Here is a 121896-nt window from a genome sequence, read left to right on the forward strand (position 1 = left end):
TTCAGATTCTGTGTCCCACCCACCCCCTCTCTGCCCCTCCCCTGCTCTCCCTCTCTCCCTCAAAAACAGACCTTAAAAAAAATTTTTTTTAATGAACTGTAAATTGGTACAACCCAGCGTGCTGCCATTGAGAAGACAGAGCCATCCCCAACCCCGTCTCCCTGGTCCCCCGCCCACCTGGGGTCTGGTGCCTCGCTCAGCTAAGTGCCAGTCTTCTGGAGCCCAGCGGAAACATCGGGCTCTTGCACCTGACGCCCCTGCTGTACCTACTCCTGTAGCATCTTGTCCCTCCCAGTACAAGCTGTTTGCCTAAATGCAGGCCTCCCATCAATCTCCCACCACTTGGTCCCCACCGGCCCCCAGCTGCCTCAGGTGTGTGCAGCCTAGCACAGAGCCTTGGAGGCAGATGGCTGGCTTCTCTTTAAAGCCGACCCCCTATGACCTCTCCGTGTGGGTTTGGGACTTGGCCTGCCCCCTTGTGTCTTACAGTTGTGGGGATCCCGATCAGGAAAGGAGAAATCACTTGGCCAAGGTTATGCGGTCAGGGGAAGACAGCGGTGGTTTGCACTGTTCCTGAGGAAAGACCAGAATACTCTACGTGCGTGGGGATTCCCTGGCACCTGGACCTCTTAGTGACAGGGGCTGACCTGCTTTCCCCTCCACCTGCTCTCTGACCTGCAGTGTAGGCTTGACAGGCACACATCTGGCCACGTCTGCGATGCAAGTTAATGTCTTTACTTTAAATCATTTCATGACCTGGGTGGTTCAGTCAGTTAAGCGTCCGACTTTGGCTCAGGTCCTGATCTCCCAGTTTGTGAGTTCGAGCCCTATGTCAGGCTCTGTGCTGACAGCTCAGAGCCTGGAGCCTGCTTTGGATTCTGTGTCTCCCTCTGTCTCTGCCCCTCCCCTGCTCATGTTCTGTTTAAAAAATAAATTTAAAACATTTTAAAAAATTTTAAATCATTTCATGACCTTAGCTGTTGTTCTCAAGTTAGTAAAGGTGTGTTCTTCATAAAATTCCATGATAGTTTTGTCTCACAAAGCATTAAAAGAAATTCTTCCTCCAGGGCGCCTGGGTGGCTCAGTCAGTTAAGCATCTGACTTCAGCTCGGGTCCTGATCTCACAGTTCGTGGGTTGCAACCCCAAATCTGACAGTGTGGAGCCTGCCTGGGATTCTCTGTCTCCCTCTTTCTCTGCCCCTCCTTCACTTGCACTTTCTCTCAAAATAAATAAACTTAAAAAAAAACAAAAACAAAAACAAAATTCTTCCTAGAACAAATGTTTCTTATCTGCCTAGGCATTGATTTGTAAAGTTAGTCTTAACCAGTCCATCTGATTTCCTTAAAAGCCAGCGACATTTGGGTGAATTCACACAATTGTGCTATAGCCACAAAAGGTCTTAAGGTAGCTTCAGGTCTGGACTTTGGAAAACACTGGCTGCTGTTAGGGGCCAGGTTCATGACCATGGATCCTGCCTGGCTCCGCCTCTTACTGGCTGTAAGCCTGGGCAGCTTACTAAACTTCCCTGGGCCTGGGTGTCCTCGTCCGTCCGTAGATTGTGAGTGATGATAGCACTTCCCTGAGCAGGCTGTTGTGAAGATTACATAAGTCATGTGTCTGCGGCACCTAAAACAGCTCCTGGCACAGAATAGGAGAGAAATATTAGCTCTCGTTAGTAGTATTCCATTATGTCTCTTTATCTCTGTTATTTTACAGTCAAAAACCTGGAACTGAAAGTAAATCCTAAGACTCTGTAAACGGATAGCTGTGGTGTTTATAGAATATTTAAGGCCCAGTGTGTTTAGAAGGACACCTTTGCCTGTCCCCACTGTGTGACGCATTCCACGTACGAAGTCAGACCGGAGGCAGATGGCCAGTGCTGTTCCCGGACACCGCAGCCCAATCGGGTGTTAGGGCATCTTTTCAGCGTTGCACCGTTTGATATAATTGCCGGTGCTGAGCTAAGCTCACTCTCCCAGGCCAGAATTTGGAGATGACTGTGGCTACTTTCTCGTCCCACCTGATCACACGTGTTTGAGAAGTGCTTTGTTTCTGGGGATCTCACACGATTTCAGGGGCAGTAATTGCCCAAATGAATGTCACTTTGTTACGGCTCGTGAAACTGATCTTCGACCTTGGTGCTGCTCTGCCACCTGACCAAAGATTTAGAATTTCCCAACACATACATACGTTCAATAATTCCAGAAGAAAAGCAGCGTGCAAAGGCATGACTTGACCTTACTTTTAAACCTGCCCTCCCACCACCTCGCTCGTAAAAGGTTGTACTGAGTTGGAAAGGAAAATTGGAGGAGAGCAGACAGTGTCTTAGACCAAAGTTGAGTTCCCCTGCTTCCTGTTACCCAGCAGGATTTGCAGACAGTGCCTGCCCGTGAGGGGGGCGTCCGGCCTGGAGGGGCCGCTCCTGTTCCACCACAAAGACTAGGCGCTGGGCATCAGAGCCAGACACACAGCAGTAGAACATTCTCAGGCTCATCCGTCCGTCCGGTGACGGCACAGTGCGTGGCGGGAGGGGGCCCCGCGGTGGTGGTGGAGGAGGAAGACAAGGAGGGTGGAGAAATGGACTCTTAGACAGGGTCTCCTGATAATCATGGTGGGTTCTCTTTCAGCCTTTGAGGTAAAGCGCTTTCCAGATGGATATGCTGCTCTCAACTCTACGAAAAAGCATAAATTCAGTAGTCGAACTTGCCTTTAATCAGCGTCCCAGAGTGTGTCGATGCTGACGGGGACTTCTGCCCCAAAGGGTTCCAGATTCAAATGCATTTGGGAAACATGGGTTCAGTGAAGTTAATCTGGTTTCCTGAGTTGGCTCCGGGTCCTAGTGCCTGACCCACGAAGGGGATACAGGAGGAGCGGTGTTGCCAAAGACTCCGTTGACCAAGGTCACGCAAATCACATTGCAAGACTGGAGATGGGCTGAACAGATGTGGGGCCACAGTGCGTGTGGCGGGTGGCAGGAGAGCAGTTTGCCGGAGAATCTGAGGACCCGGGTTCTTGTCCCAGCCCCGCCTCCTCCCAGCCCCCAGGCCACAGGGGACGTAGCCACCTCTCCCAGTCAGCTGCTTCCTTGTGTACAAGGAGGCCAGGGCTACCCGTGTGCCACCCACCCTGCACACCTCGCAGTGGAGGGCCCTGGAGCCTGGGCAGACAGGCTCCGGAGATCAGCAAAAGGCCTGCAGAGGTAAGACGGGGTGTTCGTGTGCCGACCGTCGTCTCCGCCAGGAGCGGAGGTGGTGGAGCTGACCACTGGGAGAAATTCTGGCTGCATCGGTTTTCTTCTGCCCTGCCAAGGTTTTGCTTACACGCGTGAACCGCGCTGCCTGTGGACAGATACGTGCACAGACCCGACCACAGCCTCCCCGGGTAATCCCAGAGTGAGTGAAGCCGAGGCTGCTCTTTCCCCCTTGACGGCTGTGCCCTCCTGTGTCTTCCAAATCCACTTCTGTCTGTTGGTGCCGGAGGGAGTGGTAGCCGGAGCTGCTTAGGAAGGCGTAATCGGAAAGTGCCCACATGTCCCCAGGACAAGCAGAATGCTCAGTCCGGAGGCCTCGGGAAACTGCGAAGGTTTTACGTCTTCGTGCTGAAACTCACACGGTGGCAAAAACTGAACTGCTGTGAGGCTGCTTATGGTCCTTTCCCGGCCAATTTCCATACTTGGTGCAATATCCATACGTTTTGCTGTAGAAGATATTAATGAGTTTAAATATGGGGTGTTGCCCCAGGACCCCTGTGGGGGTGTTCATCATACATGATTGATGTAACATGTTGTCTTTAAACATTTTGAAAAAAAAAATCTGAAGTTTGAAACCTGTCTGGCCCCGCGGGTTCCAGGTAGGAGGTCAGGGGCTATAATGGAAACTGAGGCACCGGTGAAGCGAATGGCACCCACGCCGGCAGAGGGTTTGAGGAGCAGGCCACGCTGTTGTGGATCAAGGTAACGGGCTGCCGCCCCGTGAAGAACGCTCAGCACTGTCGTGGCACCTGGTGAGACGCCTCCCCGCCCCCTCCCGTTGCTTCCCTCTTGAAGCCACAGACAAGGCGGGGGTGCCAGGCTCTGGACCGGGTTGGGGGAGGTGAAGGCACAGTCCCAACACGGACCCGCTCTCTCCCTCCATCAGGGCCCTTTGGGAGGCCGCCAGGGAGAAGGCTCCCTGATACCCCCTCGCCCAGGCTGTTCAGTAAAGAAGCAGTTGGCTCACACCCCAGGAAGCCAGCTACCGCCAGAAGCCAGCAGTGTTTCGTGAGCCTTAGAAATCTTGTTGCACCGGTCTGCTGTAAATTACTGAATCAACACTGCACATTTATAGCCACTTCTTAATAGTTTAATAACTTACTCATCCCTTATGGATCCTTTCGTATGTTTCTTTTAATTGTTAGGGAAAAGAGGCCTTTTAGAGCTCACGTCATCGGGCTCCTCCCTCGGTGATGCTTCCAGAATGCTAAAACAGAATCCCACACAACTGCTCCTAAGCGTAGAGTACCTGACACAGCAAAGCGACCTGTCCACGTGGAGTCAGGCGTTTGCCCGCACCCGGGGGCTGCAGAAACCAGCCAGCCAGTCTCAGTCCCGAGACTCCCCTCACTGGCATTTTGTGTCCTGCCCTTGGGTTCCGTGGATCGTGAGACACTACGGGGACCTCGGCATCATTAATACTGTTTCTGAGGGGGGAAAAGCCTCTCTGTGTCCACATAAGTGACCGCTCTGGCTTGGCACTGGACCTCACTCATGGTCTTCAGTGCTTGGTGACAACAGGGAGTCGAGTCCACAGCAGCCGGCCGTGTGTCCTAACATGTACTTGAGATGAGCAACCATCGTTAGGAGACGGCCGTAGGTAAGGAAGAAGTTTCCAAATGAAGACCTGGGTCCTTCGGGCATTTGAGAATCCAGCTGAAGAGGCAAAGCCTGTAAGACTGTCCGCGTTGAGGGGACGGGTGGTGACGGAGGCTGCACATTTTGATCTTCTCCAGGCTCCTGAGAAGATGGTTTGGACGCTACAGTCCCTTTTGCATGGAACTGGACTTTTGTCATGGGTGAAGTCGCATTTCATAAAAAAAGACGCCGGTTTCTTTACAAGGTTGGCTGCCTTTGAGCCGGGACCTCAGTCTGGTTACCTGTACTTTTTGACCCATTCTAGATTTTTAGGGAAATACGGGAAGAGTCCTGCTAAGAAATCCAGCCCTTGTTGGCACCTGCCAGGAATTGCCATATAGAAAGACGATGGGGTTCTTCCTGTTAAATGTCTTAATTCAGACTCTTGAGAATGGTTTGAAGAAGGATGTACCCTTCCTTCTCCTTTTTGTGCCCCTAGCACCCATGTCCTTCAAGATCCGACTGAAGGAAGCTTGACGTGAGGTGATCTGAAGAAGGGCCTCTTAGCCTCAGCCCTTTCTCACTAATTCAAGCCGTTTACTAATTCAAGAACCCCAGGTTCCCTCCCCATCACCAGCTGGTCGGTAGGTAACAAAAAATAAATCCACCTGATCTCTGATGGCTCCCTTGCAAACCTCTGAGGCCCTCCATACACAAGGAGTCGCGTGCATTTCCAAGACGTGGGCAACAAACATCCCCAATTAATCCCCTGGGGTAATTCGATCCCGCCTCTGCTGCAGCCTGGGCCAGCCGTGCTCACATGGCATTGGCCGCATTTGTTGAAGCTCTGTCTACACCAGACGCTGCAGTGCTTCGGAACAACAGATTGTCACCACCGTCCTTGACCTTCAAGGGGAACTCGTTGTGCAAAAGTCTGTGCTGCACGGATAAGTGGGAAGTTTTTGCGGGAACACAGCTGGGAAAGAATCCACACAGGCCGGCAGATCGGGGAAGGCATTGGAAAGATAACATGTTAGCTGGCCTTCGAGCAGGTGTTTCCCAGCTGACTCAGTGTTAATAGACCAGAGGGGACATTAACATTTCTTCCATGCACAACGAAATTCCTAAAAGCCCCGGGAATGTTAAGGTTCATTCTAGAATTCTGCATCTCGGCTTGGAGTGACCCTGCAACATGTTTAGACCGGTATGGTTTGAGGGTGAAAGGTGGTGTGGCTAGTAATTATGCCAGGACCGAGGCCGGGCCAGCAGCCCCAGGAATCAGGGACGCATGACCACCCCAGGGACAGCTGAGGCTGATTCTGCGTCCCCTCCACTGGTCAAGGAGGACGCAGCAGGGCTTAGCTGCTTCTTTTTCCTAGAAAATATAGGAAGACAAACATGCCGTCTGCCTTTGTATCATTTTTGAAGACTGCATTGCAGAAAATGTTTGTACGGATGTCACCGAGAGTGGTTTAAGACTCTCTCCCAGCCGTGTTACTGCACCATAAAGATGCTGTCTTTTCCTTTCTAGTCAGATCAGCACTTTTTTGAGGCAAATGCCGAGGAAAAGCACAAATTGCATCTTGAGCTTAAGAAGAGCTCCCCTTTAGGGTCCTTTGTACCTGATAGAACTTAGTTCCTTAAGACAGTGCTCCAAGCAAATGCTCCCATTCCGGCTGCCTTTGTGAAACAGGCAGCATGGATGCAAATGACTTTGATCTGGGTGCTTTGTTTACATATCTCCTTTGTTTCCTTAGGAAAAGCCTCAAAGTGAGTGGATGCCCCAGTCCCTGCCTTGCCCCCACAGGTGCCCTGCCCCTCACCTTTCCCAGTTCCTCCCGGGCAGCACCTTTCCTTGTGGTCTGTCCCTCTGGTTTCCTAGGTGACAGCTTGATCATCAGATGCCTACCTGAGGCTATGGAACAGTGCAAACACAGGGGTTTACACCCCCTCCTCCAGGACCCACAGAGTTTCTAGAAGAGAATATTCTCTCCCACTGCCCACATGAGGACTCTCATTTGTCAGGCAGTGTATTCTGGTTTTGATTAACAAAATGCAAAGCAAAATTGGGTTATCTTATCTAGAGCATGTGACCTAGAGAAACAAGGGCCCTGGGTTCACTGGCAAGTAGGTTAGGTCTGTGTTGAGTTCCAGTCCACCCTGGGGAGCCCAGGGCCCTCATGCAGTTAGGCTCCAGGAGGGCAGGCCCCATTTGTGTCCTCAGTACCCAGCCCTGTGGCTGGCACCAGTGGTTTCCCAGAAAATGCTTATTCGATGCAGGGGCCCAGGCATGTTGGTGGCATGCAGAGATCCCCGTGTGCAGACCCCCCAATGCCACTGGCATCTGCACTGTCCTAGACCTCAGCTGTGTCGGGTCGAGCTCCACAGCCAGAACCAACTCTTCAACTGAAAGGTCCACCTCTCCCAACCCTAACAAATGCCTCTTCCTGCAGGCGCAGCAGGTGTCCCAACCTTGTTTGCATCACATTTTAGCTCATTTACATTTATTGTGATTCACTGCTGTGAAGTTCAGAGGAGTGAGTTCTTACACTCTGAACTATAACCTTGCTGTTCTTACACTTTCCCTCACTCCCTCAGCCTGAGCCTCACTTTGTATGGCCGTGGCCTCGGGACAGCCTCTCCTTGGCCTCCAGGTCATTGCTGGTTCAGTCTTCTCCCCACCTGGCAACATCCGCACCGTGGTCCCCAAGCATTGCCTAAGGGTGCCGGGAGCTGTCCTCCAGGCACAAGGATGTGCTTCTCTGCTCTGACTTCTCTGCGTATGATAGCCATCACCCTGTCCTCCCTCCCCTCTCTAATGTGGCCTCGATATATCTTCAGTTTACCTACGAATCTAATAATGGTTCTCTCCTTGAGTCACTGCTCTTATGTGCAGCCTGCCTTACCACATGGAGCTCACTTGATCTTCCCCAAATTCCCCTGAGCTCCACAGGAGTTGTTAGTTCCTTATTTCGGGTGAGGAAACTGAGTCTCAAGTGTGTGCTGCCACCTGGCTGTCACAATGCCCGTTTTCTGTCTGGCGGCCCTGGTCTCCTTTTCAGCGCCACGGAACTGCCTCACCATTCTGTTATCTGCTTCACTTTTTCACACAAAGCACGTCGAATGCTTCTTTGGTGGCAAAAGCAGGTTTCTGACTGTCCCCATGGAAAGAAAGGTAGCAGATGCCTAAAGGGAGCACTTGGAAGGAGGAAGTGGTAACGAGAGCCTCAGGCATGGGGTCCAGGGCGCCATGTGTCGGACGCTTGCTTTACCCCATGCTTCTGTTCTTTCCTCCTCCACCTGAGGTCCTTATTCACCAAGTGCAGGGAGATGCTCTGGTTCCCCAGGGTCCCCAGGAGCAGCCCTGGGGGACTTTGCATCCTTGACGGAGAATCAGCCCGTGGAAGTCCTTCCTGTGGGTGAAGACAAGGATATGCTCAGTTTTCTTATGGTTGCTACGGAGACCGGCCACACTGAAACAGGAATGACCTGTGTCTGGAAAATCATGATGACCTGTTTTCCACTTCTGGGAAACCTCACAGGAGTCCCCCCTTGATGACATTCGAGGGGCCCCTGGGTCCAGCTCTCTGATGGCTTCCACCTCCACCCAGCCCCCACTGCGGAGTCCCAGACCACGGATGATCACCGAACACTCGCTAGTGGAGGAGAAGAGACAGTGACGAGCAGTGGGGGCGAGCCCGGCGTCCCTCGAGCTGCTGAACAGCAGGAAGCAGGAAGTGCGTCAGATGAAACTCCAACGCTGCCCGATTTTGAGGCGTGCTTGGTACTTTTAGACGTGTGTCTGTTGAATGAATAAACAACTGATACCAACAGACAAACCACAAATAAACCTTAGGGTCCTGACTATATTAATTTACCCAGGGAGTGAGCTGGTCGCCGGGATCAGAGCAGCAGGACTGTTCAGTGTCAGGGAGTGAAGGAAGACGTTAGTCAGTGCCCGGAGTGCTTTTCTCACCAGCGTAAGTGACTTAGACGTTAGTCCACACCACGGCCTGTCCCTGTCATGCTCGCGCGCTATTTGGATATTCCGGAGCCTCTGTTCTAAACAGGTGCGGGAGGGCGGGGCTCTTGGATTGAATGCAAGTCCTCGTAACTCACTAACTGGTTTGTAAAAGTAAGCAGAGTTAGAGGTGGGTTTCGATTTCTGGGTGCTTGACTTTGCTCCTCTATTTCTGTTAATTGCTGAAAAAGCATGAGGGTGCGGCGTGACCCGAGGAGGGTCCAGGAGCTAGTGTTTTCAGTCAGGAAGCAGCTGAATTTGCAATCCGGGGACCTTCGAAGGCAGCAGCGTGTTGTGTCCTGCCCGGCTGGCTGGGCTCCTGCTGCTGCTGTCAGCTCACCAAATCCCTCCCTGCCAGGACTTTGGAGGGTGGATTAAGGATATAATTACAGGCGAATCCAGCAACAGAGAAATCTGAAAGCTCTTGTCCATCATCCCGTGTACTTGACTTTAACCTAAGCCATGTTCAGTCCTCCCAGGCCATGTTTTGACTTTTGCTTGATGCAAAGCTCCCGTGGCCGAAAGTCTCCTGAGAGCAAGTGAAATCTGGCATCTCTCCTTTTTTATTGTCGGGTTTTCCCGAAAAAACATCTTTACGCTGGCTGGTCCCATTTCAGGCCAGCCACCTGTTCTCCTGGAGCTGGAAGTGGACCGAGACCACGTGAGATTCTTGGTGTCTGTATTTGATACAGTGTCAGTTTGTACATCATCCTAATGGGAATTCTGTTAACACTTGTCAGATTTTTTTCCTACTTACACAATCACTTTCCTACTTAAAGCTGTAACAGCTAGAGAAAATACATACTTGGAACTACGGACACCCTCTTCCCCAAATCACATAATCGTAAACGTGACCTATGACTTTGAACAGCCGACTGGACCTGATTTCAGAACACAGACAGTAAATACTTTGATTTTAGCACCGACCCACTCAGCACGAACTATTTCACCGGCATTCCCTGCAATTGAACTTCAAGAGTCTGACCCCAAAACATGGATGTGCTCAGAACCAAAGACGGAATAGCTTTTAAGTGTCAATGCTACTTAACGGAAATGAAGTACCGTTTAAAAAATTTGACGCGTAAATATGACAGTTACACAGATTGTCTGATAATTATACAAACTAAGCCGGAGAAAAGAGCATTTCCCTGTTGTAAGGAGTGAGTGGGCTGCAGAACAAGAACTTATGAACAGCAACTTCCCGGGCGGCACCGAGGAGCCTTTGCAAGTATCACCAAAATATTCCTTGATTTAGCTTCTCAAGGGGCCACCCACCCACAGCAAACATCTTCCAACAGTGTGGCTTTGGAACTTCGACCAACAGGCAAGCTTTTTTCCCAGCGTCTCCTACATTGCCATGTGGTACAACACACAGATTGTTTTTTGGTTTTTTTCTTTTTTAAACTTAGCCCTTGTCTTTAATGATGATCTACATTCTTCCTAAAAAGGTATCTTCCCTGGAACGTTTAGCAACATAAAGGAGGCAGTCTTTTTTTCCCCCCCTATGCCTTTTGAATAATACAGGATTCTGGCAGTAAGGGACCTTTTCTCTCTGTAAAAACCCTCCCTTCCTACCCCAGTGTGACCGTATGAGCTCAGAACAAGGAGTGAGAAAACAAGATGGAAACCCTGGCATTCTTCAAAGAAGCTCTAAGAAACTCTGGAATTCTGTAGTCAAGAGAGAGGGAGGGAGGAGAGAGGAAGGAAGGGAGTGAGAGAGAAAGAAAGGAAAAGAATTTTTAAGTTACAATTTAGAAGACACAATAACACCTTGTGGGCTGTCTTTATTTTGGAAATTAATTCAGGATCTGTTACCACTTAATGTAACTCTGTTGGCGGAGACATAATTCTAAGCCCAGTGTATACATTATTCCATTTAAACTGTCAACTATTCTGGGAAAGAGGTGGTGTTCCCATTACACAAGTGGACCCTGAGGCCCAGAGAGGCTACTCATCTGGTCTGAGATTTGAAGCCAGAGCCGTTTGTCTCCAAAGCCAGGGTCCTCAAACGCTCCATTGCACACTTTCCTCTGTGCTTCTGCATCTTTCCTGAACTTTCTACAGAGGCAGTGGCCGAATGAGGTGGATTTTCTAAAGCATGCAGGTGCCCAGCACCCTGCAGCCCACCCACACCCCTCCCGGAAGCGTGGTTTCCCTCATCCAATGTGGTCAACCCATTCTTGTGATGCGCGCAGACACCCCCTCTGGCCGGGACGACCCTGTGCATTAAGTCCATGAGATGTGAGCTAACAATTAGAATGCTTGCTGCATGGACCTTCTCTGTGTCCAGTGAACAGGGACAGGAGGTAAGGACAAAGAGAAGAAGAGAATTCCATCAGTCACACGATGGGAGCACTAGGCTTAGAGTAGCTTCTGGAAATATGTGTCTAGAGGGAAAATGAAGATTCCCAGGTCCTGTTGAAACAATCAGTAGCTTTCCCAATGGATCCTGAGTGTCGGTAGAACGCATCGTTCACATCTACACCACACTCATCCTGCACACTCAGGACTTGGGCTGACAGCCTTCTCTAAATAGCAGGGGTTAAAGTGCTGGCATCTGGGCCAACAGTGAGCCATGTATCTGTGGGTGGAATGTCATCTGGATAGAAGTCGTTTGAGAAGCCCTCAGAGACCTGGACCCCCACGCATCTCTAGGACGGACTCAGGAGGATCAGGCCTGGCTAAGGATTTGCCCCAAAGTCAGATGCTCAGTAGGTGTGAGCAAGGGGGTGACATGGCACCACTCCTGACCCCGAGCCTCAGTCGTCTCCTTGAAAATAAGGTGTTAGGAGACCGGTTTGAACACAGGCTCAGACATTCTCTCCCAGAAACGTACCTTTGCTCCGGCCCTTTAAAAAAGATCTACAAACTCCACATACCAAATCCGGAAGGAACTGGGTTCCAGATTATTTCTCCTTGGATTTAGAATTTTATTTAAAGCCCTTGAGTCGTGTTTTATTTCCCTTTAGACAGACTCCCTGGACAATCATCTGTTCCTTAGACGGGGGACACGCCTGTCCTGAGGTGCCCCTGCCCACCGGGGACATCCAGCCTACAGCTGTCCTCTGTGTGGAGCGCGTCAGAGCTTTGCGGCCCTACAGCCAGCAAAAGGACCAGCAGCGCCATCTTGTGGGAGTGCTGTGGGCCGCCCAACAACCTTGACTGTCAGTCTTTGAAGAATGACATTACAAAGAAATGCAGTCAAGTAAGCTGTTTCCTTCTGGTCCCCAGCCATGCTAATTATTATTTTGGTGTCTAGAAAATTAATAACCCAAATAAATTAACGCCAAGCCAGAAAGATATGTCAAGAAAAAAAATGGCTAGGAAGGGTTTGTTTCCCATTTACTGGGAAATATATATATCACCCCAGGTGGGGATATACTTTTCCATAAACTCCATGAGAACACAGGTCGTGTCCTTCCCATGACTCAGCTCACACGTCACCTTGTCGGGGTCCGCGATGACCCCCCCTCCTCTAAGAAGAGCACCCTGTTCGTCACTGTCCTAGAGCTGGTCACCATGTCTGCTTCTGCGCCTGCACCCGGGCTCTGGAGCTGGGTCACCCCCTGAGGGGAAAGCCCTGCTTTGTGGCCCCAGGGGGCTCAGTCAGTGTGGCCGAGGCTGAGGCGTGTGAGAGAAATGGCAGCGCCTGGGGCCACAGAGGAGCCCTCACAGTCATCTGCGGTCAGGTGCACTGTGTTTCCATTTGCGGGGCTGCATTTGGGTGGGTCCTGCCTCTTCCTCCCCTTTTGACCGCACACAGCACCCCGGAAAGTCTCTGTGGTCTGGGAGCAGCACGGCGCCTCTTGTGAGCAGCCCGCAGATTAAATTGGGGGGGGGGTGGCTTCTGTCGTGTGTCCTCGGGGGAGGAGGCCTCTTCTCACAGAACTGTTAGCTGCTTATTGGAAAGTGAAATCAAAACTCTGACACAGCCCTTCTGGGCCTGAGTGTTCATGTAAGCACTGCTCCCTGACTCAACAGACAACTCTGACTATTCGGGAGATTTTTAGGGAAAATCCCCTTCTGGGCGCACACTTGTTTTCTTACCAGGAAGGAGTATCACGTGATGACTCGCTCCTGGGTCCTGATGTAGCCTTTTCTGGATGGTGCTGGGTTACCACTGACCACTGCCAGCGTCCCGGCCAGTCTTCCTTCCATCCTTGTCTCCTGTTCTGGGACCAGGAGCTGTGGGTGGAGGAGAGGCTGGTGGCCTCAGTACTGAGCATTTCAGATCACTTTCTACCAAGTCTTTTCTGTCACAAAACCCGTCACGTGTCATCACGGTCCTTGGCCATGCAGCCTTCAGACAAATTACTTAACCTCTCTAATTTATCATTCCTTCATCTGTAAAATGGACATGGTAGTTCCTGCCTCACAAGTTTGAGGGGGTTAGATACAGTAATTCTATGTAAAGCACTTAACTCAGTGCCTGGCCCATGGTAAGTGGTCAATAAATAGTAGCTATTATCATCTGAGATCATTCTCATCCCTTAGAAAAATTAAGAAACAACGCGCTACAGGCTTTTATGACCCCATCTGTATACAAACATCTCCCTCTGATATTTTCAGAGTGCATTTACGTGAAGAGGAGAAAATACTTGCAGAGGATAACATAGTGGCCTTCCTTGAACCCAGACCAAAAGCACCAACATGAAAATAATTCTGTTAAATAGAACTCTCCAGCAATGCCTTTGCCGCCATTTTGACTACTTGCAGTGGGATGGGTGACTTGACTGGATTCCCAGTCCTAGTGATCACTGTGTGTGTGTGTCCCCATCCCAAAATGCTCCTACACAGCAACCAAGCTACCCTAATCTCTGCCAGCACACTTGGGGAGGCATAGACCAAACGCTCATGTAGGCATAAAACATCACCAGCCGTTCACAGAAACCTAGAACAGATGCTCCCCGGAATTAAAGGGAGGAGGAGGAAGGACTCCATGTAAGCAGCTAGGAAAGCAGGGTTGCTGCAGAGCAGTGGATTCAAATCACGCCCACCATGTTGCCTACCGATAGCAGTCCTGGGAAGCTTAGCGTTTTGGTCCTTGCCAGGGAGCCCAGAATCATTTCCCCGGGCTGCGCTGCTCTCCGTAGCTTTGAGGAAGAGGAGCATCAACGTTCCTGGACCCAGTAGGCATCCCGCAGAGGCCTGGGCTGCTGGGGTGCATCTGGAGTGTTGGTGTGGTTCAGGGCAAAGGTCAAAAGACCACACTGGAATGGAAGTTGTGGGGGAGGGCCCCAGACAGTGAAGGAATTTACAGTCCTGTCCTTTAGCCTGGGAAGGGGGTGTCCCCGAGACTTGTGGAAGCCCTCCTCAAACATCGAAGGCCTGTCCCGCAGAAGAGGCCTTGGTCGTGGGATGGAGCCCCAGATGGTGCAGAGGCCTCCCCGAGGGCCCTCAGGCTCACGTGTGCAGAGACGCGAGGGCGCGGGCCAGGGCGGCCGTCCACGGGGAGGAAAGCTGGATCAGGTCGCATTAGCCTCCTTCCCGGCCCTAATGTCCAGGGCGGCTGAGTCTCTCCTGGCAGAGTGGACAGAAAACGTCACGTCTCCCGAGGCCTGTACTGACAGTCCAGGTCGTGAGGTCTTAAGACACACAAAAAGAATGTAAAGTAATCTTGACGCTTTTTCTGTGGATCCCATGTTGGACTGTCATTTGGATGTGTTGCGTTAAGTTAAATATGTGGCCATTTATTTCAATAATTGCTGTTTTAGATTTTTAGCAGAGTTTTGAAACCATGAATGGTTTTCACAACCCTGGGGATTTTTATTTAAAGACGAGACCAGAAAACCCAGTCCTGAGGGCCATCCGCCTTCCACGGGGACACTCGTCCACCACGCATTCCTGGCATCTCATCCCCTGTCTGGGATGCCAAGGAAGCATGGAGCTTGTTCATCAAGGAAACTTCGGAAATAAATAATGAGATCTGTAGTTCAGGACAGAGGACCCTGTCGAGACTGTGATGTGGTCCTGAACAGGTGAGCCTTGGAAAACTCTGTGCATATTTGGCAGCTGCTTAGGGCAGGTGTGAGGAAGTTTTGGAGTTGTCTGCCGATAACATAAGAAGCCGTTTCTGAGGCGCTAATCCCTGCTAATTCCGCCTCGGTTGCAATTCCTTTAAGTTTAGATAAGTGTGGTTTTTTAAAAACTGGAAAAGCCCGAGGATGTGGGGAGGGCAGGAACAATATTTTTCACCCTCTCTGTTTCCTGAGAGAAAGTAATGTTCATCTTCAAAACAACATCTGTCAGAATGATTCTCATCAGATTAAATAAATCCTCAAAGCCGCGATCACAGTTTATAGAATCTTGGAAACGTACGTTATGCTGTGCATGGAGCCCTAATGGAATTTAAAATATGTGTGTTTTTGCGAACACAGCTTTGTAAGCAGACTCTTACCGGGGTTTCTCGTTGGTGAATTTTCGTTTAAGCTACCACATCTCAAGGAGCTTAGAAAGCGTTTCTACTAGACAAATGTAACGAACAATCGTTTACCAGTTTTGAGACTCTATTAATAGTAGGTGGAAAAAGACAAAGAGCTAGGGGGCCCTTTGGCCAACCCTGATGAAAATCCACAACACAGTCTGTGCCAAAAGAGGAGCCACGTGGAACTAGATGTCACCGTTAGGTAGCATGGGAGAGGTCAGCCTTCGGTCATCTTGTCACAGGCAGCTGCCGTATGTCCTTACAGGTGATTATAGCCTTTTTAGTATCAGAGAAGGGAAGAAGATTTCCGGGGGGCGTTTTGTGTCATAAAGACCTTGGACGACTGATCAATACACATGGATATGTAGTATTCTGTGCTGCCAGAAACCATATTCTTATATTGGTTTGCTAAGTCTAAAATACAGATTTGAAGGGGCACGTGCACCCCAGTATTTATAGCAGCACTATCGACAATATCCAAACTCTGGAGAGAGCCCAGTGTCCATTGACTGATGGATGATAAAGGTGTGGTGCATATATGTATACGTGGGGGAACACTACTCAGCCGTCAAAAAGAATGAAATCTTGCCATTTGCAACCACATAGATGGAACTAGAGTGTATCATGCTAAGCGAAATACATCAGAGAAAGATAAATTACCTTATGATGTCATTCATAGGTGGAATTTAAGAAATAAAACAGACGAACATATGGGAGAGGGAAGAAAAAAGAGGGAAGCCACAAGAGATTCTTAAATGCAGAGAACAAACTGAGGGTTGCTGGCCGGGGAGAGGGGAGGTGGGGGGGCATGGCCTACATGGGTGATGGACATTAAGGAGGGCACTTTCGGGGATGAGCACTGGGTGTCGTATGTAAGTGATGAATCACTGGCTTCCACTCCTGAAACCAATATTGCACTGTATGTTAACCAACTAGAATTTAAATGAAAATTTGAAAAAAAAATTAGTTGCTAAGTCCAAACAATAAGACACCACTTTTCACACATTAGGATGGCTACTATCAAAAAACCCCAGAGTAGAACAAGTATTGGTGATGTGCAGAAACTGGAACCTTGTGCATTGCTGGGGAGAACCTCAGTGGTGGAACGTCTATGGAAAACAGCTTGGCTGTTCCTCAGAGCTGAACACGAATTACCGTATGACCCAGAAGTTCTGCTTCTGAGCGTGTACATGAAAGATTTGAAAGCGGGGACTCAAACAGATCCTATTAGACCAGTGTTCATAGCATCATTAATCACAAGAGCCAAAAAGGTGGAAACAAGTCAAATGTCCATCAGCAATGAATGGAAAAACAGAACATGACCTACCCATATAATGGCATATAATTCAGCCTCAAAATGAAAGCAGTTCTGGGGCACTTGGGTGGTTCAGTCGGTGGTGAAGCGTCTGACTCTTGGTTTCGGCTCAGGTCATGATCTCACTGTTAGTGAGTTCAAGCCCTGCATCAGGCTCTGAGCTGACAGTGTGGAGCCTGCTTGAGATTCTCCCTCCCTCTCTCTCTCAAAATAAATATAAACTTTTTTTTTTAAAAAGGAAACTCTGCTATGTGCTACAGCCTGGGTGACCTTATGCTAAGTGAAATAAGCCAGGCATAAAAGGACAAATATTGTGTGATTCCACTCATATGAGGTGCCCAGAGTAGTTTGATTTCTTAGGACAGAAAGTACAACAGCAGTTGCAGGGGATGAGGAAGGGGGCTGGGAGAGGAGGCTGGGGAGGGGGCTGGAAGAGGGGGTTGGGGGAAGAGGCTGGGGAGGGGACCAGAGGTGGGGGTTGGAGAGGAGACTGGGGAGGGGGGTGGGGGAGGAGGGTGGGCAGGGGGTGGGGAGCGGGTTGAGGGTTGCTGTTTACTAGTGTCTCCTAAGGATGCGAGAGCCCTGCAAACGGGCGGTGGCAGTGGAGGTGGCTGCGTGACATCGTGAACGTATTGCCACTCAGTTGTACAGCTGTACGATTTACAGCGGCGACAACGGTAAATAAATTAGTTGCTGAGCTAGATGGGATTTTAAAGCAGACCGGGTGGGGAGAGGAGAGTGCACACCGTCTTCGGGAGCATCGTGTACCTGCCGCTGACGAGAGCCAGCCCGGGCCCGGGCCTCCCCTGCAGGCTAGGTAAGAGTGTGCACGTACAGCACATTTCTTGAATGTGTTGTTAAAACTTAAAACAGTGGCGGAAGGAATGGGGCCTGCCGTGGCCAAGACGTGGGGGTGGTGTGGCCTCAGTGGCTCCCTGGGCCACACCCCTCACCCCTGCACAGCTCTTTGGGCAACCCTGTGGGCCCGTGCCGGCCGGTACGCCCAGCAAGAAGCCGGTGATACGCGTAGGCACGATCAGTGCCGTGTACTTCCTAAGACAACACCAAAAACCAAAGGCTGGAAAGGAGGATATTTGAGTTTTGAATTTTTTAGTATTTACTTATCTTGTGATATTTCTATTAATATGGAATGTTAATGTTTACTTCTGCAATTTGGGTTGCCCACCGTTTCCGGATTCCTTTCCAAAGGGGCCATGGGGTATATGCTCCCGTCACCTGTTCCCTCTTCTCACCCCTAACCAGAAAGTGGTTCCTGAATTTCAGCAGAATGTTTCAGAAACTCTCCTCCCTCCATTGCAACCCTAAAGAGCCATTTTGTACAGAATATACATGCCATAAGACATCTGGGTGGCTCAGGACGCCTGGGTGGCTCAGTCCGTTGGGTGTCCAGCTTTGGCTCCGGTCATGATCTCACGGTCTGTGGGCTCGAGCCCCGCATCGAGCTCTGTGCAGACAGCTCGGAGCCTGGAGCCTGCTTCGGATTCTGTGTCTCCCTCTCTGTCTGCCCCTCCCCCACTCCAATCTGTCTGTCTCTCAAAAGTAAATAAATATTAAAAATTTTTTTAAAAATCTGGTGTACAGAGCCACCAGCACCCGGCTGTCTTCCCACCCATCGCCCAGACTGTTCTCAGAGCGTATTTCTTTCCTCTGAGTCCAGCTTGCTTTTCACGGACACACTTTCCCTTTATGAGCCGAATCCAGCAAGCCATTAAAGCCCAACAGCTTAAGTAAGGACTCGTCAAGGCGCAGGTGCCTCCGGAAGACGGAGGTCGGCAAGGGGAGTGCCATTTTGCACACCATCCTCAGGTTCTGTGCCCACAGCCTCTGCACACCCCCTAGGGAGTGAGCCGGGCTGGGGGCGCTCTTATTTCGGGGTCTCTGTTAGTCCCCAGAGTCGCTCTGGACGCTCTACTGTCGTGAGGGGAGGTCTCTTTGAGAGACTCACCTGGAGGGGAGCCTGTGAGAGTCAAGATTCCAGGCACGGCCGCTCCCTCCCTCCACGTGCATTTTCTGATGCTGGGGCTGGACCAGGGCCATTAGTGACCTCTTAGGATCATTGACACACATGTCCCGAGATGTTCTCAAGGCAAGGACTGGAACCCACCCTCGTGTTTAACGTGGGAGACACACAGGGACCGACTTGCATGGAAATACCCAGACTTTGAAGGGCACTTCGGAGGAGGGTCAGGGGGCCATTGGGTGGAAGCGTGGGACCCCGTGATGGGGCTCCTAGGGTCTGGAGACCCTTCCTCCACGCACACAGGGGAGCAGGCGCCGATGATCAGATCCCAGGAGCCACGGGCAGGGACTGCCGTCCGGAGGGGGCCGGGCATTCCAGGGGTTCAGGACGTGGGACCCACTGCAGGCTGGCACTCTGCCTGCGACAGGCCACCTCCTTTCTCCAGAACCAGGTGCTACTCCCCCAGGAGCGTAACCTGCTGATGTGGCTGCAGTTTCCTTATAGTCTGGCTCTGGGCGTAAATGTGCATCTGTGTGTTTTATACACACAGGTAGAATTACACGTGATTTTAACTTTTTGTCTTGTCTGCTTTTGTCCGTTTTTCAATAACGAATGTATACATACACGTATAGAAAGAGACAGGGGGAGAGAGAGAGAGGGCATATGTGGGCTTTTTTTAATATTTATTTTTGAGAGAGAGAGAGAGAGCACGAGCAGGGGAGGGGCAGAGAGACAGGGGGACAGAGGATCTGAAGCAGGCTCTGTACTGCCAGCAGAGAGCCCGATGTGGGGCTCGAACGCAAAAACTGCAAGGTCATGACCTGAGCTGAAATTGGACACTTAAACAACGGAGCCACCCGGACGCCCAGGCATACGTGTTCTATATAGATAATGGCTCACGCTTCCTCGGCCACCTTTTGGGGCTCACTTTGGACCAGGGAAGCCACTCTACGGTGTATTTACTCTGACCAGATTCACTCTCTGTGGGTGACTTTCTCACCCAGTTCTTGCTGAGGGGAGGGAGCTGTCTCTACTGCCTTTAAGAGCCTTGACTGAGGTTACAAAACCAAGAAAAGTGGAGATGATTCAAGCAATCATACGCTCTTGGTACAAAACAATGGCGGTGCCTCCCTGGAAGGTGATGCCGTGTGATTAGTTGACGAAATGGAACCGTCCCTACTTTAGGCTCTTCCCAGATTTTTATTTTTTATCTATTTTTAATTTTTTTAAGGTTTATTTAATCTTATTTTCGAGAGAGAGACAGAGCACAAGCAGGGGAGGGGCACAGAGAGAGGGAGACACAGAACCCAAAGCAGGCTCCAGGCTCTGAGCTGTCAGCGCAGAGCCCGACGCGGGGCTCGAACTCACGAGATCATGACCTGAGCCGAAGACTGAGCCACCCAGGTGCCCCTCTTCCTAGATTTTTAAAGGAACATTCAAAATGTAAGAAAGTTTTATGGTGCCAGGACCATATTCCTTTCTAAAACATTTATGAAATGTTAGAATCCAAATACACTACGTGGGGGACTCACACTTGCGTTGAATTCATTCATCTCTGGTTGGCTATTGATCCTGTAGCCAAATCATATGTGTAATAAAAGAAAAAAAAAAATCAACCCATTTAAGCACACAGCAAAAGCGAAAGAAAACCAGCCACGTAGGGGACGTTTCTGTGCTGCTTAGTAAGACTTGAAATTTCTTAGTCTCCTGAAGTGACAGAAATCACTTGGGGGAATTTGGGGTATTTTAGCTCAACTGTTAGGGATATAAACAGTGAACTTACCGAATACTGGGACTTTTGCCTGCGGCAAAACAAAGCTAAGACAAGTGGTTTCCTTCCCAGGATGCCCGGCAGAGCAGGTGGGAGGCGAGCTGGGCAGCTCACGGGATGGACCCCCCTCTGTCTGCCCAGCAAGGCTGTCCACCCACCGGAGCCGCCCGCACCCCCCGTTACCCTCTCCCTGCCAGGCTGGCGTTGTATTCACCTCCTGCTCCCCGGTCCCCTCACCTCTGGTGGAGGCATTCAGGGGGTGCACACCTGTGTACTCCCTGGAACTGTGTTCTCATGTTTTTAAATGATGGCAGCCACTTTTAAATGACGTGCAGCCACTTTTGAAAATGCACAGGAGAGTGTATGCTAACGTGAAAGTATGCTCGGCGTATCCTAAATACAGAAAACAACGTGACTCTTTTGTAAGAAGTTTAATATGAAAACAAGTGTGTCTGTCCACAGAAAGAAACACAGGATGGATATCCAACTATTAACTGCGATCATTTCCACTTGGTAGAATGACAACTGACTTCAGCATGTTTGAACTTGTCTGCGTTTCAGCAATGCACAGTTACTGCTTTGGTCCTGTCCCCCACCTCCCCAGTCTTGCTGACAGGTGGGCGAGCTCAGTATGACTTGAGATGTTAAGAAATGACAATAGCTTCTCAAGGACCCTGCATTTTTAATACTTGGGTCTCCTAGGGGCCAGGAGCTTTTGCATCGGCCCTGGGATCTCACCCGTTAGAAGCTGCCAGAAAGAAGCCGCGGACCTTGTGAGGGCCCCGGAAGAATGCCTCCTTAGTGGGGGTCTCCAAGTTCAGCCCTGTTTCTTCCCTGCCTCAGGAAGCACCTGTGTCCATCGTCTCTTGAAACAAAAACACCTGGGCTTGCCCCTAGCCTCAATTTGGGGACAGCCCCCCGAACGACAACAAAAGAAAGCACAGGCCTCAACTGCTGCCTGCTGGTCTCCTGCTCCTGCCCGAACTCAGCCTCAGGAGAAGGACCCCAATGGCCAGCAGGGGGTGGGATGCGATACTAGAGGAGGTCGGCTGCCCCTTCCTCCCTCCTCCCGGGTTACCGTCTGTTACACTCCCCCAAACCCACCTCCTCCAGTTAGCGCTGCCTGCCTCCCTCCACTTCTGTGAGTTGTTCCCTGAAATTGCCTTTTCCCTTCTTGTCTTGCAGCCCACCCAAACCAACCGTGTTCATCTCCGGTGTGATCGCCCGGGTAAGAACCATTCTGCCAAACCCTCGGTGCGCTGTGGGACTCCTCCTGTCTTTGTTAGACCCCATTCGTTCATCCGTCGGGGCCCAGAGGCCCCTGGTCCAGAGGCTGTGTCGTGTCCGTGGAGCACTTCCACAGCAAGCACTGTGTGGCGAGCACTGCCAGCAGGGCTCACACAGAGGAGCCGGAGCTGCCTGCCCCCCGCCTTCCTCGTGCTCCCCCTTCTCTTTCAACTCAACTAGGGTCGGCTGCTCCCCAGCAAAACAAGACTTAATAAGAATCGAAATAAGAGTTAGCTGTTGTGACACATGAAAATGACATGAAATTCACATCCCGGTGTCCGTGGATGCCTTTTAGCTGTGGATGCGGTTTTAGCCGCACACGGCCACACCCATTCATGCGTGTCTACACTGCTTTCCTGCTACAGTGGCATCTGAGCCACGAAGCCCGAAATATTTACTGTCTGGCCCGTTACCACAAATGTCTGCCGCCCCCAGACTAAATTCACGGGGGTTTTGTCGCACCCTTTACTTTTCAAGAGCCCCACTTCTGGTGAAACCCAACTTTAAAAAAAAATTTTGTTTTAATGTTTATTTTTTGAGAGAGAGAGAGAGTGTGTGTGAGCAATGGAGGGGCAGAGAGAGACAGAGACAGAATCCGAAACAGGCTGGCAGGCTCTGGGCCGTCAGCACAGAGCCCAACGCGGGGCTCGAATCCATGAACCGCAAGATCAAGACCTGGGCCGAAGTCGGGTGCTTAACCGACTGAGCCACCCAGGTGTCCCCCAACATTTTCCTTTAATGACCCAGCAGCACACTCTCCTTTGAGGGAGGGCACAGCAGTGCCAACCATAGCCCTGTGGCTCATAGTACATCCGAGCCCTTAGCACGTGAGGACTTAAGAAAATGCTCTTGCTGGACACAGCTCACCACGGAGCCCCAGGACCCCGGGGAACACACAGGTGGCTCCTCAGATACACAAAAGAAAATTAAATGCTGACACAAGGCCAGAGTCACCCCATGGTGACAGCTCAGCCCTTGCACATCAGGGCTCCAGCCTGCTTGCCGTGGTCTGGGCCCCAGCCACCATCACACATGCACTGTTGTCTCAGGAAGGCATTTCCTCCCCGACAAACAGCTGGGTGCCTTCTGTGAGACTCAGCAGGTTGGATCTGGCTTCATCTCACGGCTTTCAGCCCTGCCCTGGCTGTGTCTCCTTCCCAACAAGTGCCCTGACTCGGTCATGGCAGCAGATCAGAATTAGGACACTGGATTTGGTTCTGTTTTGTCCCTGGATGTAGAGGTCACAGTTCTCGCAGAAGAAAGCCACCCAATACCGGCTTAGTCCTGAGCGAGTCGTATGGAGACCTGAGCTCACGGCAAGGGGGGCAGACAGCATTGTCATCCTCTGGGTGCCCCCCTCAGCACCCCAGACAGCTTCAGGACCCCCACGGTCCCAGGAGACAGCCTTCTACCTGCCAGCAGGTTCCCCAGCCCACTGCCCACCCTACGGGGAAGCCAGAGGACGTGGGGTCGGGGGCTTTGTTCTTGCGTTACCCCGCTGTTCAGTGTTGGTGAGCTGGTGCATTCTGTCTCCCGACAGGGCGACAAAGACTTCCCGCCGGCGGCCGCCCAGGTGGCTCACCAGAAGCCCCACGCCTCCATGGACAAGCACCCCTCCCCGAGAACCCAGCACATCCAGCAGCCTCGCAAGTGAACGGCGAGGCCCCAGCGCCCCCACCAGCAGTGCCTTGATATCCCGACCTTTGGTATCTCCCCGGCAGAGACAATTGGCGTTTTCTTCAACCCGCTGCTCCCCTGGGAAATCTAAGACAAAGTGAAGCGCCCCGTCCTTTGCCTTAAATTTCCGTGTCTGACACTAGAAAGGATCTGACCCCAAACCTCGTTTGCAGGGAGTCCTGGTTGATGTCGTTTGAGGGTCAGCGTGCCCCTGTACGTGCCTTTAGCAGAACTTGCCGAGACCTAAGTGAAGTGTTCAAAGCCCAGCTTTACTTGTACGTCAGCAGTCGTCGAGGGCGCAGGTTTGGGAGGACGAGATTAAGGCTGGAGGGAAAGTGGACCATTTCATGCTTTTTAGTAACAGGACAACGCGTCTTAACACCTAGGGGACGCGTTTCAGAAAGGCAGGGCAAGGCAGGCTTTTGAAAGTGGCACCAGCGTTACTGAATTCTCCTTCCCGTGTGACAGGGGGTCGCTGTAGGGGGACACCAGGTACTCCTGGGAAAAGCCAAAGAGAAGCTCCCGTCTTTGAAATGGCTTTTTAATCCCAGGAGCCACCTTCTGGAGAAGGAGATCGTAGACCGTCTGTGCAAAGGGAACAGCTCCAGAATGAGATCTCCGTGTGCGTCCCAAACCCGGCACGGCCCCGATCCAGACCGCCTCCAGCGGGGCAATCAGGCAAACCTGCGTTTCTCGTCATCCCCTCTAGAGCCGCTTTTGAGTTCTAGAAGTGACCACCGACCGGTGGAGGAGTAGACGTAAAGCTAGTTCTGGAACACCAAAGCAAGAGCGTTGTGGAAAGAGCAGATGAAACTCTGCCTAGAAGAACGTAGAAATACCGTGTTCCACGTGAGCTAGAAAACACCTGTCAGTCCCACTGCCCTGAGTTTCTTCTGCCCGCGTGCGGTTTGCCGGGCCCGTTCACCTGTGCGAGCTGGACGGTCCTACTCTTGCAGCCCGTCCTTCCTGCCCGGAGCGGCCCTGGATGGCTCTTGGTATCACGGCGGTCAAGTGCTTTATTGTTCCGAAAAGCCAAAGGGCCGGTCCACTCGGATGCTGTGCCGTCCGGGCCCTGACCGACCACCGCCGACGGCCGTGTTTGCTGGAGGCCACCGCCGCCGGCCGCCCGATGCCCTTACCAAAGCCGCACCTGCCAGCTGGGAACCGTGACCTCATCAGACCGGCCCCTCGCCCTTCCCCGAGCGGGGAGCCCAACGCTGCTTCACCTTCTAAAGGCAGGTTTGCTTTCTCTGCTCGCTGATTTGCTGAGGGCCAGCGAATAACCCTCAAGGTGCCCTGTCATCACATCTAGTATTTCTTAGCCGTGGAGATGTTGGTATCATCGGGCTTGCAGGGCTGCAGACTGGGGGGGGAGGGCGCTGGGGGGGGGGGGGGGCTGGCTGGTGGGGGGGCATATGTCGCAGAGCACAGTGAGTAAGCAGCCACCTCCCAGGGCTGGGTCCGGCCTGGGCGGACCATTGTACCGTCTGCTACAGAAATTAAGACGCATCCTTTTCCTTGATACTTTTTAGTTTTGCGGCCCCGGGTGCCAGGCTGTTTCCCAAGGTGCATTTTTTCTCGTGTACTTTTAGCTACTTCTGTCATGTAGCCCTGGGCTCTAAATCACTAAACGCAAAATATTTTCCTGAATGAGTTCAATTGTTAACCTCAAGATTATTAACGATTGCAATAAAAGTCCCGCATTTCTTCTCATGGTTTGTTTTTTCTTATATTTCAGAGATTTTTTTTTTCTTCTACATTTTACAGGGGCTCCCCGACACTTTCACTAGAATCAGGCACATGCCCACGTCATGGATACTTTCACAGATTGTTGCCCAGACACAAAGTCGACCCTCTGGACAGCTGACGCCTTGAGTCTCATCAGCTACTTTAAAATGTCTGAAAATGGGAAAGCTTAATGCAGCTGATTAAAACATATTACTTGAGCCCAGCAGCTGGCCCTATGCTAGGGAGGCCCTTCGGGACAGACTTAAGAAGGAATTAGTAGTAAGCCCAGGGGTGGCTGTGAGCAGCTTTTGGTGAAAAAGACATTCACCTTTCTCCAGAGGTCTCCAGGAACCCTGTGTGGAGGAGAAGAGCACAACTGTTAGACCCTGGGATTGAACTGGGAGGGTCCCCTGAAGTTTCCCCACCCGGGGCCTCCTCCTCCCTCAGGTGAGGACCTGAGTGTCAGGCATCGGACAGGCCAGAGTTGGCATCTCCCAACCAGCCTGGCCTTTCCTTAGCCCTCGTGTCCCCTCTGGAGCCGCTGTTTGCATTAGCACATTCGTCTTAAGAGACTGGGAACAAAATGAAGGTCTCACGTATTTAGCGTCACCGGGCAGGGAGTCGGGCTCTGTCAAACGCTGGCGGACAGAAATGCAAAACACACAACCAACATGGGACAGAATTGTCCCCAGGCCTTTATTATTAACATCATTGTGACCTACATTTTCCCCACATCATTGCCTAACAAAGTACCACAAACTGGCTGGCTTGAAGCAATGGAAATCTATTATTCCATGGTTCTGGAGTCTAGAAGCTTGAAATCGAGATGTCAGCCCAGCCCTGCTCCCTGGGAAGGCCCCGGGTGATGCTCTTTCCCTTTCTGATGGCTGCTGGCATTCCTTGGCGTGCGTTGCTGGTTCAGCATAAATCCAATCTCTGTCCCCGTCATCACGTGGACATCTTTTCTGTGCATCTGTGTCCACATTTCTTTCTTCTAAGGACACCACCATCGAACAATGTCCTTAGACACTTGAACCACTGAATGGTTCCCCCTAATCAGTATGACCTCATGGTAAGGAATTTGATCTGCAAAGACCCTATTTCCAAATAAGGCCGTGTTCACAGATGCTGGGGGGTAGGACTTGAACACAGCTTTTGGGGAATCACAGTTCAACCCGGAGCATCAACCATGTGCTGGAAAGCCAGAAACCTCCCTCCCGGCTCACACTGTTTGACTAGCTATTTTGTAAATCGCTTTTTTGAATAAACTTAGCCATAAGAACGTTTTACCTGCTGCAGATTACCGGCCAGGGAGCAAAGCCCGTCTGCAGGCAGCAGGGGAGAGGCGTGGGTGTGGTTGGTGCCTCCAGCCGCAGGAGGCTGTCTGTCCCCTGGTCCCCGTGGCTTGTGAGGCTGCAGCTGTCTCTGCCCATGTCCTCAGTCCAGAGCCACATGCTTCCAGATCCCACATCTTCTTCCCTATGAGAGTTTTCCATCGGTGTGGCTGTCCCATTTCACAGGAAGACTGAAGCCCAGTGCCCAGTGGCAAAAGCCACTGTCAGCAAACATTTGTCGAAGGGAAATCTACAAATGGCCACCAAGCACATGAAAAGATGCTGGGGATCATTGGTCACCAGGGAAACGCAAATCAAAATCACAGTGAGGGACCACCTCGCACCCACTAGGAAGGCTAAAATCAACAAAGTCAAAGGACAGCAGGTGTTGGCAAGGATGTGAAGAAATCAGAACCCTCGTGCAGCGCTATCGGGAATGTGAAATGGTTGCAGCCACGGCCCACAGGGGCCGATGGCACAGGTGCTGGAGTGTAGGCAAGGGCCGGAGCAGGAGGCTCAGGCTCGGGAAGGGGTGGGAGCAGGGAACAGAACCCACGCGGACTCAGCAGAATACGCAGAGTCGGGGGGACAGCTGAAGCTCACACTGCACACGCGGGCACTCGGCCTCCAGGAAAGCCTGAGAGGATGTCGTGTGCAGAATAGGGCAGTGAAGGGCAGGGTGGCTGATGCACAGGGTTAAAGGTGACGAAACCTGTTGCTGAGCCACAGAAAGAATGGTTCACACACACAGACACAGACACACGCACACACACGCCGGAGTCTGTAGTGGAATTATTCCATCCCAACTTAGGGCTTCCTCCAGCCCTGAAGGGGAGGAACTGGAGAAAGAAGAGGCTGCCTGCCCTCAAGATGGAGATGGGGGCCAAGGCCAAGGACGTGTTACAGGATGCAGGTGCTTTCCTACCCCATGAGCCAGCCAGCTAGACGAGCGTGGGCTCCGCCCAGGGAAGGTTGCCACTGACTCAAGCTGGGTGTTCGTTACTGTGCTAAGTAAGCACTTCCCACGCACTGTCCACCAGCGCCCTCTGGACCACCTCGGAGGCGGACCGCAGCATCGCACCGATCACCAGACAAGGCAAGACCCCAGGAACACTCGGACGTGGGCGCGGGAAGTTTTAGCACAGAGGGTAAGTTCAGTAACACACCCCACCGCCTGCTAGCCCCGAGGGGCGGACGCCATGGAGGGGCCTCCTCGGGGGTCTGAGGATGGCCGGAGGGACTGGCAGGCAGAGGAATTCGAGGGAGCCAGGCAGCGGGATGGCAAAGATCCAAGTGAGGAAAGTGGAGAGGATGAGATGGCCTAGAGGGGGCAGTTTGGATGCTGAGTCCCCGAGGATTGTGACTTGGGTGCTGAAATCCTCGGGGAGACGGGGAACCCCAGGGTTACTGGATGCCAGCAGTTGGGATAGGCACAGGGTGACTGTAAGCAGAAGATGCAAACCACAGAGAAAGAAAGGCTGTGAGGAGGGCAAATGCTGATCTAAAAACCCCACAGGGACAAGAAGCTTCGCTTAGCTGCTGCCCTTTTTAAAAGGGGAGGGCAGGGCGGCTGTCCTGTGCTGAGCTGAGCCTTAAAGGAGGCGGGTCTGGAGCAGACCCGCCCAGACATGCCCATGATGAGATGAAGAGATGGGGAGGGGCCCTTGAGGCAGGCTTGGGGTGCCAGGCCATGCACTGGGGGGGGGGGGGGGGGGGGGAGCTCACACTCAGTGGTTCCAGTGCTGCCCCTGCTGAATCCGGTTCTCCAATTAGCATCTCTGGTCCTCAGGTCTCCAGCTATCTAATTGGGCCGCTGTGTATGCAGAGAAAGGGGTTTTGCAATTTTGCAAGAATACGAAAAAAATCATTGATACTGGTACATCTATGGTCATATTAGATACCAGTTTCATTAGATAGCTGGTTAATACCAGTTTCAAAAGAACAGAGCCCCCAACATGGGCAGACGGTGCTGGCAGGGCGTGGAGGTTTTGGATAGCAGGGACAGAAGACTGCAGAAAAGGAGGGCCGGATCGGTGCCAATCCAGGCGGTGTCTGGGATTAGAGAGGAGGCCAGAGAGTCTCGGTTAATGATCAGCACAGCAGGGAGGGGTAGAGCCTTAGGACCCTGAGGACCCCCTAGGACAGACGTGACCCAGAGGTCAACGAGGCTTGCATTGGCCCCTAGCTCCTGCCTGCTGTGCACGGTGCTCTGTTTGGGCTCATGTCTCCCTAGTACAAAGCTCAGCCCCTTGACTCGTTTCAGCAAGAAATCCCCCTGTGACTTTCACAAGTGTTATTGGGTTGATTCAAGACACAAGAGGTTATGGGGGGGCACCCATGGAGCCAGAGTCCTGCGCTCTCTCCTGGTGTAGAGAAGCAGACGCCCGCCCGCCCCCCACCCCATCTCTGGGCCCTTCTGGATCACCTGCGAGGCCCTGGCCTGGTCTGGGGAGACCAGCTCCCCACTCTCAACACATCCCCTCCTGTGCCAGTCCCTCTCTGGGTCCAGGGAGGAAGACAGGGGCCATATTACACCCTGTCCCGTCCTCAGGTGCATGCCGGTGGCACCAATGCCCATCTACTCGGGGGCCCGCCTCGACTCCACTCTTCAAACCACAGTCCGCCCCTGATGGAGCTGTGCCGGCCGTCATTGGAGCCCAGAGCAAGCGTGGGCCCTCTGAGGTCATGTGCCACTCTCCACTCTGTACCTGAGCAGTTCACTTTTCTTCTCTGGGCCTCGGCTTTATCACTGCCAAAAGGAACCTTCCTGAACTTCCCAGATGAGGCTGTGTGCGTGTGACAGGGGTGAGCACTCAGTCGATCTTAACTTATCATTATCACGATGGCTGTTATTCAGGACGCAAGACTAGAGACACCATAAGACTCTGCCCGGTTAAAGCAAACACCACTAAGAGGCCGAAGAAACAGGGCGAAGGTGGTGGGGCCCTGCTGTGGGCCTCTCAAGAACCCCATGCTCTACGACCCCCAATGCCGACTCAGGGGTGCACGAGCACATGCCCAAACCCGAACAACACTCTCCCCATCCTTGATCCGGGTTCTTTCACAAGCCAGGCACGGGCGCAGGGAGCCAGCGCGCACTGGGAGCCAAGCTTCAGGGTGCGGCAGGCCCGTGGCGGGAACAAAAGCAGCCGGAAACAGTGGAAACCACTGGAGACAGTGGAACGACCACCGGCAAAGTGGAGGGCGCTGCCCGGCCCGGGCAGATACCGCCTTCGGGCACCCCAAGAAAGGGCAGGGCTGGAGGGAGGACCTGGAAGGAGACGAAAGAGATCGCCAGACCCAGCAGGTTTTTAATTAATGAATTAGTTCGAAAACATCTGCCTCCTGCCTCAGCGGCCGGTGGTGCCCTTCTGCTGTTCTCCAGCTTTGTCGAACGTCACAGCTGCCATGCTGGTTACGTGCTTCTTTCTACAAACCCCAAAGTAAACTTTTTTTCCCCCCAAGACTTTGTATCCTGCTGGCCTCTGCAGTATACAAAACAAAAGCAAAACCAAACCAAAAAATCCCAGGCATTTCGTAACCGTCCCAGGAGGCGTCTACGGCCATATGCTCCTGAAGTCGAGAGGGGGTGAGTGGGTGGTGGTGGTGAGCTGTGAAACTCCGAGGACTTGAAATTTCCTCAATAGTTGTATTAGCTAGAGTTCTCCAGAGAAACAGAACAGGAGACGATGGGAGATGACCATAGATATAGATGATAGATGGATATGATAGATGGATAGGTAGAAGATGATGATAGATAGATAGATAGATAGATAGAATAGCTAGCCAGAGAAATAGATAAAGAGATTTGTTTTAAGGAATTGGCTCACATGATTACGGAGGCCAGCAAGTCCAAACTCTGCGGGGTAGGCCAGCAGGTGCGAGACCCAGAGAAGAGCCAGTGCAGTTCAAGTTCAAAGGCCATCTGCTGGCAGAATTCCCTCTTGCTGAGGGACGCCAGGCTTTCGTTGTTCTCAGGCCTTCCCACGACTGGATGAGGCCCACCCACATGGTGGAGGACACTCTGCTTCCCTCAAAGTCCACCGATTTCAATGTGAATCTCAACCAAAACCTCACAGAAACATCCAAAATAACGTTCGACCAAATATCTAGGCCCCGTGGCCCAGCCAAGAGGACAGGCAAAAACGAACCATCCTGACTCTATGTAGTGAGAACACAGAATGTACTTGGATACTAACGAAGTCTTCATTATCTCTAGGGCTGTGGTCCTCACTCGGGGGGGCCATCTTACACCCAGAGAACCTTTGGCAATGTCCCAGCCGGGGACTGGGGAGGAAGAGAGGGGCACTAGGGGTGGCATCCAGCGAGTGGAGGCGGGGGGTGCAACCCAAACTCCTACAATGCACAGGGCAGCCCCAACCACAAAGAATCATCCAGACCAAAATGTCAACAATACCAAGGTTGAGAAACCTCATTGGTCCTGTTCTAGAAGCCCATGACTTCTCACAATGAAATTACGTAATTAAAGGCAAATTTCCCTCATCCTGGACTCTTGAAAAAGAAATACATGTGTTTCAGTGACAAGGGCCTGCTTGGTACAGGCACCTAATGTAGCTGGAACTTCTGTGTGCTTTTCCGTCCCTGGAGCAGAAAATAGCAAACCACCCTGATCCAGATCCGCTCCTGGATGCAATGGAAAATTTTAGATAAAGCAAGCCCTTTCCTTCAGGGAGCGCGCACAGCATAACGGCTGTTTTCTCAGTCACCGATACAAAGGACAGCAGAGATTAATGTCCCCCGTGGCTCCCTCAGCACACTCACCTAGAACAGGCAGGACGGACACACAGGCTTTTGGCTCAGCTACTTAAAGATTCTCATAAGAAGGTCTAGAAACCTCTTTCCAAATGACTGCAGCCTATTTTCCAAAATGGACCTCGTATGGCTCAAGCTGATGAGCCTCGGAGTCCGTACACACGGCAGAGGGGTGAAGGGTGAACTTGGAAGACGGCATCTGTCTATGCAGCCAGCCTCGGAGCATAATGTGGAGGGAAGAGAAAGCTATGTAGGTGAAGCTCTCCTTCAGCCGGGACTTCGGCCACACCTTATGTCCCTGTCTCCCGGCAGAGTCCCCACCCTCCACACCCACCAGCAACCCTCCACAAGCCCTTGTCTCTGTCACAGAAGGACTAAGACCAGCTGTGACCTCGTGGGGAGGCAGCCGCTTCTGACCCACAACTCCATGCGTGCGATGCTGACATCCTTTCTACCCCTCAGATGTGAGGATGTCCAGTGAGTTGGTTCTCCTCTTAAGCCGCAACATGCACAGCACAGCTGGATGACATCACAAGGCGGCTGGAAAACAGGTTTCAGGGCGCCAGACGGAACAGGCATTTGCAAAAGCCACGTGCTTGACCACAAAAGTCTCCACCTTCGGTGCCAGTGATGCCTCAGCCTCTGTACGTCAGTTGATTAGAGACTTTCAGGTTCAGTCACTTCTAGAAACCCTATCTGCCAGGGTGACATCACTAACCGGGGAAGCCCTGTGTGACTGCGGAAGTCACTCGGCACAAACGAGCAGCTTTTTCGGTTACGTTAAGACTCATCCTAGTTCCAGTCCCTAGAATTACCCAACATCAGAGTTCGTGTCAGGCCGGACCCAGAAAGGCAGCCCAAGGGTTTGTGGTCCCTGGATCTTCTGCACCTGCAACCTGGAAAGCAGAGCATGGTGGGTGAACACCCATCCTTGCCCGTAGGACCCATGTGAGAAACCCACATCCTGGCCAGCACCAGCTCTCAGACTCGTGTAGATTGGGCAGATTTTGGAGGAGAAAGGACCTGTGAACAAAAATCACAACCCAAACAAACCAACGGACCTAGGAAACCATGTCTGGAGTAATCCTAAGTCAGATTTCCTTAAAGCATAATCAGGAACCCCCCTCAGACGACATTAACGTCACATCATATACCTCTAACGGCCCCGGGAGGATGCTCAGTGAGTTAAGATAACTAATGAAGCCCTTCATGTACTTATTGCGTGGGTTTCACAGCTGAAGCTTTTTTCCTGCCTTAAAACAAATTTTTGTCAACTTAATAGGTTCTTGAACTATCCTCATAGAGCCCCTTAGCGTCTTAAAAGGATCCCCCCCAAAAGTCATCCTAGGAAACACCACCACAACCAGGAGATTATTACCTCGGAGGCAGAAACCATCACAATGTCTAAGAAAGAGAACCAGCATCAGTTTGATAAACAAGCGTTTTCCTCAAGGACAATTAGGTAGTCTGAACAGAATGAGAAAATGATAACAGAGCACTTATTACTTGCTTTGTCTCAACTCTAGAGACTTAACCAGAGTTACACTGTGTTTCAGGAATCACAAAGGCATCCAAGGAGACCTGTTTCCCACCACTACCTCCACCCCCATTATCTTCAGCATCACCGCCACCATCACCTTCCTCCTCGCATCTACTGAGCACTTACCATGTGCCAGGGACTCACGGCAACCTTACCTGGTAGACGCTGTCACTGTTGATATTCCATAAGCACAGGGCGGTAGATAACTTGCTTCACTCACACAGCTAGAAGGTGGCAAAGTGACATTGATCTGACCACCAGGCTCTAGGCTGTTCACCACCCGTCTTTAATTTTTTTTTAAGGTTTATTTATTCTTGAGAAAGAAAGAGACAGAGCGTCAGCGGGGGAGGGACAGAGAGGGGGGCGGGGACACAGAATCCGAAGCAGGCTCCAGGCTCCGAGCTGTCAGCACAGAGCCCGCAAGGGGGCTCGAACCCATAAACCATGAGATCGTGACCGGACCTGAAGTCGGACGCTTAACCGACCGAGCCACCTGGGCGCCCCTTCATCACCGATCTTTGAAGAGCAGAACGCTCCACTGCCGTTTCCACATTGCATCCATCCCCTACCCTCTGACAACCCGGACCGTCGCCAGGCTCCTCTGTCTCCCCACAGAAGACAGCAGACGTTGCTCTGCCAATGCACAGAAGCCATCCCAGGGGTGGTAGGCGTCAGTAGTGGGAGGAACAACAGTGAGGTCCTCTGGTTGCCAAACATCTGGATCGGAGCCCGACAGGCGCTGGGTCCTGCTCCCAGGGTGGGTAAACCTAGGAGAAATTTGGACCCCATTCCTCCCGAGACGGAGAACGAAAGGGAGGAAATCATGAGAGACTAGATTAAAGTCCAGCTTCCCACTCCAAATTCAAGACCCCGTCTCCTCCAGCGGTCAATGGGACCCCCCTATGGACATGCTGCGGGTCCTCATCTCCAGTGGGGCTGGGGCAGGGAGCTCGAAAGGAGAGCCGATGGGGAGAGCTGGTCTACACTGGTGAGCGTCCCCCAAAATCAGATGGACAAGAGGATGGGGCCACCCCCTGCTTGCCCCTTGGGAGTTGACCGAGAGTGGAAAATACAAAGAAAGGCACTGACCTTTCCGCTTTGCTGCAGGGATGCCATCTTCTCCCCAGGGCCCTTTCCCCCCTCTTCTTGGGAATGGAGCCCATTATAGATGTACAGGCAACGAGCCCACTTCTAACAGCTCCGTTTTGCAACCTGACAGTTACACGTGGCGCAGGACGGAGTTGTAGTGAATGTGATACAAGTGGGGGTGTCTTAAGGGAGTTGGGTCATCCAGAAGATTTCCCTGTTGTTGCCCCTCACCTCTTTCTCATATGTGGAAAACAGGTATGATGGCCTGTGCTCCAGCAGCCACTTTGGATTATGAGGCAACCAAGGGAACGGACGCTGTTGCCAAGGATGACGGAGCAGAAAGACAGAAAGAGCCTGGATCCCTATGACAATGGAACCACCATGCCAGCCCCAACCTGCCTCTAGACTTCGCTTAGAGAAAAACAAACACTCGAGTGTTTAAGCCACTATTTTTTTACCACAACAGCGAAGTTCAGAGCACACACTGAGTATATCTCAGCGCCTCCTCTCACTAGCCCTGAGACCTTGGATGGGTTTCTTGACCTCTCCTTATCTCAGTTTCCCCATATGTAAAATGAGGCTAATTAGACTTTCTATTCCAGGATTTTTGGGCGCCTGGCCCACAGTAGCATCGTAAGCTTTGACAGCGATATGAATCGTAATGACGATGATGGTCGTTGATACTAGTGACACCGACGATGATCATTCTTGAGTTTTCTCCCACGTGCAGCTGAACCTAATCCTGTTTGATACAAACGCTCACCGTGGCCGAGCGGGAGTGCGTTTTCCCTGGAACAAAGGAGGAGACATCACTCCTTAACCTCCATCAGCAGCTGCTCCAGGAAACCATGAGGTCAGAAAAGCAGAGGCCAGTTCCCGGGAAGGAGCACCCTGGGGCAGTCATGGCAAGCCTGGTAAATGACTCATCCAGCCCACTACCAGGCTCATATTTGCTGGGTCGGCATACAAGCAGGACGCAATAGACAGAATATCAAGGTTGCGTGAGGGAAGGAAGGGGGCGAGACCATCCAGAGACGACGGGGCAGGGATGAGGTTCCCGTGGGAGCACATCCGAACTGGGGAGAGTGGGTAAGGTTGTCCGGGATGACGCTCGATGAGGCCGGCCCCCCTTCCGCCCTCTCCGACACCTACAGTAAGACCACCAGCCAGGCTCCTCGTGTGCGCTCCTGTCCTGATTTCCTGAAGCATCCTGTGTCCATAAGTCCTTCAGGAAAGCAGCATAATTTCTACCTGCTTATAGCAGAGAGAAGAGAAGCTCACAGTAATTAAACACCTTGTTGGCTGTGTTCTCCGGTTCTCAGGGCAGGGCAGACTCCACCGTCCTGAACTCTAACGCTGCGGATGCCAGCACGGGCCAGAGCCAGGACCGCTGGGTGCTGACGTGCGGACCTGGGACTGAGAGCAGGGGCCCGCTTCTCTCTCTGCCTGCTTTTCTAATCCCAGGTGGCTGGATGGTCGGAGGGCAGGTTGGCAGCAACTGTCCACCTCGGGGGGCACCCCCTGCTCCCAGAAGGCCCGAGGATGGGCCTGTTAGCGGGGCTCCCCTGCAGGCTCTGGGGAGAAATGATACACTTTTCAGGGGGGGGGTACCCTCCTACCCCCTTCCTCCTTCCTTCTCACGGTGGTTGGAAAGATCTTGACCCAGATGGCCGGGGATGCTGCTCCTGGCCCTGAGGATACCGCAGCAGCTGAGCCGAGCACCGATCGGGGCCGACTACCCACAGTTGGCGGTGCGGCCCTGAGATCGAGGAGCTGGGGCCCCTCTCCAGCCGCTTGGAAACCATGCACGATCCAAGGCAGCTCACCATTGCAGGGACTCACACAGGGCCTGGGGCTGAAGAGCTGTGGCCGGATTCTCTCTCTCCTAATGGAGCTTGTTAGGACGCAGAAGGCCTTTCAAACGTGCCTGACCGCGTCCCCGCCGCAGGCCATGATTGCACTGGCCTACCTTCCGCTGGGATTCGCAAGGGTTCTCCAGAGGCATTCCCGGTCACCTGGGGGCCGTGGAGGCAGAGAAGTGAGGGCCAACCCCTGAGGACAGTCTGTCAAGGCAACTGGTGCACAGCCTGTGCTCAGAGTGGCCCCCAGACTCTGTCCAGGCAACAGGCCGGGTGTGCAGACTTCCTTCAGAGATTCGCTCTCCTTTACGGAAATGACTAGCGCTGCCGGGCTCACAACGAGAACGTGTAGTGAAGCCGGGACTGGACCCGTCTGTCCGTCTCCAAAGACCTTGCCCCGCACCGCCTAGAAGCTGCATGTCGTCACTCCGTTTCATTAAGCAAGCCAAGCATCTTCTTCCCCGTCTGCTCCTCTGGGAGAAAAGCCAGGCGGGATCCAGGAAAGCTAGGCATTTTCCGCAGCGCGGTTACCACTGAGCCGATCTCACTGGTTTCCACTTTCGCTGAACACGGTCCTTGTCGGAGGCCGGTACCCTCATCAACGCGGCCTCTTCAGCCGGATCCCCAGAGGCGATACCACGCCCCCCTCCGCCGGCAGGAAGCGGCTGCTGGCAGGTCAGATTTTTGACCGTTGGGCAGACGAGATGAGGAGGCTGGTGGCTCCCCGAGGTGTGCGTGGGACCGCCCCCAGCTTCTGCTCACCCCCACCCCCTCCAGGAACACAGCCCCGGCCCTGTGAATGACCTCTGGAGAGGCACACGGAGAGCAGCTCAGAGGACAGCAGAGCCCGGACGGGGAAGAGCCCGGAATGACTCCAGGATGGGGGCCCCAGCTCAGCCCTCAAGGCTGCCCCAGGGCCAGGCACAGAGAGGGAAGCGAGGCCTTCTTCTCTTTCCTCCTGCCTCTGTGGGATGCAGGGGTTCTGTCTGGGGGACCCCAAGTGCCTTTGGTGCAGGTGCCGGCTGCGGCCGGCCATCCTTCCAGCGTCAGGATGGAAAGGTCCAGTAGGTCACGGATGTGGCCTCCGTGAAGTCAAGGACCTTTCAGAGCCGGGGGAAGTGAGCAGACGTATGTGGGAGACGGTGGGGGGAGGGCAGGGTGGAGAGCTCCACTCACCCGCCTGGGAGTCTGGTCTCAAGTTAGAAAGCAGATGTCGCTGGGACTGTCCCCGGGCTTGAGTCTGGAGGACGGCAGAGAAAGGAAGGAGACAACTTTTTACTGGCTGCCAGTTCTGTGTCCACCCTGATAAAGAGCTCGGTACAATTTGTGTCGTTTAATTAAATCTTCCTGAAAACCCTACAAACCAGGAAGATTCCCACTTCAAAAACGAGGACGCGGAAGCACGAGGCAGGCTCCTTGCCCGGAGCCCTGCAGCCAGAAGGGCGTAGGGTGGACCCAGGGTCCACGCGCTCCTGGGTCCACTGTGCCGCCGCCCAAGGGACAGAGCGGAACTCTGCTCGTGGCCTCGGTCCCGAGTCAGAAGGCCAGAGTCCAGCTCGCCAGTCCACAGGTACTCCTGGGGCAGCTGCCATGGGCCAAGTCCTGTTCCAGATGCTGTGAGATGGCACTCAGCCTCAAAGACGTGGCCTCTACGCTCATGGCTTCTCGCCTTCAGGGGTCGAGCGAGGAGAAGGGGCTGGTGACACCAGTGGCCAGCAAGATGGGAGACAGCTGGACAGCGAGTGTCGGGAAGGGGTCCCTCAGTGTGCAGAGTTTAGGGGGACGGGATTCCCAGGCTCCTTTGCCCAGGGAGGGAAGACACTTTGCAACCTTTCCCGCTACAAGCTAACTTCCCCCCCCCCCGACAATCTGGAACCCCCCTGTCTCTCTGGTGGCCCAGAGAGAGCCCCCCGGCTCCCGGGGTCCAGCTTCTTCTCACCTAGGCTCTCGACGCTGACAAATTTCCCTTTGTTTTCTTTTTTTCAGTAAGAGCTAGAGAAAAGTTGAAATCATATCCCTGCGATTGAATTTCTTGGTGTTGTTTTGTAAATACCGCTCTTAAAATATCAAGGCAGGTTAGAGTCTGATTTACACATTTTATTTATTTATTTATTTGCCAGGAAAATGTATTAACATTTTGTAGGTTTTTGTTTGTTTGTTTGCTTGGTTTTTTTTAGTGAGACGGAGAATGAGCTCGGGCAGGATAACAGGTCTTGAGGTGGGCAGTGCTGGGTGGCGGCTGCCCACGGCTGTGACCTTGCCAAACCTGATGTGGCTCGGGGGGGGGGGGGGGGGGGAGGTGGTGACCCCTGGGATCGGGAGCTGCTGGCCAGCTCACCAAGGACCTGAGCTGTCTGCACATCGAACTTTGTTTTGTCGGCAGACCGGGGGCTTTCAGGCCACCGAGGCCACCTGTCCCGCCCCCCCCCCCCCCCACCCCGGCTGCAAACCAGCTAACACATCACCAAGGGAGAGGGCAGGAGTGACCCTGGGAAGCCAGCGACCCCTCCTGGTGAAGGGGAACCCGGGCTACAGGCAGGTGGCTGTCCTGAGATCCTCGGGGGATGACATACTTGACCACACGACTGCCCCGTGTGGAGACGCTGCTCCGGAAGCCAGTGGACGGGGGAGGGCACCCCGGGGTGCACCCTCCCGAGGCCTGTCCCACTGCACCCTTAGCCTCAGTGGACGGGGACCTGGGGCTTCACCATCTCCCAGCAGATTCAGTCAGGAAAACAGCGGGGGCAAGACCACCCCCCTCACTTTTCACGCCCTGGTTTTCACTGTGTGAAAGGACTATCCCTCGTACATATTCCTATTTACTAATATTTCTACCCAACACATGCACACCTCATTTGTGTTTCCACAAACAACAAATACAAATAGTCTCCAATCACCGTCGTGGCCTGGACAATTTTATTTAAAATGTGACTTCCCAGTTAGGTCCCTCCCTAATAATTATGATTTTCAGGGAGTAGAATTATGATCTTTTAATGTGTCAGACTTCAGACTTCCGAAAGACAGGGCTGAATTTCCCAAATAAATAGGAGTTGTTTTCGGTCTCATCGAAAATAACCCAGGGGCACCTGGCTGGCTCAGTCAGTGGAGTGTGAGAGTCTTGATCTTGGAGTCAGGAGTTTGAGCCCCATGTTGGGGGTAGAGATTACTTTAAAAAAAAATAAAATTTGAGGCACCTGGGTGACTCACTCGGTTAAGCGTCGGACTTTGCCTCGGGTTGTGATCTTGTGGTTTGTGGGTTTGAACCCCACATCAGGCTCCGTGCGGACAGCTCAGAGCCTGGAACCTGCTTCCGTTCTGTCTCCTTCTCCATCTGCCCCTCCCCTCCTCGTACTCTGTCTCTGTCTCTCTCTCTCAAAAAGAAACATTAAAAAAACTTTGGGGGGGTGGTGGCATGTGAGTGGCTCAGTCGGTTAAACGGCCAACTTCGGCTCAGGTCATGATCTCACGGTTCATAGGTTCGAGCTCGCATCAGGCTCTGTGCTGACAGCTCAGAGCCTGGAACCTGCTTCGGATTCTGTCTCCCTCTCTCTGCCCCTCCCCTGCACGTGCTCTGTCTCTCAAATATAAAAATAAAAAAAAAAAAATGAGAAAAAAAATTTTTTAAAGAAAATGGTCAAAAGACACATCAAAAGAGGCTCTTATTCGCCCATAATTGGGGAAACGAAAATTAAAATGAGATACAACTTTGTAACCATCAGACTGCAAACATCGGAAAGTCTGATGAGCAGCCGGTGTTGCTGCGGGAGGGGCACAGCCTCTCTGGTCCCCTGCGGGTGGGCCAATCCCCTCAGTCGCTCTCTCGGGCATCTTTGGAAAGGACAACACAGCCGTGCCTACTGAAATTTACATCGGCCTTCCCTTCGATCTGGCAACTCCCGTCTACGCGCCTGTTCTGGAGAAACATTCACTTGTGCACGCAGGTCAGGTCAAGGCTCCTCACGACTTGCGTATGGTAGGAGCCGAAACCACCGCAATGAGGCGGGACCGGGAAATGGTTAAGTGAGCCACGGCACACCTGTGTCCAACAATTCTGGGTGCCACCGACACGAGCGAAGGGGCCAAGCGCGCTCTCCCCAAAACACGAGAAAGAAGCTGTACGTACTACAGGAACTCCTCTAGATGACACAGGAAGGGGAGAAAACATTTAAAATATACTTCTCGGGGGTGCCCAGCCGGCTCAGTCAGAAGACCATGCGACTCTTGATCTCAGGCTTGCGAGTTCAAGCCCCATGTGGGGTGTAGAGATTACTTACATAAAACCTACAATTTTTTCATTTTTTAAAAAAAAATTTTTTTTTCAACGTTTATTTATTTTGGGGACAGAGAGAGAGCATGAACGGGGGAGGGGCAGAGAGAGAGGGAGACACAGAATCGGAAACAGGCTCCAGGCTCTGAGCCATCAGCCCAGAGCCTGACGCGGGGCTCGAACTCACGCACCGCGAGATCGTGACCTGGCTGAAGTCGGACGCTTAACCGACTGCGCCACCGAGGCGCCCCAACAATTTTTTCATTTTTTAAAAAAATTTTTTAATGTTTATTTATTTTTGAAGGAGAGAGAGACAGAGTGTGAGTGGGAGAGGGGCAGAGAGAGGGAGAGAGACACAGAATCCGAAGGAGGCTCCAGGCTCTGAGCTGTCAGCACAGAGCCCAACGTGGGGCTTGAACCCACAAACTGCGAGATCATGACCTGAGCTGAAGTCAGACGCTTAACCGACTGAGCCACCCAGGTGCCCTTATCCTAAAATTTTTTTAAATATATATATATAATATATATATATATATACATATATATACTATATATATACATATATTTCTAGAAGGATGCCTAAGTAATTCATCTGAGGGACTGCCCCGAGGGAAGGTCAGGGACTTTTCATCTGAGACCCTTTCATGGCATTTGGTTCATTTTTTCTGTGTTTCTACATTCCTTTTTTAGCCATTAAAAGAAAATCAAATTAGTTTTAGAGTTTTTAAAAAGCTTTTCAAGGACATGCTTTAAATAAAGAAACCAAAGAACAACATTTACATTGTATCAGCTAGGTAAAAGAATACACAGAAAAACAAAACCTGGGGCGCCAGGGGGACTCAGTCAATTAAGCCTCGGACTCCTGATTTCAGCTCAGGTCATGACCTTGGAGTTCCAGGGATCAAGACCCTTGAGATTCTCTCTCTCCCCCTCTCTCTCTGCCCCTCCCCCGCTCGTGCTCCCTCCCTCTCTCAAAATAAATAAGCCTAAAATAAAAACCGTATTTTTGTTTTGACACATGTGTGCAGATACATGGACACACGACTGAGGGTGCCCACCTCCTAGTGGGTGGGCTGCAGCGATGTTATTTTAACGTAAGTGAAAATATTCTGGGATAAACCATTAATTTAAAAATCTTACCATCGAAAGTAAAAGTAAAGCGTGTTCAGGTAACAGTATGTCAGAAAAAGAAAGCGCACATCTATCCTGATCAAAAGAATTAACATTAAAAATACGTGGCATATTTAATTGTCTCATTTCCTACACACGTCAAATATCACACCCCTGTACAGTTTATTTCACAAGCGCTTTTTAATCCCGTAGCCACAATCCCCCCATATTTTTACATTACTTTTGTCTAGCGTTTTTAAATATTAGATACAGAATTTGTTAGAAGGTGACAGGGAACAGACACATTCTTTATGCTGAATAATGTATCATATTTAACGTAAAGATTATTAACGTTTTCGGTATCAAGAATTGGACGCTGCTGGGAGTCACATTTATTTGTAGGTCCCAAAATAGCCCTGAGGTCTAAATAGGAAAATATCTTTTATAAACCGTAACAAAACTCACCTTCAAAATAAAAAGCTATGAAATGCACCCAATGCGATCCCCGGTCAACATTTTCAAAACAGCCGTTTTCAGAAATGACAATGGAAATAACTTTACATTCAGAAAACAGAGCTTATCCCAAGACGACAGAATTTGAAATCTGGTACCCCGTGCAGAAGCCTGTTTGATTCTCAGACTGCCATGAAGTTGCCATTATTAAACACACATCCTCAGACACCCAAAACATGACAAGGCAGGACAATGATTTCAATGAAGAGAATTCCAAAGAAACCTTTTTCTGTTCAACTGACCAGGGGTGTATCATTCAAATTCCTGAGGACGCCCCCACAGGCTCGGTGAGCTGCTGGTAACATTTCCAGGTTTACAGCTTTTTTTTTTTTTTTTTTTTTTGGTTTTCATCCAGTCGTCCATAATTGTGCAGTTCCAAACCAGCTTCGAGAACTTCTGCTCAAGAGCTGGTGTTAATAAAGTGCTTCAACGCAAGCTCCCAAAACATTATACGGTGTCAGGTCAACACAGGTCACTGCCCTACGAGCTTCATTTTTGTTTCTCACCTACATCTCCTCTAAAAACAATATAAAGCTGTAATACTATGAAGACTCGACACCTCTCAAAACCCAAGTTGTGTTAGCTTTGATTAGAGTACTTCATACTTGGGATTTGGGAAAATCCTAGTGCTTCCTTGGGGTACGATGCTGATTCTATGGGCTAACCTGGCACCAAATTCGAAGTTCAGTCCCCACCCTGTGGCCACAGCTGAAAGTCTGCTGGAGCTCCCCAAGCAGAGTCCTCTCTGGCTTTTGCTTCTCAAGGCAGAGGACGCGCGTCAAAGGCAGAGAGATGTCCCCGATTCGGCGACTGGACCTTGTCCTACATGAGGCGCCTGGCCCAACACTCCACTTCGAGAAGATCCGGGTTACGACATGCTAGCTTGTTCCACGCCCCACTGGATGAAGTGTTTCCAGCAGGTCTTGGACCGTCCAACCCTCCTGAACACACACATCGATGAAGGTCACGCCTGACGCTCCCCGGGAGCCACCGCAGCAGTCACATTTGCGAACACAGGACTTGCTCTTCCTTTAGTTGTTCATTTGCGCGTGCACGTGCGTGTGGGCACACTCACACCTTATCACACACCGCGCACTCCGGCTCGGCCTGCAGTCGAGGGCCATCAGAGCGCTGCAGGGACCGTGCCTCTCTCAGAAGTCTTGTTTCAGGCTGGGACACAATGCAGAAATTGTGCGCACGGCACGGGCATTCAACCGAGTCGCTCGAAAACCAGTTAAATCAGTTCGGGTAGTGGTTAAGTTTTGTGTTTCGTGTTTTTCTGTTTGTCTCGGGTTTTTTTCCCCCCCAAAACCAGCCTCCAGAGGAATTTTTTTAGCCGCTTGTTTTCAACGTTAATGAAGAAACAGGTGAATTCGAGGCCACAGAAATGGGCAGCTGACTCAAGAGTTACACAGACGAAAGAAACAAGTTCTAGATGCATCGAGGTGTCAAGCTGAGAAAATGACAATCAGCACTTCAGGGAGACCGGTTTTGTCCTAAGTTCTCTGTGGGTAACAGCACCCCCACGGTGAGGATTATCTGCCGAATTCCAGTTGCCATCATGAACGCGACCTCATCGTTCTGCGTGGGCCGGTTGTGACGGCCCTCCTGCCTTCCCTTCCCTGAAGGATAGTGGTCCTCTAGGCCGTTGGCCTGGCTCAAGGGGGCTGGTGCGAGGCTGCCGTGGCGGGAAACGAGGACCCGGCACGCGGAGTACCCACAGACAGTGCAGAGCCCAGTCACCCACGTGGGCCGGAAAGGGCGCTGAGCAAATACCCGGGCAGCGTGTCAGAACTTCCCCAAATACTGTAAAGAACAAATGCTTGCACTTGATCGCATGAAAGACGGCGACTTGGAGCTCACAGTAGGTCATGATGAGCCTCCACGCTGCGGGGCGGACAGGTGTTGTAGGAGACAGGAAAGGAGCAAGCAGGAACGTCCAGGGGAGCCTGGGGGAGGAGGAACCCCTGACTTCCATCAGAGCGCCTTCCCTAGAGCAAACTTAGGTAAATTAGGGAGAGTCAGGCTCCTCTCTGACTGTAGTGTGGACGAGGGGGGAAAGGCAGTGCTCTTGCCAGAGGCTACCAGGGACGAATCGTGCCCCCTTCTGAGTCTTGGCTCATTAAGTTAACTCTCAGGGAGGCCTTTCTTCCTAACGTGGTACCCTGATTCTTCCCTGTGGAACACGGGCTTGGCATCCCCCCGTCAGGACGGGGTCCGGCCTCGCCTCGTGGGATTCTATCTCTCACACCAACTCCTGGTCTCCACGCAGACGCCGGGCCCCCGGAGACCCGCTTACCACTGACAGCGTGGAAGGAAGTGGGCAGAGGCGTCTGGAACCGCCTCTCCATGCATGCAGGCCCCACGTCCCAGCGGACATCATGAATCTCTGTCCCCTGCAGAATGAGCCTGGTGTCTCGGGAGGAACCGACGCTGAGACAAGGAACCATCTGTGATTTCCCACCTCCGTGTTCCTGACGTGCTGCCGGGAGCCTGTTGGGAGATGCTTCAGAGACAGTGACGAAAGTCCGTGATGCTATGGGCCATGTGTCCCTAGTGTGGCCAAAGACGCGACAGCTTATGCCTCTTAACACTGAGGCCATTCCAGACGGACTTCCCTCGGCTTTCCAGATTTTCCCTCTGCTTCCCCAGTGGTGAGCGGCACACCGGGATGACCGTGGAACATGGGTCCACATGAGCCAGGACAAGAAACTGTCATTCCCACGGCATGCACCCCGACAGCAGACACGGAGGAACCAGTTCTAGAGGTAAAAGTGACGAATGGCCCGTCTCTGTTATCCCAGCCACGCTGCTTACATACAGGCTGAATCTGTTTTAAATACAAGGGTTCACATCCACAAGAGGTAACTGAGAGGTGCCGAGGTGACCTCACATCTACCCCCAAAGCCGTTTCAGCTGCCAAAGTCCCGGGTCTCCAATAACCAGAAAATCTCAACAGAGGGAGCCTCTGGACAGCTCCCTGGAAAACAGCAGCACTGATATCGTCTTAGAAATATTTCTTCTGTCTAGTGTGATCATAATTCACTCAAACGCTAAAAAGTATTAAAATATACTTCATCTTTTCCTCTAACTATATTTATATATAAATCCCTGAGAAGGTACCTGTCAACTTGAAATTCACTATTTACAGTTAATAAGCATCAGGGGTGCAAGCAGACACGGGGTCCTCCCTGCTCCGCACAGCAGGGTGGTGCTGTTATCATCTGTCAGGAGAGCACACGAGGTCTCTTGCCCTTAAAAGGGCATAGCGGACCGTGCCAAAATCCTAAACCAACTGCAAAGAAGCTGGGGAAATCTGTAGTTCATTCACTGGGCAGGTGGAGGTCACTACATGATAATTCAAGAGGGACACCGCACTGCCTCTCACGATCGCCTTGCTTTTCTGCCCTTTTAGACCTCAGAGTGGTGGTGCCACGGAGGATCAGGGCATTTAGCCAAAAGTGGAGAAGAAAACAGGCAAAGGAGATGGCAGGGAACAAATGTGGGGACATGTGGAGAGCAGGAGGAGGTCACTGCCCATCAGTGCCCCTGCCCCCGACCTACAGCAGAAGCCAGGTGACAAAGAGTGACCCTCAGCTACAAAATGCAGCCAGCCATTCAAAGCAATGAATACATGGACGTGAAAATTATCTCAAAGAATGCCGGACTGGACTGCCAGGGAGCTCAGGTGTGTTTCTCTTCACCTTGGGGACCAGTCCCCATCTCATCCGAGGGCACTTGGCCAATCCCGACTCACACACGAGGGTGGCCTGCAGCCCCCTAATATCAGTGATGCTGAAAGAAAGCATTAGCATCGCACCTTCTCCCATCAGTCTGGTGCTGCCCAACAGACTGTTGGTTGAGGTTTTTGGTGAGGTGAGTCTGAGACCCCAGATTCCTCAATGCCCGATGGTGCCGAGCATCACAGGAAGATAGGCAGAGGCCGGCGCCATCCCAGCCCACATCATGAGACAGGTGCACATCACGACACAGCCAGGGAGCAGCACGATCTGACATGTGAATCCAGGGTCGGTCTCTACTATTTTAAATCTATGGCTTCCAAGTAGGGTAATTTTTAAATAAAGTGCCGTCGTTAGTGCATATATATGACAGATACTCTGCAACCCAGATGGCCAGAGAGTCATTAGAATTTCTCAGTGCTTCAGAGATAAACAGTATGGACGGAAACTCCCAGTGAGAGCTCAGAGCCCAGGGCAAATCGCATACATGCTCTGCCGAAGTCCCCATATCTTGGAAATTCTACAAAGTCAGCATGAGAATGAACTGAACATCACAGGGAGTCATCAAAGGAAAAATAAAAGTAATTCCACACCAGGGAGTCTTTGGAACGGAGTCTGGAGGAGGGAGCGGCCCAGCCCACGCCAGGACAATTTGCCTAAGATGAGTTTGTTTAATGTTTAGTCCTGATCCCTGTTCCGCTAGCCCCTCTCCCCCTTTTCAGTGGTTTGTATGACTCTGGCGCCTTACTCTTTTGCATCTTTTTTACGTTTTAAGGATATCTGAATTCAATTTCTGTAAGAGTACATAGAACTTAACTTTGTATTTCTACTAAAAATTTATTACATTCGCCCCCATTTTATTAAGCAATAGGTTTTTCTCCTATTTTTGAGTATGTTAAAGGCTTTGCATCCAGTTTATCTGAAGTCCCTTGCTTAAAATGTTTAGTTCTAGCAATAAATACATGCTTCTCTATGCACGGTTTCGTACTTCGACAACAGGTTTTTCTTCATTATTACTGTATAAATAAGAGCTTTAAAAATAAGATACAAGGAACTCTGATCCCCGTCTCACTTCATCATTTTGCTGTAAAAGTAAATGCCTCCATCAAATAGAAACAAATATTCAGCATTGCTTAATCAAATCAATAAGAACGTACGAAGCTCATGCACACCTACGATGAGAAGGAAAGGCAAAGACCAGAGCAAACATCAAGGAAAGGGGAGGCTTCTGCAAATTCTGTATGATATCATAGAGATATCACAAATAATTATTGCTAGAAACAGTATTTTAAACAAAAGGTCTTCGGGCAAATGTATTCATGACGTCTTAAATACAAAGACCAGTAAAAGACAAATTTGATCATGATTAAAATACAAAATTATTCCGAAAAGGCCCTTTGATACATTGGTCTTAAAATTTCTCAAGTGAGGTTCTAAAGGTAGGCTTTTTGGCAAATTGCCCGCTAGGTGTACTGACTGCTAAGGGAACTGGTTTTAGGCTAATCTTCTTGTGCCCTGCCCAACTCACTCTAGGGTGCTGCCTGAATAAATATGGAGCGCGTTCTGGGTCCCCCCGGGAGAGCCTGTCTGTAGGGGATGTGCGGTGGCGACGTGCGGGGCTGTGCAGCGCGGCGGAAGGGGCGAGGGCGGGGGGGGGGGTGCGGGGGGGGGTGCATCCTTCCCGGCGCCGAGCCCCGGCGCCTCCTCCCCCGCCGCACACGCTTCCAGGCAGCCGACCCCTCACGTCCTTTTCCTCCAGGACGGCGCCCGCCTTTCCTTCTGCGCGGCCGCCGCCCGCTGCTTCTCCGCCTCTTCCGCCTTCCTCTTTTCCTCCTTGGCCTCCTTGTACCTCCACTTGGGGAGCTGCAGGTGGGCGCTGTCCTTGGTGCTGCCCTTGGCGGCCGCCCGCTCCGGGTGGAAGGTGGGCGCGGGCGCCTTGCTGATGCGCACCCTAGGGATGACCACGCCGGGCCGCACGCTGGTCCTCCTCAGCAGCTGCAGGGGCAGGAGGCTGGCCCTCCGCGGGGCGCCTGGCAGCTGCGGAGACGGGAGGCTGGCTCTCGGGGCCCCCGCTCTGGAGGCCCCCGCGGCCTGGAGGGTCCGGGATTGCCGCTCGGCGCCCTCTACCTGATCGCTCTCCGGGGCGTGCGTGTCCGGGTTCCCCCGGGCCTCCAGGATTTCCTGCACCGCCAGCCGCCTCTTCCCCACACAGGGCGGGTTCTCGGGGCACACAGTCTGGCAGACGATGGCCACGGCGGGGCTGTAGAGGCTCGTGGTCATCCTGACCATATGGTCCAGGACGCCCCCATCCTCCAGGCCCTGGCGTGAGCGGGGCGTCAGCGCGGACCGCACAAACTCGGCGAGCCTCTGCAAACAGTTTTTGGAGCCCGTGGGCTTCAGAACGGCCTCCGGGGGGAGCGGCAGCTCTGGCTTGTACTTTTCCCCAAACTGCTCGGGGCTGGGTCGCTCCAGCAGCCTCTGGATGAGGCGGACGGCCTCCAACCGTCCCGTGTAAGCAGCCCACTCCTGGGAGGACATCCCACGGCGGGGGTCCCGGGCATGGACATCCGCCCCTGAAAAAAACCACAAACGCAAACAGTAATGGGAGAATGCCTCCAGAACTTTTCCCGTCCAGTGGCAGAAAATGAAAGACAGTGAAATGGATCAAAGGCAAAATTTCCACAACCTACTAACAGACTCCCTGGAACTGTGCCACCTGGATGAGCCTGCATCTGACCATGAACTCCTTACTGTGTGTACGACTGTAACACAACCCAGCTTTAAGTGCTCCTAATTTAATCGCTTGCCTTTCCTAAATAAAACCACCTGAACTCAGCACCTAAGTCATGGATTTTTTTAATTTTTTAAAAATGTTTATTTATTTTTGAGAGAGAAGGACAAAGTGCAAGTGGGGGAGGGGCAAAGAGAGAGGGAAACACAGAATCGGAAGCAGGCTCCAGGCTCTGAGCTGTCAGCACAGAGCCCAACGTGCGGCTTGAACCCGTGAACCACGAGATCATGACCTGAGCCGAAGTCGGACGCTTAACCGACAGGTGCCTCTAAATCATGGGATTTTTAAAGAAATAAGATTTCATGGCTTTCCAGCAACGAAGAGATGACTAGACAGACGTGTGAACACTTCAATGATGTCACCAGAATATTCTAGAACGCTAAAAGGAATAATCACTTGTGAGGGTCCCATTGTGCAGGAAACGTGTGGCCCTTTACTTCTTGTACTGAGTTGGTCGGTCCTGGGTCTATCATCTTTACCAGACCGTGGGCTTCTCCAGGACAGAGCCCCCATCTTACTCATTTTGGTTTCCTCGACACATATCATCTTGGCTGGTGGGAGGCATGCATTTCATAAGGGTTTGCTACAAAATGGATGGAGGTCACAGCGGCCAAGGGACCTACCTGAGGCATCGAAGTTGCCAACAGAAGGTCTCATCTGTGTGTATTTCCTGCCCACCCGTCAGGGAGGGTCACTTCCTCTATGACACTTAGTGCTCTGTGTCAACGTGGCCAGACTACGGCACCCCAGGGATTTAAACAAACACTAATCTAGGTGCCCTGTGAAACTGTTTTGTGGATGCCATTAGCATCCACAATCAGTTGTCTGAGTGAAGGAGATTACCCTCAATAATGTGGGTGGGCATCATCCAATCGGTTGAAGGCCTCAAGAACAGAAGCTAAAGACTTCTGGGGGAAAAGGAATTCAGCCTCAAGACTGCAGCATTAACATCTGCCCAAGTTTCCAGCCTGATGACCTGGCAGATCTGGGGCTTGCTAACCCCCAAGGTCATGAGCTAATTCTTTAAAATAAATCTCTTAACATGTATCTCCCAGTGGTTCTGCGTTTCTGGAGAACCCTGACTCCTATATCCTCAGTCTCCCTTAGACTAGTCACTTCCTTAATACATCTCCCCCGTCCCACCCACCGCCCCCTCCTAATATTGCAAATTTAAACTTCAGCTCAACTTGATGAGATGTTCATAAATTTCAGCACAGTCGTATAAGAGAAATTAAGAAGGAATTGCTGTTCAATTAATCTTGGTCCAATCTCAGCCCCACACACAGTTAAAAATCATTCAGGATTTCAGGTCCCATTAGTCATACTTTGACTGGCAAAGCAGTGTGGAGGACTAGGGCAATTATCTAGTCTGTGAGCTCTCCAGGGACCGGGGCCGGCAGAGGCTTCTGCATTTATGTCTCACGCGGACCCAGGTGTTTGACATGTGGTGGCGGCTCAGTACGTGCTGAACGGAGGCGAGGAGGGGCTCAGCAGCCTCCCCAGCCTGGCGCCCCTCCAGCGGCCCCCTGGCACAGGCAGGCCCGCTCACCTGGGCTTGCCTCATAATGTGCTTAATGCTGTGGCACGTTAAAGAATAGACGTACTCGGAGAGTGATAATTATTTGGAACTGGAAATCGGGATGGAACTCATTAGCCAGAGTACAATTTATAAACTGACAAAAATGAAAAGGGGGCAGTAAAAATGTCATCGCAAAAAATAGATGACACACTAAGCCTTAATTAATTGCACGTCACTTAAAAAGGAACAAACTGCAAAATTAAAATCTTAATGAACGTGGCCTGAGAGAGACATTTTTCAAAAGCTAATAGAAAACTAAAGGAGCAGCTGTCCAAAGGGTAGTTCAGTGCTTCCTGCTGTTTTCGTGCCTTTCCCAAATGATCTTGGAAGGGGCGCCTGGGTGGCTCAGTCACTTCAGTGTCTGACTCTTGATTTTGGCTCAGGTGGTGATCTCACGGTTCCTGGGTTCGAGCCCTGCACTGGGTTCTGGCGCTGACGTCACAGAGCCTATTTGGGATTCTCTCTTTCCCTCCCTCTCTGACCCCCTCCTATCTCTCTCTGAATAAATAAACAGAAAAAAAAACCAACAACAACCCTTCAAAATGATCTTGGAAACCACACACTTTTACAGAACAAAGGCCACTCTGATGGTAATGTAGCCTGAGGACTTGAGCCATGCTACACGTCTGGGATTCATGTCGTGAAGAAGGGCAACATGAATGGCCTAGACAGAGCGATGAAACCGTGGGAGGCCAGCACCGATGGTCACCACTCTCGAAGTGAACGTTTCAGAGAACAGAGGATTCTGAAAGGCCGGTGTGTGCATCTTCTCCCCGGGTCCTACTGGCACCCTCACTCCCCACCCCTGCTGTCTCACCCGGTGCTCCAGCCACGCAGCCAGAAGTTGGGCTCCTACCCACGTGTCCGTTTGCTGCCATGTTGAGTGCTGTCAGTTGTCTGCACAAAGTCCTCGATTTCACTCAAGGCAGCAACATACTCAGTTCTGGGCAATGCATCATGACTGGCGTAGACCAGGGTTTTGCCATGTCAGTACTACTGACATTTTGGGCCAGATCATTTTGTTGTGGGGGCCGTCCTGTGCATCGTTAAGACTTTTAACAGCAACCCCGGTCTCCACCCAGTGGGGGTGAGTAGCATTCCACAGTTGTGACAACCAAAAATTTCCCCAGATATTAGCACGTGTTCCCTGGGGGGGCAACACCCACCCCCAGTTGAGGATACTGGTCTAACCCAGTAACTTCAATCCTGTTCCCCTTTTCCTTAGCCTCTCTTACAAGGGTCAGTGAGCCCCAAAGAGAAGGCTCTTGCACCCTGATAAAAGTGATGACTGTGGGTAGTGCTGCTTTCTGTCTAAAACACAGATCTGAAGCCTAGAGTTCTGGTGCAATGTGAAGTAACCAGCCAACACGTGGGGGGAGGGGGTCGCTGAATGGGGGAAGGAGGGTGCTGGGGGGAGAAAGAGGTGCTGTGGGGGGGAGGGGGTACTGGGTGGGGAGGGTGGGAGGTGCCGGGAGAATGGGGGTGCTGGGTGAGTCAGGGGTGCTGGGTGAACAGAAAAGGGAACCCAGTTCTGGGATGTCCTCATGGAGCCCAGGGCCAGCTCTGCACAGCTGCTGCCTGCCTTGAGACTTCTGGTGAGGGGGGGGAACAGAGGCATGTTTGCTTTCAGCCCCCATCAAGTCAGGATGTCTGTTCCTGGAAGCAGAAAGCATCCCAAACAGGTGCCAAAGGAAAAGAAGCTACCTTCCATCATTCATTCTCAGATACCGTCCCCCCAGCAGTCATGGCCCGACTAGAAGGCAGACAGAGCCTGGGCACGTCACTCCCTTTCCAAATTCTCTGCCAGCCCCCCAACATTACCTACCCTTCTAAGCCCGTCTCTGGTCCCCTCCCAGCAAGAGGCCTTTCTCCTGACACAGGAGCCTGTGGACCAGCTCCTGCACTTTCCTCCCATGTGCCATCCCGGCTTGTATCTTGGGGATCAATCAATACGATCAGTCAGGACACAGGGTCTCAGGAAAGAGCCCTGATCTGGTGGGTGGGGGATGGGGCACCTCCTTCTAGCCTGCCCCACCCCCAAAGGCATTTCTGAGATACCTTGTACTTGGTCCTTCAGGGAGTCTCAGCAGGGCTGAGTCCCAGTTGCCCACAGGGTCTCCCCTTTCTATCCTTCACCCGGCTCCCTCACCTTCCAGAGAAACTAGTTGTCCCCACGTCCTGTCTCAAGGTTTCCTTTTGCGTCAAGCTAAGCGCCCAAGCTAAGACACTGTCTGTGGTGACATGGAATGCCTGATTTTTAGCCCTTTCTCTACAAATTAATCTGAAATCATTCCAACTTGGCAAATTCTCAGCTCACAAGAGATTCCTGTTATCCTTATAAACAATAAAGAAACCTCTGCTGTGATGTTGTATCACTTGGCTTTGCAGAAGCACACACAGTCGGGGCTCGCCTAGGACACGAATGACCACAGGACCAACGAGGAGAGTGGCCCTCGTTAAGCAAGCCTCCTACACCTTCCCGGATGTCTGCGTCGTTGCTGGGGATCACAGACGCGCGAAGGGGTTTGCCTGTTTCCGCTTCCCGAAGGCCGAATGCCACAGAAATCACACCACGCTTCAGGTACAAAAGCCTAAGCACGTCTAGAGTTTGCCAACCTCCACTGAGTTCTGCTTCTCTTCAGAGAAAGTCGCATCCTCATTATGGCTTCTCAGGGCCACTTATTTAAAGAGACCTGTCACTTCGGGGCATTAATATTCCACTGAATTAACGAGAATCCACAGCCCCACTTGGGATTCTTATCAGCAGAGCTGACGCTAGTCCTGGGGAAGCCGAAAACCAAAGAGCCAATAAATCAGCTTCCCAGACCCCGGTTACATCTTTTATAAAATCCAAAGTTTTGATAATTCCCACGTTATTTCGTTCTGCCTGACGAGGTAAGATAAGAGCTGACGTGTGTCTGTATGTTATGAACTACTGGGAAATCTAAACAGTGCTGGCAGGGCATCCCATTCGATGATCCATCATTTCTCAAAGGAGACACTTCCTACTGAATATAATGAAATTGCAACTGGGAAATTCAACTCAGGTGCAGGAGAAAGCCTGCACTTGGAACAAGAGGGATGATATATGCATTTCTACCCATTACCGCATAACAGTGCGCGTGCCTTTTGCTTTTGAAATGATCACATGATGACCACTGATTATCTCTCAAGGGACTTTCCACAGCTACACTAAACACGCTCTGTGTTCAAGTGTCAATCCCAAGAAACACTCATGCGTTAGTATCTTTAAAGGCTCTCTTAATATTGACATATTAAACGGAAAGAAGACTTAAAACTACCTGTGCAAATTTTTAGGCATCCCAACAAGTATCCTCATTGCTCTCCATCCAACCCAGGAAAGACATTCGATCACACATTTTTTTTCTTTCTTTAAAAAAATCTTTTTTGGCGTTTATTTATTTTTGAGGGAGACAGAGACAGAATGCGAGTGGGTTGGGGCAGAGAGACAGGGAAGCACAGAATCAGAAGCAGGCTCCAGGCTCTGAGCCGTCAGCACAGAGCCCGACGCGGGGCTCGAACTCACGAGCCGTGAGATCGTGACCTGAGCCGAAGTTGGACACTCAACCGACTGAGCCACCCAGGCGCCCCTTTTTCTCTTTTTTTTTTTTAAAGTTTATTTATTTTGAGAGAGAGGTGCAGAAAGAGAGGGAGAGAGAGACAGAATCCCAAGCAGGCTCCTCACTGTCAGTGCAGAGCCCAATGCGGGGCTGAAACCCACAAAGAGTGAGATCGGGACCTGAGCTGAAACCAAGAGTCAAACGCTCAACTGACTGAGCCACCCAGGTGCTCCTCACTTTTTCTTCTTTTAAAACACACGCGTACATCTACTGTAAAAGGAAAGTGTAACACATTTTCCTGGGGAAAAGAAGTGTGAGCCACCTCAGAGGTAATAGTAGAAAATTAAGATCTTCGAGAAGTGAAACACCAAAACCTTAGAGGGCAGTTCAGAAACCCCTCCGAAGAGCTGTCAGATTTTTATTTTAAGAAGGACTATAGAACAAGCTGGAAGGAGGAATGCATATAAGAAGGAAAAGATTCTCTTCTTTTTTTCTGTCCTTTCCCATTTAAATTACTGACATCACTGTTTCTCAACAAGAGGCCGTTTTACACGCCAAGGGGACTTTTAGCAATGTCTGGAGACATTTTTGGTTGCCTGGGAGGGTGCTAGCATCACCTGGTGGGGAGAGGCCAGGGCAAGTGCTGAATATCCTACAGTTCCGGGGATGCCCCCCACCCCCCACCACCACAAAGAATTATCCAGCACCAAATGACAGCAGTAAAAAGATTCAGAAGCTGTGAGCTATGTGCCCACGACCCTCGGCAGGAATGTTTAAGTATTTCACCACAGGGATATTTTTCAAGGGGGAAAAATATACCACTGCTTGTCTGTCATTCATGGGACAAACAATTACTGAGCACATGAATTCACAAGTAACAATAATAATAACAACCGCCATTGACCAGAGGCTTCCTCCACGCTGGACATACACCCAAGGGCTTTCCACACGGGAGTTCATTCAGTCCCCATTACGACTTCCTACAGTCGTTCACCTCCCGTCCCAGCAGAGGCCCAGGGCGTTAGGTGACTGGCCCAGGTGTAGAGACGATAAACGAAGGGACTGGAATCAAGAACCAGGGGTCCTGGCTTCCAAGTCAGTTCTGCTGACCATTCTGCTCGGACAAGGAACAGTTCAGGGTGGGTGGACCACAGGTCTGCACCCGTGAGAACCGTGCTGGAGTCCGATGCGCAGGCCCAGGAGGAGGGCACGGGCAAGGGGGAGGAACCCTAACGCCATGAAACCTAATGCCAAATTCATTATCCATAACCGAGGCCCTGGACGCGCTGCCCTGAAGCAGGCCCGTCCCTCAAGAGGCCCCAGAGGCATTTCTGCAATCCTGTAAATGCTTAGCGAACGCCTGAAACTTCCATCAGACCCAGAAAAAAAGCCGAATGACAGCCAACACCTGGGCATTTTCCGGAGTGATGGCAAGGCAATTGACCTAAGAACAAAAGGGCCTGTAATTCAAATTAATTCATCAGGAAAAATGAAGTGATGTGATTAACACCATAAATGCTTGGGTAGGAAAGGAAATTACTAAAAACCTACACTCAATTATAACTAAGCTCCAGAAGCAGTAAAAGCAGACGAAGCCTCCCCCAAATACAAGAGCATCACAAACACCGGTTAATTAGGAGGAAGCGTCTCTTTGCTGCTATAGGACAGGCAAGGCCTAAACTCGTCTGAAACTGCTATATCTCGCCTTTCAAAAACGAAACTGTCAGAGTCAAAAGCACAATCAATGGGACTAATTCTAATTATGATCTTTTTTATTTCCATGAAAGTTTTCCTCTTCGAAGCCTGCCATCACTTACAGGATTTATTTTTCCTCCAGTTTCTCCTAAACCCTCAGGGTAAAGCAGGAGGAAAAAAAAAAAAAAAATCCAAAGAAGCTGTGACTTGTATAACCCCAATCCAATCACAAGGAAAATGACAGGCCGAGGACACCATACGGGCCCGTTTGGAGCCAGGCAGGTCATGAGCAGGGAGATAAGACTGAGAAACTGTCACCAACCACAGGACACTGGGGACACGTGGCAGTTACATGTGGGAGCCTGGATGGGATCCTGGAACAGAAGGGGGACAGCAATGGGAGAACGGGTGGAATCTGAATAAAGTCTGGGGTTTAGCTAAAAGTCATGAACCAGTGTTGGCCCCCCAGTAAGACGTTAATGTGCAGGAAACAAGTGAGGACCAGGTGGGACTCTGTACTATCTTTGTCACTCTCCATTCATCTAAATTATTCCAATAAAAAACTTAACTTGAAAAAAAAAAAGTCAGTCCATTAAGCGTCTGACTCTTGATTTCAGCTCAGGTCATGATCTCATGGTTCGGCAGTTCGAGCCCCGCATCGGGCTCTGCGCTGACCATACAGAGCCTGCTGGGGATTCTCTTTCCTTCTGGCTCTGCCCCTCCCCACCCTCTCTCAAAATAAGTAAAATACACAAAGACGAACAAATATGGGCAGGAAGGAGCTAAGGGTGAAGGACAGCTCATCAGGGAGCAGGGAGGGGTTTGCTATGGGGTGACAAGTGCTGTGACCTCCCGCCCCACCCTGAGGGCTTTGCTTTCCTTTTTGTTTGTTTCAACTCAGAGGATAAAGGCTGCACACCTCAAAGAAACCATTCTTCGCTACATCTGCTAGGCTTAGTCTCTATGGAACTGATTCCTCTCGATACATATTCTTTTTTTATATAAGCTTATTTATTTTGAGAGAGAGAGAGAGAGAGAGAGAAACACAAGCAGGGGAGGGCCAGAGAAAGAGGGAGAGACAGTGAATCTGTCAGCACAGAGCCTGACGTGGGGCTTAAACTCACGAACCCATGAGATCATTACCTGAGCGGAAAGGAAGAGTCGGACACTTAACCGACTGAGCCACCCAGGTGCCCCGTCAATACACATTCTTTCAAGGGCCAAAATCAGCACTTCCTGAGACCCCTGGGACCACACAGGGCAGGTAGAGACATACCTGCCAACATCAGGGCTCGGATGCATTCCGTCCGGCCCTGCATGGCGGCTTTCATCAGGGCCGTGAACCCAAACACGTTCCTCCTTTCAAGGTCAAGGCCGGGAAAATAGTTCAACAAGTAGTTGGTGATGGTGGCATGTCCTGCAAAGAGAATTACACACGTTTACTGACCACCTTCCACAAGGAGTGTGCACCCCAGTGAAGCATTCTTCCTAGAGAGAGAACGTCCCATGGTCAACCTCCCGGGCCAGCCCGCTTGCGGGGGCTGGGGGTGGGGGTTGCCTCTTAGACACAAGAAATAATTCTCATGAAGTCCGGTAAACAGGAAGACACAGGGAGCCACCCTGGTTCACTCTGGTTCTCTTTGGCCCGCCCCCTTGAGGGCTTAGCTGTCCGTCAAACTGGTAAGGAGGTAGCATGGGGAGCCAGTGAGCTGTGGGGGTGGGGGTGGAAACTGAGCTGAACTAGCCTCCAGTGACACTGGCTGGTGGGGGAAGGTTCCGGATGCTGTCAGCTCCCAGCAGGAGATGCCAAGGCAAACAGATGCAGAACGAAAAAGGAACCTCAGAGCCATTTCTCAGCGCTCCCAAAGAGAAGGTCACCATCACACCAATAGGATACGCCCGTTCATGCTGTCACTGTCCATTACCACGCAGCCGTGTCTGTCTATCTGTCCGTCTGCCTGTCTCTCACACACACACACGAACAGGCAGACAGGGAACTGGGAAAGATTGCTACCCAGACCCAACCATAACCTAAGCTGGTAAGAACATTCATTTCAGAATACAGATTTTCCACTCCCACCCCAAAAAAAGAATATAGATTCTCCCCTTTATCACCTTGCACCTCCAAAAAGGATCCGATTTTCTGCTCATTCCCAAAGGGGCTCATCAAAAGCCCACAAGTTCTTGGATCTGGGTGAATAAGGAGAATGCCAGGTAAAAAGCATTATTCCCAGGATTCTCCTGGCTCAACCCCAGAAAGCCAAAATGGAGGGGGGAGCTCCTCAAATACAGCTACCAGGGCCACATTAAGAGATTCTCGGGTCAAATAAACATGCTGCCCGATGCCCACCGCTATACTGAAGTCCTAGTGTGAAATGACACCCTGCGTCCCTCCACTTCAGTCACCTAGGGCAGGGTCCCAAGCTTGGGGCTAGCGACATTTGGGGCCAGATTATTCTTGTTGTAGGACTGCCCTGGGCATTGTAGGATGGTTAGCAGCATCCCTGGTCTCCACCCTTAGATGCCGGGGGCATCCACATCTCTCCTCCTGCCCAGGTATGACAACCAAGACTGGAAGAGTCTGCACCCGAATTTTTGTTGACAGCGGGCAGCCATGAGGCCTCACCTCCTCTGCCACATCCCAGATCTCATGCAGCGACTGTCCTAGAGTCAGCCAGGGTTGGAGGGCGGCGGGGGGGTTGTGGCCAAATATTGCCAAATATCCCCGGCGTTGGACAAATCCCCCCTGTTCAGAGCTCTTGCCCTAGGGGCTCAGATTTCACAGTTTGAGGACCAAACGCATGGAGGTGGGAGATGGCTTTCTCTCCACCTCCCCTTCACCTGGGCCCCTGCACCCGCAGACCCTCCCCATAGCTGCCATCTGCACCCCGGCCCCTGCTGACTCAGCTAACCTACGCTGGAGACAGCAAGAGCCTGCGCGACACCATCTCCTGGGCCTCCGGCTCTCCGAACCCCCCTATTCTTTCCAGCGCACACATGCTCCTGGGGAACCCCCACTGTCAGTCAGGCTGCAGCCATGGGGCCTTGTGGACACTCCAGTGCTCTCTGAGGTTACGTAGGTATCACCTCCTCCCCGAAGGGAGGCCTCTGCACCATGGAGATGCCAGACCCATGAGGCCACTTCCTCCCCACCCTGGCTGACTCTAGAACAGTCCCTGCATGAGATCTGGGATGTGGCAGAGGAGGTGAGGCCTCACGGCTGCCCACTCTCGACAAAAATTGGGGTGCGGACTCTTCTAGAAGCATTACTGTCCGCTTACCACGGACCTCAGCCCATCTCCTGAACTCATGGCAAAAACTGAAAGGTGAACCGTGACGCTTTCTGAGAGAGAAACACTGACTAACAGCACGACCTTGCCGGGAACAAGCCAGAAACACACGGGTGCCACACACCAGCCGTGACTCATGGTTTCCGACCAGCTCGTGCTTCGACTCACTGTGCCCTCCGTTGTCATCAAAGGTGCCGGGGAGGGTAGGATGCCAGCCGCCAGGTGCCCAGAGCAGCTTAATTGCTCTAAACTGTCAGGGACGGGAGGGTCCTTTGATCTCAGTCAGGTTTGTCACCCAGCTGAACGCTCTGCGGCACCTGTCACTTAGATTTAGCCAGGGTCGAAGTGCAACGAACTGCAATTCGTTCCGAGCCATTTCTTCTAAAATGCGTGTCTGTCGTGATTTGCACCAGGATGTCCTTTGCACCAATATATCCTAAACGCTTTGAACAGGCGGAGAGAGGAAAATTTGAAAATCCACACTACAAACAGCCCATTATACGGAACTGTTCTGCTTGTTATGTTGAGCTCAGGAAAATCAACGTGTGGCTGACGCCGTCTGACATCCGGGCCTGAGCTTCCAATGACCCAGGAAATCCATCCTGCCTCCCTACTGGCTTTCTCAGGATATCAGAATAATCCCTCTTTAACACAGATGGCCTTGTTCAATGAAATCAACAGTGGACAAGATGCTTCTAAGGACATAGAGATATTAACCTGTCTTCTGTAAATAACAAGACAATAGGTCCAAAATGGAATCACTATGCTAAGTCCTCATCACCAAACAGTTTTTAATTACAGTTTGGCTCTCCCAGAAATGGAATCTTAGAGCAAACAGGAGAGGGGCAGAGAGAGAGAGAGAGAGAGAGGGAGAGAGAGAGAGAGAGAGAGAGAGAATTCCAAGCAGGCTGTATGCTGTCAGGGCAGAGTCCAAGGCAGGACGCAATCCCACAAAGCGTGAGATCATGACCTGAGCTGGAATCAAGAGTTGGAGTAATAGATATAGATAGACACAGAGGACAAACACACACAGCCTTGCTTCCATAACCAGAACATGCACCATACTGAAATCTAGTTTGAGCCCCATCCAACCTTCTGGGATTACATTTAGTTCCTGAAGTCCTTGGATGAAACCCTTTCAAAAGATGGGCTCTCCATTGAGACCCCCAAAGCAACCCCCATGAGATTTACCCTGCCTAAGAGAAGGGCACAAGTGACCCAGGGGCTAAGTGAATTCTGGATGAATTAACTTCAGTGGTATGATTAAGCAACAGCGTAGACAGAGGACTTAGTGCTTAGAAGAGCTGACTGCGAGAACACCCAAGTTCAAGTCCCAGGCTGCCACTGAAAAGGTGGGTGACGTTGGGAAGGTGAGCCAACTTCACTGAGTCTCTGTTTCCACTTCTAGAAAATGGGAGATAATATCGACCTCACCTTTTTTTGAAAATTACAGACAGTGTGTGTAAAAAAAAGTGCCTTGCAGAAAAATTCCAGATAATTCATGCAGGTCTACACTCTGAAGGCGGTGGAACGTAACAACCCGCTCCTTACGCGCAGCTCTGCAGAGCGACTTCCTTTCAAGGAGACTACGGTGAGCAGGGAGGGGACAGCGGAGACACTTGTCAAACACAACAACCTCAGCCAGGTGACCAAGGTGAACATCCATGGTGGTAAGTCATGTTGACGGCCGTACTGACAAAGATTCTGTGCTTGACCAAACTTCGGTTGGGCTCCTGAACCCTCTCCCTGGCCCCTCTGTGCATTTCCTTAGAAAATCTAGTTTTAGCAAGAACTCCATTCAGTTTGACCAGCACCACCCTCCATATCTGATCACGGTCCTCACCCTCCATACCGCCCCCCTGCCCCGGGAATGACAGATCACCTTGTCCTGTCTTCAGCAAGAATCCTGTTATCTCAGTTTAGCCAGAACTCCCTTTACCCCGGATATTCTTCTGAGTGATTTTCCACCTGCTGTCCCCCACCCTGTTCCTTGGCTATAAATTCCCACTTGCCCATGCTGTACTGGGAGCGGAGCCAAACCCCCTCCACCATCTGCAAAGTCCCATGGCAGCAGTCCCTGTACCTATCTCAATGGAGACCGTCTTCACCTGAATGAAGTCTTTCGCCATCTTTAACAACTGTCACTGCATTTTTTTTTTTTAAACAGGACCTTTGGTAAGATGTGACGAGAACAGTACTTTCCTCCGTGGTCCTCCCCGTCAAAAGTTACAACCCTAGTCTACCCACGAGGAGACATAAGGCACGCCCAAACTGAGGGATACTCTACAAACTACCTGACCCGTACTCCCCACACCGTCAAGGTCACAAAAACAAGGAAAGTATGAGAAACCATCACAGACAAGAGAAGCCTCACATGACAACTAAATGCAACGTGGAACCCCACACGGGACCTGGAACAGAAGAAGGGCATCGGAGAAAAGCTGATGAAGTCCGAGTAAAGAATGGACGTGAGTGAATGCTAATAAAGCATCGATACCGTTCATTCACTGTGTCAAACGTGTATCACTAATGTAAGATCTAACCACAGGGAAACCGGGTGTGGGTATAAGAGACTCTCTCTACCGCCTCTGGAGCTCTCCCGTGAGTCCAACTGTTGTAAAATCAAAAGTGTGTTGTCAAAAAGGGGGATCTAGCATGGGGCCACTCGACAAGAATACAGGGTCAGGACAATGATTCTGGGTGGGCAGCTGGGTGTGGATCCTCTCCCCGCTGCGCCCAAGCCTTCCTGGGCAGTGGGTGGGCAATGAGTCCTGGGAGGGGAGGCGGGTGGAGAGGCGTGGCTGACTTTGAGGGCCCCTGAAGGCCTGACCGGACAGGCCTTGATGACTGGCTGAGCCAGGAGCAGAGACTAAAAAGCTGAAGCTGAGCTCTGGTATCGCCCTGCTGCCAGGTTTCTGGCTCCAATATGGATGGCCAAGAGCATCATCGCTGAGTGAGTGTATGAGGGTGGAAATCCGTGACAGCCGTGGTGCCCATGGATGGAAAAGGTCGCCTGGATCCCCCACCCAGCCCACCTATGCTGTTTCCCAGCTGACTATCCCCCAAGTCCCATGTGGAAAATTTTTAACTCTCCCACTGCTTTTTTTCTTTCTTTTTTTTTTTAACGTGGAACTTCATGAATTCGCATGCCATCTTGCACAGAGGCAAGGCGATCTCTGTATCGCTCCGCTTTGAGCACGTGGCTGCTGAAGCGAGCACAAACTTTCCCACTCTTAAATCACCTACCTCCCAGCCAACCCCACTCTCAGGAGATGACACACCCTCTACCTCACAAAGGGAACAGAAACCACAAGAAGAGAACCCCCCGACTTTCCCTCACCACCCCCACAAGCTTCCCTACATCCACAAGCAGTCTCTCGTCCTTCCCTCCTTAAGAAAAAAGAAGGGTGACTCTTCTATTTAAAGATGCCAATCTCTCCTCCCCTTCCAGTGCTTTAAAAACACTCTCTGCCCACTTCTGTGGAATATCTGTGCTACTGATGACCTCCTCTCTCTTCAACCTCTCCCTCCTAGCAAATCCACTCTGATCAGATTGCACTGATGGCTCAAATTTTTCACTTTGTCCTTTGTCACATGACTTCACAGTTCTTCTGTTAAGAAAAACATTGGCTGGGGCGCCTGGGTGGCTCAGTCGGTTGAGTGACTGACTTCGGCTCAGGTCATGATCTCACAGCTCGTGAGTTCAAGCCCCACGTCAGGCTCTGTGCTGACAGTGCGGAGCCTGAAGCCTGCTTCAGAGTCTGTGTCTCCCTCTCTCTCTACCCATTCCCCACTCATGGTCTCTCTCTCTCTCTCTCTCTCTCTCTCTCTCTCTCTCTCTCTGTCTCCCAAAAATGAATAAAACATTTTTTAAAAATCCAAGTATGTTAAAATAAATAAATAATAAAATAAAATAAAATAAAATAAAAGGCATAATGCAAGCAGAAGCTTGAAACGCACTTACTTGGCTAAACTCCTTCTCGCACTTGTGCCTTAGCTATCTTCATAAGAAAAACATGCCCAAGCCAGCCTGATGGTCCCAGGAAGAGGACAGGAAGTCCATGGAGCAGACCTGCCATAGCTGGAGTACACAAGCACACTCTACAACAGGGTCCAGCTCACTCACATACATGTGAGCAAAAGTAATCTAGATTATCTGATCCCCAGTCCATTCAATGATGCATGAACAACAAATATATTTTAAACTAGAGTTTGGGGTTGCTTGTTACGCAGCAATAGCTAACTGGATGTTCATGTGAACGGGTCTCCCATCTTAAAAAAATTTCATACATACATATGACTGTCTTAGTCCATTCAGGCTGCTGTAACAAACTGCCACAGAATGGGTGGCTCAAACAACAAGTATTTATAGTTCACAGTTCTATTGTCTAGGAGTCCAAGATCAAGATACCAGCAGATTCTGTCTCTGGTAAGAACTGATTCTTGTTTCATAGACAGCTGTCTTCTTGTTGTGCCCCCACATGGCAGAATGGGGGAGGGAACTTTCTGGAGTCTCTTTTCTAAAAGCACTAATGCTATTCATGAGGGCTCCACCATCATGACCTCATCATCTCCCAAAAGCCCACCTCATAATACCATCATCTTGGGGGTCAGGATTTAACACAAGTTTGGAAGGAACACAAACATCCAGTCCATTGCAATGACCAGTAATGATCCTGTGAACCTGTCTGCCCATTCCAGCCCCGACCCTCAGTCATCTGACTTCTAAGCTCAACTTCCTGAGTCATCCACTCTCACTCTTGCTACTTACACTCCCCAAATCCTCCTGAAAGTACTTTCCATCAGTCCCCAATGACCATGTTGTAGGGGAACCCAATGGCTATCAGTCAGTTTTCCTCTTCCTTGACGTCTTCATAGTTTACCCCTTGTCTTGTTCCACTCTTTCAAAACACTCTTTTTCCATGGATATCCTGATAGTTCACCCTTCTGATTTTCCTCCTATCTCTCCAGCAACTCCTCAATTTCCTTTATGAGAGTCTCTGTTCTCTTCTTCCTGAAATGCTATTGTGCCTCAGATGCAAAACTAAGCCCTCCTCTTATCCATACACTCTTCCTCGGTGACCTATCCATTCTCCTGGATCCAGATATCACTCTAGAACTCCCAGACTGCTTATCTCTAGCTCTGTCCCTCTTCGTGACTTTCTTAGCTAAATATCTGTCTAATGGATATTTCATCTTGAGTGTCCCACAAACAAATCAAACCCAAAACAGGTTTCTTCGAAACCTGTTCCTCTCTCTCACATTCCTTATTCAGTGATGAACATCACCAATCACCTAGGTGTCCAAGCCAGAAATCTGGGCTTCGTCTTCAGCCCTCCCTCACTTTTTCCCCCATCCAAAGTATCATGCAATTCTGCCAACCCCATCTCTTAAATATCTTGCAAGTCTATTCTTGTCTTCCCATCCCCATAACTACTCCCTGATCTGGACCATCACATCCCCAAGGGCTACAGCCCATCTCCTAACTGTCCTCCTTAGTTCCATTCCTGCCTTCTCATCAATTCTCCACATTACCAATATGATAACTCCAAGAAGAAATTCTTCTGATCAAGAAAACTACTACTTAAAACCCTTAATGGTCTCTACTACTTCACAACTCTTTAGAAAGCTAGCTCCTTTTGGGGCACCTGGGTGGCTCAGCTGGTTAAGCATTGGACTCTTGAGTTCAGCTCAGGTCATGATCTCAGGGTTCTGTGAGTTCACCTGCACCAGGCTCTGTGCTGACAGTGCGGAGACTGCTTGGGATTCTCTCTCTCTCTCCCTCTCTCTCTGCCCCTCCCCTGCTCGCCCTTTCTCTCTCAAAATAAATAAACAAAAACTTTAAAAACAAATAAAATAAACACCTAGCTCCTTTTAATCTGGCCCTGCTCCTTGAAAGGTAGCAGAAGATGCCACCCCAAATTATGCTACTTTGATATATATTATTTTAAACTGAAGGCAGACACAAGGAAAGCTCCCTGTCCTCTCCCATTTGCTTAAAAGCAGGACACAAATTTCCAAAAGAGTCCCTCCTTCTCTTTGTACCAGGAAGAGAAAAGTTAATTGTTGAGGCAGCTGTAGATCCTATCAGCTTGGAGAGGCCCCAGAGAAATCTACATGACAAACTTTCTAGACTTTAGCTACCATTAGTTTACCTTCCCACAGAGTACCATCCCTGGAAGCCTAAAACTACTTTGTTTTGTCCTGTCATTTTTCCGCATATTTGTTCTTTGCTCAAGATCCCAGAGAAGCTGGAGTTCTAAGTCACCTCTTTGAGTTACTCATTTTTCCCTGGTTATCTCCTGTATGTACATGAAATATACATGTTTATAAACTTGTTTTTCTTCTGTTACCCAGCTCCTTGATAAGCCATCTCTTCCAATGGAAGCTCTTTGCTGGTCCTCCAAGCCTGAATTAGGCACATGAACCATCCTTGTATCCCAGACCCACATTTCCATGTGGCTGTGGATTCCCACCACCACTACAACCCTCATGACCGTGCTCATACATCCAAAACTTCCAACTGACAGCAAAATAAATATATATCTGGAAAGTGATATGGCTCAAGGATTACTATCTCTCTCTTGGCAAACATTCACTTATCAAAAAGGTTAATCACCAAGCTATAACCCACATAAGAATTATAAGGACATGGAATTACATTGTGTAAGAATTACATGGACATCACAAGTATTAATTGCTGATTAACTCAACATTTTATTGAATACCAGTTTTGGGCTAAGAGTCTTGTTTACTCCTTTATTCGAGGGAAGGAAACAGACAATAAACCCGTGCTCCTCTAAAAATGGGAAAATGTTACAGGGTTTGAGTTGTCCAAAGATTTGACTAGTTTGACTCCAGGTACTTGAAATGTACTTTTCCAAATTTCCAAATCAGGCCAGTAGAGGGAACCGTTGACTTTGGAAATGTCACATCCAACCACAGCTACAAGTGCAAATAGATGCTCCCCAAGTGGGGTGGGGGGGTGGGGAGATACCGAGAAGGGAGTATGAGAAAGTCATTGATGGGCTTCCTCTCAGTCTGCAGGGCAGGCAGTGTCTGAATGAACAGCAGGGTGAGCTGTTGCCTGGAGAGGCATTGCAGTGGCCAGAGAGAAGGGCTCAGGAAACAGGAGTTTTACAGGAAAAGGCAGGGCAATGCTAGGAAAACCCAGAAACCTGCCAACCTCTACTTTCTTAATCAAAACACACAGAAACCAAGAAAAAGGAAAACAAAACACTTCAAAAAACTAAAAAGAAAAATCAGAATGAAGTCAGACTAAAATCATGACTGTGGGAGGTGATAACAGAATAAATAAACCGAAGAGGCATTTATTCCCTGTTTCGAGCCGAGTCATGCATTCTCCTCTGAAAGGGGCCCTCCCCAAATCCGGTTCATGAGCCAGGCCTTGCACGGGCAGCCTGAGCATCCCCTCCACACACCCCCAGCCCCAGTCCTCACTGCCACCCTGCCCTCTGCAGTAAGAGGCATACAGAATGTCAGGCCAGCTCTCAGTGCATTTCCTTCAGAACTGTAAAAATAAGTTCAAAGAATAACAAGTTTCAAGGACGCCAGAGGTTACTTAGACCCAACCAACTCTATAGTGTCACCAGCTCAAAAAGACACCTGCTACTTCCTCACGTTGTCACACTCCTGTCAAAGAGGAACGAGAAACGGAGAAAGGAAATGCCTAACTCCATTCCTGAGACTAACTCATTTCTTTGGTTACCTCACTTTATATTTTTTTGTTGTTGTTGGGGCGGGATAGAGGTTGAAATTGCTGGCTAAATGAGATTTAGGGATTATTTGAGGATTTATTTTCATACATTCTCTCCATTGTAAAGGCCTAACACAGATTCAGTGGGATTTTTATTACGCATTAAGTATCTGAAGAGGTTAGACTTCTTAGAGAATCTTTTGACAGGCAGATCAAAGGTATTTGCGTCTTAATTTATACTCATGAATGCTGAGTGAGTGCGGTAGAAAGCCAAGACCCCCGACATTCAGTTCAGTTGTGATATCAAATAATATAAGCATGTGGTTGCTTTAAAGTTTTCCTTAACCACACGGATCCTGTTGGGGCCAACGTTGACCAGACCAAGTCATCTGGGGTCATTCTGTCACCCTTGCCAGTGACTTGCTTTGGCACGGGGCATGTAACACAACCCTGGCAGTGAGATATAAACAAAACTCTGTTGGAGGCATCTGGAAATGTTTTCCTGCCCTAGAGAATAGGACACAGACAGGGATTTGCTCCCCCCTCCCAAAGTCTCCCTGTGTTAGTCTTGGCAGCATGAGGGAAAGGTCAACAGCACTTCTGAGAAGCTGGCTCCCCCATCCTGGCCTCTCGGAGCCGCTCAATGAAGCAACTGCATCACGGTGGCCTTCAGAAACATCGTGTTGCAAGAGAAGGCAGCTTCTTCGTCATCGAAGCCCTGTTTCACTGGGTGCTCCGTCAACTGTGCCCAGAAACATCATAGCAGATCCTGGGCTGCCGTGAGAATCAGGCAAACACAAGTGCAAACCATAATTCAGGGACTGGCAAACACTAAAGATTGATCTTTCCCAGGGTTGGCAAGAATGCCCTTGGGAACTTGGTGGAAAGTATAAATTGTTGCGGTTTTTTTCTAAAGGCTCCTCGGCAGCAGCTATGGAAATGTGCGTGTCTTTGACTGAGCAATTGAGTTCTAAGAATCTACCCGTGCATTTCTTCCCCTTCCTTCTCTGCCCCTGCTTTTGGGTGCAGAGGCTGGCCTCCAGAAAGGGCACCTGCCCATTCTCAGCCCTGAGGTCTCTGGTGTGGCTCAGCAGGGGCTGCGGCAGAAGGAGAGACGGGGGTCCTCACCCCTGCCTCCCACCCCCCCCCCCCCACCCCACAGACTGCCAGCTTCCCCTTCGCAGTGTCAGGTGAATGAACTGAGGGGCAGGCCTCTGCCTGGGTCAGTCTCCCGGGGTCCCGCCTCTGCAGACAGTCCCCTTACAATTCCTCACTCCAGCCATCTGACAACACCTGTTGCTCAATACACCCTCTTCAGAAACGCACCCCCAGGGCCGCCTGGGTGGCTTCACCAGTTTAGCATCTGACTTCAGCTCAGGTCGTGATCTCACCGGTCCAGAGTTCAAGCCCCGCATCGGGCTTGCGGCCGTCAGCACAGAGCCTGCTTCAGATCCTCTGTCCCCCTCCCTCTCCCTGCCCCTCCCTGCTCATGCTCTCTCTCTCTCAAAAATAAACATTAAAATATATATATATATATATATTTTTTAATGCGCCCCCAGACACAAATGACTTCACTACAGCACTGTCTGTAACAGGCTAGTTTAGACCCCACGTGCACTACACTCAAAGTTTGGGAGGCTGGATTCTGTGTGCTTTGGCTCACTATGGGTAGCCCTTGGATGTCAAGTAATTGCTAAATAAATATTTGTTTTAAGAGCGGATCTGCTAGAGAATGGGTGAGTTACAGTTTCCTGAACTGCCTCACAGTTACTGGACACGGGGGACACGGCCGTGGACGCACAATCGTACTCAGGAGTGTGCTGCAATGAGAGCAAGGTAAGTCTTGGGTCCATGGGTCGATGTGAAGAGATCTCCTGGATCTACAAAGTGGAAAAAATTAAAGCCAACGTCTCTATGGAATTATCCTACGCACGTAAATAAAACGCACACGCACACACGTGAGGGTCTGAAAGGGAGACGCTGAGGTCTGGAAGTGTAGGCGGCTGGTCGATTTGTGAGATAGAGAATGTGAGAGAGGGGAACACGACCTTTTTAAGAAAAAAAAAAAAAGAATACTTCCGTGGTGATTTTCTACTGTAAGCACGTATCACTAGGCATCTTTTGGAATTAAGAACTCACCAAATAAATAAAACTGGTTATGCAATTGGGGTAAAATGGGACACGACCATGTCTCAGCTGAAACCTCAAATAGCCGCTTTCCTAAAACAGCGGGGAAAGGCACGAACAGATTCTCCGCTGCTTTCCTTTATTCTCGCTTTAATGACGCCTCTGCGTCCCTCTGACATCTCACCGGGCCGCGTGGCTTCCCCAGCCTTGAATGCCCACCGAGAGACGTCCCCAGTCACTGCAAGCTATGACAGCCTCCACGACCTCAATTCCCTGGGGCGCCTGGGTGGCTCAGTCAGTTAAGCATCTGGGTCATGATCTCGCGGTTTGGGGGTTCGAGCCTCGCATCGGGCTCTGTGCTGATAGCTCAGAGGCCGGAGCCTGCTTCAGATTCTGTGTCTCCCTCTCTCTGCCCTTCTCCCCGTGGGATCCCCAGACCAGCAGCAGCAGCAGCAGCAGCAGCAGCATGGGCTGGGAACTTAGTGAGATGCACATTCTCAGGCCCCTCCCCAGACTTTTTCAATCTGAAACTCTGGGGGCAGAGCTAGGCAATCCTTGTTTTAACCAAACCTGCATCAAAACACAGATTACCCACCCCGGGCTGGTGATGAGAACCAGGCTGTGTTGTAAGGTCCCAATGTTCACAGGGAGAGGGGCAACCCCTGGAGGTCCCGTCACCACCTTCAGACACAAATTAGGGAAAAATCACTTTCCTCCTTTGAGGCAATTAAGACAAACAAGGAAATGCTTTTCAGTCAGATTTTTTAAGGTGGCAAAAAAGCCCCTCCCTCCCAGCACCCCCCAAACTAGTCAGTTCTAAAGCAGGCTTGGGGCGGATGTCCCAGGCGTCAGAGCCCAGGAACAGGGAGGGGGAGCCAGGTGGAGAAGAGGGTGGGGCCGGAGAAGTGGCCTCATTCCCAGCTTGAGCAACTCAGTAAGCAAGTTAAGGATCACGGACACCAGCAGAAAGAGAAAACTTAAAAACAAGGAAAGCGGGGCCCCTGGGTGGCTCAGTTGAGCGTCCAACTCTTGATTTTGGCTCAGGTCATGATTTCATGGACCAGGAGATCAAGCCCCCGTGTCGGGCTCTGTGCCAACAGCTCCGAGACTGCTTGAGATCCTCTCTCTCCCTCTCTGCCCCTCCCCTGCTCATTTTCTCTCTCTCCCTCACTCTCTCTGTCCAACCAAATAAATAAACATTAAAAAAAAAAAAACAAGAAAAGAAAATAGATTATAATGATATACCTATTGTTTAAGAAGATAGAAGAAAAGCCACGTACACATCAAATTAACCACGGCTACCTCCAGACAACAGAGCTGGAGCCCTGGGAGTGAGGAAGGAGCTAGGAGATTTTCACCCTGAACTCTACTGGCTTTCTGTGTTGACCTTTAGCTGCTTATGTGGTTTTCCTCCGAACACTGTGTGTTCTATTTTATACTCAACTGAGTGGCACACCCCCAGTGCCAGGCGGAGAAAGCGCCCAGGACAGCCATCCTGCTGGACCACCCAGTCTGGGCCACGGCCCGGGCACCTGCCCACTACTCATCTACCCGTGGTGCCCATGTAACTAAATACACCCCGGCCATGCTTGGATCATCCCTAGTGATGTAACCACGCTGCAACCTGACCCAAGCCGAGGAGAGGCTCCAGCAGGGACCCCCAGCTCTCTTGAGGTCAGAGTGGGGGGCCATGAACACACGAGTCTTGTCCCCTTCCCTGCCTCCCACGGGTGACCAAAGGAGTAGAGAGAAGGCAGCAGAGCTGTGGGGAACCACAAAGGGACCGCTGGAGGTGGAAACGGATGTGGGACGCAGGGGAGGCCCCAAGCAGCCCATCAAGACCTTGGGAAAGTCAGCAGCGGCCCAAACGAGAAGGGCGGGGCCAGAAAGAAAGGTGGGCTGGGGGGGAGGGGGGCACCTAGACCCACCCAGCACACGAGGCCGGACAGGAAGTCCCTGGTGGTCCCAGCACAGAGCGAGCACACGACAGTGGGGGCTCGTCCTCATAACACAGGCTGCTGCCCCACCACGCGCAGCCTGGAAATGAAACCACAGGGACGAACCAGGGCTGCGTGTAGCCCCCGATTCCTCCGCCTGTACTGCAGGGCCATGGGCCCTGAGCCTAGGCTCAGCAGTCCCCCCTTTGCTGGGCCTCTCTCTAACCCTGCGAGGGCCTACGTCATCTTCGACTTAAAATACATCAATTCAGGAAAAGCACGGTCCCTGCATAAGGATGGGTGTTACAGAATGAATGTTCATGTCCCCCCCCCCCACAATTCATATGTTGAAACCCCAAGACCCAGTGTGACTACATTTGGAGATAGGGCCATTGTGGAAATAATTAAAGTTCCATGTGGTCACAGGGGAGCCCTGATCCAATTGGACAGGTGTCCTTGTAAAAGGAGACGCCACGGGGCGGCTGGCTGGCTCAGTCAGTTGAGCGTCCGACTCTTGATTTGGGCTCAGGTCATGATCTCAGGGTCATGGGATCAAGCCCCGAGTCGAGCTCTGTGCTGAGCACGAAGCCTTCATAGGATTCTCTCTCTCCCTCTGCCTCTCTCCCCTGCTCGCTCGCTCTCTCTCTCTCAAAATGAGTAAACAAACAAGTAAATAAATAGGAGGAGACACCAGAGACCTCACGCTCTCTCTCCACGGAGTGAGGACACAGCAGGGAGGCACCATGTACAAGAAGCCAGGAAGAGAGTCCTTACCAGGAACCAAATCCCCTGACATCTTGATCCTGGATTCCCAGCCTCCAGAACTCGGAGAAACAAATTTCTGTTGTTTAATCTCCAACTCCAGTTTCTGGGACTTTTGTTACAGACGGCTGAACAGACTGACCCTACACATGTTCAAGACGAATAAAGTAAATGTAACCCAGTGAATGGCAGAAAATAAACTACTGAAGTAATATGCAGAATTTACCCAGTGCTTAAAAGGGTAGGGAAAAGAAAAAAAAGGGAGAGAAAGCGGTGACGCAGGACCAGGTGACTTATTCTCCCCTTAAGAGGGAATCTCAGGAAGAAAGAACAAAACAAGGCAGGTAGTGTTTCAAAGAGATTAACAGAAAAGTGTTTCCTGCAGTAAAAATATACCTAATACAAGTCAAAACGAGCACAGAGAGGAGCTGAGAGGTAGGATAGTTGGGGAGGGGGTGTTCTCAATGTCAAGGATGAGGTGGGAGGTATTTCCAAGTCTCAGCAATACCCAGGTATCAACAAAGACACAAACACAGGCTGGACTCCCACTGATTCCCCTGCAACACTCAATGAGGGAAAAAAAGGGCAAAGGGCAGATTGTTGCTCTTATGTGAACACAAAATTTATTTTCTTTTTTCAATTAAAAAATTTTTTTGGATGTTTATTTTTGAGAGAGAGAGAGTGCACACACAAGTGTGAGCGGGGGAGGAGCAGAGAGGGAGACACAGAATCCGAAGCAGGCTCCAGGCTCTGAGCTGTCAGCACAGAGCCCCACGTGGGGCTCAAACCCACAGACCACGAGATCATGACCCGAGCCGAAGTCGGACGCCTATCTGACTGAGCCACCCAGACGTCCCAATGCGACATTTTGAAAAGGCAAGAATTCAGAAGGTGTCTCACGGGTATTAAACCACAACCAAAATCCTTAACACACACAGAGTTCTTGCCAATCAGCAAGAAAGGAAATCTCTTCCTACTGCACGTTCTCCTAGTGTTCACTCCTGGTCTGTGCCGTGGGCCCCACTCTCCACCCACCCCTGACGCCCCGATCTGTCCCCCATGGGAGCACTGGAGTTTGGAGCTCCAGACCGTCCACCTGCCGTGGGGACCTCTTACACGTGTCACGTCTCAAAGGCCTGCGCGCCAGATGGGGCCGGTGCTTCCCCACCTGCTGCTCTCCGTGTACCCCTTTGCATCAGTCATCCCCTGTCCCGAGGCTAGAGGCCATCCCAGCTGCCACCTCCCCTCCACCATCCACATCACACGTCACTTTCCGCCAGGCAGCTTTTTTGCTCCTTCTCTGCCTCTGAAACCGCTTCTGGACTCCCAGGATTGGTCAGCCCCTGGCGTCACACACCCGGCCTCATGGCACCCAAACGGATTTGGTACCTAGACCCTTAATGATCTGGTCCCCATCTCCTCACCGGGCCACCCCTCACCTCTCCTAGTCACACTCAATCCTACTGCCACATACAGTGCCTGAGTAGGGCTCCCTCTCAGTTCCTTGGCACTCAGTTCAAGCCCCCCTCTTGCACGACCCCTATCCTGAACCCCCAGGCCCATTCCGCCCACACCACCCAGTGCACCTGCCGTCAGGGCTCCATCGGATGCCTACCGAGCTGGAGAATTACTTGAGGGCAGAACTGCCCTTGACTTTGGCATCCCTGGTTCCCGGCCAGGGGGAGGGGTTGAATAAGGAGCCTCGATCACTGAGTGCCTCACGAGAGCCTCTTACACCTTTGCCGTTCAGGACACTGTGGACCTGGGCTTTACAAAGCGTGGGGTGCCTCTACGAGGGCAAAGCTTCATACCCTGAAACCTGCTGAGGCGAACGGGTGTTCGCACAGCCTGGCCCCTACGTTTGGGGAATTCTCTGCTCACCCACCTCGACCGAAAAGCAGCGTGTACAGACTACTTCCTGCTACATTACGGGGTATGGAACTGCCAGATGCTGGCTTTGCGGGCTCCCTGGGCCCCCTGGGTCCGAGTCACCCACGCTGGCTCTGACCCAGGCGCTCGTGATGCAAAATATGGGACTGAGCGGTCTCGCTACGGTGGTAGCAGCAGACGCTGTGTTTCCAGAATCAATGTGCGGCATGGCTTGGGGCATCTCTGCCAGCCTCCCAGCCCCGAGCCCGACACTCGGCAGCTCCCAGCGACACGGTGAGGGGCCCTACATTCCTGTAATAAGCGAACGCCTTTTCTTCCTGACTCAGCGGGAAGCGGCTTCTTTGCGACTGACAGCCCGACTGATGAAACAGATTACTCTCGGAAGCCAAGAGTTTGGCTCTTGGCCACAAAGTGGCCACAAAGTGGTCAAGTGACAAACCCACTCAAGGCCACAGTTACAAATGACGCGTGGTTCTGAAGGGATGAGCACAGCTTTGCGTCTGTCTCCCACAAATGATGCTAGAAGAGGACAGCCACAAGGCACTTGGCGGTGTGGGCAGAAGTGCCACTCCTGGCAATGACCGTCTTGGGCCGGAGGACACTCAGTGGGACGCACACCGGCCAAGCTGTCTCCCCAACAGTCCTGCCTCGTTGCCCTGACACACCCTCAGCAGGCGTCTTCACGCTGCAGGCAAGTGTCAGGTGACCTTGTAAATACGCCGATTTGATACAGTAACTCTCACTTGTGTCTCTTTCAGCTAGGAGTCCACCAGCCTCTCCCGGCCCCCAGCTCCAAGCACCGGGTGGGGCGCGAGGCTCTAGGTGAAGGATGACAAGGCCGGGTGGCCGAAGCAGCGTCACGTTCGGGCGTCAGGGTGAGGTCCGCCCAGCGCTGAGCTCTGCACAAGTAAACTCTGCATCATCCCGAATGCACTACGATGATGTGTTTGCATTCTGAGCAGCAGTTTCTCGCACCTCTTACTCGGAGAACGGATTTCTGATCAATTCCCGTCTTTACAATAATCTCGCCAGCTGAGTGCATGTGCGGGGGGGGGGGGGGGGGGGGGGCCTCAACCCCACCACCGGGTAGCTGCTCCCCAGCCTCGGCTCTGGGAGGGAAGAGCTGGGTCTTACCTGCCTGCGCAGCCGTGATTAGGGCCGTGTTCCCCTCGCTGTCCTGCCAGTTGACGTCAACGTGGGGGCACTCTGCTAAGACCACAACAGTATCCACAAAGCCGTGGTAGCAGGCGACAATGAGGCCGGTCTAGAAGTGAAGAGGGAAGCGGGTCAGAGGGGCAGAGCCCAAGCATCACCCCTGCAGGCCCCGTGTGTGTGTGTGTGTGTGTGTGTGTGTGTGTGTGTGTGTGTGTACCGTCCCCTGGGGGCAGGGAGGGGGGTGCTGGGCGAGCAGTGGTGGGAACAGAGAACCCTGAGTCCAGGTTCTGGGCGGCAGCTTAGAACAAGCCAGCCATGTTCTCGTCCTCCAGCGTTAATATCGAGCGCTGACCGCGAGGGAGGCACAGTGCCTGGAAAACACCAGGGACCCAAGACTCCGGCCCTACGTGGTTCGCCTTCTAGCGGGAGGAAAAACAGCAAACCCTACACCTAACATACGGGTAATGACGGTTAGAAGGTAGATTAGGGTAAGAGAGGCTGTGAGCGCAGGGGGGACGTGGCTCAGTCTCAGGTAGGATGCTCAGAGGTCGGGGGCGGGGGCCTCCCTGGGAAGACGTCATTGGACACAGACGGGAAGGAGGTGAGGGAAGGGGGCCGTGGAGGGGGAACATCCAGCTGGGAGGCCCGCAGGCTGGAGCAGTGAGAACCAGAAGGAGGAAGTCAAGGACGCATCAGGACCACAGAGGCCACCGCACAAGTGCTCAGACCGAGTACCAGCATCCCGGCCGGCCGCTGGATGGAGATACACTAGGAGACCAGAGTGGAAGTGGGGAGACCAGTTGGGAGGGGGTGTGTAATAAAAATTAAATGATTTGGCTTTTGTCCCCAGTTCCTGGTGCACAGCTCTTAAAACCCTCAGAAACGACTGTTTCCTACACGCAGAAGAGATGACGCACATCAGGGACAGGGTGCTGGTAGCTTCCAAATGGGGGCCAGTCTCTAGAAAGACCACCCACCATGTACGTTGGAGGTCGGATCTCGCCGCTGCTCTGTATCACCCAATCCTACCTCTGTGGGGGGAGCAGGGCTGCAGACCAAGTGTCATCACCCGGTAGCCAATGACTGGACGGCTAGAGCAAACCATGTCTGCTTAACGTAAGTTTCATAAAAACTCCTGAACGACAGGGTTTGGGGAGCTTCCGGGTGGGTGGACACATCGAGGGGCTGGGGTGCTGGGTGGGTGGCACACCAGGAAGGGCATGCGATCTCTACACCCTTTCCCACACCCTGCCCCGAGCACCTCTTCCATTCGGCTGTTTCCGACTTTCACCCTTTATGATAAGCCAGGGATAGTCAGTCAAGGGCCTTCCTGAGTTCTGGGAGTTATTCCAGCAAATTATCGAACATGAAGGTGGAGGGCGGGGGAATCCCCAAATTTTATGGCCCGTGGGTGGACACCGGAGTCTGAAAGTGGGGGCAGTCTTGTGGGCCTGCGCCCAAAACCTGTGGGGTCTGTGCTAACTCTATGTCAGAATTAATTGTTGGAGACCCTGTTGGGGTCAGAGAGCTGGAGAACTGGGATGGAGAAACGACACGGATCCGGTGTCAGAAAAAAGACGTCCCAGGGGATTCCCGCGCATGCTGGGCAAGCGGTGACGGCGGTCATCCGTGAGCCAGGAAGCATGCCCCCACCAGAACCCGGCCGTGCCGGCACCCTGGTCTCAGATGGCCAAGGCTCCGGAACCGTGACAAACAAATTCCCGCTGTTGACAAGCCATCCACTTTACAGGGCTTTGCTATGGCAGCGGCTGGGCTGAGCTGACCCAACGCTGCGTAACAAAGGAAAACGATCGAAGGCTCCTCACACACGTGGATTCAGCGGCATGTGCAAAAACTCAGCCCAGGGAAAGACGTGTCAATCCGGAGTTAATGATCGCATGATCTGAGCCCCGCCAGCCACACACAACCACCCCACGGGGGATGCAGAGCTTGAGTCTGGAGCCACCCCGCGGTGACCCAGCTCTACTGTTGCCAGACTTTTAACAAGAATGCACTTCTTCATGGAACAAGGAGAAGGCACGGGCGCTCCCACCGGCTGGCCTCGATAAGGTCCTGGTTGCTGCTGTCCCAAAAGAGAAGAGCAAATCACAAATGTCAGAATCTTTCGTCTTAGGGACTACCACAGCTTTTTTAAGCACTGACACCCGTTCTGCAATGCCAGGATCTCTATAATGCTGGGACTATAAGAAAGGCTATTTAATATGCCCCGGCTTATTACATTCTTTGCACTAAGTCATTCTGTCTACAGAGTGAAACGTTTCACAATAATTTTAAAGAGAAGAGAGAGCCTGGGTGGCTCAGTCGGTGAAGCATCTGACTTCGGCTCAGGTCATGATCTCACGGTTCGTGAGTTCAAGCCCCGCATCAGGCTCTACAGCTCAGAGCCTGGAGCCTGCTTCGGATTCCGTGTCTCCCTCTCTCTCTGCCCCTCCGCAGCTCTCTCTCTCTCTCTCTCTCTCTCTCAAAAATAAATAAACATTTTTTTTTAAAAAGCCAGATAAATATTAACCACTTGCTCTAATGACAGAAGCCCATTTGTGGATGGTTCCTAAAGCCACATATAGGATTTTTTTTTAATTATAAGCAAACTGTCCATGAGAATAAAATAATATTATTAAGAAAAAAAATAAGTAAACTACCTACAAGTGGAAGTTCCCATTTGGACATCAGCAGGAAATTCTAGTCCCTCCAAATAGAACCTTAATTTTGAAGCCAACACACCACAGAAAAGCTGGAAGGACAACAACAAAATGGGTTGAGATGCATCTGCTTGAAAATTGTAAGGGTTGGTACATGGAAAAAAACCAAATAAACAAATGCAGACCCCATTCCTTGCAGGAAGAAATGAGGATCTAACACCAGGATATTAGCAGCATCATTTATCATGTTGACAAATAAAGAGGGGGAGGCAGGAAGAAGAAAGGTGATCAACACACACACACAAACATCCAGAAAATGCGCAGGAAACATCTAGATGAATTACACCAATGTATTAATGCCCTCTGTAGAAGGAATGGGAATAGAGTGCATGTGATGGTTAAGTTGATGTGTCATAAATTTACATTGTACCCAGGGATCTGGTCAAACATTATTCTAGGTATTTCTGTGAAGGAGGTTTTTTGTTTTTTGGGGTTTTTCGTTTGTTTGTTTCTTTGTTTTTAATGAGACTAACATTTAAACACACAAATATACACACATCTACATAGTTATATGTAATTGTTATATAATTATATATAGCTAAATAGATATACATCTGTGTATGTGTGTATCTAGCTATAAATACATATAGAGAGACATGCATAGATATATAGAGATCTCCAGGTACACACAGAGATTCTGTTGGTCTATTTCTCTGGAGACTCCAGAATAATTCAAGGTAGGTGTGGGAAAGGAACACTTTGAAAGAACTGCTCTTTATTCTTTACTTTTCTGCACAGTTCACATTCTTTATTTTATTTTGTTTACATTTATTCTTTATTTACTTTTAAGAGAGAAAGAGAGCACGAGCAGGGGAGGGACAGAGAGAGAAGGAGACAGAGAATCCCAAGCAGGCTCTGTGCTGTCAGCATAGAGCCCGATGCTGGGCTCAAACCCACAAACCATGAGGTCATGACCTGAGCCAAAATCAAGAGTTGAACATTTAACATTTAACCAACTGAGCCACCCAGGCACCCCCCCTCCCTTTTTTTGTTATGTTTGTACAGCTCACATTCTTTAAAACAAAGTTGTATTTGTGAGGAACTTACACGATTTTAATTCACAATGAAAAACAAGTACAAGTAATGATGTTTACATTCATAACATTCTCATTAGGAAATACAGTTTTATAACCACCACTGTAAACAGTCAAGGAAAGAACCATCTGTGAGGAGGGGAGGAGGGGCAGCGGGCAGACGAAGCAGGAGATGACAAACAGCCAAGTGAAGAGACCGGGACACCAAGAAGCCCATAGAAATCCCACAGCCATATAGTACAAAAGTAGGTACAGTAATTATCCTGATCATCCAGAAAGAAAAGGGTATTGCCCACGTTCTGATGAGAGAACAAAATTCCATCATTCATAGTACAACCGTTTGAAGTTTGGTACCAAGAGAATTAGCTAGAGTTACTCGAAAACCCATGTCTATAAAACACCTCTCTCCGTTCTCTATCACGATACCACCGGCAGGAAGCAGGAAATGTTTATGCAGCTTTAGGAAAAAACTTAAGAAACTCAGTCCTCTAAAGATATGCTGTTATTTCTAGAAGATGCCATGAGTTACGGCTAGCATGGGTGTGATTTGTTGGCCATACTGTGTTTGGCACAGTTTCAACAATCTTATTTATGATTAATGGGCGCCATGATGAAAAAGTAAATCCCAGGATGGGAATTTGATCTATGTCGGTCACTGCCGCGTCCTCAGCTCCAAGAACGATGCCGAGCTGTTACGTACTTGTTGAACAAATAAATGAATACTAGGAATTTTAGTAAACAGCTTCTTCCCAGAGAGTAAATGGATGTGGCCTTTGTGCTACCACATTTTGATGGCAAGGACATGGCCAGGACCCTCTGGACAGCGGGCAGTGTCTACCGTCAGCCTTCTGCTGCTCCCACCTTGGCCCATGCCCTTACACACACACTTGGAAGGCAAAAAAATCCAGCAACTACAATCACCCTCACATTGCCTGAGCTTGCAGGCTTTAAATATTTCTCACCAAACTATCACTTTGTAAAATGTTGCTTTTGTGTTTCGCACCTCGTAAAACATTTGCAGCTTCGGTGAGGAGATGTTTTACTCTAAGAAGCGGTTCCTGCTCCCTTGAGACATGCTCACAATTGGGATGGCTGATTAGGTCAAGGGAGCGGTTGGGGATGGTCAGGAAAATCCATACTCTCGGGGGAAGCGCTGTTTGCACGCCTGGAAGTCTGTCAGACAGACGTTAATAAAACAGATGCTAGGCTGGCCGTCTAGAACTAAAATCACAGCAAAGTGTCCCTTTGTTAACGTCCAAGATGATGTGAATTAAAATCAAGGGCCTAAGAATAGTCCACTGCAGGGTGGAGGTGGGAATCCAGGATAAAAATAAGTCAGACCACTGGTTGCAGCAAAGACAATGGCCCGAGAAAAGAGAGGTCCCTGCAAGGGACGGGTTCCTGGTTCAGCCCCACACAGTAGAGCAGGCACACTCGGACCTGTGCAAGCAGAAGACTGACACAGACGATCTACTCTGAGAGTCTTGTCAAAACACCTCCTTCCCATCTAATCAACCTATTCTCTCAACGAGGTTCCCCAAGGAAGGGGCTGGGTATTCTATAAAAGTCTTCCCCTGACACCAGTCCATTATTTCCATATATTATGGAGAGAAGGTGAGTGATGAAGCGACAAGCCCAGCCCCACAGGCAGGAATGCTTCCCATGCCCGGAACACGGGAGGGGCTTGGGAGAGGTCTGTGCACCTGCACGGCAGGGAATCCTTGACCTGAGCCGTCTTATAGAAACGCCCGATGACGCATGTCAAATGGCACCGCTCCTCTTAAATTCTTCATTAAACTAAGAAACGGTTGTGGCTCGAGGCAAACCCTGCCTGCCTGTGTTAGGGGAGTTGCATGAACTCAACCGCCCAGGCAGCAAACTTCCTCTCTGAAGTGTCTCCCCAAGAAGGCACGTTAGCGTGCAATTTCTAAGATACAACACCTATTTTCCTTTAAAGACACACACTTGTAAGACTTCCTAGGTGTGATTTTTTAGTACCTGGAGCCGGATTACTTCCTCCGATGTGTTGTCAGAAGTTTGGAGGGTAAAGAGATGTCCAGGTCTGGTGGAAAGGGGTTGGGGGTGACCACCTGGCCAGCAGGCAGGTCCCAAGGGCACCTCCCACTGCAGTATGTAACCCCAGCACCTCTCAGAAGGCAGTTCACAGGAACGAGCACCATGGAACATTCCGGGTACAGCGCGTGCAAACACACGCTTCCTGAGGGCCTACTTGTGTCAGGCACAGTTCAACGCTGGGGGATGCAAGGGAACCAGGCAGAAATCAGCATAGCCCCTGACAATCCACTTGTGCACAGACAGCCCCTACACCCAGCAGCAATCTCCGGGATGTATGCAATAGTGTTCCTTGTAGACTAATTCCAAATGCTGAGAAAAGTAAAGTAGAAAGTCAGTAATGTAACAAACACCCTCGTCACTCAGCTACATGAACAAAGGCTAATATTCTGTCATAATGGCTTCACATTCCTGTGAGAAGTCAACATTCCAGAAGGAGCTGGCATTCCTTTTGTATCCTTCCTCCCCAGAGGCAACCAGTTTCTGCGCTCATATGTATCCTGACTTGCCTTTTGAATTTTCATTACCAATGCATGTGTCCATAAGCAATAGGTTAAATATAGAGTTGTTAGTTTGTATTTTAAATATTTACAGAAAAGTTGTATTTCCATGGATATACGAGCACGCACCCTGATTTCCTCGGCGCTAGATGTGAGATGTATCATCTTCAAACATGGGTCTCTCGCTGGTCATTTATACCCCCAAAATGGCAGACACTTAAAGTGGTTCCAAAGCTCCTCAACTGTAAATATGGAGCACTGAGTGAAAACCTTGGTCTGTATCTCCTCACGCACACCAGCTAGAGCTCTACCTTGGAATCGGCATCTAGAAGTCAGGGTTTCTCGACTACAGCACCACTTATATTCAGGCCCTGTAGCCATTTATTGTGAGAGGTGAGCCATGTACTGAAGGATGTTTAACTGCATCCCTGGCCACTACTCACTAAATGCCAATAGCATCCTTCACCCCCAATTAATGACAACCCAAAATGTCTCCAGACATTGCCAAGTACCCCCCAGCCCGGGGAGGGGAGGGCAAAATCATCCCCAGGCAAGAAATACCTATATACATAGGCAGAATCTGCCAAAATTCTCCCCAAAGTGGTTGTAATTACTTAAATGCTGCCACTGGTATATCCAAGTTACAATCTTCATTCTCACCAATATCCAATACTGTAAGCGATACCAACTTTTCTTTTTTTCTTTTTCTTTTTTTTTTAAGTTTACTTATTTATGTTGAAAGGGGGGAGTGGAAGGGGCAGAGAGAGAGAGACAGAAAAATACCAAGCAGGCTCCATGATGCCAGCGTACAGCCCGATATGGGGCTCGAACTCACGAACCATGAGATCAAGACCTGAGCTAAAACCAAGAGTCGGGTGGTCAACTGAATGAGTCACCCAGGTTCCCCCCAACTTTTCTTCTTCACCAATTTTAGCTTGGGTTCCCAACTGCCAGACTGAAGGTCTTCCACACGTTTATTGGTCATCTGCTTTTCCTCTCCAGTGAAGGACTGATTTACACTCTTGGCCATTTCCTACTGGCTTCTCTTCCTTATTGATCAGTCTGAGTTCTTTATAGATGCAGAGTCAGCACTGTCCAAGAGAAATATAACAGGAGCCACAAATATAAGCCACATATTAATTGTAAATGTCCTGGTGGCCGCATTCAGAAAGGCAAAAAGAGACAGGGGATATTCATCTTAAATATGCATTTTACTTAACCGAACATATCCCAAATACGTTACGAGTTTAACACATTATCAACGTTAAAAATTTTGATGAGATATTAATGAGACCTAAGTCTTGACGAGAAGCCCTGAGTCACACTGAAATTGCCAGAAATGAGCTTTTTGCTGCATCTCCTAGAAAGGGGCAAAGGGAATTGTCGTTAACAGTTGTTGACTCAATATTGTCAGCGCTGTCAATAATAAGGTGAACGCACTGAGAGTCTAGCAGAAAAACAAGTGGTTGGAAGCTTGCCACCTAGGGTGTTTTGCTATCCCAAGTAACCCTCAGCATTCCTCAAAATGTCCTGATGGGGGCACCTGGGTGGCTCAGTCAGTTGAGCGTCCGACTTCAGCTCGGGTCATGATCTCGCGGTCCGTGAGTTCGAGCCCCGCGTCAGGCTCTGTGTGGACAGCTCGGAGCCTGGAGCCTGCTTGGGATTCTGTGTCTCCCTTCCACCCTGCTCCTCCCCTGTTTGCACTCTGTCTCTCTCTCCCCCAAAATAAACAAACATTTAAAAAATAAAATAAAAACACAAAACGTCCTGATGGGCATCTTTCATCCTCTTTTCCTGTCATCTACATGCGGAGGGCCCACACTCACTCACGTGTGGGTGACAGTCCATGAGGGAATTGGTAAGGTACACAATAAAACCTTGAAAAACAAAACAAAACACAAAACAAGGGCAATCCAGTTGTGGGAGTCCCTGGAGCTGTCCCCACACTGTCTCCTCGTCTTGCCAGAACCATTTTGGTAGAACTGCATGCACCCATGGTTCTAGAAGTCCGACTCAACCGATCTTGCTTTAGGTAACAAGGCGTAAGTGAAATGCATTTGTTACTTCCAGACAGAAGTTTCAGGACACAGGGCATCAGGGGCCACATCCCCTTCTTTCTGTGTTGACGCTCCCTGAAATTCAGAGATGGGACGTCTCTCAGCCTGGGCCCAGGCGAGGGCTTGGAGAGCTGAGTCCCACCGCCACCTCCAGCCAACCCACAAGAGCACGAATGAGCGAATGAGAACCGAATCTTTGTTATTTTAATTTTTTTAACGTTATTTTTTTGAGAGAGAGACAGAGAGCCCGTGCCTGCGAGTGGGGAGGGGGGGGGGGGAGGGCAGAGAGAGAGGGAGACACAGAACTCGAAGCAGGCTGAGAGCACAGAGCCCGACACAGGGCTCGAACTCATGAACCATGAGATCATGACCTGAGCTGAAGTCAGACACTTAACCAACTGAGCCACCCGGGTGCCCCGAACCTTTGTTATTTTAAATCCCAGAGACTTGGGGTTGTTCTTTACCACAGCAAACACACCATATCCAAACATGACCTATAAACCCATGCACAGTGAACATGTCCATATGTACACTTATACACGTGTCAGTAGTTTTGCTATTTATTTTTTCCTTGGGAAAAACCATCCTTTCTTTTCAGATTATGTCTTTGCTACTTGACTGGGTATAAGACGTACTTTCACTTACAATATGATGGAGATAGAGTTTATATGTTTAATTTCTTTCTTAGCTTGCAGAATAAAAGCCGGGTAACTACGTTGTGCCACATGATCCAAAACCACTTACACAAGGCCCGTCCTCCCGCCTTTAACCACTGGTCCACGCGGTGCCATAAATGGTACCTGAGCGCCTGCGTGTGCCGCTACCGGGGCTTCTGACCTCTCACGCGGCCACACAGAGTCCCCAGGGCCGACCTTCGCCACTACCTTGACTCAGTTCGCTATGCCTCCAAGCCTTTGCACCTGCGGTGGCCTCCACCTGGGACACCTTCCTCCCGCTCACAGCCACCGTCGCCTGGTCTCCCAGGCACACGTCCGATCCTCCGCCCGTCTTGGGCCAGCCCCCCCCACACCCATCTGCTCGTGCTCTCACTGGGCTGCCTGGCACACAGCACTGCCCACCGGAAGCGAGCTCCAAGCCGAGAAGCACCGCATCCTTCTGACTCTGTTCCCCCAGTGCCCGACGTCCGCAAGACACTCAGAAAGCATGCGTTGAATGAATGAAACGCCCCTGGACTGTTTCAGTACCTCCCAGCTCACATATGCTCAGCTGACTCTCAACTGAGGCACTCACACGTGGTGACAAGCTCCTGAGCTTTTTAACTTACTAACGCATCCAAGCAAGGAAATTACCTGAGGTCCCAGGGAACCTCAAAGAACCCAGTTCCCTTTAGAGTGGTAAATAGGACTCTAGGCCGATGCCGCCAGATCCGGAGCTGAGTAACCCAGCCGTGAAAGCAACAGCCGAATGCAAAGAAGTCGAAAGCAGGTTCAAGAATTGCACCGTGAGGAACTCACTTCAAGGGGAACAACGGTATATCAGGAGCTCTGCATAAAGATCTGTAACTACAAAAGCCTGAAAACGACCCAAATCCACATCAAGGGATGAGGGGCTAATTTGACACCGGCTGTGGGACGCTCTGTCGCCCCCAACAGGATGAGGTTGGAATGCAGGAGCCTCAAGGGAAGGCACTGGTGAAAAGTAACAGTAAGCACAGGTCAGGACAGGGCATGTGATACAACCTCTTCCGGGGGCACCTGCTAAAACGTGGATGTGACTCCTGGAATGTCTACGTTCATTAAAGATCTTTTATTCTGGGGGCGCCTGGGTGGCTCCGTCAGTTGAGCGTCCGACTTTGGCTCAGGTCATGATCTAAAGGCTCGTGAGTTCGAGCCCCGCCTCAGGCTCTTGTGCTGACAGCTCGGCGCCTAGGGCCTGCTTCGGATTCTGTGTCTCCCTCTCTCTCTGCCCCTCGCCCACTCCCATGCTCTCTCTGTCTCTCAAAAATGAATAAACTTTAAAAAACAAAAAGAGATCTTTTACTTTTCTGAGCGGAGATAAAAGAAATTTAACTGGCCTCCTTGAAGGCACATATTGTAAGAAGGAGGCTTAGACGTTTTATGACATATTTTGGATTTGGTTCAAAGTCCTCTCAAGGCACACACGTATTTTTTAAGTACACAAATAAAGTTATTCTGGCAATGGGGTTCCAGGTTATGTTTATATTTTTACATGCTTTCTTGCATCAACTAAAGAGATGCCTAATAAATTGTTTTAAATCAGGAAACCAAAACGAACATTACTGTGGCTCAAATGGATAAAATATAACCGGAAAACTCTTTCAGAGTCAGGGCTCATGCCTTGGGATGAGGAATAGACAAATCCAAAGTTGTCATAGTTCAAAACAATTTCCCTTTAGACTAAATTTTGCGAACCATGTGAATTATCACCACTCCAAACCTCTAGTTTGGACTTACAATTTTAGTACGGTAGTCATTTTAGGAAATGACTTTGTGCAACTCAAGCCTTTCTTTAAATCCACTATGCACATAACATGCCCAGTATATGTATTATATATTATATGTGTATCAGGCTTGTCTAATTTCCCCAACAATGGCAATGGTTTTCACACAGTCATCTTACATTCCGTGAGAGAAAACCAGGCCCGGTTCCCTAGAGATGCCCTGCCGGCAGCGACCTCCCATCATAATGACGTGTTCCTCTCGCCACTTATCCCCAAGTTCTTATGACAGATCCACAAAGCTCCAGAGAAAACTTTACGGAGGGAGAAGAACTAGAAGGGCAGCATACACAAAACAGAATGGCACAGAGACCACCCTGCCAGCGGGGGAGGGTTCTGTGCGCCACAACCCCACAGAAGCGGGCCCCCCAAGCCCCCGTCGGGCCGTCAGACCACGGCCCAGGCCCAGCTGCAGCCTCATGCGCGATCCTGAGTCAGAACCGCTCAATACCTGAGCCACAGACACTGGCAGCGGATGCGAATGCCGACTGTTCTTCCGGCCCCTGTATTTTGAGATGATGTTACATGGCATTAGATGAACACTGGTGAGTCACAGGGGGAGGCTCTACACACACACACACGTATAACCTTCTGCGGCCCGCACACACGAACAACTTATGTTTCCCCACCGTAAGACCTGGATTCTTGAACTAAGGTTGAATATACATTTATACAAAGAAGTATATAATTATACTAGGACTTCCTTAATAACCAACTATTAAAGTCTACTTGATATTATGCTAGGTACGGGGAGATATAATTAATGCCACAAATCAGCTAAGTAAATCTGGGCGTACATCAGAACTCACTATCTTCTCAGAAGACATGAACACAATGCTATTTCTTCCTTTTCTCAAAAATGTTCTCCTTTTGGGGCTGGGTGGCTCAGTCAGTTGAGCACCCGACTTCGGCTCAGGGCTCAGGTCATGATCTCATGGCTCGTGAGTTTGAGCCCCACGTCGGGCTCTGTGTTGACAGCTCAGAGCCTGGAGCCTGCTTCGGATTCTGTGTCTCCCTCTCTCTCTGCCCCTAACCCACTCTCATTCTGTCTCTGTCTCTCTCAAAAATAAATAAACATTAAAAAAAATTTTTTAATGTTCTCCTTTTGAAACTAGGGGGGAGAAAAGAGTTAAAGAAAATTTTTCTATTATATAATCTTACACGTTATCAAATCAATAAAAATGGGGTTTATGAAGGATTTTTGCCATGAGGAAAGTCTTAAATCGTAACGTAAAAATGAAAAAAATACATACTTTAATAAGGTATATGTTTTATCATATACTTTTAATAAGATTAATACATCGGCCTATAAAATGATCAACAATGCATTAAAAGAAAATTAAAAGCAAATGCGCTAAAATTTCCATCGTGATTGATTCTAGATTGTTCTAGATCTAGACGTTATAGGTGATTTCTTTTTCCTTAGACTCTTCTGAGGTAAAAAAGCCCATTTTTACTACAGTGAACACTTACTGCTATTTACTAATCAGAAAATGAAAAATGTTTAATGAAGAAAAAATTCTGATATATCTTCCCAGTCTCCTGCTTATTCGATTTCATAAGCAAACCTGTGGACTGGGAGAAACCGGTATGAAAGAGACCTGGTGCTTATCCCTTTCTGGGAAGAGGTGAAAAAGGGTAGAAATACATTTGCAATCAAGCAAGCAATCCATAAATGAAAAACGAATCGACGCTTTCGGGACCTATGGGTTACCGTCAGCTTAATTTCTCGCAAAAACACTCCATTAAGTTTCAAGAAAGGAATCCAAGTTGCCCATTCCATCCTCAGCTGAAACGCTTGCTGGGTGTTCAGCCTAGTCTGCCAAGCATTCCTCCCTCCAAAGCTCTACCCAGCTGGCCTGCGGTGGGCGCCCGGACAGCACTGCATTCTCCTCGTGATAAATAAAACTCTATGCTTTTTGGGGGGCAAGTCTGTTCACAAATACTGAGTCTGTAATGTACAAATACTGGCTTGGGTCACACAGAGTGTGGCATAACACAGTACAGTGCCAACCAACCAATGGAGAATAAACACCTTGGCTAATTATTCCCCCAGACAACCTATTTACTGTGTTCTGATTGGTTTAGGTTCAACCCTGGCCACTCAGAAGGGGGTTCCGGGACCAGCAGCAGCATCCGGATGGCCGGTCACGATCGCAGAACCTTAGGCACCAGTCCAGACCTGGTGAAGCAGAGCGCGCATTTCACAAGCCCCCAGCTGGGCCATAGGACAAAAAGTGTGAGGCGTCCTAAAAGCAGCACGTGGCTCTCACATGGACATGATGATGGCCGTCACTGCATCCTCTCACACGCCACCTAATTGGTCCTGCCTGCCCCCCCCCCCGCCCCCCCGCCCCGGTCCTTGATCCTTCACTCTGAGCCATCCCTGGTCACAGGCTGAGATGGAGGGGTCACAGACAGAAGCTGAGATTGCAAGATTTTATGGTTTCTGTTTGCCTTATAGATCTAGGGGCACGAGACCTACGATGGTGTAAAGAAACAAATCCAGTAGGTCACCCTGCTTTCAGAACACTCTTTCGTCGACCCGTGAGTACTTGGTCACCATCCGACAAGCTGATACTAATGATCGCATATGCCTGGCTGGGTGTTGAGAAGGCAAAGGTGAACTCTGAAATCAGACAGTCCTTCCCCAAGGGGACAGCCAGTCTAGGAACGCATACAGGGAAGTAAACAACCGCTCTGGGGCCTGCCCAGGCTGCAAGAGGACAAGGGACCAGAACCAGTTGGGGGAAGGACGTTAGCATCCCCCCTGCTGAGCCAAACAAAGGCAGGGGGCCCAGTGGTGCCAGGGAGGGTGGGGAAGATGTCCCAAGTGCTGGACAAGCGTGTACAAAAGGCTGGGGGGTTGACAGCGCTTGGGGAATTTGGGAAATCATGAAGGGCTGGCGTAGAGGGCCAAAGAGCCAGAGTCATGTCCGAAGCTAGGGAGAACCAAGCAAGGTCTGAGGCAGGGTGCCTCAGGAACAGATGTGCCTCCCGAAAACCTACCTCTCAGGTGAGAGGTCGGGTGGAAGAGGAGAGCTTTGCCATCTTCTTCTATTTTCAAAATATTCGTTAAATATGTGCACCCCCCACCCCGACTTTTCAAGCTGATTTGGCAACTCCTTCATGATTTAAGGTGTAACTGAAACTGACATCTGTCTGTCTGACTCATATCTGTCAGGGCTGCTGGCTTCAACAGAACATTCCGGGCTCTGGGATGCCTCTTCTCCAGGTGTTCATTAATGTCTTCTAACCTGACTTTTTTTTTTTAATGTAAAAATTTAAATTATAACCTTTTCCAAATGGGAAGGTTCTTGATATCATTAGTCATCCGGGAAATGCAAATCAAACCCACACTGAAACACCACCATACACCCACCAGAACGGCTAAAATTAAAAAGACAATACCCAATGCTGGTGAGGGTGCGGAACTCTCGTGTTCCCAGCAGGTGGGCGTGTAAAATGGAAAAACCGTATTTGAAAACTGGCAGTTTCTAACAAAACTCACCACACGCCTACCTTATGACCTAGCAACCCCACTCACAGGTTTATTCCCGGGAGAAAGAAAGTCTATATCCACACAAAGACGTGCATGAGAATGTTTGGAGCAGTTTTATTCATAACAGCCAAAAATTGCAAACAACCCAAATATTCATCCTCAAAAGACTGGATAAGGAAACTGCTATACTCAAGTTTAGGAATGCCACTCAGCAAAAAAGAACAAAATTCTGACACGTCCAACACCAGCAATAGGTCTCAAACACACTGCGTCCAATGAAATAACGTCAGACGTAACAAAATACATGCTGTTTGATTCCATTTCATGAAACCCAAGGACAGGCAAAATTAATCGATGGTGATGAAAAAAACAGTAAAGGGGATTATTGGAAGGAGTAGGAGAGAACTTTTCAGGGTAATGGAAACATCCTACATCTCAATTGGGGTAATATTTATATGCATATATTTGTCAGAATTCACTCACTGTACCTTTAAGAGTTATGCATTTCTCTGTGTGTAAATTATATCTCATGAAGGACTGATGGCACACAAAAAAAAAAACTGAGCCAAAGATATACAAACGGCCAAAACCACAGTGAGATATCCCACATCTGCTAGGATGCCTATAATCAAGAAAAACAGAAAACATCAAGTGTTGGCGAGGATGTGGGGAAACTGGACCCCGTGGGCACCACTGGTCGGAAGGTAAAATAGTGCCACACTGTGGAACAGTTTGGTGGCTCCTCGGAAAGCTAAACATGGGGTGACCACGTGACCCAACAATTCTCCTCCTAGGGATGTACCCGAAGGAATTTAACGTAGGGACTCAACAGATCTTTGTACAGCCCTGTTCCTGGCGCCATGATTCACGAGAGCGACAAGAGGCGTCAACAGATGTGTCCGTCAACAGATGAGTGGATGAGAGAAATGCAGCCACGTACAATGGGGTACGATCTCTTTAAGTTAAGGAATGAAACTCTAGCACGTGCTGCAACACAGATGAACCGTGGAGGCATTATGCTGTGTGCAAGGAGCCAGGCGCAAAAAGACACTCTATGATTCCATCTATGTGCCATCTAGAAGAGGCAAACTCAGAAACAGAAAGTAGGTTACAGGTTCCCAGAACCAAGGCGGGTGGGGGGGGGGGCGGGGGGGAGGAGGGGAAGGAATGGGGAGTTATTGCTTCGTGGCTACAGGGTACCTGTTCGGGGTGATAAAAATAGATGGCAGTGACACTTGCACAACAGTGTGAGAGTAAGTCATGCTACTGAACTGTGTGTTCGTTACAATGGCTAAAAGGGGAAATTTTATGTTATATATATATGTATATATATACCACACTATAAACATATATATATATATATATACACCACACTACATATGTGTGTATATATATATATATATATACACCACACTATAAATATAAACATATATATATATATACGCCACACTATAAATAAGTAAATATATATAGAGATATATATGTATATATACGACTAAATAAAGTCATAACTGGGTGCACCCAAAACCATTTACATCTATACTTTAAATGGACAAAGAATATGGGGTGTGTGTGTGTGTGTGTGTGTGTGTATACATGCATATATTGAATTATACCTCCATAAAGCTGTTAAAAATGAAAAACAGAAATAAAAGCAACTTTGAGACACATACATAGCACGGACAGATCTCAAAACCATGATGTCGCAGGAAAGAAGCCAGGCACCAGGGCACGCACTGTGTGATTCCACCCAAGTCCCGGTGCTGGCTGAACTAACCCATGCGGACAGAAATCGGAGCAGTGGTGGCCTCTGATGGGCGGGGGTTGAGTAGAAAATAGAGGAAATTCTATTTCAAGCTGGGGGACGAAGCACAGGTGCATGAGTTTGTCAAAAATCACGCAGCTGTTCATTCCGAACTTGTGCACTTTACTGTATGTAAATTACACCTCACTGAACCACGGTTACTATAAAATACGGTATTGACAGTGCTATGGAGGGCACGGGGAAAAGCAGGGTCAGAGGCGGAAATGCAATTAGAAGCCTCCTGTCAGAAGGAGGCAGTGTCACCGAATAAGGGGGCAGCTTGGCGGAGGGTAAAGGAAGCAAAGCCAGAAGCTGTGGGGCAGGAAAACAAACATGTGGACGTGAGGCGAGAGGTAAGAGGTGATTGGCTTCTGACCTGGGCCCCTAAGAGAATATCAAAGTCCTCTCTCTGCCCAGGAAAGAAAGACAGCAAGAAAACTCCAGTGCTCTTGGGAAACAAACGAAGGCCCAGAAACCTAACACCAGCGAAAAGAAGAATCTCACAAACTTAAAAGATACATTCAATTTGAATCAAAAAGTTCACAGTGGAAAGTACAGTCAATTTTAAAGGGTATGTAAGTCATTTGTTGTTTTGTTTTGCTTTGTTTTGTTTCTGGCTGGAGAGAGTCTGCCTGGCTTATGCGGAAAACAGTATGTCCCCAAAGCACGTGCAAGACAGCATGTCCTCAAACCTTCCCCTGAGCCGGTGAATGGCGGTATCTTTTGTCCAAATAACAGCATTAGCAGAAGTGCCTCCCTCTTCGTTCATATCGTCACATCTGCCTGTTCACTAAGAAAGAAGAAAAAAAAAAAAAAAAGGACAGAGATTTCCAGAGTCAAAATCATCCAGATGGCGGTGACTAAAAAAGATGGGACAAAAATGTCCAGTTGGGGTGCAGGGATGAGCCCAGAAAGACGCATCGCAGGCGATGAATCTCTGAGGATCCGTTTCCTCTCTGGAGGGGCGCTCAGGGCCTCCCCCTACCACACCCTGCCTCCCCAGAGCCCACTTCTGAGAAGGCTCCCTTCACTCAGGCCTCTGAGCCGTGACCCTCTCTCCCTCACCTGCCCGCCAACCACCTGTCCTGGGTTGAACTGTGCTCCCCCCAACCCCCAACCCCTGGTACCTGTGAATGTGACCTTATTTGGAAAGAGTCTTTGCAGACATACTCAAGTTAAGGATCTTGACATGAGGTCGTCCTGGGGATGAGACACAGACACACAGAGAGGCCATGTGAAAATGGAGGCAGAGGGTAGAGTGGTACAGACACAAGCCAACAATGTCTGGGGCCACCAGACGCTGGAAGAGACAGGAAGGACCCCTCCTAGGGTCTTCAAGGGGAGTACAAACCTGATGTCACCCTGATTTGGGATTTCTAGCCTTTGGAACCGTGAGAGGAAAAATTTCTGTTGTTTAAGCCACCAATTTTGTGTTAATTTGTTACAACAGCCCGAGAAAGCTAGTACGTCAACACTCTAGCACCCATCGGGCCTGTGTCCTCCAAGCGTCTCCCCCACCTGACCTTCCCCCTCCTTTCCTGCTCGGATACCACTCTTGGATAAGGCCCTCGCTCGTCCACGAAGGCAGCGAGAGCCCCCCTCCGGTCACCTGCCTCCTGGCTTGGCTCCCGTCCATCCTTCCCACTCATGTGTTCTGTTCTCCCTGCTTAGAAGGGTCCATTCCCGCAATTCCCAGTTGTCCTCAGGAGGAAAAGCCCGGGGCTGGCCCCCGCCCCCATCCCTGGCCTGAGTGGGCATCGCGTCTGTCACACCTACTGCCAAAGTTACAGGAATTGTTTGGTGCATTTGCAAACAGAAGATCCCACCGTGCCACGCACCAAAATACTCGCAATGCAGGGCGACCTGCTTAGCTTTCATTCCTCCAGCCACCAGCAACCTCAGCTTTTACCGAATGCCAAAATATGGCTGATTAGGCAAATGAACAGGACAAGGACTGTGCCAACAGAGCCTTGTGACATAAATGCCGTTCCTCCAAAAGAGACAATCTGGGCAACTGACGCCATCAGAGACCATCCCACACCAGTAACAGGGGACGCTAGGCTTCCCATTCGTTCCCGAAAACATCCAATCATCTAATTCCCTACAGGAATATCAGGAATGCAGGGTATTCCTAAGCCCGCGGGGAGATGGGGCCGTGGCTCAGGCCACTGCTTGTACCACAGCCACCACAAGTCCCTTCGATTGTCAGGTCTGTTATGTAGAGTTACGGGTGCCTCTCGGTCTTTCCCAAATCAGCAGCTTGTAGGCTGACCGAATGCTCCAAACATCCAACTGCAGAATGTTATTGTCGTTGTTTTAGCAGGCCTTATTTCCTAAAGTGGTTTCAGGTTCACAGCAAAACTGAATGGAAGACTAGGGGCTTCTTCACCTGCGAAGTTTTAATGCCTCAAATCATGTCCAGCACAATTTGTTACACTCACATTTCAACAGTGGAGCCATTTGAGCTAAGATCCGTTATTGTATTTTAAGAACTTACTTACTGGGTTAATAGCTAAAGCTTTACAAAAAGAAAAGGGGGCATCTGGGTCACTCAGTCGGTTGAGCACCGACTTCTTGATTTCAGCTCTGGTCATGATCTCACAGTTCATGGGATCGAGCCCCGTGTCGGGCTCTGCACAGAGAGCATGGAGCCTGCTTAAGATTCTCTCTCCCTCTCCCCCACTTGTGCACAATGCTTAAAAATGTGTCACTGCGTAGAAAAGGAAGGGTGGACCAGCACACTGGCTGATTCTTCAACTGATGGCAGCCATCTGGTTAGAGTGATATGAAAGTTATTGTTTTCAAGCGCTGGAATCAAAGAACGGACAAAGTCGAGATAGACACAGGCATAATTACAGAGCAGACAAAATGATGTTCATCTTGTCCGTGAAAACATAATGAGAACAAAAATGAGAGGAGGGTGTGGGGAGAGGAAGGAGGGAAAGGTGGGGAATGCTCTTCTCTAACACAGAAGCCCAAAAATATTGACCGCAACTATGGAAAAGAAATCAAGGTTGAAATACAATATATAGTGTAGTGTAGGCACCCATTGATTGGCTTATACAATTGTAAGTGCCTGACATTAAGTCTTGATTCTTGAGGCCTCCATTTCAGAGACCTCCATCTTGAATGAAGAGACACGGGGCCAGTTATTCAACTAGATAAGGGACTAGGCAGCCCCACCCCTGACGCTCCCCTTTCTAGAAAGCCCTGGGTGACCTACATACCTCACGGTGGACTGATGGACTGCTTGCTTTCCTCTTCCCACACATTAATTCCCACTTTAGGTTTTGAATTCACCAGTTCACCCTAGGCTCCACCCTCAACCCCAATAAAGGCAGAACCCCAGGCTCCTGAGTGTTCTCCCTCCCCGCCTCTCTCTCTCCTTCTCTCTCCCTTCCTTCCGTCCCTCCCTCCCCCCACCCAGTCCCATGACCTCAGACAGGCTGTGTATCCTCCAGATGTGTCAGTAATAAACCTTGTTTTTTGAGTTTCCTGATGATTATTGCTGAGGGCATCTTGCAATCCTAAAGAGAACCACAAGGGCCGATCCAACCACAACATGGGCTCTGGTTGGGGAAATGCCCAGGTGAGTGCCCCAAGCTGTTCTAGCTGGTAGAGTCACCTCTGATAGGCTGAGAACACAAAACCACTAGGGACTAGAATAAACATGAAATACTAATTGGAGAGGGCAGGGAAGTAGTCTTGTCAGCATCCATCCGTCATTGCAGGAGTCATTAGTATTGTCCCAAATGGATAAATCAAGACACCCATTATGAGCAAGCTGTCCATCAGCCAGCAGGTGACCACCAGAAGAAAGTGGGAATGATTCAAAGTGACCCCTTCTGGAAAGCAGACAGAGAAGAAAAGGTCTGGGGTGCATTCAGTACAAGCTCACCAGCAAGAATCTATCTTCTAGCATATAAGTAGGTGCACTACTTTAAAAAAAAATGGGTGAAGGGGGTTAAAAGGTACAAACTTCCAGTTATAAAATGAGCCAGGGGGATGTCACGTCCAGCACGGTGACTATAGTCAATGATATCCCGTTGCATTATTCGAAAGTTGTCAGTTGTTAAGAGTAGATTTCAAAAGTTCTCATCACAAGAGAAAAAGCTGTTAACTCTTGTGATGGATGATGGTGATGACGGATGTTGACTGCAGTTATTACAGTGATCACTTTGTAATACACGTAAATATCAAATCATTACACTGCACACCTAAAACTAACATAATATGACATGTCAGTTATATCTCCATTTAAGAAAAAAACAGGAGGAAGAGAATAGAATACTAACAAGAATTAAAAAGTACATTAATAGGGGCACCTGGGTGGCTCAGTCAGTTGAGCGTCCGACTTTGGCTCAGGTCATGAACTCGTGTCAGTGGGTTCGAGCCCTGTGTCGGGCTCTGTGCTGACAGCTCGGAGCCCGGAGCCTGCTTCTGATTCTGTGTCTCCCTCTCTCTTTGCCCCTCTCAGCTCACCCTCTGTCTCTCTCTGTCTCTCAAAAATAAATAAACATTTAAAAAAAAAAAAGGTACATTAATGGGAACAAATAGAACAGACGGCACAGAATAAGAATCTTGTCTTTAAAGGCTGAGGCATGTTAAAGGAATAATATGGAAAGTGGACGGATTATTTAACCAACCTTGCTGGGAAAGTTGATTATTAAGCAGAAAAAGTTTATACACATGCACCATATATCAAAATACAGATCAAAAGGATTAAAAAGTTAAGAGCAAAAAATATATATACATACACTTATGTCCTAAAACAGCTAACTGATCATAAGACAAGGAAGGGCTTCAAAAGCATAATAATAATGAATAAAATAACAAATAAAAATATAAATTTACTTTGCACAAAAACATAATATTGATTTACATTTCAAAAAGCACAAGCAAATTTAATAGAAGTTTAAAAACAACAACCAAAATTAATGGCAGGATTACTTAAATATCAACAGAAATATATTAAATATCAGCATTAAACACACCAATAGTACAATTTTTTAAATGGATAAAGAACAGAAAAATCAGAAGAAAAACAAGGAATCAACAAATAAATGTGAAATACATATAACCTCACCAATAAGAAAGAAGTGAAAATTAAAATATTAATGAGACACCATGTACTTAACAAAAAAGATTAGATTTCAGTTATTCACAGAAGATGGATTACTCAGTTAATGGTGTTGGACAAATGCCTTAGCCATATGGGAAAAATAAGACTGGATCTTTACCTCATGGCTTATGCCAGAATGAATCATTAAATATACAACCAAAAAAACACTGGAAGGAAATTGAGATGACGATTTCTATAAACTTGGCTTTAAAAACGCATTTTGAAGCATAACAGCAGAGCCAGAAACCATAAAGAAACAGACAGATACATCTGACTATTCAAAAATCTACACCTCTTCAGCAAAACAACAGAATAAACAAAGTAAAAAGACAAACGATGAGAACGTCCCCCTTCAGCGACAAAAAGCTAGATTCAATCACATCTACTCTGCCGCTGAGAACGCGAGTGAAATTGAATTAAAAAAAAAAAATCTATTTGGAAGCATCGGACTTCCGAAACAACCAGGACCTGCAGGCTCAGTATCCCAGAAAGAATGTAGAAGCCCTGAGACAAGCTTCCATTCCCCACTCCCAGCGCTCTGCTCGTGGTACCTGCAGATTCGTAAGGCTGAGAGACTGAGAAACCAAGGAGGGAACAGGAACTAAAGGTCAGGGGCATGAGGCAAAGTCTATCAGTCTCGGGCTTTAAGGACACAAAGCTGGAGTTCATGGGCTGCCAAGGAAGACAGGCCTGTTACACAGGCCACATTTCCTGTAGCAAGCGCCAAGTCTGGCCCCTGGGAGTAAGGCAAGCCAGACCTCACAGAGACCACAACCTAGCCTCTGTGATCATCTCTGCCCCACTGTGCCGGAAGTAAATTAAATCTATTCTGGAGGAAGATACTACTTCAGTTTTTCACGTACCACGTCTACCATTTAAAAAGAAAATTACTGGGGCTCCTGGGTGGTTCTGTTCAACTTTTGGTTTCCACTCAGGTCATGATCTCACGGTTGTGGGATGGAGCTCCGCGTCTGGCTCCCCACCGAGCATGAAGCCTGCTTGGGATTCTCTCCTCTCTCCCCCTCTGCCCCTCTCTACCGTTCTCTCTCTAAAGTAAAAAAAAATAAATAAAAATAAAAAAAATTAAATAAAATAAATAAAAAGCAAATAAAAACTTACCAAAGATATCAGGAGACAGGACCAAAAGAAAAAGAGACCAAAAAAACCCATCTCCAGGTAGATACAGATATTGGAGTTACGAGACTTTACAGTAACTGTGTGATTAATACGTAACAGAAAATAATGACAAATGGAGAGTTTCAGCAGAGAACTAGAATATGTAAGGAAAGAGTCAGATTAAAACTTTGGCAATAAAATATAAAGTAACTGAGACTAAGAATTTAAAAAGGAGTAAAGAAGCAGATTAGGCCACATAGAGAATTAGTGAACTGAAAGATGGGTGAACTGAAAATGCCCGGACAGGAAAACAAAGGATGGAGAAGATAAGAAAAAAACACACACAAGTCACATGGAGGATGGTGGAAAAGGTCTAATATGTGTGAATCTGGTGTCACACGATGGGAAGAAAAAGAGAATGGGACAAAACAATATGTGGCAAAATAGTGGCTGAAGATTTTCCAGAACTGACCAAAGATATCAAGCCATAAATTCAAGCAATTCTATAAACTCCAAGAAGATTTACAGAATCAATACAGGGAGGGCACCTGGGTGGCTCAGTTGGTTAAACATCCAACTTCAGCTCAGCTCATGATCTCACAGTTCATGAGTTCAAGTCCTGCATCGGATTCTGTGCTGACAGTTCAGAGCCTGGAGCCTGCTTTGGATTCTGGATCTTCTTCTCTCCCTGCTCCTACCCTGTGTGCTCACTCTCTCCTCTCTCACTCTCTCTCTCTCAAAAATAAATAAATATTTTTAAAATAAATAAACACAAGGGCACCTGGGTGGCTCGGTCGGTTAAGCATCTGGCTCTTGGTCTCGGCTCAGGTCATGATCCCATCGTTCGTGGGATCAAGCCCCACATCAGGCTTTGCACTGACAGCACAGAGCCTGTTTGGGATTCTCTCTTTCCCTCTCTCTATCAAAATAAATAAATTTTAAAAAATAGTTAAAAAATAAATACAAACTGGAAGAAGAATGTGGAACATATGCTAGACAACATCTTTAGCATATTTTCAGAATTCTTAGAACTCAAGAAGAAAACACAGACTCATAAAAAAATGGGCAAAGGATAGATATGAAGAAGCTGATGTTATATGAAACATGCTTTGACCCCACTAATCATCAGACACACTCATGTTAAAGTGAGGTGTCGTTTTCTTACCATGAGTTAGAAAAGATTTAGAAGGGTGAGTGAAAGGAAAGGTACTTTTCTATCTTGCTAAAACCATGAGCCGATTCTAGTGGGCAATTTGTTAGTATCAGTCAGGTTAAGCTACGTTGTGCAGCAGTAACAAGCAATCCCAAAATTTCAGTGGCTTATGACAAATGTCTACTTGCTCACATGACACATCCACTGAAGGTGGGCCGTGGCTCTTTGATGCTGTCTTCCCTCCAGGACTCGGGTTCGTGGAGGAGGCTCTACCTAGAATATTTCGAGTCTCACCGCAGAGGGACAAGTGGGTATGGCAAACCATATGCCATGGGTCTTAAACTGATGGCCAAAAATGACACTGATTTTGCCAGAGTAAGTGGGATGGCCAAGCGTAATGCTATGGAGAGAGAAGCCTACTTGTGCTCCAGGGAGAGGCGGAATTTGGGGGGGAAATAACAGGACCCAGCATATGCATCCAAACTCAAGACCTAACGATTTCCTTAAAAAAAAAAAAAAAAAACTGGATCAAAATGCAAACGTATATGTAAACCGCCATATCACTCATAAAGGACAAACTAGAAATAATCTCAGTGTCCACCAGGACGTCATAAGCTAAATCACTGAAAACATACAGAAAATAGATTATATTGCTGTAGTTAAAAATAATGATGTGTGGGGTGCCCGGGTGGCTCAGTTGGTTGGTTAAGCACCTGACTCTTGATCTCAGCTCAGGTTTTGATCTCAGGGTCATGAGTTCAGGCCCCGAGTTGGGCCCTGCGCTGGATGGGAAGCCTACTTATAAAAAAATAATAATAATAAAATAACGGTGTGTACTTGATGAATGAAAAGATGTCCTCAATAAGTTACTCAGGAAAGCAGATCATATGTCCCATATTATATTAAATGACTGAAGTTAAACCTAAAACGTGTAATTATCTCTAGATCAGAGATTTTCGGATTTGGCATTTTGCCTTTCTATTTATCTGAACATTTCACAATAAGACTGCATGACTTCAATCCTTCAGAAACCAACAAACCCCTTTCAATATTTTTAACAACAAATGTTCAGTGTCATGGGGATCCAGCAAAACAGGCAATTTCATAAACATGCAGGTGGAAGGAGAAATCAGTAGTCTTCCTAGAAAGCAAAATAGCCTTTAAAAGGCTCATACTCTTCTTTTTTTTCCTTTCTTAAGTTTATTTATTTATTTTGAGAGATACGGAGACAGCACGACCAGGGGAGGGGCAGAGAGAGAGGGAGAGAGAGAGAGAGAGAGAGAGAGAGAGGGAGAGAAAGAGAGAGAGAAAATCCCCAAGCAGGCTCCACCCTGCCAGCCGTGGGACTCGAACTCACGAAACTGCAAGATCATGACGGGAGCCGAAACCCAGAGCTGGACACTTAACTGACTGAGTCACCCAGGTGTCCCGGAAAAGGCTCAAAGCCTTAAACCCTATAATATGCCTCCTAAAACTTGACATAAAAAGCAACGTTCCAAGTGCCAATAAAAGATATACTAAGACATCCATTCATCAGAGCATTATTTAAATACAAAAATTTCAGAAACAAGGAAAATGTCCAACAGATGATTAAATAAACAATGATAAATGCAGTAACAGGTTTTTAAAAATCAAGATTCTTAAGTACTTTTAACATAGAAATGGGGGTGCCTGGCTGGCGCAGTTGGTAGAGTGCGTGACTCTTGATCTCGGGGTTGAGCTTGAGCCTGACATTGGGTGTTCAGATTGCTTAAAAATAAAATCTTTAAAAATAATAATAATAGAGAAATGAGCTCAGACTATGCTTATAAGTGAAAAAAGAAGGATATCCTGTATTTACAGGATAAACTTTAGAGACAGATAAACAGATGGACAGATCACGTTGACTTCGTTATCTCCGGGTACCGATGAGACGTGTTTATATTTTTTTCTTTGTACGTGGCTCTATTTTTTTTTTTTTTTGAATGTTTATTTATTTTTGAGAGAGAAAGAGACAGACAGAGCCTGAGTTGGGGAGGAGCAGAGAGAGAGGGAGACACAGAATCCGAAGCAGGCTCCGTGCTCTGAGTTGTCAGCACAGAGCCGGATCCGGGGCTCGAACCCACGAATCGCAAGATCATGACCTGAGCCGAATTGAACACTTAACCGACCGAGCCACCCAGGCGCCCCTGTACGTGGCTCTTTCTTGCCTTGCTTTTGTTTTGTTTTCATTTTCCGCACCTGAATACTTACATTGGAAGCAGAAGGAATATCTAATAAATATTACTGCTACATGTCAGAGTATCGGAATGAGGATCGGAGGGTGCTATGATCGTTGACAGGGGAAGTCAGACTCCACCCAGAAGGATCTTCATGAGTCACTAAAATCAGAAACGTTCTGCCGCAATGAAAATTCATGTGCTCCAACTCCACCGCACCTGGAACGTCAGCAAGCAGAAGATTCCCCCAACTCCAAGCATATACTGCTGCTGAGACCCAGGAAACACAAGAATAAAGCCTTGGTAACTGTAAATGTATTGCAAAAGGCCCACATTTGCACTAGAAAGATCTCTCCTCATCTGAATCCACTGTGACACTGGGAGGCCAACAGCAACTTCCTCAATTACACATGAAGATAACGTCCAGGGGCACCTGGGTGGCTCAGTCAGTTAAGCACCCAACTCTTGATTTCGGCTCAGGCCAGGATCTCAAGGTTCCTATGATAGAGCTCTGCATTGGGCCCTGTGCTGGGCGTGGCAGTGAGGCTCAGTCCTCTATCTTTCACCCCAGAACCCTGGCTCTGCTTCATGCATGTCCCGCTCGATGCCCTCAACCTCGCATGGAAACCCATCAAACACCACAGCACAGCTACCTCTCCGTGGGAGGGAGCCCCGCACACCTGCCTGCAGCAGGTGCCTGGGCAGCCAGGCCACGGGGGCTGACAGAGGAAGCCACAAGCACCCCAAAAGTGCTTTCCAGTTCTAGGATTTCTTTCAGGGTCTCCTTTCCCAAGAGTGAAGCCTCAGAGCTCCTACAGACTCACACAAGCACATTCTCAAACAACCTGCATCAAAGGGAAATGGCCACACGGACTTGAAGTCAGTCCTAAAAAAGCTGAAGTTCAAGGACGCTACATGAGCAGCCCAAATACAGCTTTGTGAACCAAGGGCAACGTCTGGGGACCTCGGCTGCCAACCCAGCGTGCATCCATGAAACACCTGATTCAGTTACATGACTGCTGAAAAGACATTAATCCAGTTAAGTGTGATGTAACAGACCAGCTCACCACCACCAGTCCTTACAGACCTGTGGCCCCAAATACCTGTTCTGTCCACTGGAAACAGCACCGTGTTTCAATGGGACATTACTGAAACTTTCCCTACAGAGTGGAACCGGGTATTTTTCCTTCCCCTCTAACTCTCATTGCCCAAGACTGGTCTTCGCTCATTAAGTGATCTCATCAGTCCCTTCTGACCTTTCCTGCCAGCTCCCCCTCTCCATTCAGCTCTTGCCTCTCCAGGCTTCCGGCTGTTTCAGAACATTCCTTGTGTTCCCACCACACAGCCCTTTGCCCTTGCTGCTGCATCTGGACTGCCCTTCCTCTAGACAACAGTACAGCCAAGACTTTGACTTCTCTTCCTGCCTTTGCTCCAAGGTTCAGATCTGCCCCGAACCGTCTGCTCACACCCCGCCCGCTTTACCGTTTCTCCTCGGCACCCCGTGCTCCAACCCATGCTAGCGGTCTCATGCCTTTTACTGAAATGCCTAGGTTATTGCTTCTCTCCCCCAAGAACCCACGAGCCCCATCCGAGTGGGGATTTCAGACTTTGTTCAGCACTCCGGTCCCGAGAACAGCGCCTGCGACAGGTGCACCTGCTCAATAAACATGTGGTAACTCAACACATCCCTCGAACTGAGGAGAAAGTCACTTCAAAGCTCAGGAGCCAAAACCAAGAAGCATATTTAATGCAAACGGCGTTTGTGGTGTTTCTTTTTAAAGGAAGCACTGCAGCCCGGGGTTTGCTTGGAGTGCGACTGGTTAATAAAAATCCCCTTGAAATCAAAACCAAATGTGGGCTTTACGTGCTAGAAGGCACATCACAGTCTTGCCAGGTGTGATGTGGGTCGTCTCTGGCTACTCATTAGCTTCATGATCAATTAAATATCCACGAGCATGTGGTGGCCGCCTCCACACGTCACACGTTCTCCGAGCACCGGATGAAGCCGGAATGATCATCACTGAAGACAAACTCTGGGAAATCTGAGTGGATGCGTCATGCCTCTTGAGGCTCATCTCCTCGTATTACATTTTCAAAAGCACAACTTGTCCTATTATGAGTATTTTCTAAGAGGAAAATGAAGTATAACATTCAGATTCTAACAACAACAAACAGTCCGCCTGAGGCGCGTCTACTGCACTGAGGACACCAGCTCATTTTGTGGACCAGGAGCCTTGCACAGGAGCTGGTAAACACAACTTTCCAAAGAAGCCGTGGATGTTTTAAAAGCGCCTCATGAAACGTTTGGTCAGTAAGAGGCAGGAGGGAGCGGCCAGATGTGCCAAATGCTATAGACTTTTCTGGATCAGACCTCAGGAATTTCTCCATGTAAATAGGTACCAGCATTCACAACTCAAAACAATTTCGCTTCCTTTTGTCCTCTATTTCAGTGATCGTCCCCTGGGGAGTGATTTTGTTCCGAGGGGGCATTAGTCAATGTCTGGAGACATTTTTCGTTGTCACAACTGTGGGGGGTGGAGAGATGCTACTGGGCTGAGGCCAGGGATGCTGTTCAACCCCAGAGTGCACAGGACGATCCCACAACAAAGAATTACCTGGTCCCAACCGCCATTAATGCCAAGGTAGAGAAGCCTGAATATAATAAAGGCCATTTATGAAAAGCCCACAGGTAACACCCTCATCAATGAGGAAAAAACTGAAGGTTTTCCTTTAAAATCAGGAATAAGACAAGAATGCCCACTGTCACCATTTCTACGCAACACAGTACTAGAAGAACTAGAAAGAGCAATCAGACAAGAAAAAGAAATGAAATGCATCCAAATCAGAAAGAAAGAAAGAAAGATTATCGCTGCAGATGATGTAACCCTATATATAGAAAGCCCTAAAAATGGCACAAAAAACTATTAGAAATAATATAACGAGTTTCAGTGAGGTTGTCGGATACACAATCAACATGCAAAAATCAGTCACATTTCTTTACACCAATCAAGATCTATCTGAAAAGGAAATCGAGAAAACAATTCCATTGATGATACCATCAAAAAAGAATAAAATACTTAGGAATAAATTTAACCAAGGAAGTGAAAGATCTGTACACTGAAAACTGTAAAATATTAATGGAAGAAACTGAAGAAAGTACAAAAAAAAAAGATGGAAATATATCTTGTGTTCACGGGTTGGAAGAATTAATATTGTTAAAATAGTCACACTACCCAAAGCAACACACAGACTGAGTGCAATCCCCATCACAATTCCAACGGCATTTTTAACAGAAATAGGGAAATAAGAGTCGAAAATTTGTATGGAACCACAAAAGAGCTGAAGCAACCTTGAGAAAGAACAATGCTGAAGACATCACCCTCCCTGATTTCAAATGATGTCACAAACCTGTAGTCATGAAAACAGTATAGTACCAGCACGAAAGCAGACACCCAGGTCAACGGACTAGAATAGAGCCCAGAAAAGGTTTCAAGCATGTAAAGTCAACTGATTTTCGACAAGGGCTCCGAGAACACGCGGCGGGGAAAGAACGGTCTCCTCAATGAGTGGTACCAGGAAAAGTGCATATACACCTGCAAAAGAATGACATTAGATCCTTATCTCACACCGGCCACGAAAATCAACTCGAAGTGGATTAAAAAACTGAAATATATGACCCCGAAACCTTAGTTTTAAGTATTTCAAAACCAAGGTATATAACTGACAGCCAGACACGGCACCCAATTTTATTCAACAAGCAGATACAAACCGCCTACTATGTGCGGCCAACTCTGCCTGACTGAAGGGGACATAAACTGAATGGTGCTGACGCCCTCCCTCATGGAGCTGACCAAGCCTAGACAGAAAATATTGACCCAGCATTATCAAGCAAAGCCAGAGGAGTTTTGTAAACAAGTTGCAAACCGTGCTGGGAACCCCAGAGAGAAGCCAGCGTGTGAGGAGGTGTGGGGGAAAGATCCCTGCAAAAGTGACATCTGAGGGCATCTGGGTGGCTCAGTCGGTGAAGCGTCCAACTTCGGCTGGGGTCACGATCTTGCGGTTCGTGAGTTCGAGCCCCGCGTCGGGCTGTGTGCTGACAGCTCGGAGCCTGGAGCCTGCTTCGGATTCTGTGTCTCCCTCTCTCTCTGCCCTTCCCTTGCTCACGCACACTCTGTCTCTCCCTGTCTCTCAAAAGTGAATAAACACATTTTTTTTAAAAAGTGATATCTAAGACTGCCCTGCAGTAGAGAGAGGGGATGGGTGTGGGTCCAGGGACAGTAAGGATCTGCCGTGGCATGGAGGGGGCACGGCACGTGGCTGGGGGGACACCAAGTCAGCCGGTGCTGTCACCTTACCGACAGCAAGGGCAGCAGTAGAAACTCAGGCATTTGGAGCTTTCCTGCAGGGGGCCTTGAAGGAAGCGCTTCCGGAGATGCTGCTCCCGTACCGAAAGCCACGTGTGTGAAAACAAACCCAGAAGTAGCGACAGAAGAGTGCAAAGTGGCAAGGACGGGCGGGCGGAGACCAGAGAGGAAGCACGGCATCTATTTCAGGGAGATGTCGCAGAGCCCCAAATTAGAGCAGCGGCGTGAAACCCCAAAGGCAAGGGGGAGGCCGTCCCAGGCCCGTCCGGAACTTAGAAAGTGACGTGATGGGGGAGGCCGGGCCTGCCCCAGGATGCGGACCACCAGGGCCGGCCCTGCGATTTGCGCCCCCCGTGCAAAGTGAAAACGCCAGGCCCTGGTTCAAAATCATGAAGAATTTCCAGAAAGCGACAGCAGAGCATTGCACCACACAGGGGGCCTTTTTTAAGCACAAGGCCCGGAGCGTGGCACAGGTTGCACACCCACGACACCAGCCCTGGAGGCAGAGGCGATAATGCCAAATGTTGGAGGGTGGCAACGAGCCGTGTTGCAAACACGTAAAGTAGGAGACGTCGGGAGAAGGTCTGGCGCAAGAAATCCCGCGGCCGATCCGAATGCGGGTATGACTCCGGGAGTGCTGTGCAGGGCTGAGGGCTGGCATCGGTAGAACAGGCCTTGAGGGGGCTCTTCCAGCAGCCAGTCTTCCTAAGGGAATGTGTGAGTCAGGGCTCTCCAGAGAGACACAGCCAGCAGGAGATGTAGACAGAGAGAGATGTATTTTAAGGAACGGGTCATACAAGCAGGAGAGCTGGCAGGCTGGAGACTCAGGCAGGGGCTGATGTTAGTCTTGACGCAGAATTCCTCCTTCGCCCGGAAAAGTCAGTTTTTGTTCTTAAGGCCTTCGACTGATTAGACTAGGCCCACCCACATTAGTGATGGCAATCTCCTTGAGTCACTGTAGCTGTAACCACATCCACAAAGTGCCCTCACAGCACTCAGAGACCAGTGTGTGACTGAGTAACTTGGTGCTATAGCCTCGCCCAAGCTGATGCCTAAAAACAGCCACCACAGGGAGGGGAGGGACAAACCCATGGCAAGAGGCTCAGGAAATGGGCAAAGAAACGGACACCAGAAAGTCCAGGTGAAACCAGAAAGTGAGCAGGGGGCAAGAAGCCTATGGGGTCCAAGGAGGTGGCTTCAGTGTGTGTGTGACCCCAGCTGCAGAGCATTTCACAGGGGCTCGGGCGGTTGGGGGTGCCCCGAGGTCAGGCCCCTGTTAGGATCATGCAGCAGACCGTTCAGACCAGGGGCACCCGGCCGAAGGGGACGGAAGGGGCTCCAAAGCCCAGCCAAGCTGTGTTATCCCCCACCTTCCATGCAGAAGGGGATGTCATTTTCCGGTACTGACAATAGTCAGTCTGGGCCCCCAGAACAGATGCTTTCATAGCACCCAACCACAGAGCCACGAGGAGAGTTGCAAAGCCAGAGAAGGCGGAGGTCCTGAGAGAGTCCCCACGGTCACGGCTGGGCACCAAGCACTGGGCACAGACCCGCCCGCCCCACATGCCTTTGGCCTTGGAAAGCAGAGGACTTCAGGATCCACTGGGGCAGGTGAGATTAGGGTTTGTTTGGTTTTGGATTCTTTTTCCCTTGTTTAGGAGAAGGGTTCCAAGTCCATTGTAACAAGAAGGGAAAGAGAGAGGGCAGGACGGAAGAGGCTGGGCAGACAGCAATGAGTGGATAGGAGCGGGGGCTTGAGGGGGTCCAGACCCACTCAGGGAGGGGCTTCGTGCTCCGAGGGCAGGGGTGACGGCAGTGCAGCTGTGTGTCCTTGGCCTTGACTGAGCACTTCCCCTGCTCCCGTCCCTGTCGCGACACAGGTCAAGGGCAAAACCAGCTGGGCCAGCCCAAGGAAACACTGCTATCCCTTGATGCAGGATCAAGGAAAAGGGGGTGGGGGTAACAAGCTTGAAGAACACTCCCTCCCTCTTCTCTTCAAAACAGAAAGCCAGGATGTGCCTGGGAGGGAGAGAAAGCCTCCCAGGTTGAACTGAAACACCGACCAGGAGATACACGTGCAACCCATCAGGCTTCTCAGAGCTGAGCGTCAGAATGTCCTGGAGGGTTTGCTGACCACAGGGCGCCAACCCCACCCCAGAATTTTGGATCCAACAAGTCAGGAGTGCGTCCCCAGCTGCTGCTGACGCTGCTGGGCACTTTGAGGACCTCAGTGACCAGTCAGCAAGACGACGGAGGGATGCCCAAGAGGGCAGTTCGGCCTGATGCTCAGTGTGAAACGGGTCAGGTTTGGGGCTGGGCACCCTTTTGTAAAGACTTCAGTCCTGTTCATACGTCGCAACTTCTAGGAAGTTTATGGTTAAGACGCGTGAAGGCGGGACCAGCACATGTTACCCCATCATGTTAACCCCATCGCGCCCGCGGCCGGTGTTTCCTGCAGCCGAGCAAAGGCTGCGTTCTGTCATTGAGTCAAATGTCACGATGTCTTGTCATAAAGTGACAGGGATCTGGTTCTTCCTTCATAAATTTCCTTTCGTAAATAATGTAAATGGTTAAAACGGATTAGTGGCTGCCTGTGGCTAAAGGGGCGGCTGGGATAGAGGGTCACAGTTGGAGGTACAAGGTTTTCTCAGAGGGGATGCGGACATTCGTCTGTGAATGTCCCCAAGTCCTCTCAACTGTACCAATGCGGCTGCTGTTAACACACTCATTTTCCTTCACTTTCCCCTTCGCATTACTTCCTTCAAGTTTGCCTTTGGGGGATTCCCCATCACTCCGAACCTTAAAGACTTACATTAGCTTTCCTGTGAACAAAATTTTTTTTTTCTATTCCTGGACATCCTATGACGACTTAATTTTACTCATGTAAACCTTTTTTTTTTTTAATCACAGAACAATAGAATTCTACCCTTTCAGACACAGAGACCGTCTTCATGTGAACCCATCCAAATCTCCAGGTGGACCCCCTTGGGTTTTTTGAAAGGCAGGCACCTGTGGTTCTCTCCACATATTATATAAATAAACTACGTACCTCCTCTGCAAGTAGAAAAATATTTTAAATCATTTTTAAAAAGTTCTTCAGCACTTGATGTATTAGGAGGTGGGGCCTCTGGAGTGTGATGAGGTCAGGAGGGTGGAGTTGCATGATGAGATTAGTTCCCCGATAAAAGAGACCCCAGAGAACTCTGGAATGGGGTAAAAACATGTTTTAAACAGCCAACATTCAGGAACAGCCACTCCTTTGAAAAAAAGAGCTTTTTTCTTTTTTACAGAAACTTTTTGCTAAAGTACACATGTTGCTGATAAGGAAATACAGCCCCCACGTATTTGCCAAAGCTCTTAGGTCGAAATCAAGTCATTTGCAAAATGCTACATGGAAACAGCCCAATGCAAACGGAGTTTTTAGTTCTTTTCAAAGGGCCCCTCCATTGAATTAACATTAGGAACCCCTTTTTTTTTTATTTTTAAAATGTTTGTTTATTTATTTTTGAGAAAGAGAGAGAGAGAGAGCAAACACGAGTGACCGGGAGGCAGAGAGAGAGAGGGAGAGAGAGAATCTCAAGCAGGCTCCACGCTGTCAGCACAGAGCTGGACTCTGGGGTCGAATTCACGAACCGTGAGATCATAACTTGAGCTGAAGTCAGGAGTTGGACACTCCACCAACTGAGCCACCCAGGCACTCCCACTGGGAATCCTTTCAAAATAAGTTAACAGCATCTTACTGAGCACAATCGGGGGGGGGAGGGAGAGAGAGAGAGAGAGAGAGAAAGCACAATCAGGGGAAAGGGACAGAGGGAGAGAGAATCTTTAGCAGCCTCCATGCTCAGCACAGGGCCCCACACAGGGCTCGACCCCATGACCCTGGGATCATGACCTGAGTGGAAATCTAGAGTCAGATGCTCAACTGACTGAGCCGCCCAGGCACCCAGTTCTGGTTTTTTAAAAAAAAATAACTCAATTCACTCATACCTCATTCTAAAACCAATGGATTTAGATCTGTCGACACCAAAGAAAATTTCAAATTCACCTCAGAGTTCCTGGTGCATTTTAGGGAAATGTATTTATCCTACTTTTCACATATGGCAATGGAGACTCAACCCTCCTCTCCAGGACCCACCCGAGGGCCCTTCCTGATCAAGGGCTCCCCTGCCCCCCAAAAGTACCCTCAAGAAGCTACACCTGTCATGTGTCCCACGTGGGTGCTGTAGCATGATAAAACAAAACAAAACAAAACAAAACAAAACAAAACAAAACAAAAAACAGCCCAGAGGTGCCCGGCTGTCTCAGTCAGTAAAGCATACAACTCTTGATCTGGGGTCATGAGTTCAAGCCCCACACTGGGCATAGAATCTATTTTAAAACAAAACACAACAGGGGCGCCTGGGTGGCTCAGTCGGTTGAGCATCCGACTTTGGCTCAAGTCATGAGCTCACAGTTTGTCGGTTCGAGCCCCACGTCGGGCTCTGTGCTGACGGCTCAGAGCCTGAAGCCTGCTTCAGAGTTTGTGTCTCCCTCTCTCTCCGCCCCTCCCCCATTCGTGCTCTCTCTGCCTCTCAAAAATAAATAAACGTAAAACAAAAACACAGTCTGAGCAACTAAATTTAGGTAAATGCTTCCCGCCCAGGGACAACCCCCCTACCACCACCACCAATATAAATTAACACAACAGCTTTCCTCCAAGATAAGAAGTCCAGGTGCCACCAGAGGAGGAAATCTGTGGTCAGCAGGTCTTTCAGCTTCTCTTGGGGACACTTCGTATGTGGCCCCAACGGGTGACCGACCACCTGGATCTGCCAGGGCACAGGGGTTTCCCAGGAGGTAGGACTTTCAGGGCTGCCACAGGAAACTCCCAGATGCAACGGAGCAGGATGATAACCCCGCAGGGCCATCGTGTGCCTGCTGAAGGCGGCCTCCCCACTCCATCACAACGCAGGGAGGATGTGCCAGAGACATCCGAGGTGGCCTGTCCCAGCCCACCCTTCAACAAAGGAGGATGTGCGGTGACAAGATGCACCAGGGTCGCTCCTCCCCCACTCCTTGGTGCCTATGTCCCTTTCCACTGTGGACGAAACAGGTCCCCCAAAGATCTGGATCCCGTGAGGCAGGACAGTCAGCAGGGAGACGCATCTCCTGGTAACAAAAGGACCCCACGGCGCAGCAACCTGGCTTCAAAGTCTCCTCGGCTGAGTCCGGTGCAGCTCGGCACTGCTATAAATGGACGTGATTTCCTAGAAACCCACCCATTATCTAACCCGAAAGAGAAAAGACCGAACTCACAGCGCTGGTAAAACTGACGTAGAAGCTGAGTCACCGCTGCTGTTTTTAGCACATGACTACTGTCCCTCGCGTTTTCAAATACAAAAGCTGGAAGGTCTGGGAGGAAGCCATACAGACTGACCAACTTGACAGAAGGGGCAGGGCCAGGCCCTTTGGAATGCCTGGCTCGACCATGTCAAGGAAAAGTAGAAACGGAAGGAAACTCTGGAAACCCACTGCAGTGGCATCAGACTGTGAGAGTCTCCGGATGGACCAGGGCTTCGATTCCAGGGCTCTCCGCACTAACCTGCACTCGAGGACAATGCTGAAGAACGAAAAAGGCTTGTAATGATTCCCCAGCACACATATGCCATCTTTCCCCTCCTCGAAGTGCTCTCCTTCCTCATCGGTTGGGAGTCTAAACCCTTCTCGTTCTCCCCCAAGCCTCGGACTGCTTCCCCTCCACTTCCTGAGGCAGCGTCTCAGTCTCCACCCATCTGGAATCACAGGCGCTCCCAAGATGCACCAAGATGGGGCGCCACACCCTTCTCTCCCTCCCATCTACCCTGACACCTGGCTTCATTTGCACCCATGGCACCAAGTGCCGCTCGCTGAGTATAAACGCTCAACATGGGCTCCACCCTCAACATTCCTGTGGTTACAGAAGAGTCATCACCAACTAGACATGCCATTCTCTTGCTTCCTCCTTTTCTCTTGGCTAAAATTCGAACAGCCGTACTGGAAACCATCTTGAGATTAACTCGCCATGGAAACAATAGTTCCACTTACTGAGTGCCTGTGATGTGCATTCTGCCTCGAGCCTCTGTAACGTGTTGTTATTTCTATAATAAGCATCCCCATTTTACGGCTGGGGATCTAGAGGAAACTCAAGACGAAAAGATCATGTGACTTGTCCACGGTCATGTAACCAACCTGAGCCTGCCATCTTTGGCCACCAAGCTGCTCTAAGAAAAGTCCCAGAGCTCTTCAAACGGGTGTACGTGCCAATCACATCAAGGCCTGAGTAAAGTACTGATTCTGGTCCAGTAGGTCTCGGGAGGGCCCGGGATCCTGTATTTGGGAAAAGCTCTCATGTGATGCCAGTGCACGGTAGCAATGGCTCATACATCTAATATTCCCAGCGGGTGCCATTCCCACACATTAACCAGGTCTGACACTGCTTTGCTTTTCTAAAAACTATAGATCTAAAACTGATCTATTCCTGGTGGTAAGGCTACAGATAAAAGGTAACGCATGCCTTCATTTTATTTTCCAATTTTTATGCGGTGGTAAAATGGACATAAAATATCTCTACCTTAACCACTTTTAAGGGCTGCCTTCCTTCATTATTATACTGGTGATCGTGAAATAATGACACGGGCCATCTGGGTGGCTCAGTCGGTTAAGCATCTGACTCTTGATTTTGACTCAGGTCATGGTTTGTGGGTTCGAGCTCCATGTGCTGACAGTGAGGAACCTGCTTAGGATTGTCTCCCTCTCTCTCCCTCTCCCTCTCACTGCCCCCCTTTCTCTGTCCCTCCTCTGCTCTCTCTCACTCTCAAAATACATACTTAAAAAAAAAAAAAAAGAATGACAGATTCACAGAACCCTCCCCCCCCGCCCCGATGTCGACATGTGACAGAATTACGGGGCAGGGGCACCACCATGAAATGCACATGGCCACCATCCACAGAGCTTGCTCAGCTGTGGGGTGGGTGGGGTGATTCTCTGCCATTTCAACCCACGTGTAGACCACCACAGTCCAGATGCAGGCCTGGCCGTCACCACAGGCCCCCGCCTGCCACCCCGTTAGGGAGGCCCTCACTCCTCCTCTCTCAGAAACCCTAGCCCCGGCAACCCATAAGCTGGTCTTCATTGCTACAACTGCATTATTTCAAGAATGTTACACAAATGGAATTACACAGCCTAATTGCCCACCTTCCTTCATGTTTAAATCAACTTCCTGCACCTTCTGTCGTCTCAGGAAATGTGCGACCCTGAATTTATGGTAACACCCTGCTCCTGCCTCTTCAAGGGGCTCGCCTCTCCACCCCCTGCCTGGCCTCTCTCCGCTGGAATGGCCCTCGCTCGGCAGGTGCTGTATCTGATCCAGGAGTCAGTTAAATCCCAGAAACAGAAGCAAGAGAGAAATGCTTGACTCCACATCCCATCACTTGCCTACTCCGGATTGAACTTATTCAGAGCTGACATGAATACACCTTGGGAAGCATACAACTGTTTTTGACTTTGAAATTGCTCTCAGTCCCACGACTCCAACCCAATTTTGCCACTGAGCCGTCACTCGAGATTTCATGTCTACCGTAATTTCCTATCTCTGACTTGGTAGAAATAAGTAAAATTCACCTTCAATTGTCTTTCAAACTTAAGAACATCACTTGAGGGGCACCTGGGTGGCTCAGTCAGCTGAGTGGCCGACTTCAGCTCAGGTCATGATCTCATGGTTCATCAGTTCGAGACCCACGTCGGGCTCTGTGCTGACAGCTCAGAGCCTGGAGCCTGCTTCGGATTCTGTGTCTCCCTCTCTCTCTGCCCCTCCCCTGCTTGCACGGTCTCTCTCAAAAATAAATCAACATTAAAAAACATTATAAGAACATCACTTGAAAACAGTCTCGTTTATGTACACACACAACGAATAATATCAAGGATTCGTAACATCCTACTTCATCTTAAAATCTGACTCCATAAGAACACACACACACACACACACACACACACACACGCACGCACCCCCCATACCTACACCATCCTTCCACCAGCCTGTCTAAAAAAATTACTTCCCAATTGTCTTGAATGAAACATACTTTCTTTGTTCACATATGTTAACAACTTCTCTACAACCTTCTTATTTCTTTTAATTAAAAGGAATTACAGGGGCGCCTGGGTGGCTCAGTTGGTTAAGTGTCTGACTCTGGCTCAGGTCATGATCTTGCAGTTCATGAGTTCAAGCCCTGCGTTGGGCTCTGTGCTGACAGCTCAGAGCCAGGAGCCTGCTTTGTATTCTGTGTCTCCCTCTCTCTCTGGCCCTCTCCCTTTCTCTCTCTCTCAAAAATAAACATTAAAATTTTTTTTAAAAAAAGGAATTACATACTATTTTATGTATGGAACTACTTAATTTGGAGAAATCATAGACTATCACTTGGTTATCATTTAGAATAACTGAGCCAATAGGCTGTAAGGCTAGTCTCAAGAAATTTCAAGTAAGTATCGTATAGACCATATTCTCAGTATGGTCTATATGTGCTGTGCTGACAGCTTGGAGCCTGCTTGGGATTCTCTCTCTCCCTCTCTCTTTGCCCCTCCGCTGCTTGCACACTCTCTTTCTCTCCCAAAATAAATAAACAAATAAACATTAAATAAAAAGACCATATTTTCTGAATAAGGCTTAAAAAATTCATTTAATAAAGCTTAAAAATATGTATTTCAAAAATGTTAAACATAATCCTAAATGACTTCTAGATCAGAAAAAGAAGAGGGGTACCTGGGTGGCTCAGTCGGTTGAGCATTCGACTCTTGGTTTAGGCTCAGGTCATGATCCCAGGGTCATGAGTTCAAGCCCCACATTGGGCTCTGCACTGAAAACGGAGCCTGCTTAAGATTCTCTCTCCCCCCTCCTCCTTCCCCTCCCCCATGCGCTGTCTCTAAAATAAATAAAAAAGGAAGAAGAAAAGAAATCCTAATGTAAATTAGAACAATAAGAAAATACTGTATATCCAATTTGTAGGAAAAGCAAATCTGTTACTTTAATAAACCTGAAGGAAATAATTTTTTTTACAGACAGAAACTGATGAAATAGTGAGGAAACAGATCCAGAGGGGTGCCCTCATGGCTCAACTGGTTAAGCATCCCACTCTTGATCTCAGCTCAGGTCTTGATATCTGGGTTGTGAGTTCAAACCCCACCCTGGGCTCTGCACTGAGCCTGAAGCCCTACTTAAAAAAAGAACAAAGGGCAAAAGTTGACTCTCTAAAAGAAGTAATTGGATGGATATTTTGTATGATATTCATCACAAAAGAGAAACGGCACAAATTTAAAAATATACTAAAACAGCTGTAAGACAGTTATAACAAACATTAAAAAGGAGACTCTATAAAAACTTCCGACAATTGACCTTCAAAACTTAGAAAAAATAGGAGACTTCCACAGAAAAACAGACATCTCCATAACGGACTCAGGAAGAAGAGAAAATCTGAATTATCCCATAACCATTAGACTTACTGACCTAAACTTCTGACAGAACGGCTTGGATTTTAGCAACTTAAACAATTATTAAATACTTGGAGTGTTTCCTATCTCAACGCCATATGGAGCAGTTCTCATGCAAAATCGCTTTGAATAGCTTGCATATTATATTGATATAAATGTCAGACGAATAAATGGTACTCCAGTTCGTACGCCTCGTTATTTCATATTTCTAGAACGCCTCTGCCTTAGTCTTCCCTTACAAGTATAGGATGAAAAAGCAATCTGATGTCCAAAATCGCCCCAACCACTACCCCATTCCCCATGGACACCCAGAGGAGGCAAGGGCACAGTGGAGAGACCCATGGGGGGCTCAACGGAGCAGCGGGAGCAGCCTGGGGTCCTTTAGAACCCGGCTCTCCTGACGTACTAGGTGCCTTCTCCCCTAAGCCTCACTTTCTTCAACTACAAAAAGGTGGGCACAAATAACCTCTAAAATCTCTTCCAGTTCCAAAATCCCATGACAAGGGTCTTTCTAAATTTCTAAAACCTTCACCCAAGCTACGACCCAGCAATTGCACTACTAGGAATTTACCCAAAGGATACAGGAGTGCTGATGCAGAGGGCCACATGCACACCAATGTTTATGGCAGCACCTTCAACAATAGCCAAAGTATGGAAAGAACCCAAATGTCCATCAACTGATGAATGGATACAGAAGATGTGGTTTTATATACCATGGAATACTACTTGGCAATGAGAAAGAATGAACTCTTGCCATTTGCAGCAATGTGGATGGAACTGGAGGGTATTATACTATGTGAAATTAGTCAGAGACAGGCAGGTATGTTTTAACCCATATGTGGAACTTGAGAAACTTAACCGAAGACCATGGGGGAAGAAGGGAAAGGGAAAAAATTAGTTTCAAATAGAGAGGGGGGCAAACCATAAGAAACTTAAATACAGAGAACGAAACTGAGGGTTGATGGGTTGGGGGGAGAGAGGAAAAAGGGTGATGGGCATTAAGGAGGGCACTTGTTGGGATGAGCACTGGGTGTTGTATGTAAGTGACGAATCATGAGAATTTAATCCCGAAGCCAAGAGCACCCTGTATGTTAGCTAACTTGACAATAAATTATTTTTTAAAATAAATAAATAAATAAAATAAAAGACCATTTTATAGTAGATTAAATATAGAAGCAAATATGAGAATTTAGCTTATACTATAAAGTCAGACATTAAAGAGTTTTTCAAAAATCTAAAACAATGGGTAAAAAAAACTCAGAAAAATTAAATTAAAACAGGACTTTGGGAACTGATGCTTTTTTTTTTTTAATGTGTATTTATTTTGAGAGGGGTGGGGCTAGCAAGAGTGGGGCACAGAAAGGAGAGAGAGACAAAATCCCAATGACAGTGCAGAGCCTGATGCAGGGCTCGAACTCATGAACCGTGAAATCGTGACCTGAGCTGAAATCCAGAGTCAGATGCTTAACCAACTGAGCCACCCAGGTGCCCCAGGAGCTGATGCTTACTGATATTGGATGGTTAGGAGGCAGACGCTCTTAGCACCCTCTATTTGGGAACCTATCTGAAATTTTCCTTCATAAAACTAAATTTAAACAAATAAATGCTCAGGGTTAGTGAATGACATCTTTTACAAACAAAAGCAAACCCACCCTTAAGAGGGCTTGGCCTTGTGACTTGCTTCAGCAGAAGGGACGCTGATCCTTTTTCGCTCTCCTGCCCTGGAGAACGAGCCCAGGCCAGCCTGCTGGAGGATGAGAAAACCCACCGGACAGAGTCACCCCAGATAAGACCTCCCTGGTCCTGCCATCGTCAGCAGACTCCCGCTGCTCTCAAGTCCAGCCAAGATCAGCAGAGCTGGACCGTCCTTAGCAAAATGTTTACTGTCCTACACGCCCTGGGGGTGTCACAGTTATTCCTTATTCCACATTCCTGTGTCCAAGGAAAACTGGTACAGTTGTATCAAAAACACATGGGAGACTCTTAATGGTATAAATAATGGGTACATTCGTCCAAACCCACAGAATGTATAACACCAAGAATGAACCCCAATGCAAACCATGGATTTGGGGGATCCTGATGGGTCAATGCAGGTTCATCAGTTGTAACAAATACACACTCTGCTTCCGGATGTTGGTAACGGGGGAGCCTATGCATGTGCTGGGACAGGAGGTCGATGGGAAATCTCTGTACCTTCCCTTTAATTTTGCTGTGAATCTAAAACTGTTCTTAAAAAATTACACCCTTAAAAAAAGAAAAATCAGAGATGGGGCACCTGGGTGGCTCCGTCGATTAAGCGTCCGACTCTCGATTTCGGCTCAGGTCATGATCTCCCAGTTCATGAGTTTGAGCTCCCGGCGGGCTCTGCACTGATGGTGTGAAGCCTGCTTGGGAATCTCTCTCCCTCTCTCTCTGCCCCTCCCCTGCTTGTGTTCTCCCTCTCTCCCTCTCTCTCTCTAAAAATAACTAAATAAACTTAAAATTAAAATAAAATAAAATAAAAGCAAAGATTCAGAAAAGCACATGGACCTCCCTACTGATGCTGGGCCCAGAGCAAAGCCCCCACCCCTGCATGGTCCCTGGGGAGGAAGAAGCACAAATCGGTCAGCCTGTCTGCCGCATGCACGTGTCGGCTTCAGCTGACCGCCTCTCTGCTCCCGCCCCTTGGGCTCCAGTCTAATCTGCTTGTTCTCCCTTCCCACCCCTCCCCCACACTTCAGAATCTACGATAACACACTAACATACAACCCCAACAGCAAAGTCAAGCTCCCTGCCCACAAGCTCTCGCGCTTGACTGCCTGCCTGCCCTCAACTCCACAGAGGCCAGAAGTCACTTTTCATCAACGCGAGGCCACTCTCGGCACATTCAGTGCATGAGGCCTGGGAGCCGCCGAAGGGCTGGGTGTGAATTCCAAACCACCTGAGTCTCAGTTTGGGGAAAGGTGATTCCGAAGTTTGTAAATCTCCCTGCTGCATTCGAAAAACAAACAAAAAACAAAAATCGAACCCAAATTTTTCCTTACGGGTGTGTCAAGATAAAAGGCCCTGTCACTGCTGCAAATGTATAAAACGCGAGTGAAGGAAGAGTTCGCCCGTGCCGAGGTGTGGCTTTGCTGAACCGAGAGACAAGAGACTAAGGGGCGGAGGGGCATTTGGAGAGTCCCTAGAAGTTAACCATATGTGAGAAGAGTTACAGCAAGAAAGGAGTGCAACAGGGGTGCGTGGGTGGCTCAGCTGGCTAAGCATCTGACTTGAGCTCAGGTCCTGATCTCACCCTTTGTGAGTTCAAGCCCCACTTGGCGCTGTCTGCTGTTAGGGCGGAGCCTGCTTTGGATCCTCTGTCCCACTCTCTCTCTCTCTGCCCCTCCTGCTCGTGCTCTCTCTCTCTAAAAAAGAAACATTTTTTAAAACATTAAAAAAAAGGGGGCGCCTGGGTGGCTCAGTCAGTTGAGCATCCAACTTCGGCTCAGGTCACGATCTCACGGTCTGTGAGTTCGAGCCCCGCGTCGGGCTCTGTACTGACAGCTGGGCGCCTGGAGCCTGCTTCAGAGCCTGGGTCTCCCTCTCTCTCTGCCCCTCCCCTGCTCACGCTCTGTCTCTGTCTTTCAAAAAAATAAGTAAACATTAAAAAAAAAATTATAAACAATAAAAAAAGGGAGTGCAACATTTTCAATTTAGCATAATTGGGTCTAATTTGGTTCAAGAGCTATCTGACACGCAAAGTGCTGTTCTGCAACAAGGAAAGCAGCACAAACACGTCCTTTGGCTTCAGTCCTGTCTCCAGAGCTGTCACAGCCATAAAGGTGGAACTCAGGAGATAATAAGTGGAAGAGAAGAATTAAGAAAGAGAATTATGGCAGCTTGCTGTGTCCCCAAGTCAGAGGGAACAAAACCACCATAAATCTAAATGACAGCAAGAACACAGTTTGAATGTTACTGGAGAATCATTTGACAAATATTTACGTGTTGCCTATTAAAGTATGCAATCCTTTTAGAGCAATAAATATTTTAGAAGAAAACCGTATGCTGACCCACATCCAAGATAAAACCCATCTCAGGAGCCAGGAGAGAGCACGTTTTTAAACAAGACACATCTGATCCTTGGTTACTCAAACCAAATGAAACATCTGTCAGCTCAGGAAGCACGCCCTTCTTAACTAACAGGAGATTATTAGCTCAACAAGTATACCCAGAAAACCTTTCAGAGCCTTTACAGACATTTCTCTTCTAGAAACCTGGCTGTGGGCAATAACTCTGAGCTGTGCATTCTGCTGTTCGAGCAATTACGCTTCTACTCCCAAACCTCTCTCTAGGGCTTTCTGTAAGGTTTTTACTGTCACTCATTGTGGTAAGCTCGTAGATCAGGCCCAAAGGGCTCATGCCTCAGGGCCTTTGCACCTGCTTTGCCCTCTGCCCAGTGTGCTTTCCCCACTTATCTTCTCTACATCTTAGTCAGATATCACCTGCTCTCTCAAGTGACCACTCTCAATCCCTGAACCCCTAGACTGCTTACCCAGCTCCAGATGCTGCTGGCTAGATCCCTGCGAAGGTGCCCCTGAGATGAGAACCTGAAGGCAGTGGGTGAGCGAGTCATGTGGCCATCTGGAGAGGCACACCTCAGCCCCAAGGCTGACCGCTGTCATGCTGAAAACAGCTGGCTTCCCAATCTCCTGTTTCTTAGCCAGGTGCCCTGGGCCAGCCTCTTACCACCTGACCCAGGTTGGCCTCTCCAGCTCGGGCTCCTACATCCCCCCCTCTCTGTACCACCCCACAACCAACCATACTGCCCCTGCCAACACCCCCTTGGCTCGGTCAGCCAGATCAGAACATCTTCCCTCCACTCTCCCCAAGTCTCCCCTGGGCTCCTGGGATGCTCCAAGCTACTTGCATTGGAGACATTAGCCCCACATCTCTTTAGACTGCCTTCGGGGGCCCTGACTCTGGCTCTAAGCACCAGGAGCTATTACTTTCTGGGTTCTCTCCTCAAATAAAAGGTGGCCTCGTAAAGACAAGCACTGTTTGATTTTTCTCCACGTCTCCTACGGGACCTAACCACTGCCTGGCACAAAATACGTCTGTAAGAAACGCTATGCAATGACTTGCTACCCCATTTGCCACTGGTCGTGTATTTGCACTTTACAACACTTAATTCTCAGTTTTCACAGGAAGAGGGAGGCTGTTTGCTCAACAGAATCCAGGAGCCACTGGGAAGAACAGAAGCTCTGGCCTCCCTCCTCCCCCAAAGCACCTAACGCAGGACTTGCTCCTGATGAGAAGATACAGAGGCCCAGGGCTCTTGAAGTCTGTCAGACGGGTACCGTTTCTCCATCCTGATTTGGAGGGGAGCAGAGAGGAGGAGACTCAATGCAGAGGAACAAAGAGAGACTCTGTAATCAAGGGGAAAAGCCGAGAGAAAAAGAGCTTTGCCTGGCAGAAGCGAAAAGTGCCGGAGGCTGGTGAGAAACAGACAAGATGCTAAACAAGGGCCATGTCAGGGGCGCGTGGGTGGCTCAGTCGGCTGAGCATCCGACTTCAGCTCAGGTCATGATCTCACAGTTCGTGGGTCCGGGCCCCCGCATCGGGCTCTGTGCTGACAGCTCCGAGCCTGGATCCTGCTTCGGGTTCTATGTGTCCCTCTCTCTCTATCCCTCCCCACTCATGCTCTGTCACTGTCTCTAAAAAAATGAATAAACGTTAAAAAAAATTTTTTTAATAAGTAAAAAAATAAACAAGGGCCATGTCAGAGCGCCGTGTGCATGAGGGGGTCGCGTACTCACCACGCCAGGAGGTACAACTAGGAAACCGAGGCAGAGAGGCTGGACCCTGTTCCGCTGTCCATTTCTACTGTCCTTCCCCGACTCTATGCTGAGGGAGTGGCTTTCAAAAGTAGCCCAGAAACCCAGTTGGTCAGGCGCAACTCCCCTGGCATCGGCTTATCGTTCAGTTGGCTTGAAGGCGGCCGTTCCCAAATTTTTATTTTTTGCCCCCGAAGGGAACATAATAAAGCTGAGCCCAGGGGAGCCTCGAAGTGGGGGCTGGACAAGCCAGGCTGGGCCTCTGCCCACCCGGGCCCACTGGAGACCCCAGGCTGCCCAGGACACAGGACCTACCGGCCCCCCACCATGTTCTTCCAGATCCCTGTGGGGCTTCCTTAAAAGCAGGGCCTGATGCCTCCTTCAGGAAAGAGAGTTCTCCTGTACACATCTGTGTGTGAAAACTCACCTGAGTAATAGCCAAAGCAGAGGTGCAGAAAGGGCCCCAGCGGCCCACGCACCTTCCCAGAGAGGGGGGAGGGAAGCTGGGATACAGGCACTGTCCTGAGTCACAAGGCCACGGAGGGCTCAGGGCTGCACCAAGCACAGTCCCTTCTGCCATTTCACACGCTGTGTCAAGCGAGCCGCCCAAGTGGCAGAAAGTGACACCAGCGGGTCCCAACTTGACTGAGCCGAGCCCAAAACACAGGCAGAGACAAACCACCCTGCTCCGGAGATAAGCCAAAGACACAGGGTCACTGCTCACAAGTAAAATCGCGGCCTTTCTGTCAGCTAGGGCAGGGGAGCAGGTGCACCTGCACTCCAGAGCTGTGCCAGGCTGAGGCTGCAGACGCCCCTGGAGACTGTGACAGTCAGGTGAGAAGCAGCCGCTCTCCACCCAGCGCAGGCTAACGGGCACTTGGTCGCTGTGGTCGCTGTGCGGTTTTTCCCTCCGTGTGTTGGGTTGTTCTAGTCATTCTCAAGTCTTCGAAAGCCGACTTTTTCTTTCCTTTTCTAGATGCGCCCTGCCATCTGTGAGTCTTGACGTGCTTAATGGATACCCCGTGCCTCTCTCCGCCTCCACCTCTGCCGGCCCTATTTGGTGGGTGTCTGCCCCTCCACTGCCCTTCCAGAACCTGCCTCTGGGGACCCCGGCTGGCCCTGGCTCCTGACGGTGACCATGCAGATCACGCTCGCAGGTCGCCACGCGGGTCACCAGGGGCAACAGGGCCGGGGGCTGGGGGCGGCGGAGGTGGGCGGCAGGCACTCCGGGAAGAAACTCCGAATCCCTGGGGCCTGGAGGCGCCCGTCAGTGCTCGGGCGTAGAAGGGAAAGGGCAAGGTCCCTTTCCCCGAAAGGGAAAGGGCACTGGTCACTGCGCCAGTGGGGCTCCGGGCAGAACCGTTTTCCCTGCAGGCGAGGAAGGGTAGCGGTCGGGGGGAGCCCAGATCGAACAGCCCCGACGAGAGGTGTCCAACCTGGATCCGAGCGCGGGCCCCCGGGGGCGGGGGTGGGGGTGGGGGCGGGGGTGGGGGGGAATTCAAGGGCAGGAGGACTCCGGGGGCGGGAAGCGACCAGGAGGCGGCGAGGACGCGAGATTAGCGGCGTCTCCCGCGGCGCTGTGACCTCGGTCAGCGCCCCCCACCCCCCCCCGCCCGTGACCCCGGCCCGGGATGCGCAGGCCACCCCCGGCGCCGCACGCGCCGCACGCCCAGACAGCGACGAAGAGGCGCTCTAGGCGGCGGCAGAGGCGCCGCGGGAGCCTGGGCAGAGCCGGGATCGGGGTGGCGCGGAATGGCAGGGAGGGATCCGAACCCTGCGGAGAAGCCAACTTACCCGGCCGTTGCGGTCGGTCTCCTGCACCTCCTCGGCGCTCGGCCCCCGCCGCACCAGCGCCCTCAGCAGCCCCACGTCGTTGGCGCAGGCGGCGCGCAGGAGGGTCGCCTCCTCCGGGACGCCCTCTGGGACGCTCTCCGCGCTCGCGGTGCCGTATTCCTCCTCGCCTCCGAAAGGGTAGAAGGAGTCGTCCGAGGCGATGCTGCGGGTGTCGGGCAGACACGAGAAGTCCTCGTACTCCTCGTAGTCGGCAGGGTCCTCCCCGGCCTGAGCGTCCCGGGGTGGGGACGGCGGCTGCGGAGACACGCGGCGCGCCCCGCCGCCCTCCGGCCCGGGCCCGGCCAGCAACACCATGCCGGCGGCCGGGGCGCGGGCCGGGAGACCGGGGCGCGGGGCGTGCACCGAGGTCACCGCCCCACGTCCCCCGCGGCCCCAGAAGAACCGTGCTCCGCGGGCCCCGGCCCGGCGGAAACGAGCGCCCGGCGGCCGCGCTCGAAGACTAAAGTCGCCGCAGGCGGGAGAAAAGCCCCTCGGGGGTGGGAGGAGCCGCGGGGGCTTTCCGGGCGCGGCGGGCGGGGACCGCGCGGGGGGGGGGAGGAGGGCGGGGCGGCCGCGCGGGCGGAGGCGCGCGCCCCGGGTCCCCCGCCCCGGCGCCCGGCAAAAGTTCGGAGCGCAGCGAGGGCTCCCCGGCGCCGGAGCGCGGAAACGCACGCGCCCGACAACTAGCAGCAAGGCCCCGGGAGCCCGGACGCCGGCGCCTCGGGCGGCGAGCGGCCCCGCCCTCTCCTTCGGCGGCCCCGGGGAGGAGGGCGAGGGTGGGGGCCGGGGGCCCCGCGAGCCGAGCCTGCTTCCCGCCCCGGGAGCCTCCAACACCCCTCCCCCGCGCCCCCCCACCCGCCGTGGCC

At 50.0% G+C, this 121896-nt stretch overlaps 1 protein-coding gene and 1 long non-coding RNA gene across 4 annotated transcripts; both read right to left on the reverse strand.

Moving 5' to 3' along the window:
- Positions 1 to 19267: 19267 nt before the first annotated feature.
- Positions 19268 to 35459, reverse strand: LOC113603797 (uncharacterized). 2 transcript variants are annotated; one of them, XR_008290016.1, is made up of 3 exons: positions 32064 to 35459; positions 31150 to 32014; positions 19268 to 25386 (listed from the first exon to the last, which is right to left on the reverse strand). It is a non-coding gene; the product is annotated as an uncharacterized LOC113603797 (long non-coding RNA). The 2 variants fall into 2 exon arrangements; XR_008290015.1 differs by having other exon boundaries at positions 31150 to 35459.
- A 5728-nt stretch (positions 35460 to 41187) lies between these two features.
- On the reverse strand, positions 41188 to 121516 carry ANKRD33B (ankyrin repeat domain 33B). Of its 2 annotated transcripts, XM_053202104.1 has the most exons (4): positions 120992 to 121510; positions 73762 to 73891; positions 56181 to 56321; positions 41188 to 47831 (listed from the first exon to the last, which is right to left on the reverse strand). In XM_053202104.1, the coding sequence occupies exons 1-4, from the start codon at positions 121343 to 121345 to the stop codon at positions 46999 to 47001; spliced, it is 1458 nt and encodes a 485-aa protein (XP_053058079.1). In that variant the 5' UTR covers positions 121346 to 121510; the 3' UTR covers positions 41188 to 46998. The 2 variants fall into 2 exon arrangements, with proteins under 2 accessions (XP_053058079.1, XP_053058083.1); XM_053202108.1 differs by lacking the exon at positions 56181 to 56321 and having other exon boundaries at positions 120992 to 121516.
- Positions 121517 to 121896: the final 380 nt, after the last annotated feature.

This window comes from Acinonyx jubatus, chromosome A1, assembly GCF_027475565.1.
Source record: "Acinonyx jubatus isolate Ajub_Pintada_27869175 chromosome A1, VMU_Ajub_asm_v1.0, whole genome shotgun sequence".
Classification (NCBI taxonomy): domain Eukaryota; kingdom Metazoa; phylum Chordata; class Mammalia; order Carnivora; family Felidae; genus Acinonyx; species Acinonyx jubatus.

Bases quoted from the DNA above. Each gene is read 5' to 3' on its own strand.
- ANKRD33B (XM_053202104.1), bottom strand. From the start codon at position 121,345: ATGGTGTTGCTGGCCGGGCCCGGGCCGGAGGGCGGCGGGGCGCGCCGC. The intron at 73,892-120,991 runs GTAAGTTGGCTT...CTTCACTTCTAG, and splicing joins AGACCGACCGCAACGGCCGG to ACCGGCCTCATTGTCGCCTG. The intron at 56,322-73,761 runs GTAAGACCCAGC...TTCTCTTTGCAG, and splicing joins AATCACGGCTGCGCAGGCAG to GACATGCCACCATCACCAAC.